This window comes from Strongylocentrotus purpuratus, unplaced genomic scaffold (genome assembly GCF_000002235.5).
Source record: "Strongylocentrotus purpuratus isolate Spur 01 unplaced genomic scaffold, Spur_5.0 spur5_contig_839, whole genome shotgun sequence".
NCBI lineage: Eukaryota > Metazoa > Echinodermata > Echinoidea > Camarodonta > Strongylocentrotidae > Strongylocentrotus > Strongylocentrotus purpuratus.
The window spans coordinates 1,001,690-1,145,868 of NW_022145545.1; the positions used below are offsets into that span (position 1 = coordinate 1,001,690).

Below are 144,179 nucleotides of genomic sequence, written 5' to 3' on the forward strand. Positions count from 1 at the left end.
CGAATCCACCTATGCCGTCACCAATGATATTGATGTTTTTCTCGGGCTTTTTTCATGTAGCTACGCCTCCTAGATTTTACAACTGCCCGCAGGCCCTCCCTGTCCAGTATACTACTACCTCCACTGCGGTAGTCACGTGGGTTGAACCAACATGCACAGACACAGAATCGTCATGTACAGTAAGGTAATATTATTACGCATTACTACGCATACTCGACAACTTAAATACTTTCCAGAGGCTTGTCAGCCATAGCAATAATTGATTTACGCAAAGTGATTCCATCTATCGATATGCCTTTGCATGCATCGCAGAAGAATTTAATAGTAGCCAAAGGTTCTAAAAAGAAAATGCATACATTCAAATTCCTTAGATATCATTTCTATTGAGCGGGACTAATACGACCAACCTGAAATACGGAATCAAAATTCAGAGAGAGAATAATGGACACATAATGAATGAAATCCAGTCATTATCATATTCAATAATTTATACCAAGGGTATGAATAATTGACTGAAATTTAATTACATCATCATCACAATATTTATTCATATTAAAAGATAAAAGATGAAAGCATATCTACATATATATTAGCATTTGGCAAAATAAAATTCAAAATATACAGAAAATATGAAAGTATAAACCCTAATACAAATTTGCAAATTGTATACATTAGTTGTTTCTTGGTAGTACCAGGGAGTTAATTCTCTCTCACAACCATTATGGCTTGCCCTAGCTAATAACGCGTAAAATATACGTAATGCATTCTTAGTATTGAAATACAATTATTCGAATTATTCGTAAGTTATTTCTATCGAGGCACTTTTGTATGAATTTGGTTACATTGCGAAAATGGCATATTTGAAATACGGGTTGACTTAACAGCAGAGCTTTCTTCGACGTCTTATTAATCGCCTTTGAAAAGGATTGTCGACAACTTCCTTCCTTTTTCCTGTGGCTTTTGTATTTCCTTTTCTGATGACAGGTATAGTGTGATAATATCACAAAGACTAACCAACACTGGTACGAATAAACCAAGGAGCACAACAACGAAACCCAAATCCATGTAAAACTATTTCTTGGTTAGGCCAATCAAGAAGGATAAGCTGCTTTTTCAAGAGGGATGTGCCGATGCCGGTGCGCCATTCGGTGATTGGTCGTTGGTAAAAAATGAATCGACTTTAAAATGTGTCAAGCACTTCTTATTTATGTCCCTTCCACCTTCAGCCGATTTCATCTCCTCTCTCTCTCAAAAAAAAAAACAAAAAAAAATGTTGTTCACTCTGTTTTTGTAATGCTGTATACCTTCTCCTTTCCTGAAACATGTATATGGGTCTATTGATGACTGTCTCATCTTTGCTCTGTTTTTAATATCTCCTATACATACTCCCCCTCTCCAAATTTCTCTCCCGTTTCTTTACCCCTCCTCCCCTCCCTCTCCCACTTCCTCTCCCTTTTCTTCACCCCTCCTCCCTCCCCCTCTCTCCTTCTGCTCCTGCAGCCGAAGTGGTCCTCCATCAGGGTCTTCTTTCAGCGAAGGCTCGCACAGCATCGCATACACCGCCTTCGACACTAGTGGATTGACTGCATCTTGTACCGTTTCCTTTACTGTCAAAGGTAGGTATTGAAGTAAAAATAATAATTTATTCAAAACATCGACCAACATCAATCTGTCGAATCATGTAGGTGATAGCCCTTCATTTGGAATATGAAATTGCATGTCTTTGTATTCAAAGCATTACACAACCAAACGATGCTGTGACGTAGATGAAGCATAATTATTACAGCGGCACTAAATCACAGGGCCGACTCATACCCGGGCTACTGTCACCCCTCTTAATTCGGAGAGCGAGTTCGTCTGTATTTGTATATCTCACCTAGTACATACGGATGTTAGATTTTTTGATATCCAACTATGCTTTGGTACCTTCCATTACGTTTTCCTCTATATATCTCCTCCTCCCTCCTTATATAAAAAAAACCTTGAAGGTACCTAGTTCTGCACATATGATATCAAATGTGTTTTTTCACTTTATATTTGGCCTCATATAAGTTCTTATTTAGATCTGCAATCAGTTATGTCAGACCTTATATGAGGCTGAATATAAAATCAGATGTAACACAACATGAAGGCCGACCAGAAAGCTTGCATGGCCTGCCAAAACATAGAGTTTATATTAATTTGAATTAATTAAGATGAAAATGACTCATCTCCACATTGGAAATATATTTGCAGTGATCCGCTGCAGTAGTCCTAGTTCTCCTCAACATTGCACCATGAGTTGCACCAAGTCCAACTCTGTAGGGTCAGTTTGTACATACCAATGTGCCACTGGACTTACTCTATCGGGGTCATCTCAACGTGTTTGCCAAGAGGTTAGTGGTAACGCGGCCCAGTGGACCGGCACCCAACCCACATGTACAGGTAGGAACAAATTCTATACGAAGTACTAGAAAGTGTTTACCGAAGAAAAGAAATAGCTCTTTGTGGTTGTTAACAGGACTGGTATAAAAAATCATGAAATCACTTTTGTTAGATGTCGTCGAATTTAGTCAATTGACAAAATGTATAAAGGAGTATTAAAATGTTCACCTATTTTGAAAGGAAAATAAGCAATGTGTAGTTGAAAGTGATTTAACTGAATTTCGATTTTGATGACGTGCTAATCGTCTACCTCTCCTACTCTCTCTCTCTCTCTCTTTCTATTTCTCTCCCTCTCTATTTCTCTCTCTTTCTCTCTCTCTCCATCTATCTCTTTATCTTAATGGTTCCATTGATTGTTTTGTATTTTACTTGATGGCTAAGCATGCAAGTTTATGTTTGTAAGTAGTAGACCTACGTAGGAGATATGCGGCTTTAAGAAGTCATATCCACTGGGATGAATGACTTACTCCAGAGTACCAAGTCATTGACTGGGAATTACTCAGGTTTTCCAAGACCATTATAATGATTGTCCTCCAAGATATACAACGAGGAGTGTATACAACATTCTTAAGTGTCTCTTCTGAACAAGAATAATCTTGTTTTGCTTGTGATCGTTTAGATGATCATGCACCAACCATTACAAACTGTCCAAGTTCCTTCGTCGCCCATCAGACGGAGACATGGGGAGTGGAGGTTACATTTACAATACCAACGGCTACGGACACTTTTGACCAGACTCTGCAGACATGGACAGTTCCTGCGGACCTCACATCGCCTTACATTTTCACTGCGGATACTACTTGCGAGTATCACTTCCGGGACGACGCGGGTAACACGGCTTCGTGCATCTTTGATGTCTCGATCCATGGTAAAGACTGTTTTGCTGCCAATCCAAACGCCTTTTTTAACAGAGATATGGAAAATCACTTTCTGTCATAATGTACTTCTCAAGTGGAAGGCCAAAATTTTGAATACATTGGGAATATGAAATCATATGTCTTTGTATTGCAATCATTATACAACCAAACGATGCTGTGACATAGATGAACCATATCGCAGGGGCACCAATTATCACAGGGCCGAAACTTAAATATCCGGGCTACCGTTACCACCTCTTAATGCGGACAGAAAGTTCGTCTGTATTTGTATATCTTATCTAGTACATACGGATGTAAGATTTTTTTGATATCCTACTATCCTATTGAACCTTCCATTACGTTTTCCTCTATATATCGTCTCCTCATTCCAACCTTACAGTGTATAGTTCTGCAAATATGATAACAACGGTTTAATTTCACTTTGTATTTGGCCTCATATAAGTTCTTATATAGATATGCAATCAATTTTGTCAGACCTTATATGAGGCTGAATATAAAATCAGATGTAACACAACATGAAGGCCGACAAGATGCTTGCATGGCCTGCCAAAACATAGAGTTTATATTCATTTGAACCTAGAAGGAAATAACTCATCTCCACATTGGGAATATCTTTGCAGTGATCCGCTGCAGTAGTCCTAGTTCTCCTCAACACTGCACCATGAGTTGCACCAAGTCCAACTCTGTAGGGTCAGTTTGTACATACCAGTGTGCCACTGGACTGACTCTATCGGGGTCATCTCAACGTGTTTGCCAAGAGGTTAGTGGTAACGCTGCCCAGTGGACCGGCACCCAACCCGCATGCACAGGTAGGAACAAATCCGATATGAAGTAATGGAAAGTGTCTACTGAAGAAAAGAAATAGCTCTTCGTTGTTTTTAACAGGATTAGAATAATAAATCATGAAATCTTTTTTTTTTAGATGTCGTCAAATTTAGTCGATTAACAAAATGTATAAATGAGTAAATGTTCACTTTTTTGACGGAAAATAAGCAAGTTCCTTCGTCGCCCATCAGAGGAAAAGTGATTTAACTGGATTTTGATTTTCTTTACGTGCTAATCGTCTTTTTTCTGTCTCTCTCTCTCGCCCTCTCTCTCTCGATTTCTCCCTCTCTCTCTCTCTCTATTATCGTAATGGTTCCATTGATTGTTTTGCATTTTACGTGATGGCTTTATAAACATGCAAGTTGATTTTTGTAAGTTATAGACCTACGTAGGAGATATGCGGCTTCAAGAAGGTCTATCCACTGGGATGAATGACTTACTCCAGAGGTATGGACTGGGAATTACTCAGGTTTTCCAATACCATTATAATGATTCTCCTCCAAGATATTCAACGAGGAGTGTATACAACATTCTTAAGTGTCTCTTCTGAACATGAATGATCTGTTTTGCTTGTGATTGTTTAGATGATCATGCACCAACCATTACAAACTGTCCAAGTTCCTTCGTCGCCCATCAGAGGGAGACATGGGGAGTGGAAGCTACATTTTCAATACCAACGGCTACGGACACTTATGACCAGACGCTGCAGACATGGACAGTTCCTGCGGACCTCACATCTCCTTATAACTTCACTGCGGATACTACTTGCGAGTATCACTTCCAGGACGACGCGGGTAACACGGCTTCGTGTACTTTTGATGTCTCAATACACGGTAAAGAGTGTTTTGTTGCCAATGCAAACGCCTTTATTTTACAGAGATATGGAAAATCAATTTCTGTCATTAATGAACTTCTCAAATGGAAGGCCAAAATTTGGAATAAATTTGAAATATGAAATCATATGGCTTTGAATTGCAAGCATTATACAACCGAACGCTATGCTGTGACATACTGTAGATGAACCATATCGGAATCTCTTCCCTCCTTATATAATTAACCTTACAGAGTATAGTTCTGCACATATGATATAAAATGTGTTACTTCCATTTATATTTGGCCTCATATAAGATCTTATATAGATCTGCAATAAACTTAGTCAGACCTTATGAGGCTGAATATAAAATCAGATGTAACGCAAAGTCCGACAAGAAAGCTTGCATGGCCTGCCAAAACATAGAGTTTATATTCATTTGAACCTAGAAGGAAATAACTCATCTCAACATTGGGAATATCTTTGCAGTGATCCGCTGCAGTAATCCTAGTTCTCCTCAACACTGCACCATGAGTTGCACCAAGTCCAACTATATAGGGTCAGTTTGTACATACCAGTGTGCCACTGGACTGACTCTATCGGGGTCATCTCAACGTGTTTGTCAAGAGGTTAGTGGTAACGCTGCCCAGTGGACCGGTACCCAACCCGCATGTACAGGTAGGAACACATTCGATACGTAGTACTGGAAAGTGTTAACGGAAGCAGAGAAATAGCTCTTTGTGTTTTTTTTAACAGGAATGGTATAATAAATCATGAAATCACCTTTTTTTTAGATGTCCCTGAATTTAGACGATTCACAAATTTCACCTATTTTGAACGGTAAATAAGCAATGTGTAGGTAAAAGTGATTTAACTGAATTTTATGTTCGTAAGTTGTAGACCTACATAGGAGATATGCGGCTTTAAGAAGTCCTATCCACTGGGATAAATGACTTACTCCAGGATACTAAGGCATTGACTGGGAATTACTCAGGTTTTCCAAGACCATTATAATGATTGTCCTCCAAGATATACAACGAGGAGTGTATCCAGCATTCTTAAGTGTCTCTTCTGAACATGAATAATCTTTTTTGTTTGTGATTGTTTAGATGATCATGCACCAACCATAACACACTGTCCAAGTTCCTTCGTCGCCCATCAGAGGGAGACATGGGGAGTGGAAGCTACATTCACAATACCAACGGCTACGGATAATTATGACCAGACGCTGCAGACATGGACAGTTCCTGCGGACCTCACATCGCCTTACAACTTCACTGCGGATACTACTTGCGAGTATCACTTCCAGGACGACGCGGGTAACACGGCCTCGTGCACTTTTGATGTCGCAATAAACGGTAAAAAGTGTTTTGTTGCCAATGCAAACGCCTTTATTTTACAGAGATATGGAGGATCACGTTCTGTCATAATGGACTTCTCAAATGGAAGGCCAAAATTTGGGATACATTTGGACTATGAAATCACATGTCTTTGTATTGCAAGCATTATACTACCGAACGATGATGTGACCTAGATGAACCATATCGCAGGGGGACCAATTATCACATGGCCGAAACTTATCCGAGCTACCGTCACCCCCTCTTAATTCGGACAGCGAGTTCGTCTGTATTTGTATATCTCATCTACTACATACGGATGTTAGATTCTTTGATATCCAACTATGCTTTGGTATCTTCCATTACGTTTTCCTCCATATATCGCCTCCTCCCTCCTTATATCAATAATCTTACAGAGTATAGTTCTGCACATATGAAAACAAAGGTTTTATTTCACTTCATATTTGGCCTTATATAAGGTCTTATATAGATCTCCAATAAACTTAGTCAAAACTTATATGAGGCCAAATATAAAAATGAGATGCAACGCAAAGACCGACAAGAAACTTGGGCCTAATATTCATTTGAATCAAAAAGGAAATAACTCATCTCCACATTGGGGATATCTTTGCAGTGATCCTCTGCAATAGTCCTAGTTCTCCTCAACACTGCACCGCGACTTGCACCAAGTCCAACTATATAGGGTCAGTTTGTACATACCAGTGTGCCACTGGACTGACTCTATCGGGATCATCTCAACGTGTTTGCCAAGAGGTTAGTGGTAACGCTGCCCAGTGGACCGGTACCCAACCCACATGTACAGGTAGGAACAAATTGGATACGAAGTACTTGAAAGTGTTTACTGAAGAAGAGAAATAGCTCTTTGTAGTTTTAACAGGTTTGAACAAATAATGAAATCTCCCTTTTTTAAAGATGACTTCGGTTTTAGTCGATTGATAATCAGTACAACGGAGTACATTATTTTTCACACCTATTTTGAACGGAAAATAAGCAATGTCTTTATACAGTGCGTCCCAAAAAAAACGAAACCGAGAATTATCCATGTTTTATCATAACTTAATCACAATAATAATAATTAATAAATGACATGTATTTGTAAAGCTTAGATCCTCTTTTTTTGTTTGATGCAACTCATACGATGCATATTTCACGCATGAGTGATTTAAAACAATTTGAAGAGAGGTTACCAAAAAGTCATTTGGCGGGCGGCATCTGAATTTCAAAAAGAAAAATTACATTTCTAGAAAGTTCATTTTCTCTTCCCTTTCATATAACACCTCAATCAGGAAAAATGAGCCAGGAATAACAAAGTTCTGTTTGTTTAAAGTAATGCTTGCATTTCCATAATTTAAATAAACTTATTTGTTTTCACTGGCTGCCTGCCGTAGCAACAAAAATAGTTGTCAAAGTTTCGTTTTTCTGGGACGCACTGTGTAGTTGAAAGTGATTTTGACCGAATTTGATTTGGATGACGTACTGCTCTCCCTCTCTCTATTTCTCTTAATGGTTTAATTGATAATGTGGTATTTTATTTGATGGCTAAGCAAGCATGTTTATGTTCGTAAGTAGTGCGTAGGAGATATGCAGCTTTAAGCAGTCCTATCCGCTGGGATGAATCACTTACTCCAGGGTACCCAGGCATGGACTGGGAATACTCAGTTTTTCCAAGACTATAATAATGATTGTCCTCCAAGATAATATTACATTTATTAAATGTCTCTTCTGAACACAAACAATCTTTCTTTGCTTGTGATTGTTTAGATGACCATGCACCAACCATTTCGCACTGTCCAAGCTCCTTGGTCGCCCACCGGACTGAGTACTGGGGAGTAGAAGTCACATTCTCAATACCAACGGCTACGGACACTTTCGACCAGACGCTGCAGGTATGGACAGTTCCTGCGGACCTCGCATCGCCTTATAACTTCACTGCGAATACTACTTGCGAGTACCACTTCCGGGACGACGCGGGTAACGCGGCTTCGTGCATTTTTGATGTCGGGATACACGGTAAAAAGTATTTTGTTGCTTATTCAAATGCCTTTTTAAAAAAAAAATAGATATGAAGGATCACGTTCTGTCAATGTACTTTTCAAATGGAAGGACAAAAGGCATCCTTTTTAAAGACTAACTACGCTAAAAATAAAGCTCTATCATAAAAAATGTGTACACTCAATTCTTGAATGAAGTGGCAACATAAATCAAAACAACTTTTCAAAGGAAATAAAAGGAATTCTTAAAACAAAACACCTAAAATAAACAATGTATACAAGACACAAAATCTTCCTACATCAAATGATGATGTTCTTTTATTTTAATGGCAGATACGGTTGTACCCGAATTTTTAACGTGTCCACCAGACCAGAATTTGCGGACAAACTTTGATATGACCCCAGTGACCTGGGATGAGCCAACATTCAAGGATATCCCCGGGGATGAGGTGCGACTCGTCTGTAACTATGGTAGTAACAGCGTTCTGCTACCATGGGGAATCAATAATGTGATCTACACCGCTACTAATATGAAGAATGGGCTGAGTGAGATCTGCGACTTCTATGTCAATATCGAACGTAAGCATGTGTCTTTGAGAGTTCTAGGACACCTACCCCCTGGACACTCACCCCTGGACATCCACCCCGGATAACCACCCCCTGTCCACTACCCCCTAGGACAACTACCCCCTAGGGCAACCACCCTCTAAGACGATTACCCCTGGGACAACTACCCTGGGACAACTACCCCTATTACAACTATCCCCGGACAACTACCCCGGACAGTTATCCTAGGGGGTAGTTGTCCTAGGGGTAGTTTACTGGAGGGTGGTTATCCGGGGATGGATGTCCAGGGGGTAGGTGTCCGGATACGGTCTTTGAGTACCCGATTACAATCTGTAAGCTCATCTTCAACTTGAACAAGGAAGCCTTCTGGCCCTTTGACGTCATGTTTCACTCCAGAATGAATGCACGTTAAATATGTGCAGACTAAAGTAATATAGTGACTTGAAATCAAGTAAGATACTTTCTTATCAATGCCAAACGTTCAATTTAAGTAAATTATTAAAGCGGGCAAAATCTATTTAGAGTTGGCATATATTTATGATAAATTAGCAGAATATACACGATGCAATTAACACTAAAAGCATTTAAGGATCTTAATCTTGTCAGTAATTTTCATCGCCATAGAGCTTTACCATATCTGTCCATTCTTGATGACAGCAATGCCATGTCTAAAGCTTCGCACACCTGGTCACGGCGCCATATCTTGTGATACCTGGGCCTACGGTCGATACTGCAGCATGTCCTGTAATGATAACTATGACATCCCTGCTCCTAGTCCATTCCAAACTGCTACCGATGTGTTCACATGCGGCTCATCTGGTCAGTGGAATCCTACCTCGTATGTGCCTGACTGCTCACGTAAGTTCAGGATAAGATACGAGCAAATCCATGAAGGGGGAGGAGTTTCTTTTCCATTTAGGTATTCAGATACAGACAGGCTTATATTGATAAAAAGATGGGTGAGATTCTCTCCAAATGTCGTCGTAAATGTATACGCATGAGCATCTTTCTTACACTATAGACCGACTGTTAAAGGTGCAGTGATATTTTCCTAGTTGCGAACTTAATCTCATGAGTAAAGGGGGGGGGGGGGTACGCCTGTTGCACTTTATCCTTGATTTGCAACTATAAGGGACAAAACTTAAATCAGCAAGTCAGTATTGCTGTCCGTAAATGAGAACGTCTTTCCCCAGTAAATCATATCCTCTGAAAATTTGCACATAATTATTGTACAGCTTTCCTCTTTGAAATTTTCGAGCGACCACTTAAGAAAAGTCAATGTTAGACCTCGTAGTAAACCTAATTAAAGAATCTTTCTCTTTCATATTTGATTCTTAATAACTTGGCCGCGGCTTCCTTAGGCACCACTAGCTTTAACATCTACATAATTTGGCATCGACCATGTAATTCTAATGCGGACTAGAAGGTTTGCTTTTACAATTTAATTTGAAGTAGAAGTTAATTTAGCAAAAATGATGAAACCTCTTCCTTCGTGTTCTATTTTTAACATAGATATGCGAGACCCCACTAAGATCAACCTTCCGACAGACCTGCTCTACTACAGTGGCCAGTGTGGTAGTCCAGCTACCTTGTCCGACATCGCACAGTCCTTCATCGAGACTATCGAGAAGTCCGTCCACAGTGACATCTGCAAAATGAATGAGGATTGTACGGTCGACAACGTCGTCATCACCTGTGGCTGGCCGACCCGTCGTCGAAGAAGGCGTGCGCTGGTCGGACGACGTCTACGCCACAGCGCCAAAGATTCACCTCGGGTAGAAGACATCGAAAAGACTACTGATGACATCGAAGAAAGACTATTCGAAGGCCTCCAGGAGATGCGCATCTCGATGAAGTTAGGTGTCGGTGTATCTAAAGTCAATGACGTGAAGGTGGCACAGAAGAAGCTTCAGGATCTGGCAAGAGAAGTGTTGGACATTACCGTCTCTGAAGATAGCGGAAGGTTCAGCTTCTTCATGGAGCCTCATGCTGAAAGTGAAGATGCGCCCGACGCCTACTTATTGATCAACGAACACTACATAGATTGCCCTGATGGTTACGTTGCTGGTCGCAATAACACCAAATGTGGTAAGTTAACTAACTCCCGATTAAGAAGATATAACAGAAGCCATATTCTTGATATAACGGTACCAAACTGGCTTCTATGACAATTTTCGGTGTAAAGAATAAATTGCGTAAAGGTGACCACGAGATCGATACTGGAACGCTATTAAAATTTGTGAGCTGATGATACATGAGACTCGATGCAGTTCTCCTTGCTATTTTCCACAATAGAATATTGAATGAGTTATTTCTTGCTCATATAGCTAGACCGTAATAATAACGTTGACATATTTTGTTGTTCCCTCTAGTTGCTTGTACGACTGGTCACTACTACGACACCATATCTAGTGCGTGTCACAAATGCGGTTATGGATTCTACCAGGACGAGTATGGCCAGGTGAGCTGCAAGTCATGTGACACTGGTCAGTCTACCAAACACAAGGGCGGTCCCAGCAAGTCTGATTGTGAAGGTAAGCTGGAAAATACTAGTCAGTTTAAACATTTTCTCCTAGAATCTAATAGAAGCAAAGCAAACGATTAAAGTTCAATAAACTGGAGAATTTAGGCAAGAGTCGAACTCGAGTTTGTTGTAAATAGAAATATAAAAGTCATTCATTGTTATGCTTTAATTGATGGAACGCTGTATGATGGAGTAACAGCTATCAAAATATAACACTTTTGATTATTTATTTTTACAGATCAATGCGAAGCAGGCCGATTTTCAACATCCGGCTTATCTCCTTGTATCCAATGCCCCCTGCACACGTTCCAGTCGCTGATTGGACAGACGATGTGCTTTGAATGCCCGGATGGAAGAAAGACATGGAACAGAGGAGCATCAGACGTAGAGCAATGCGTCCACATCTTGCTTTCTGTTTAAAAAAGGTTTTTGTCAATTCACTCCATATTCTCTTCAGGTTGTAGTCTGAGGGAAACGGCCAATTAAGAATACAAGGACTATTGATATACAGTGATTATATCACTTCTGCATGGTCACATTTTATAAGGCTAATTAAAAATATTAAAAAAAACAAAAACATGTCGTTACGAAGGTATAGTTATGAGCCATGGCAGGAGTGTGAAGATTTACTGGTTTCGCAAGCAAGTATTGCATGTTTAAATCAGTATGTGCATTATAATTCTGATATGCTTTACAAGTTACTTAGTCATTTTCAGACAATTTTTAGTCGAATTTATTGAATTAAAAAATTTCAAAATTTTAAATGAACTTAACTGCGAAACATATTACTAAATTCAGTCATCAGTCACCACTACTTCCCCCAAAAATAAAGAGAAAAGAAACAAACAACAGTCAGATTGTAAATGCAAAATTGTATATAAAAGCAAATTGATGGGATAATCCTTTGAAATCTGTTTGCCTTAAACTATAAAACTTGAAAATTGTAAATGCAAAATGATGCCTTTGGATTTCTTTAACACTACAGGAATACTTCGTTTAAAATATGTAATAATTAAATAATGCATAATGGGCATAAGTCTTATGCATAGAAGAAGAAATCTCTCGTGAAGTGACGTATGAATAAAGTACAAGAATACCGAGGATCAAATCATAATACTCGTTTAATTATAGCATAAGTTTCAGGTATACAATACCGTCCAGTGGCGGATCCAGGGGGGGGGCCGGGGGGCCGGGCCCCCCCCCCCCTTGATAAAAAAATCATGTCAAATCACGTGATTTTTACCTTTTTGGGGGTTGGGCCCCCCCTGGCGCTCAAGGGGGGGGGGGGGCAAATTGAAATTTTTTGGAGGATCAAAAAAAAAAAATGTGCTCACTACCCCCCCCCCCCCCCTGAGCGAATTTTGGCCGGCGCGTTTTTCAAATTTTCGGGAGCAAAAAAAAAATTGTGCTCTGTACCCCCCCCCCCCCCCCCCCCCCCCCCCACTGAGCGACTTTTCGGCCGGCGCGATTTTTCAAATTTTCGGGAGCAAAAAAAAAAAAAAGTTGGGCCCCCTCCCCTAAGAAATCCTGGATCCGCGCCTGATACCGTCTGCAGTGTTCCGTTATTATTTTCAGTTCGTTGATATTTCTATTCTTTTTTAAAATAAGAACATGACGAGCTTAATGCATTGTTTCTATGACGATTAATGAATTTATATGTTTCTTGTACATGATTGAAACGGAAATAAATAAATCTAATTAAATGAGTTCAAGTCTAATATGTTCATTTTTGTATTGTATTAAGTGTTTACAACATATTACAATATACCGTATTTCCTATTCTAGTGTCTACTTCAGATTCAAAGTCAGATTCAGATTTTGTTTTTGAAGTTTCCTCTTTGTATCAAATGAATAGAAAATCAATTTAATTCAACCGATATAATACCGGTATGGAAGAAGAGGCGGGTCCCTAAAACACGAGGCTTGTGATGGGGTTGTCATAAGTATTCACACTTACATGTAATATATACAAGTTACATAGTAGGTAGTCCTATAAAGCATTCGTTAATAGGTAGTATGGTGAAACCTGCATACAGGTGGTCACCTGTAATATCGAAATACCATATTTTCTGTTTCCCTTGGAAACAAAACAAAAACCCGTTTCTCATTGAATTATGTACTATGTACCTATGGGAACCTGCACACTTAAGACCACCCGATCATAAAGACAACTGTTTATGTCTCCCTTGAACGATCTTTATAATCAAGTTTCACTGCAGATTAAAAATACACGATACTGGTTTTGCGTTTATACATAATTCCTTTTTAAACGAATACGTATTGACACATATTTTATGATACTTCATCAAAATCACGTTGAAGACTACATGATCTGCGATTGTCAACGTTGCTTTAGTTTCAATGATAAGTGTTGTTTATACATAAATCCTGGAGCAGTGTCGTTATTTCTATCTTACAGTGTACGCAACATACAGGGTGGATCCAGAATCGCGTATAAGGGGTAGGGGTGTGGGGCAAATGTTTTTTGTCATTGTCGTCTTCCCGAAAACAAATGTTCCCTTATTTCCTGGAATATGATATTGTAAAACTCGTCTGCTCAGCCCGGGAATGGGTAAAGGGCTAAGGGCATAATGTACACTTTTTTTCCTGTTTATTTCTTTTTTAAAGGGGTCGGCCCTTTTGCCCACCATTAATTGATCCAATATGGTATAGTCGAGAGGGAGGATGAGAGAGAATGGCCGGAGGGAAGAAGAAGGAGAGAGAAAGAGAGAGAGAGAGAGAGAGAGAGAGAGGGGGGGGGGGGAGAACATTTCCATGGTCCGGCCATGCCATGGGAATATGTCCCCAGTTCCCCGAGATTAAATTATTGCTATCACGGACGACCTACGTAGGTATAAGTAGGTATAAATTAAGGTTCGGACCAAGCGTTAGATCAAAGATCATGTTGCCTCTGTTTACTTTAAAATTTATCTCTGTCTTTTGTTTTGTGATTATCACATGAAATCCTCCTTTGGCCGTTTAACAACCTTTTTGTAGTCTTTTTTTTCAAGCTTCATAGCAAAATTTGTCTTGCCTCTTGACTGAAATAATATATAATTTGGGGAATATTGGAACCAACGTCAATTTCAATATATTTGTAAAATTGAAGTCAACGCTGCTGCTTCTACCATACTTGCCAACACCCCGGTAACACAGTTCCAACTCTAATACACCCCTCACACAAAACACAAATATAAAACGAACTTTTTAAAAGTAATTTGCAACTGAGAACAGCTGTTATGAATCAATATTGTACCATCCTTAAAAAAAAGGTGCTACATGCGTGTCCCCACTACCACAATATTTGATGGATAGTAATTACACATCAGAGAAACAAATATTGAAACCCCTGATAATGTAATCACAATATAGGGGTATATACCAACGTCTAAAATATTGTATATTTTCGCTTTGAGATTTCTCTTTGAAGGTGCCCTTTTTTGTTGGTGCCCCCCCCCCACTTTGGAAGTCGCTCCGCCGCCTCTGAGAAGAACATTAATAGAAAATAATATACAAGAACTTGAAAATAAATAATCAGCATGATTTTCATTTAAAAAAAATGAACTAATGAGTCAATACGGCTGTAAACGATGCGAAAATCCTTGACTTTAATAGTGTTAATAAGTAATGATTGGTGTTTCTAACAAATCGCATATCTATGAATCTTTCAAGGTATCCGGGTAGTCATCTGAAGAATATAAGTTGAATTTGCCTTTAGTAAGAATTTGAATCAGAGATAATATGTTTAATCTACAGTATCAGATAATTAAAACTAATGCACATAACCTACTTCAGAGATAAGAAAAAAAATCAAGATCTAAAATATACATGTAAGAACAATGTTCATCAATCACTTGGTTGGATTCGTCACGTATGCTGAGGGTCACATATCACTTCTCTTTCTCTTCCTCGACATATTGGAAATAAAAGCGCTTTGATCTGCGTTCTGAACCCGACATTGATACACGATGAAAACGACTTTTATCATTCTTTGCCTTTTATGCATCACCCTTTTCCACGCCACAGGTTGGTATCGTGACATCTGAGGGATGGAACGAATGACGCAAAAACAACTCCGAGACATTGCTAATTTACAGAATGTTCCCCTTGTCAATTTATTTATCAGGAGATTCGAATTTCATTAAAAATATTATATTGTCGTTGTTGATGTTTCAGATGCAGGCCGTCGTCGGCGGCGTCGTCGATCAGACCCACCTCCACCACCTCCTCCACCCACAAGTAAGTAGCATTCGATATTCATTGACCATGTTGGAGTGATAATGATCTTGATATGCTATTAATCAATGAAACAATTAGTGTGTTGTGTTTCCTTCAAGTTGCTTGGGTATCAACACTGCATCACTTGTAAGAACCCCCTGTTTCTCTTCACTTCCTTTCATGTTCTTATTGCCGTGAAACCTGCGACCACCTCTACTGAAAGACAATCTGTCTATAAAGACCACACTTTTTGTCTCCTTTGAAAAATGTTTCCCATTGAAACATGTATTAAAGGTAATACAAAGTTTTGGGAAATTTTGAAAATTGGGTGGATAGTGAATCTTTACAATTTTGATATATTTGGATGCCCCTGTGGATGTATTATAAGCACTAAAAAAAGTAGCCCCTAAAACACTTCGGTTTTCGAGAAAAATTGAATATAAAAATTTACCGGTGCTCCCGGTAAATTTTGATAAATTTCAAATAGCGCCTATGGCCGTACAATCATAGCTGCGACCATGAAAATTTCAGAATAATTTATTTGGGATATATAATTTCCAAACGGGAATAGCTAATCGGTCGATTTCAGTCAAGAAACATTGTTTCATAGCAAAATTAATATCTTGACCTTGAGAGGGAGCTTTACAACATAACGAGTTTATTATTTATAATTTCATAACTTTAGACTCGATTTCAACCGCGACAACGATCAATGTATATTGTAGGAACGCATATGCTTCCAATATGTTAATTTGAACCAAGTTCATGACCCCATACCAAAACTTTGAAATACCTTTAACGCAAACAGTTCATTGTTTGATTTGTACTATTGTATCTTTGAATATAAATAATGTATACCTAATAAGTCCTCTGATGACGCAAAGAAATAAAAGCGCAACCTATTCATAAAACCTGCTTATCAAGACTGATTTACGTGTCTCCCCTGAGCGGGCGTTCCATGAACAAGTATCATTGAATATTGTGCTCTTAATACTTGTTAGAGAAAACAAAGTCAGTCATAATATGCGCCTGTAATGAAATATCTCTGAAAATGTAATTCGCAATTTGTTTGCATCTAATTCTTTTCGATAAACTCAATTCACATGCCGTCATCAATGACATTGATGTTTTTTTCGGGCTTTTTTTCATACAGATACGGCTCCCAGATTTTACAACTGCCCGCAGTCCCTCCCTGTCCAGTATACTACTACCTCCACTGCGGTAGTCACGTGGGTTGAACCAACATGCACAGACACAGAATCGTCATGTACAGTGAGGTAATATTATTACGCATTATTACGCATACTCATTTGGTTTTGATTGATTTATTTACCAACATGCAAAAGCAATACATTTCATACAATGATTTTACATATATAAGAAGAGAAACTATTCGTTGGTAAAAGGGGCCAGATAACTGAATAGCACATTTGCTAGTCGAGCCTAACCCCTTGAACAGCTAAGCAAAGTATTTTGGTACAAATCAGTTTAGAAAACGTTTTAAAAAAAAATGAATTTACTATTACAATCGATACTGTAAAAAACAAAAATAATCAACCATATCTTACAGTATACAAACTTATAATGTAAAATATAAATTGTGTACATATGCAAATTATTGAACTTGATATTTCAATCATGACTTGTTCAACAAATGAATATGTAGTAACATAATTCCGAAACCTATACTATATGTAGTTCTACATGTAGAACGAATGTTTCTCTCTACAACACAAATGCTTGCCAGAGGCTTGTCAGATATAGCAGCAACTGATGTATGCAAGGTGATTCCGTCTATAGACATGCCATTACATGCATCGCAAGAGAATTCTGAAGAGAATATGCATAAATTTAAATTCATTAGGTAACATTACTATTGAGCTGGACTAATATGACAAGCCTAAACATTCGGAATTGAATGATCACAATAATAAACACAGTTATTATCATATTCAATAAATCATACCCAGGCATTTGTTTCCATGATCATCACAATATATATTATTTATATACAAAGATAAAAGATGGAATATCATAACAGATGAAAAAGATATCAAAATTAAATTAAAATTGGCATAATAAAATAACATTCAAAATAAACAGAAAATATGATAGTATAAACCATGGTACAAATGGAAAGTGATGCATCCGTGAGAGCTTATAAGGCTTGACAGATGAATGCACCAGGCAAACGAGTAACATGAAATCTTTAAATAAAGAAAGAAAAAAAGGGTGTATTGTATTCCGTATTGCTACACCCCTTCCCCTTCCCTGAAATATGTGTATGGGTCTCTTGATGACTGTCTCAGTTTCTCTCTTTAAATATCTTCTAAACATACCCCCTCTCTCTCTCTCTCTTTCTCTCCTTCTTCGATTTTTACCCCCCCCCCCCCTCTCTCTCTCTCTCTCTCTCTCTCTCTCTCAATATTTCTTTGACTCTGTTTCTGTAATGCTGCACCCCTTCCCCTTTCCTGAAACATGTATATGGGTCTCTTGATGACTGTCTCATTTTTGCTCTCTTTTTAATATCTCCTTTACATACTCCCCCTCTCCCATTTTCTCTCCCTTTTCTTCACCTCTCTCTCTCTCTCTCTCTCTCTCTCTTTCTGCTCCTGCAGCCGAAGTGGTCCTCCATCAGGGTCATCTTTCGCCGAAGGAACACACAGCATCGCATACACTGCCACTGACACTAGTGGAAAATCTGCATCTTGTACCGTCTCCTTTACTGTCAATGGTATATATTTTACTTCTTTAATTACCAGTCAGTACGAATAATAATTTATTCAAAACATCAATCTGTCGAATCATGTCTGTGATAGCCCTACATTTGGAATATGAAATTGTATGTCTTTGAATTGCAAGCATTATACAACCAGACGGTGCTGTGACGTAGATGAAGCATATTACAGCGGCACCAACTCACAGGGCCGACACCCCCTCTTAATTCGGACAGCGAGTTCGTCTGTATTTGTATATCTTATCTAGTACATACGGATGTTAGATATCCAACCATCTTTGGTACCGTCCATTACGTTATCCTTCATATATCGCCTCCTCTAATTCCTTATATAAATAACCTTACAGTGTATAGTTCTGCACATATGATATCAAATGTGTTATTTCACTTTATATTTGGCCTCATAATATTATAAGGTCTTACATATAGATCTGCAATCAACATAGTCAGACCTTAGAGAGGCCAAAAATATAAGGTCTTATATAGATCTGCAATCAACTTAGTCAGACCTGAGGCTGAATATAAAATCAGATGCAAAAGGAGGTTTGTCGACAAACCTCCTTTGAGAATTCGGGCCGTTACGTTTATATTCATTTGAATCAATTAAGAAGGAAATGACTCATCTCCACATTGGGGATATCTTTGCAGTGATCCGCTGCAGTAGTCCTAGTTCTCCTCAACACTGCACCATGAGTTGCACCAAGTCCAACTCTGTAGGGTCAGTTTGTACATACCAGTGTGCCACTGGACTTACTCTATCTGGATCATCTCAACGTGTTTGCCAAGAGGTTAGTGGTAACGCTGCCCAGTGGACCGGCACCCAACCCGCATGTACAGGTAGGAACACATCCGATATGAAGTACTGGGCAGTGTTATCTGAAGAAGAGAAATAGCTCTTTGTGGTTTTTGACAGGACTAGTAAAATAAGTCATGAAATCACTTTTTTTTTTTAGGTGATTTGAGTCGATTGACAAAAAGTATAAAGGAGTACATTATCACATATTTTGCAAATGATGATAACTGGATCCAATACACGTTTGATTTGGATGACGTGCTACTCTCTCTCTCTCTCTCTCTCCTAACCCTCTCTTTTTCTTAATGGTTTCATTGATTGTTCTTTATTTAATTTAATGGCAAACTTATGTCTGTAAGTAGTATATGTAGGGGATATGCGGCTAGTCCTATCCACTGGGATGAATGACTGACTCCAGGATACCAAGGCATTGACTGGGAATGACTCAGGTTTTAACCATTATAACGATTGTCCTCCAAGATGTACCACATTCATTAAGGGTCTCTTCTGAACACGAATAATCTGTTTTGCTTGTGATTGTTTAGATGATCATGCACCAACAATTTCGCAATGTCCAAGCTCTTTGGTCGCCCATCGGACTGAGTACTGGGGAGTGGAAGTCACATTCTCAATACCAACGGCTACGGACAATTTCGATCAGACGCTGCAGACATGGACAGTTCCTGCGGACCTCATATCGCCTTACAACTTCACTGCGGATACTATTTGCGAGTTTCACTTCCAGGACGATGCGGGGAATGCTGCCTCGTGTACTTTTGATGTCGAGATACACGGTAAAAAGTGTTTTTTTGCTAATGCAAACGCCTTTATTTTACAAAGATATGAAGGATCACGTTCTGTCATAATGTTCTTCTCAAATGGAAGGACATACTCCTTGTTTATGATTATATACACCAAAAATAAAGCGTTGTCATAAAGAATGTGTACACTCAATTCTGCATTGAAGTAGCAAAATAACTCGAAACAACTTATACAAGGAAATATATAGAATTCCTTTAAAAACCCCACTGAAAATAGATTACAGAGCCGCAAAGATGTATACAAGACACAAAATCTTCCACATTAATTATTGATAATGTTTTGTTCCTTCTTTTAATGGTAGATACGGTTGTACCCGAATTTTTAACGTGCCCACTAGACCAAAGTTTGCGGACAAGCTTGGATATGACCCCAGTGACCTGGGATGAACCAACATATAGGGAAATCCACGGAGATGAGGTGCGACTCGTCTGTAACTATGGTAGTAACAGCGTTCTGTTGCCATGGGGAAATAATAATGTGATCTACACCGCTACTAATATGAAGAATGGACTGAGTGGGATCTGCGACTTCTATGTCAATATCGAACGTAAGCATGTGTCTTTGAGGGTTATAGGACACCTACCCCCTGGACATCCACCCCAGTCAACTACCCCCTACGTCAACTATCCCCTAGGGCAACTACCTCCTAGGGCAACCAGCCTCTAGGACGACTTACCCCCGGGACAACCACCACCGGACAACTCCCCCTTACGACAACGATCCTCTTGAACAACTACCCCCGGACAACTATCCTTAGGAGTAGTTGTCATAGGCAGGGTGTATTTGATTTGGGGTGGTTATCCGGGGGATGTCCTGGGAGTAGGTGTCCGGATACGGTCTTTGAGTACCCGATTACTGTAACTTATCTTCAACTTGAACAAGCAAGCCTTCTGGTCCTTTGACGTCATGTTTCTTTCAAGAATAAATGCACTCTAATTATGTGCAGACAGAAGTAATATATATTAATTCAAGTAAGATACTTGCTTATCAATGCAAATCGTGCAATGTACGTAGCAGTATTAAAGCGGGCAAAATCTATTTTAATACAGTTAACATATATTTATGATACATTAGCAGAATATATACAATGCAATTAACACTAAAAGCATGTAAAGATCTTAATCGTGTCAGTAATTGCCATCGCCCGGCCAAAGAGCTTTATCATATCTGTTCATTCTTGATGACAGCAATGCCATGTCTAAAGCTTCGCACACCTGGGCACGGCGCCATATCTTGTGATACCTGGGCCTACGGTCGATACTGCAGCATGTCCTGTAATGATAACTATGACATCCCTGCTCCTAGTCCATTCCAACCTGCTACCGATGTGTTCACATGCGGCTCATCTGGACAGTGGAATCCTACCTCGTATGTGCCTGACTGCTCACGTAAGTTCAGGATAGAATACCAGCAAATCCATGAAGGGAGGAAAAGTTTTGTTCCTTTTAGGTGTTCAGATATAGACACGCTTATATTGATCAAAAAGATGGGTGAGATTTTCTCCAGATGTCTTCGTAAATGTATATGAATGTCTTTCTTACAATAGACCGAAGTTGAAGTTGCGAACTTCATCTCGTAAGTGGGAGGTGAGAAGGGTGGGGGGGGGGGGGTACGCCTGATTCACTCTATCCTTGATTTGCAAGGGACAAAACTTAAATCGGCAAGTCCGTATTGCTGTCCATAAATGAGCACGTCTTTTCCCAGTAAATCATATCTTCTGAAAATTTGCACATATTATTATACAGCTTTCCTCTTTTAAATTCCACTTAAGAAAAGTAAATGTTAGGCCTCGTAGTAAACCTAATTAAAGAATCTTTCTCTTTCATTGGATTCTTAATGACTTGGCCGCAGCTTCCTTAGGCACCGCGGCTAGCTTTGATATCTACATAGTTTGGCATCGACCATGTAATTCTAATATGGACCAGATGGTGTTATTTTAACATTTAATGTGTAATAGAAGTTAATTTAGCCAATAATATGAAACTTCTTCCTACATATTCTATTTTCAACCTAGAAATGCGAGACCCCACTAAAATCAACCTTCCGACAGACCTGCTCTACTACAGTGGCCAGTGTGGTAGTCCAGCCACATTGTCCGACATCGCACAGTCCTTCATCGAGACTATCGAGAAGTCCGTCCACAGTGACATCTGCAAAATGAATGAGGACTGCACGGTCGACAATGTCGTCATCACCTGTGGCTGGCCGACCCGTCGTCGGAGAAAGCGTGCACTGGTCGGACGACGTCTACGTCACAGTGCGAAAGATTCGCCTCAGGTAGAAGACATCGAAAAGACTACTGATGACATCGAAGAAAGTATATTCGAAGGCCTCCAGGAGATGCGCATCTCGATGAAGTTAGGTGTCGGTGTATCTAAAGTCAATGACATAAAGGTGGCACAGAAGAAGCTTCAGGATCTAGCAAGAGAAGTGTTGAACATTACCGTCTCTGGAGATAGCGGAAGGTTCAGCTTCTTCATGGAACCTCATTCTGAAGGTGAAGATGCGCCCGACGCCTACTTATTGATCAACGAACACTACATAGATTGCCCTGATGGTTACGTTGCTGGTCGCAATAACACCAAATGTGGTAAGTTAACTAACTCCCGATTAAGAAGATATAACAGAAGCCATATTCTTGATGTAACGGTACCATACTGGCCTTTTTTTTTTTTTTTTTTTTTTTTACAATTTTCGGTGTTAAGAATAAGTTGCGTAAAGGTGATCACGAGATCGATACTGGAACGCTATTAACGTTGTGAGCTGACGTTCACAAAAAAGTTCTGCAATTCAAGTTTGAGCATTGATATCTCTCTAGGTATTTTCATCATACCTCAAGAGACTCCATCCCGCCGCCCCCCCCCCCCCACTCAGTGTTATTTAGGGTACGCATAATTATGCATGTTTCCTCCTTTTGAAACACCCAGTCCGGTGTGTACAACGGGCTTTTGTGTACTACGAGCCGGACTTTGGTGCGTGAAAAGTACCCCTTTACCAGACATTTTGGTAACACGCATGGTATCCCTCCGATCACGGAGTGGGGGGGGGGGGGGACTCCATGCAGTTCTCCTTGCTATTTTCCACAGTAGAATATTGAATGGGTTCTTGCTTGCTCATATAGCTAGACTCATGATAACATCGATATATTATGTTGTTCCCTTTATAGTCTCTTGTACGACTGGTCACCACTACGACACCGAATCTAGGGCGTGTCACCAATGTGGTTATGGACTCTACCAGGACGAGTATGGCCAGGTGAGCTGCAAGTCATGTGACACTGGTCAGTCTACCAAACACAAGGGCAGTCCCAGCAAGTCTGATTGTGAAGGTAAGCTTGAAAATACTAGTCAGTTTAAACATTTTCACCTCCAATCATATAGAAGCAAAATGTAAACGATTAAAGTTCAGTAAACTGGACAATTTAGGCAAGAATCGAACTCAAAGTTGTTGTCAATAGAAATATAAACATATTCATCGTTATGCTTTAATTAATGGAACGCTGTATAATGAAGAAACAGCTATCAAAATATAACATAGACACTTTTGATTATGTATTTTACAGATCAATGCGAAGCAGGCCGATTTTCAACATCCGGCTTATCTCCTTGTATCCAATGCCCCCTGCACACGTTTCAGTCGCTGATTGGACAGACGATGTGCTTTGAATGCCCGGATGGAAGAAAGACATGGAACAGAGGAGCATCAGACGTAGAGCAATGTGTCCATATCTAACGCGGATGAGAAAAGATGACTCCCAAATGAGATGTTTTCCGTTCAAAAAAAGGTTTCCATCCATTCACTCCATACTCTCTTCAGGTTTTAGTCCGAGGGAAACGGCCAATGAAGAATGCAAGAACTATTGACATAAAACATGATTATAATACTTCTGCAGTGCCATATTTTATAAAACTTATGACAAATTAAAAAGTTTGTTAATACGAAGGTATAGGTATGAAACATGGCAGGAGTGTGAAGATCCACCGGTTTCACAAGCAAGTATTGCTTTTTTAAATCATTCTCTGTTGTATAATTTTGACATAGTTACTTAGTCATTTTCAGACAATTTTTAGTCGAATTTATTGAATTAAAAATATCAACATTTTAAATGAAGGTATAACTGCGAAATATATTACTAAAATTCAATTATCAGTCACCACTACTTCCTAAAAAAAAATAAAGAGAAAAGGAAAAAACAACAATTAGATCGTAAATGCAAAATTGTATTTAAAAGCAAATTGATGGGATAACCTTTTGCAATCTGTTTGCCTTAAACTATAAATCTTGAAAATTGTAAATGCAAAATGATGCCTTTGGATTTCTTTAACACACAGGAATATTTCGTTTAAAATATGTAATAAACTAAATACTGCATATGGGCATAAGATACTTGGTATAGAAGAAGTAATCTCTCGTAAAGTAACGTATGAAATTAAGTACAAGAATACCGAGGATCAAATCATAATATTCATTTGATTATAGCATAACTTTCAGGTATACATTACCGTCTGCAGTGCTTCGTCATTATTTTCAGTTCTTAGATATTCAACTATTCTGTCTTTTATACGAATTTAATCCATTGTTTCTGTGCCAATTACTGAATTTATATGTATCTTGTACATGATTGAAACGGAAATAAATAAATCTAATTAAATGAGTTCAAGTCTAATATGTTCATTTTTGTATTGTATAAAGTTTTTACAACATATTACAATACACCGTATTTCCTATTCTAGTGTCTACTTTCAGATTCAAAGTCAGATTCAAATTAAATCTGCTTTTCCTATTTGTATCAAATGAATAGAAAATCAATTTAAAAATTGTTATCAGATTGTAAATGAATTACAATCGTGCACGCGATCGATACAGATAATTTGGCCCATAATATGAATATGTCTATAATAATTATAATAATAATAATAATAATAATGATAATAAAAACGGTGCTTATAAAGCGCTTTTCACCGTAGTCTCTATGAAAACAAAACCCACGCTTGTTGTATGCCATTTTTTTTGGCTACACTTCGAATATAGAGGAGTGGAAATTCATGATTCTGTTTAGTCGTAATTATCAGGGATCATTTCCTTCGAAGTTGAATGAACTTCAGATAATCTAACGGAACTGCTTCTTTAATGTGACTCCACCAAAAGTTGACTTCTGGCATTTTGTACATTTGCAGGAGAAACACAAGGCGCTAACTTTCAAAACACAAAAAATACTGAGAAAAGGCCAAATGAACTTAGATTTTTGTGTTTTTGTTATGACATTGTCCAGGGGCGGCGATCCCGGGGGGGGGGGGGGGCACGGGGGGGGGGGGGGGACACGTCCCCCCTCATTTTTTTTTAGGGAGGATCGTCCCCCCCCCCTGAATTTTTTTTTAAAAAAATCAAAAAAATAAGTGTATAGCTAATACTGACTAAAGACTGCAACAAACTGTTAGGCTCAAAGGGGCCAAGGAGTGCAGCGTTTAGACGAAACAAGTGCAAAAATCTTCTCGCTCGGGAGCTACGCTCCCTAGCATATTACATGCCTAAAACCCTTGAGCTTCATGGGGCTACGCCCCTGGACCCCGGCCAATTTACGCTCCACTTGTGTCGCTTGCTTTGCTCGTTTCGCTCTACCTGATCGAAAATACTTGAGCCCCCCCCCCCCACTTTGAAAACGTCTCGGGGGCCTGCATGTACCATGTAGGAATGAGGGTGGTGCAAATTTTGTTGTCTGCCCCCCCCCCCCCCAAAAAAAAAAAAAATCGCGTCATTGTCAGTCGTACATTTCTTCCGAGACGCCATTTCTTACACGCATCTAACTGAAAACGGCGATATAAGCCACTTCTTTAGCTTCAGGGAAAATATCTGCGCATGGGAAGAAAAGGGTCTTTTTTTCGAAACTGTAAAACCCATCAAGCCCGTATCAGGACAATCACCCCGGAAAACTACCCCCCCCCCCAGGACAATAACCCCTGGAAAATTACGCCCGGAGAATTACCCCCAACTCTGAAAATTATCCCCCGAGGACAATTACCCCCCCCCCCGAGGACAATTATCCCCACCCCTGAAAATTAACCCTTAGGACAATTACCCCCCCCCCCCCCCCGTTCATTGAAGGGGAAGTCCACCCTGATAATAAGTTGGTTTAGATAATTGATTGTCTAAGGGGATTTTCAGGGGGGGGTGGTAATTGTCCTAGGGGAAATTTTACAGAGGGTGATTGTCGTCAGGGGTAACTATCTCCGGGGGTAAGTGTCCCATAACCCATCGAGCCGACTGCTGGATATGTGATCATGACAGTTATGTAATCATTATGTATCGACGGCAGGCGCGTACACAGGGGGGGGGGGGTATTTTAATGTGTGTATACCCTCCCCCCCCCCAAACCCCTCTAACCCCCCCCCCCTTTGGATTTTTTTGTTTTTTTGTTTGTTTTTAAATTATTTAAAAAAAAAATTATTCACATGGCTGCAAAATGTCAAATTTTCAATTTTCAAATTTGGAGACCAAAACAAAAAAGTGTCCTCTTACCCCCCCCCCCCCCCCGCTTATTCAGCGGCTGGCTGAGTCGTTGCGAAATTTTCGGCCCGATTTATAAATGTTAATCCCCCCCCCCCCCCCCTTGTAAAAATCCTGCGTACGCGCCTGATCGACGGTATTATGGTACACAGGTAAAATAATTATTTTCAAGAGGGCAAACAAAAGGTATTCATGAAACACCCCTACCACTTATAATTTGGCCGTGATTATTATAAAATACACAAAGTGGAACGTCTCCATTTGTAAAAGATCTATGGATAATTGGGGGTCGTTGTGTACAAGTGTTATCTCTGAAGTGGCTAATTGTAGGCCACGCAAAAGGATGTTTACCAAATCCTATTTTATCAGGAAAGCTGCCTTGACAAACATTGCGTGTTTTTTGTACAGCTATGCCCTATTAAGTTAAGTCATCATTTATATATATATATATACGGATCATGTCATTCAAATGTAGTTAGGTATGAAATTACATGTTTTCAATTAATATGTATCTTATAAATTGTTATACAAAGATGGAATCTAAATAAAGTGAATTGAATTGGAAGAATAATTCAATTTGCACACGAGGCGTCATTTTCACCGCGTTGTTATAAATTAAATTTATCCAGCCTAATCAAGTCCGTGAAGGCACATCAACGTATCAAACATGTGGGCTACTAAAGTATGCCTGTATACAAAAATGATATGATCTCTTTTCATCTCTATAATAGTGTATGATCTCTGTCTATCCAAACTATGTAATCGAAGATCATTCCATAAGATGTTAAGGACGGGACAAAATGCAAGGGGGGACCCTTGCATTCTGTGTCGTCCTTAACATGTCATGAAATGATCTTTTTTCATCTCTATAATAGTGTATGATCTCTGTCTATCCAAACTGTACACTCTAAAAAAAAACTGCTCAATTTGAGTCAAAATGTTACTCTTTTGGGTGGTCAAAAGGAAACCACCCGACTTTTGAGTAAACTTTACTCAGCATGTGTTGAGTAACAAATCTACCCATCTGTTGAGTAAAAATATTACTCAATAAAAGACTAAATCTCTACTCAGTTTGAATGAGTCAACCTTTACTCAATATTTACTCTTTGTTTAGCGGTTTCCTTTTTTACTCAGTACTGGGTAGAAACGTAATCAACTCATGTCGAGTAAGAAACTGCTCATGAGTTGAGCCAAATTTTACTCAATTAACGAGTACATGTTTTGACTCAAATTGTTTGAGCGATTTTTTTTGCTCAAATATTGAGTATGTTTTCTGGGTTACGCTTAGTTGCTCAATCAATATTGAGTAAAAACATGTACTTAGTTAAGTACATGTTTTTACTCCATTAGGGGTGCAAACCGATGCAATAGCAGCACCTTTAGGGGTTCAATCCTGCACCCTTTAAAAGGTGCAATCCTGCACCCATCATCGAGGAATACTGGTAAACTTTGCTCGTACACAAATACATATTAAACATGTATGATGTTTCTTGGTTAGTAATCATATAATCAATATATCTATTGCTAAAACGTGAATGTAATTGTAACATGATCAGACAAAATAATATATTGGTTAATGATTGCCAAAGGAAAATACAAAATCAAAAAATTGATGTGCATTGTCATAATTTGCTTAACAAATCATGATAAATGTATTTTTATGTGAACACGTGGAAAGTAATCATGAATATGCATGCAATATGCAAACTTTTATTTTGCACCCTCTTTTGGTCGATAGGGTTCATTTTTGTGGGAAGGGTGCAAAATCTTATATTGCACCCTTTTTTTAACCCCTTTTCCTTCAATAGGGTTCATTTTTATGTAAAGGGTGCAAACTCTTATTTTGCACCCTTTTTTGCACCCTTTTTTCTAAGAGTGTATCTCAGTTCTTTCGCATCTTTCTGCACGCGCACATGCATGCACGAGACATGCACATGACGGACAATGAAAGAGTACAAAATATCCAGTTCCTTAGGTAGACAAAGGAACATACAGCTGCTATTATGTAAAAATGTGTAGAACAGGTGTCACATGCATATTGACAGCTAGTTGCACTTTCCATCGATCCAACTTTCACTCGCACCCGAGGTAAATTCGGGTAAGAGATCAATGTTGATTTATTTATCACCTGCCGCAGCGTAATACCCAACCGTAGTTTACTCAAAATTGATACAAACGAAATTCGTACTCAATGTTGAGTCATTGATTTACTCTTTATCGAAGGTAACAAATTACTCGGGTGACGAGTACCACTAAAATCAAGGTCTTACTCCAGCTTGAGTACTGAATTGCTCATTTTGTTACTCAACTTGTTTTACTCGGCACAATTTACGTGTAATCGCAGAACATTCCATGCTAGGACTTAAAAATGATTCATTATAAATTTCAATATAATTATGAAAGCCATAATAAAATATTGATCTCTCTTGATTGTTACCGTTGAGTCAATGGGCCAGCACCAAAAATATCTGGAATCATAACTAGCTGGCACCATCTGGCAGGGGCTTGACAACATGCATGAAACAGAATCACTTTTTTTGTATCCGTGGAGACTTGGTGATTTCATTCCGACTAGGCCTAGGGTATACTGGTGCCCTCCAAATTACTGATATTGTCTTTTTCAATGTAAATTTAATTTACAGGCCGGGGCAGAATCCAGAGTTTGCCGAAGACCGCGGGCCGGTTGTGCAACGCCCCCTCCTACTCCCACCACCTACCCCCACCCCCTACCTCCCACCCCCTACAGCGTTTTTACATTGCTTTTTTGCACAAATAACGTGTCACCTGACTGATTGATCAGCTGAGCTGAGCAAACTGTTATCACGTGACTATGTCGACGGTGTGTGTATTATTTATGCTAGAGTAGACTTTGGTGTGTACAGTTGTACGTGTACGTATGCGCTCGCTCATATAAAACAGGTAATGTTGAATTTTGTGCTTTTAATAATTTGTAATTACAATTATTAAGATCCCAGAAGGATTGTGAGACTTTGTACCTCATTCTGAATGCTTTTGTTTAGTTTTTATGGACAAATCTCTCACTTCAGACTAAAACTTAAAAGTAAAACAGGCTTTTTTTTTTTAAGTTTTACTTTTGTTTCACTTTCAGTTTTGGTTATAGCCTTATAAAGTTATAGGCCTAGATCTAGCCTATTTTTAATTAATTTTAATTATTAATTACGAATAGTAATAATCATGATAGTAATACAATAGACTAGACTTTATAGTACTAGTAATAATCGTGTTAATCATTTCTGGATTGTCAAATCCTCAAAAGTACAAAACGAATCATTGTGTTGTTTGTTGTATATTTGGTGTTCAATCAAATTTGACTATTTAGTTTATGCCTAGACTAGTCTAGTTCTTGAGTCACGTAGAGCTATAGACTAGAATAGAGGTAGTCGAGTCGTATTAATTCCTAGCTTGGAAAAATCTGTGCGCCTGTGCTTTGCTGGTCCATTACTGAGCTGAGACTGAGAGTGCTAGTAGCCGCTAGGGATGTAACCTTCTGGCCGGCCCGGCCAACCCTGCTACATACATTGAATTGATTGAGCGAGCTTATCAATCCTTCGGATTTAGGCCACTCATGTACTCAGGAACAAAATGTGCTGCTACAGAGCATGACGTCACTTGAGTTTTCTTGTTTTGGCGTTGTTATTCTGTCAAGAATGAGCAAAAGAAATTGTTTAACAAATTTTACATCAAACAATTAAAACAAATAGAACAGGAGCATGCATGCACCTGCACTGGATATATAGACGGATAGACAATTGTTAACAGTGAACAGTGTGGCTATGATTATGTCATTTAATAGAGAAGTGACGCTGAGTCTGTGGCTTGTTACGTGTGGGCTCCTGCTAGCCTGGAGCTGGCGCGTTGACCATTACCATTGTTGCGTTGAGGCCATGTTCACCAACATCCCATCGTCACTCATGTTAAGAACTTGAACCTATGATGGTTTTTGTGAAACGCTGCATGGCTTGCATTTCTGTCTTACTAATTACTAGTCTAGTATTAGAATTTTTGTGCAAAATGTCAGGGGAAAATGAGTAAGTGTTCAGGGATAATATTATGTTCAGCTGACACTATATCTGGCTTCATAGAGGATCACGTTCAAAGGCAAAAGAGGTATTAAAAAAATATGTAAAATTTTGATCTGACTTGGACCAAAATTTGAAATATTGTAGAGTGTGGATCCCATCGAGAGGGTTTGGCTTAACTCAGTACTAGGACCAACTCTGAATTGCGCAGGGATTGGAACACTAAATAGAAATAAATTTCAGGTTTTATAGAATTTCACCACTTAAAATTTTCAACATTACCTGTTATCAACTGTTTACCTATTCTCATCAAACAATTATTGAATTGGATGTTAATGAAGACATAGCTAATTACAATGTAAAAAATTTACATGAGCACTTGCGATCATTTCAGCTCTCATAGGTTACACCGTATCCGTCCATGATTTCTGTAATGGCTGAGCTTTCCCATGTGTCAAGTTAGCCTGGATCCTCACCAAGTATGAAAAGTCTTGTCTTGTTTTTCCCACAATCTTGAATTTATACCGGTCATCTCTCTTTTAAAAATACTTCTTCAGGAATCAGGACAGTCGGCCATTTGATGCATGGAAGCCCCATCAGAGAACATGGACAGTAAAGAGGTGCCTCAAGTTCAGATCAGGGACACAGAAAGTCTTATTCCCCGCGATGATGACGGCGAGAGAAAGCCATCAGTCACAAGGTCAGTGATTGTCTCATTCGGAATTTTATTCCTGTTTTTAAATAGATTCTTTAGTGACATAGTGAGTGAGGATAATATTTTATCCTCTTGATTGAATAACTTTATCTATACTTGATGATATTCTTGTGATAAAATATAATAATCTATGTATTCAAGCAAGATGCTTAACTATGTAAAGTTATGCATGTTAAAAATATATAATAATTTTCCGAATTTAATTACCGTATGTATATTTTCATGGTTTGCATGTTTTAAAAAAAAAATTGATATCCTCTTTTGCAATTCAGCTATTACCCCAATGGGCAAGAAATGGTCAGTTTTGAGCCAGATTTTCAGTGTAGCCGAGGTAAAGAGATCTAAAGGTCCAGTCAGATTGAAAGCATCCTGAAATAAAAAGCTCATAATGAAAGATAACCAGTCGATAATAAGTGGAGATCTGGTGACAGTTGGAGATTAAATTTTTTAATATCATCAAACAAATGAATAATCACTATTAACTTTCATCTGCTCTAGCACCAAAGGGCAGAATGCCAGCCTCTATTTCATCGTAGCACTGGTGTTACAGGCTCCTCTCGTCACAGGCTTTGCCATTGGCTACTCCTCTCCCGCTCTCCCCAAGATTGCCTTCCCAACATCAGATGAAGAGTCATGGTTTGGAGTGAGAGGACGTTTTTCACATTTCTTAATTTGTAATAGATTTTGGTGCATTTGTAATTTCAAGCACCGGTGACCTGATATTTGTTCTGGGTTTAAAAATAAAGAAATCATATACATAGGGAAAGAGTTGCATTTGGGCTTTGAAGGGTAGTTTGGGGGTACTAAGGATAAGGAAAAGACTTTGGATAGGGATTAAGATGAGGAATGTTGTTAATGGTTGTAGTAAGGATTTTGGTTAGTGCTGGAGCCATCGATTAGGAGAGTTTGGCCAATACCTGGACCGAAGTTGGGCACAGTATGGCGAATACTGCTTTGTTGCACAAAACAAATGTACAGATGCCATGTTGTGACCACCTGAAACCAAGTTGTCAAAACTCTGTGTACAGATGGCTGTGGCTAGTGTAAGGAAATGTTGCCAGAGCATGTGTTGTACTGTGAAGCAAATCATCTTTTGTGCTATAGCCATTTATCCTCTAGCATAAAAGAAAGCAAATCCAGCTAGGTTTAAACAATATGAGAATTTTTTACAAAGACTGCAATGCAAATTTTACCTAACAGAAGGCTACATATGTTTATTTATATTCTAATTTTATGCTAATGAACATTAGTATTGGTCAGTGAGTTAACTGCTATATCATCCATGTCTTCTTTCTGTATTAGTCCTTGCTGAATATCGGCGCCATGGTAGGTGGACCCGTGGCAGGGTTTCTGCTCCAGTGTGGAGGTAGGAAGCTGACCATCATGGCTACTGGAATTCCCTTCATCACCGGGTGGGTTCTCATTGGAACGGCCTCCAACGAGCATGTTATCAACCTTTACTGCGGCAGGATACTCACAGGGATGGGATGCGGCATGGCTTGTTTAGCTGTACCGGTAAGTTGTAGCACTACGCAGTCCCTGTAACATTTCACTGTACTAAGGGGCTTCGCTTGTTGCGGGATTTTACCCAAATGCAAAGGATGTTTACTTTCTAAGGCTTGCAACACTTTAAACACACCTTAAAAAGAAAATGGTGCATGCAAAAATGAAATCATTATTTACTGCCAGTCCTTTGTATTTCTGTTTCTGTAAAAGATGGGATGGGGGAGGGATGTTGATATTAAAGGGATCGTTTAACAATGTTAAATCTGAGATGCTCGGCCCTACGTGTTATCAGTGTCTGTGATATGGTGTTATATTGAAGCGCTTCAAAATGATCAAGAAGTGCCTCAAAAAAGTAAAAACCTTTGAGTGACCGGTTTTACCATCCTCGTTTTCCCCAATAGACTGTAGTGTTATGAAAACCGTTTCGCAAACGCAAAATTTGATTTCGATTTTCAATCATAAATATCTTGATAATCAGGCAGGCAATCGATTTGTAAAAGTCATGGGGTTCCTGACTGACCTAAAGGTTTATATTTATCATTTCAGCATGAGCTAAATCCAGGATTTTGTTTCAGAATCTGAGACAATGTTACCGAGTCACTTTAAGTAAAAAGAAAGGATAGGATGGGGGAGAGATGTTGACATTAAGGGTTTAGCGTGATAGTTCTGCATACAATGTTCTTGAGAAACATAACTCACTGAGCCACTTCAACCCGATACACATCTTCCTTCCTGCAGAACTACATCGCAGAGGTGGCCCCGCCCAATCTTCGTGGTTTCCTTGGGTCCAGCTTCCAAGTGGCAGTAACTATTGGAATTCTTCTGGTATACTGCCTAGGTAAGACCTTGTCCACACATGGTATGGGAAACCGCTGCGGGTACCATTACATTGGGTTATTGTTTGTTTTGAGTGCAAGAAATGTGTAAGGGGGGCTTGAAGAAAGTTTGGGTGGGGCTTGAGGCCCCCCCCACCCCTCTACACCAGCTACTGTAGTAACCCCCAGACTGGCAGATGTGCAACATTAGATCATTGATGTTCTCATCCTTATCTGGATGCTTGCCTCTCACTCTACTGTCAGACAGAGAAAACAACAAAACATAATATAATTAAACGAACTTGCCAGCTCTTTTAATAGTATTGTGTCTTGAATTTCATCTAATGCAAACAGAGAAATCTGATGCCCTTTATCTTTGGGGCTCCGTACCCTGACTGTTTGACGACTATTTCAGTACATGCAAAAGTATCTTTAATAATGTCTCCATTTTGATTATCCTCAGGGATTCCCATCACCTATTCCTGGCTGGCACTGACCGGTGCTGCATTGACTGCTCTCCTCGTCGTAACCGTGGTGATGGTCCCAGAAACCCCCAGGTATCTTCTCATGAAGCGTTTGAAGAATCAAGCGATGTTAGTCTTGAGAAGGCTGCGTGGTCCCATGGTCGATGTTGAATTTGAATGTCGAGAGATTGAGGATGCCCTTGGTGCTTCTGATGTAAGTTTTAATGATAATGTAAAACCTGTATATAAAAAAACTAAGGAAGATGAGAAAAATCGATCTCTATAAGCATGTGGTCTTTATGTACAGGTTGCTATAATGCTTGGCCGTGTTTCAAAAAAACCTGTCTTCAATAACAAGTTACAAGACATGTTATATAAGCTACTGAAATCATGGTATTTGATTGACTGAATGCAAATTTATTATAAAATATTGCAATTTGTTATTGATAACAAGTTTATGAAACGGTCCAGGTTTCAATGAGAAAAACTATTCAAGGGAAACAAAGATACAGTCTTTGTGGACAAGTGTCCTTTCTATACAAGTAGTTGATACAGCATGTTCTCTGTAGTTATGATAAATCAAATTAGTTCTTTTAATACCTATGTATTTCCACTTTGTCTTTATAGACAGGGTTGACTGAACAAACTTCTTCTTTTTATGTAGGCGTCCTTTCATGCAGTACTGTTTATATCTGTTTTACTTGTGATGGATAATTGATGAATTTGAATTTAGATTAAATTTACTTTTGATATAGTAAGGTCATCAGGGCTCTTATATGGTTTATAGTCTCTTACATGTTAAGACCAGGTCCTATATTCGTAAAGCTCTTCCAAGCTATTTCATCAACAAGTTACATACGCTATAGCATGTGATTAATTAGTAGGACAAATTAGGCTTAAATAGATTCCATGAAGATGGTACCTGCTCTCTGTTGTAACTCGTCTCTAAAAAGCTATTAAATGAAGCAATGTCTTGGTTCTCTTGTAGGATAAATTCCGATGGTCCGAGTTCTCCCGCCCGTACCTCTACAAGCCCCTCCTGATCTCCCTAGTGCTCATGTTCGTGCAGCAGTTCAGCGGCATCAACGCAGTCATGTTCTACACCGTCAGCATCTTTGAGAGTGCGGCACCCTCTCTAGACCCCAATGTTGCCACGGTGATAGTGGGTGCAGTGCAGGTGGCTTTCACATGTGTTGCAGCTGTTCTTATGGATAAGGTGGGACGCAAAGCACTCCTTATTACCGGGGGTAAGAAACACTTATTTACCTCTTGAATGGAGGCTCTATGCTCAATATACTCCTGGGTCTGTAAAACCTTAACGATTCCATGATGGAATTGCTGAACATTCCCTTAATACATGTCATGGCAGCTGTAGCTAAAGCACTAACTGTAAAAGGCACTTTACATTTTATTATCGGTTATCATTTGACTTTTTTCTTCAACTTTTTCTTTCCCAGCAATTGGTTTGGCAGTCAGCTCTGCTACATTCGGATTGTATTATCAAGTCACTGGTGATGGTAAGCAAACAAAACCCTGTATTTTCTTTTTGTTTTGTATGAATGCATTCAAATTGTTCATTTGTTTAACCTGACTGCTATCTCTGCTAAGAAAGCATGTGTATGCTTTTAAGTAAACAACCAGGGAACCAACAACTTTAAGACCTCTCCAAGAGACTTGGTAATGATGATTAATAAACATAATCTTAAATGTGTCATTTCACTTCATATTTGGTGCGATCCAAATGTAATCTGCAGTTGGGCTGTTTACTTTGTGCAATTTGATCAGCATATAATGTTTAATGTGGTCGTTAAGGTATTGGACAGAATAGCATGGACAGTGCTGGACTTGCGCTATAAGAAAACAACCTGAATCAAAATCAGTTGATCGTTGATCTTGTGTAAAAAACAACCCCCTACCCTGCAACTTCTACTTATTAAAGGTATATACCAGTGACATGCGATTGAATTGTGAAAGAAACATGACAAAATCGATCAAAAAAGGTTGATCATCTAGCGTATAAGTATTGGTGTACTGCAAGGTTCTGGAATCATCAAAATGATAAGAAATTTGGCCCAGTCTTGGTAAAGTAACAAGCACTGTACACAGAAAGATGTATATGGGACTACGCGATATCTATCCAGTCCGGATAGATATAATAATTTACCAAATATATCAATTAGTAGGCGGTTTCCCGGCAAAATTTGTATCATCACCTATTACTCAAACATATTCTTTCACATGATTGGTAATAAGAGCTTCCATTTCATTTTTTGAGAGGGGGGCATTTCCAAAACTGGTCTATACCTTTAATAACAATCTTTCTTCTACTTGATAGATGTCGAGAAGCAGCACAAGCTGAGTGCTATGTCCCTCGTCAGTATCATCGTCTACATCATCTCATTCTCGTTGGCATGGGGACCCATCCCATGGCTCATCATGTCAGAGATCTTCCCTTCCAAGGCGAGAGGCGTGGCCAGCGGGATCGCCACTGCCTTCAACTGGGGTTGCGCTTTTATCGTCACCAAGGAATTCGCCCATATGCAGGTCAGTATAGGATGTATGTACATTGACTGAAAAAGCTGTGCACAGTAAACATTCGTAGGAGTCATGAACATACATAATGCTGACATAATGCTGACATGAATTGGCAACTTAGTTACGTGACTGAGATGTAGTGCAGAAGAAATCTCCATTTCTTTTTGCGCATGAAGTATACATATCCAGTTATCTCCAAAGACAAAGTGACTTTCCCTTGGGGGCTTAGAGAACATATTATATTTAGCATACTGTCATATATTCTTAATTGAAATAGTTCCAATGCTGAATTTCATGTAATGGAATTTTTTAGTAGTTAGAACATAAAAGCATGAAGCTTTAAGAAAACTCTCTCACAACCTCAGATGTTATGGAATAGTTGCTGTGTTTCTGGAACAAAGGTCAACTGGTTCAAGTAAGAATCTTATTCGCAGATCAAACATAATTGGGGGAGGCCGTAATATACTTTTACTACTCTGGCTGTAATGTTTCTTGGTGGAAGAGAGTCTATGAATAATTTCAACCACTTTTTAGTGCCATCAAGAGCCAAGAAAACAAAGTAAAAATAAAAATTGCACTTTTATATCATTAACCTTCTACTGCTACTTCTCTTCCTCCTCTTCCTCCTCATGATCATCACCCTTATCATACTTATCATCATTGTTATCATTATCATCATTAAATTATCAACATCCTCTTCATCATCACCATCCTCATCATCATCATCATCATCATCATCATCATCACTGTCTTCATCTTTATCACCATCATCATCATCATCATCATCATCATCATCACTGTCTTCATCTTTATCACCATCATCATCATCATCATCATCAACATCATCATCATCATCACTGTCTTCATCTTTATCACCATCATCATCACCATCATCATCATCATTATCATCATCACTGTCTTCATCTTTATCACCATCATCATCATCATCATCATCATCATCATCATCATCATCATCATCACTGTCTTCATCTTTATCACCATCATCATCATCATTCTCATTATCATCATCATCATTATCATCACCATCATCCCCACCATCATAATCACCATCACCATCACCATCATCATCAACATCACTCTCATCATCATTATCATCATCACTGTCTTCATCACCATCACCATCATCATCAACATCCTCTCCATCATCACAATCATCATCACCTTCATCATCATCATCGTTATCATCATCATCATCATTATCATCATCATCATCATATCTTCATCATCATCATCATCATCATCATCATCATCATCACTCTCATCATCATCACCATCATTATCATCATCATCATCATCACTTTCCTTATCATCATCGCCATTGTCATCATCAATGTTATTATTATGGTTGATAATGAGATAATGTTTTTTGTTTTGTTTATGTTTCAGGAAACACTCACCAAGCAAGGAATCTTCTGGTTTTATGGTGGAATCTGTCTCCTTGGAGCAATCTTTGTCTTCTTCTTTGTTCCGGAAACTAAAGGGCGCTCGTTGGAAGAGATCGAAGCTAGCTTTGCAGGCAACGAACGCAGAAGTAGATAGATCATTCAGACAGATGGAAAGTTCAATAGCGACAGCTCCACACAAAATATAGGGTGTATCAGGCACCTGCAAATTATATTTTCAGGGTGCGGAGTAAAGGTTTGGGGTCTTTGTATACTTGCCACTACAATTGTTGACCTCTGCCTGAGATCTATGGGGGGGGGGGGTGACCTATGTGTAGGGGGTATATCAAGATGTGCAGTACAGTATAAGGATAACTCTTTCTCAACAGTGTGTGTAATGTATACTTAAAATAAGATACGGGTGTGAACAACTGAGCAGCACAATTTTATTTGTTGATAAACATGTGTGTCTCAGGGATAAATTTATTTGAATTCACACGGTAGTAATGCACTGCACCAGCCTCATATTATTATTTAAAATGTGTGCTATGTGATAATCTCGCAAACGGTCACAGTGACGCATAATGTCACTATGATGCATGAGTACTATTTTCAGCTGAATAAACAAACTGCCAGCGCTTACATTAATGAGAAAGGTTAATTCAAATAGATACGTAGACTTCAAATTTCAAAACACTTTTCGTACAGTTGTTATCGTTTTTGTTCACATGCCAGCATTGCATTTATGATTACAATGAGGTATGATGCCATGGAAATATTTCTTTTGAAGTGTTTTTAAGTCAACCCGGTTGATTAATGTAAATGTCTGTTAATTATTTCCATCAACTTCACTACCAGAAAGTCAGCCTAAAATAGTACCCCACCATGTATCATTTTGACATTTTGCATTATTGTGACATTACTGGTTGTAACAGGCTCTACTGCACAACATTCTTGTCAAAATAACAAGAAATTAGTTTAAATGCACTCAAAGTACAGGTGGAAAAGAAAATAATTTGTGGAACACATGAAGTAGATTTTATATACAAATTTTGATAATGAAACATAAATAAACTTAATTACAGAGAGTTATATTGGTAATGGGATCATCATGACTGTATAGTGTGCATTACATTTCTATTTTCATACTTTTTCATACTACTTGTAAATATCAAGTAAAATCTGGCCAATGCATGTACCTGAGTAAAATTTGATTATATTTAAAATCATGTAGCGATTTCTCCTTCAAGACACATTACAAATCAACACAGAAGCAGTGTATGTGTAATTTAATCGATTATACATTGGAAACTACTTATAAAGAACTCTGAGGTAACAAGATACACTGTATGATATAAAAAGGTAATTTTACTGGTCCCAGCTCTTTATTCTCTTGTTTTTAACCATACTATAACAAGAACGCTGACCGTGATAACAATTTTATTTTTTCACGGTCTCAATTACATCACTATAATGGGTTTCCTTTGTAATACATACATTTTTTCCCTTCCACGACTTATGAATAAAGTGTGTGGTTTCGGGGACGACTAAATGAGACCGTCATTTCATTGGTCATGTTTAAATTCTAATGGAATTTTGAATTTAAAGAAAAGGGCTTCATTGTTCACTGTACTTCAAGATACTGGTATGGAAATCATATTTTGAGAGAAAGTTGCTAAGATTTATCCTACAGTAGATTTTTTTTTTGAAGCAGTGAAATAAAAACAAATGCACAAAAACTTACTGGGCATCATCTTCAATAAAAACCACAACTCCCATTTGCACATGGTGTCGGGCCTATACCGTTCCTTATCTTTTTATGCTCATTACTCAGCCACTTTACATTTTCTACCAAAATTGTTTGGCACCTGTAATTTATTTGTAATCTTGAACATTTGGTGTAAGTTTCATTGGATTCTATGAGAATTTATTATCTTTATTTACAGAACTCAGTTTGTATTTAATTTATGTTCAATTTTCTTTAGAAAAATGTCTTTCTATATGAATTTTGGTGAATAGGGAAATATGTGTATATATTCAAATTTTCTATTTTTATATCTATATAAATCTGTTTTGTCTTATATGTATAATGGTACGTATCATACAATGGTGTACATGTAATTTTTTTCTAAGGGCTTGTTTTTTCTACTTTTTTTACATTGGTTTGAATAGTCTAGAATCTGGATGGTGTTATTTCATTTTCCAATCTCTCCCATCCTCTTTTGATCCGGCCGATTATTTTTCGGCAGGCGTAGAATTCTTGGAACAAGCAAAATCTTTGCTTGCAGCATATAGAGGAAGATCGCGTTTAATAGGTTGGTGGAGGTTGTTACAAAATTAATTGGCCATATTCAAGGGGGTGTTTCACATAGATCCAAAGTCAAACTTAACTCTAAGTTGGACTTAAATATTATGGAGAGCCATTTGCAGCCTTAAAATAAAACATATTCAAAAGCAAAAATTCAAGTATTTTAGACTTTCATAAATTCCACATCAAAAACATCTCCTTTATAATAGAAAATATAAATGCTTTGAATCAACATTTTATGCCTTTTAAAATAACTTTTATAAAATATTTTCAAAGATGCTAACTGCTTTCCATAAGTTCAACTTAGAGATATTTAAACTTAGGATCTTTGTGAAACACCCCCCCCCCCCCTGGACTAGTAATCGAATGACAGGTGATGGTGAGGAAAGGTAGCTTCAAGCAAGTATCCTTCACATACTCACTCATCCGTGGATTATAACATATTGAAATTATAGCATAGAGAAATTTACAATTTATTTTGCGCTACACAAATATACTCTATTATTATTATTATTATTGAAATTTGAAGGGTATTACTCTTGCATCATTTAAAATATAAAAAATAAAAAAACGTAGCAGTTCACTTTGACATATGTGAACAAGCCGTATAGTGATATAATCTTTGAGTGGTATTCTGAAATTATTTTATCTTTTATGATAGTAAAACTATAATGAGACACATCTAGGCAAGTGAGTTAATTTGGTGCAATTTTAGTAATAGTTTGATCCAGTATGGAAGTCTTAAGAAACATCTTCCCAATTCAGGTTCTGAAAGATGATAAATAATAATTTAAGCCAAGACGAATCAGCTTCAAATCGTAGCCGACAATTGTCTGACGTCGTTACGATTCCGAGTTGATTTAGCTTTTCTTTCTCCAAAGGAGCTTGAAATCCATTCAAATTTAGTGACAATTCAGGTCCTGGATCATGAAGGTTTTAAAAGTTTGAATATTTGTATTATTTGCCATGGCAAATTCTTTCAAACTCGGATCGAAGTCAGCCTGTAGCCTATAGTGTGCGGTAGGCTTAAGATATAGTTCCTAGACATGGTTATTTTCAGTGATGTTGGGGGTTTATATAGAGTACATAAATGTATAATAAAGGCCGTTTTGTGGAAAATGTTCTTGAATGTCCGCATATAGGGGGTTCTTTTTCACTCTGCTAAAGATCATGCGTTAAATAAGAAGTGACATCTGGTTTCCAGAATACTTGTATCAAAATATCTTTATAGGTTTGTACAGTTGATTCGAAATTTGAGAATTAAAATAAAAGGAAATGAATATCTATACACAAGCAAATCGAGTTTACTTCTTGTATGGCTCTTCAGCATATAATAAACTAGCAGTATAGCATCAGCAACAACACACAAGTTAAAATAATCAAGTATCATCTGTAATTTCCAAACTGAGAAAGAGAGATTGGTAAAAAATGTGTCAACAATCATGAAATGGAAATTTTCTCTCAAAAACAAAGACGAGTTTCTCACAAAGATAGAGAAAAGTTTCTCACACAGATAGACACGATATTTATGATCACAGAGATATAGACAGAATGGAAATATTCTCTCAAAAAGAGCCAAAATTCATATTGGAATATGAAACCGGCTTTCTCACAAAAATGGAAACAACCGTGTATTTCTCCAAAAGATAGATACTGAATTTGCTATTTCATACCAAGAGACGAAATGGATATTTTCTCTTAAAAACATATACAAGTTTCTCAGAAAAATCGATGAAGACAAGTAGAATATTTCTCAGAAACATGGAAACTCTTATTTCTCACAAAGATGGAAACAGAAATGTAATATTTCTCCCAATAATTGAAATTAAAAGACATATTTCTCATGGAGATGGAATTTTGAAGAAGATAAAATAATCAGCCAGTTTCATCTCGCCCAGCGTCGGATGATGTGGTGATGACTGATGGCACTAGCTGCATAGGTCTATGTGTGTCACTATACTGAGTCAGGCGCGATTCGGCCCCCTTGATCAGCCACTGGTTCAGCAGCCACACCCCCACACCCTCCCCCTTCTCCTCCACCCCATCCCAGAAAAAAATGGGGCGTATATAGATTACGTCGTAGAGGGCCACCAAAGGGCCCCACAAAGACTAGTTTTTATCCAGATACTTGTATTTCTATCTATATTAATAATTTCCAAACGAAAACATATCAAATGCCAAAATTTGAACATAATAAATCATCAATGATACTTGGTTAATTAATAACGCTTTAAGAAATGATTTTTTTTGAAAATATCAAATATAGTTCGACATACTGTTTTTTATAAAAAAAATTCATTAGAGCAAGTCTCCAAAACTAGACCAAACATGACGTCCGCGCTCGCTCGCCAGAGCTCTGTATACGTTTACACGTTAGTCAGTATACAGTGCAGTGCATGCAGTGTGTATGGGTGGTATACAGGTTACACGTCATTGGGGGAAGAAACTCAGGTAGTGAAATCAAACGGGAAATAGAGCCAAGAAGGAAAGTCCATATTTTGCCAAGTAAGTTCATGCCAAAGTATTTATATGTGTATTTCAATAATTAAATTAACCCACATACTAGTAGTAATGATGATATGACTAACGCTAGACAACCAAGTTTATGATGAATTAAGTAAATTTAGAAGGAATATCTTGGGTTGGAGTTGGACTCCAAATTCAATTGAAGTCCAATTCATGAATTCCAACTTCATCTGTTCATCTTGTTGGAGTTGACATACAAATGTACAGCATGATACATTATTCATTCAGTTTCATTGTTGAACCAATCTGAACTCTGAGGGACACTAGCCTGGGTATAATCACACTGTGGAGTAAACTTGCCTTAAAATAAATTAGGCTTAGGTCTAGATCTAGACGTAGACTCTAGATCTATGTTATGAATTGAATCGGTCAAAAGTCATGAATGTATTGTTGGTTTGTTCTTCCAGTGTAGACTAAGTGCTGCTTCAAGGTGATGAAGATATTGTTATTAATGTTCGTTGAGAGGATCAACCGCGTAAATGAGGATATCCATGTATACTTGGACAAAATACGTCCGCTAAAATAAAGAAATCGTCCGCAATTTTGCATACATTTTTTTCTTTGGCGCTCAGCGGGTTTTGGGTTCCCAATCCGCGCGCTGGAGATGCAAAAAAGATTCTGCCTAATAAGATACCCCCAGTTCACCGTCTAATTTTATGGGTTCCCGAGGATTTATCCGATCGCTCATAACATGAAAGTCTCTTTACAAAGTCAATGTAAAATGCATCAAGAAAATCATTGCGGAACCCAATTTTTGCATCGTACGCGCGGATCGGAAATCAGAATCGTCAGCGAAAATGCAGACAATCCTTATTTTAGTGGACACGTATGTCCGCGTTTACAAAGACGATCCTTGTTTGTGCGGACAATCCTTATTCTCTGACCAGCAAAGGTTATTATCGTAAAGTCAGAATCAAATTGGCAATGCAAAATATAGAAGAGAGAGGGGGAAGGTAGGATAGGAAATGGAGCAAGAAGGAGAAAAAGAAAAGAGGGAAGGAAAGGGATACCAAAATAATTTTCTTACCTACATTGTACTTCATAGTAGCCTCAATGGCTAGGTGAAATATGATCACTGATTTGAACTTGAGTGCTTTTCCATGAGAAGAAATACAAGTCCACTAGCAAACTCCAAAGCCAGTGTGCAAGATTTGTCTGGTGCAGGACGGGGTGATCATTAACAAATTTGAGGTTTTGTTTATGTCGATCACTCTTCACGCTGGGGTATGGGTGCCAATTAAGGCTAGATGATATCAATCTCATATTTACCCTAACAAAACTCATCTCTTCTGTTGATATTATAATTTGAAAGCGTATTTGAACATGTGTATGGAAAATATAAATCATTAAATATTATAACTACCGTATACATCATAATATATCCTAGGCTTAATCTATTATCAATAATATTTATATGTTCTTTAATAAAGAAAATAAATGTAGACTCTAGTATATAGCTAGAACTTTGTGATTCTATTTTTTTAAATTCTTTTTATTTTTTAGTACAGTTTTTACTTACTTTACATTTTCCTTATTTCCCTCCTGCTGGCACAGGGTGCAGTTCTTAAACGTATTTTTGATCAACAACCTCCACCAACCATGGGTACTATCTTCAGTGCATTCACTGCGTTAAAAGAGCTTTTTGGCAAGAAGGAGATGAGGATATTGATGGTGGGTTTGGATGCTGCAGGTAAAACAACCATTCTATATAAACTCAAACTGGGTGAAATCGTCACAACCATTCCAACAATTGGTGAGTATGAGTGTGTATTTATTGAAGGATTTTATTGAGTATTATCCAATATCCATTCTCGCAATCCAAAGACTGAATTGCAATGGTTACAACAGTTTACAATGTACATGTAATGTATACATGATAAAAGCAATTATACAATATTAAATTATTAAAACGGTCTACTATACAAATTTGGCATGCTGAAGGGTTCAGTGGAAGGGTTGATTTTGTGTCATAGGTAGAAAATATTGGAAATATTGGAATTGAATTTCATAATGGATTCAGAAATAATGTGAATTACATTGCAAATTCCTGAAGAATATTAAAAGTTGTTGATAATAAAATAAAAAACAACAACATATTGTTTAGAACTTTAGATTAGTGTATCGAGATTCTGTTGGGTCAATGTCAAGGTCAAGCTTATCATGGAGAGATACATGGTTAGTTGTGGCACAATTTGTAAAACATAATATTTCAAACCTGATGCTGTTGCAGGTTTAAAATACCTTGTTGACCACCCTGGAATAATACAATATGAAATTGAAAGTAACAGTTGTCTGGACAAATGTAACAACAAACATCCCCCCCCCCCCCCTACATTGTTTGTTTGAATTGTGCTTTCCAGTGATTTGGATTTCCAGAAAGATTTTATACTTGTTTGTTCCTTTTTTGCTGGTCTGCCATGCCATGGAGACAAGGGATTATCAATTATTGCACGTGATTTGAGCCAGTTAAAAAAGAAAAAAATCACCATTGGCCGTATTCCATTCATTACACAGGGATTAAATTAATTCGGTATTTTCTTTAGCGTTTAACTCGGCTAAGTGATATATCTTAACTCATATTCAGATCACATTATTTGAGCATTTTACTTTGATAAACCGACTTTAAGATGAAATACTCCCTGATAAGCATACATTAGTCGTGATCATATTCATTCAAAACTAATGCGCAATTCACGCGCTGCATTTAATGCAGCTTATGATGACTGCATATGAAAACCATATATCTGCCAAACCAATCATGGTCTTCAAAATGATTTGCTTTTAAAGTGACTTACAATGTATTAAGCATAAACTTGGGTTAAAATACTAAGACAAAAGCTGCACCAGAATACCAGAGTTGGCTAAGTATTCTATCTATTAAAGCTAACGATTAACTAAGTGACACCTGAGTTAAATACTAGGCTATTAAATACCCATTTATATCTGACATACATGTACATGTTGTAAGTATGCAATTGATTACCAGCCCAGACTACTCAAGAAGTAGCTTGGTCAGGGCAGTGTATACATGTATCTGTATCTACTGTATGGATAAATCTCTGCATTGTAAATAACTGAATGTAAGTTTGAGGAAATGAGAGTAAATACTCGAACTGGTATTAGAAACTTCTGTCCAGAATGGAGGAAGTGCATTTGGTACAAAGTACAAAGGTAAAAAAGGAGTTTATCATTTTCAATCTTTTTTATGTCTTTCCAAGATATAGAAAAATGATTTTGAATCGCTTGCCATTTTCATACATACATGTATATGATACACTGCTACATGTACATGTAGTGTACATGTTACACAAATAAATATACACTGTATTATGATTGTGATTGGGGATCTGATCATGGTACATGTTAGTACTATGAAATATGAATTGACCAGACACATGTATACCGTACAACAAAACAAAAGACAAAGAATGAACAAGACAAAAACATAAGAACAAAATAAAAGAAAGAACAAACAACCAAAAAAAATTTTTTTAAAATGAACAAACAAACAAAAATCATTTATGTAGAGTCAGCAGACTAATTTGTCTATCTTTATGCCCTGCATTGGACTTTACATGTATTACATTTTGTAGGAATTATCAAATTTAAATGTACATTCTAGTGCACCAGTATACAGGAAAATATAGATCTCGTTAACTGACAAGTTCAATGTTTGAATAGTTAGTCTTTACTTCAGAATCATATCTTCTGAAACATTGTAGGTGAAAGGTACACATACACTGTACACATATATGATACATGTATGAGAACATACTTAACATACATGTACTGTTGTACACATGTTTATATTAGAAGTGATTTAAGGCTTTCAGACACTCAGATTTTGAATCAAACACAACAAGTGTAGAACTTGAACAGTATACCGGGTATACAGTTTGGGTGGGTGATTTTTTAATTTTATTTATTGATTGTTTGGTTAGCAATACATGTAGATAAATATAATAAATTATGTCAATCAAATCAATCAAATTAATTGTTTTATGGATTTTTTTTTTTTTTAGACATAGTTTTTTTTTTCATTCTCTCTTTTTCTCTCTCTTTTTCTCTAGTGGTGTCTGTGGGCAACCATGTTTTTAGTGGTCTAATTGTTGGTCTCATGTGATTAATAACTCAGCTTACATTACGGTAACCTACATGTAAGTGTTTATGAGCAATTAGACTTAATAGGATTGTTATTTTTCACACAGGTTTCAATGTGGAGACGGTGGAATATAAAAACATCAGCTTTACAGTGTGGGATGTAGGTGGCCAGGATAAGATCAGACCGCTGTGGCGTCACTACTACCAGAATACACAAGGTACAATATGTTTTCTTTGCTTTTTATTTTGCTGTACAACCCAGTATGTCATGTAGAGTTTCGGTAAGCCCTGGAAAACTATTAGAGTTATTTGATTTTAGATGATCAATAGGAAGATACCAGCAAATACTAAGCTGCTGTGCTGCGTAGGGGAGTATATAGCCGTCATTTAGAGTTCCTTTCAGATTTTTACGCTACAATTCATCGGAAACATGAGTAGAATACCAAATGATCGCATACATGTATCTTTTGAGACAAGAACAACTATATTTCACTTGTTTTTTTTCCAATTTCCTCTTTGATTCCAATGAACGTTGAATGGATTTAATCTAGTAAAGTTACTGTTTGGGGCACTTCCGGGGCATGCATTGTAGGATGCATACCGGTAGTCTCAGTTTGACTTTCCTTTCAGGCGTTTACTCCAAAATTCATTAGAAAGCATGGATAAAATATCAACAATCGTGACTTGTGTACACCTATGTAAAGTGAAATAGGATCTGGAAACTGTCAACAAGTTTCAGTTCCAACAGATTTCCTTTTTGCTATCCGGATTAGTCATTTTGTTTAAATTTTCTGCAAGCTTTGAATAGTGATATAGTCTTCATAAATTGGATGTTCAATAATAAAGCACTCTTCTATGTCAATTCAGGACTGAATCTAAGCAAAACAAGGTTCCCAATAGGTTCAAACGGTATCATGTGTAGTTGGATGGATGGTCACTTGCCATTTGATAAAAGGACAAACTAATTATTATTATTATTATTATTTATTTATTTATTTTTTTGTTTTTTTTGGGGGTATCATCTCCCTCTTCCCCTCCCTCTGTCCCACTCCGCCATCCTGTCACCACCCTCTATATTGCTACCTGTTATGATGTTTTAACACTCCCCCCCCCCCCCTCCCACTGTTGACTTTCTGTTTGTATACTCATCTCCCTTCCGATCGGTTTATCTTTCTTCCACTCTGTCTATCTTTCTCCTTCTGTCCATCAGGTCTCATATTTGTAGTGGACAGCAATGACAAGGAGAGGATGGTAGAAGCCAAGGATGAGCTCCATAGAATGCTCAACGAAGATGAACTACGCGATGCTGCCATCTTGATCTTTGCCAACAAACAGGTCAGTTCAGTTTATAAATGATGTACATAACAGCATAGCACCTTTAAGCCCATGTACTGTTTTGGTTTATATCCGTTGTAGACTTTGCATCAGATTTCTTGATGAAAAAACACATGCACTGCACATAGAATTGGCTTTATGTGACTACACTACACCCATATGTGGTATAACTTTTTCGTCCATACAATTCAGCTATTTCTTGTCAAATTTTTTACTGTTAGTGTTTGAGGAGCAGTCGTTTTCAGGCAATTTTGAGTTTGTTCACAAATTATTTTTCACTTTAACCAGAAGTTAGCCTTCTCTTTAACAAAATTTACTCTATATTTTTTTAATAATGGACAGAACATCAAAACATCTCGCACATGTATCTTTTGATACAAGGAGAACAATACGTTCCAGATTGATTATAATAGTTGATGACATGCTTTCCCTTTCTCTTTGTCCTGATAGGATCTACCCAATGCAGCCAATGCTAAAGAAATCACTGACAAACTGAACATGCATTCATTGTCCACTCAGAGGAAATGGTACATCCAAGCTACGTGTGCCACATCAGGAGACGGCCTCTATGAAGGTCTCGATTGGCTTGCTAACATACTCAAAGGAAAGATGAAGTGATTTGAAAGAACACATAACGTCATCCGCTCATCAATGTCTCTCTGTTGCCACTGATCCCATTCAACACTGCTTGTGGTCCGAACATCCCAGCTTAAGATGCAGACATTTTTTTTTCTCTCTCTTTTTTAAATAAATATTTGGAGTTAATTTCAATGCTTTAAAAGGATTTCCTATGTAGAAGTATTATCCTTATGTGGAGAAACAAGCAGTATTGAATGGAGTGATGTAATTGTGGCTTGTGTGTCTGCATAATACATTTTGAAAAAAAATTCTCTAGTCACTTGTATCATATTAGAGTAATCAGTAATGACTAAGTAACATTAACATGCAGTTTGGAACAATTTTTCTGAATGATCTTATATGTATTTATGATACTAACCCCAAATATATCTCCATAGACCATCAAATGTGACTGTTTGTCCCTTCTAGTATGTATATATTTCTTTCTAGATGTATACAAAACCAACTAACTTTTCCTTCTCTTACATCAAGCTTGTTCAATCATTCCCTAAAGTTCTTGTGTGATTCTCACCAATTCTCTATTTATTTTCCTCTTCAATGACTACATTTTCATTTTATTTAAAACAGTAGTGTATCACTGAAAGGACTGTTTTATGGATTTTTGTCTTTTCTTTTCCCAAAACGTTTTGTCGAGTTGAGTAGGAGTGAAGAACTTTTAGAAGAATGCACACAATCATAATCACAAAGACTTTGGAAATCATCTCAAGGGCATTTTCAATTGTATATCCTGTAGAAATCATTTTCAGATTATGTAATGTTTTCATGATCACACATTTCAAGAAGGTGGTGGAGACAAGGCCAGTGAAATTTCCCTTTGCTGATTTTTCAAAAGTCTGTGCGATCTTGTTAAACGCACAGGTTTGTTCACTTATGTAAGAAAAATAAAGGGCACCAACTTACATTAGGCACAAAAGATCACATAGACTTGATTTGGTCGGGCCGAGGGGCTGATATTGTGATGGGCCTATTGGGAGCTTTATACTGAGACCATACTCATGCTACATGTACATGTATATCCATGATATACCATGAGTACCTTCACAATATATCCAATTTTACTTCATGGTGGAAGTTCTTCATGTCACATAAGCCACCCATGGCCAATTTAAATCCTGGAATTAAAACAAAAGCAGTCCAAGACACTCGGTGTGTTAAGCCCATGCAGACTGTGGTGAAAGCGCAAATAGTTCTGAGATAAATTTGAATCACTGATGTACATCTTCCAGTCAAATTTGGCAAAGAGGCTTAGCTAGATAGATACACTGTGACTGTTAGTTTCAGCTTTGTTCAGCAGATTTATCATATTGCTTTCTTCATTTAGATTTTTGTTTTAAAGTATGTAACAAGAGCTTGTAACATTCACATGTAGTTTGGACTAACTGCCTTCCCCCCCTCAAGAGTCTATATAAAGGTAGGACTCTGAACCTTGCCAAGCATAGCGATGTTGAAGGTTAAGTGCATTCCTTTTAAGTAGAAAACCAACAAAACTTGGCACTAGTGAGTAGTGACACATAAAGATCATTACTAAACCCTAAAGGAAAAACGATAATGAAAGCTGAAAAGTTCACAATGTATCGGTTATTATTCATATCTTTAACAAAATAAGATATGATAAATTATCCAATGAATTATCTTGAATTTGAGGTTAAGGAACAAGTGATTGCTACCAGTTGTTAGGGTCACATTAAGAAGAAAAAAAAAGGTACATGTATTGCAATGGTTATGTAGCATTATCCCTCCCTGTATATGATTAGTAACTAACTTGTGATTTTTTGCAGTATTAACAATGATTGGTGATGGTTCACATTTATTTCATTCCGTTTCTTCCTTACTGCCACGTCAGGCAGGGAGGAGAATGGCTATTTTTGTAAACGAAGAAAAAATGTTTGTGGATAATGTGAATGGTGTAAAGGATACCAGAAGGTTATATAATGTTCAAGCTTTGTGTTGTTTAGAGCTGCAAAAGAAATGTATGTAGTATATACTTTAGGAGTATATTAGAATGTTAACAAGACCTCTCATGTACTCATGTACTTTTTTTGATTTGGGACTTTTCCTTGGTATTTTTAATATGTATTCATATAGAGGGAGCTAGATATTGTTTATGTTATGTATATACAGGATAGAAATGTTCATGCATGTTCATACCACAAACTTTCTTTTCTCGTTCACATAGTTTACTATTTGAACATGTAGAAAGTGTGTAGGCCTACTGTCTTGAATTTGTGTTGTCATTATAGTTTACTTCTATAGGTCTTTTTTCCTTTCTATTTCACCATCCATATACATATTTGTACATGTGGTATTTTTTAGGGAATCACGTCTCATGAAAATAGTTAAGGATATGAAAAATAAAGGTGATTATTCACACATGCATCCATCAAGAATGACCAAATACTGTATGAGAGATCTTGGCAGAGGTTTTGAAAGCATTCGTAATTCTTGTGTATAAAATATGTGGAAAGGGGGAACAAAAAGAAACACAACCAAAAATGAATGAAGTGTATAAAAGTTTGGTGATGGTTCTTGCATTGTGTAATCTATCATAACGTCATGAAATAAATAATAATGGTATAACATAATGAATACATGTGGCATATTTTTATTTTCTTGATAAAGTAAGAGAGAGAGAAACATGGGTTGTCAGACAGAGGGATAGAGAGGGGGGGTGGCCGGATACAGAGGCAGCAAGTGAGCAGAGAGAGAGAGAGAGAGAGAGAGAGAGAGAAAGAGAGAAGAGGAAGAGAAAGGAGGGAAGGGCATGGAGAGAGAGAGAGGAGTGAAAGAAAGGAGGGAGGGATCGGCAGGGAGAGAGAGGATTGGTAAGAGGGAGGAAAGAGCAGGGATAGAGAGAGGAGTGAGATAAAACAAACAAAAAAGAGAGAGAGAGAGTGATAGAAAGGAGGCAGTGAGAGAGAGAGAGCCTAAGCTACAGGAGCTAGGAGATGGGGCTAAATATGTGGTGGCATCGCTACATTCATTTTGAATCCCTCCTTGGCTTTGACAAGGCACTAATGTGCCCATAGGCGCCGGAAGTGGGGGGGGGGCAGGGGGGCAGTTGCCCCCCCAATCAAAAAAGTGGGGGGGCAAAACGCATTTTTGCCCCCCCAAAACGCCCCCCCCCCCTCCAAAAAAAAAAAAAAAAACAGTAAAGGAGTAAACATGGTTTGTATTTTTAATCCAAAAGAACGAAACAATAATAAAAACCTGAATTAAATCAGATATACAATTCCATTCAAAGAAAAAGGAAAGTTCACAGGAATTAAATTTCATAAACATTGCGCATGCCACCTATACGGTATTTTAAATGGAGGTCTCTATAATAGCGATACGCGCATATCGTGGACATATTGTGCGAGAATGGGAAAGCGTGTCCGTGTTTTTGTTGTAGGGGTGAGAAGACATGAGCCCCTGAACGCTGGCGTACTGATGGGGGGGGGGGGGTAATGTATTTCTTATTCGAAACAAGTGATTTAGAAATTTTGATGTTGTGACATGATTTTCCGGCATTTTTTTCTCCATTTTTTTTTGTAAGTCATACCTTTTTATGCGTTTGTTGGAAAATAAGAAATTCCCACATTACTGTCAGGCGAAATACGCTTATTTAGAAGCCTTTATGTCATGGTCTGCAAAGTGGCTTGGCTCGAGCCCCCCCCCCCCCTCCTTTTTTTAAAAAGTATGTTAAAGAGAAAAAGAAAGAAAGACGGAAAAAAAATAAGTGACCTGCCAATGTCACAAATAAGGTATAAAAAATGCTCATCTGACCGTAATTAAATGCTTAAAACCCCAGAGCTTACGGGGCCTCCACTCCCGGACCCCACCAAGGGACCTAAGGCGGGCCCCTGGATGCTCATCTGACCGTAATTAAATACCTAAAACCCCCGAGCGTCAGGGGCTCTGCCCCCTGGACCCCAACAAGGGCTCTAAGGCGGGCCCCTAGATGCTCATCTGACCGTTATTTAATACCTAAAACCCCTGAGCTTCCGGAAGCTCTGCCCCCTGGAACCCCACCAAGGGCCCTAAGGCGGGCCCGTGGATGCTCATCTGACCGTAATTAAATACCTAAAACCCCCGAGCTTCCGGGGGCTCAGCCCCTTGACTCCCTGCCGAGGCCTATGCCCTGGACCCCACGTCAATGTACGCTCTACCTGATCGATAATACTCCACTTTGAAAAACGTTCCGTGGGACCTGCATGTAACGTGTAAGACTGGTGGTGATGCATATTTTTCGTCTGCCCCCCCCCCCCCACTTCCGAACTTTTTTTTTCTCATTACGTCACTGCCCCTGGAAAGTGAGCCCCCTGGAATGTTTGCCCCCCCAATCCCAAACTGCTTCCGGCGCGCCTGAATGTGCCAATGTGCACCTCGTTGAAGTAAACGGATGCTTCATTTGGCGCCTGGGTGTAGCTCAAACAATGTTTGTAACGCGCACTCAAGTATATCTACAAGCTAACCATTATCCCTTAGATACGATGACCAAATTTGTGAATAATTAAGTTTAATTTTTTTTTCATTTAACAGTCAAACCCTCTATATTGAGGTCACTCAGGAGGAATGGAGTAAATGGTCTCCGTGGAGAGGTGGCCTTTCTAGGCAGGTTCTAACACACTTCTTGAAGGAGACAAAATGCATTATACAATACACATACACAAGGGTGTCGATTTGTGTCCGTGGTTGGGGGGATGATGCCAAAATAAGGTGCCAAAATATGTTCGGCAATGGATCAAAGCAACCAAGAAGTAGAAACGTGTGGCAGGTTGCACCCCATCCCCAAGCGCGTAGCCAGGATTTCATTTTGGGGGGGGGGTAGTGAGAATGCAAAGCGCGCTCCCTAGGGGGTTGGGTGCAGGGAGAGAGAGGAGTTTCCCCATTCCCCGCGAAGCGCAGAAGCTTTGACGCTTCATTAAATTATTAGAAAAAGAAGACGATTCGTTGGAACGTTCTCGACTCTTAATCCTTGTTTGAATCAAGTTCCCCTTCCTCCGCGCGTAGCGAGGCAGCTCTGACGTTTCATTAGCTTATTAAATGAAGAAGACGATTCGATGTACCATTCTCGACTCTTAATCCTTAATGTTTAAACTAAGTTCCCCTTCCTCCGCGCGTAGCGCGGAAACTCTGACGTTTCATTAGATTATTAAAGAAAGAAGACGATTCGATGTACCATTCTCGACTCTTAATCCTTGTCTGAATTCAGTTTCCCCACCCCTCCTGCGCAAAGCGCGGAAGCTTTGACGTTTCATTAAATTACTATGGAAAGAAGACGATCCGTTGTACCGTTCTCGACTCTGAATTCAGTTCCCTCCCCCCCCCCCACTCCCGCGCGAAGAGGGTTAAGCTTTGACGTTTCAAATAAATTTTACTCTTAATCCTTGTATGAATTTATTTTCGCCCGTCACATTAATCCTTGTCTGAACTCATTTTTGCCCATCTCGCGCGAAGCGCGGAAGCTTTCACGTTTCATTATTTTTTTAGAGAAAAAAGACGATTCGTTGTATCGTGTCCTTGTCTTAGTGCAACCCCCCCCCCCCCCCCCCACCCCCGCCCTTCCGCGCGGAAGCTTTGACGGTTCAATAAGTTATTACTCTTAATCCTTGTTTGTATTCATTTTCGCCCATCTCGCGCGAAGCGCGGAAGCTTTACCGTTTTATTAAATTATTAGAGAAGGAAGACGATTCGTTGTATCGTGCCCTTGTCTCAATTCAGTTCCCCCCTCTCCCCCCCCCCCCCCCCCCCCATATACGGTTGTCTCATTTGTATGTATTATGAAAATGATATAGCAAAATGTGTATATTGATGGTCATCTTGCGAGTAATAATCATTAACTTCTCTCATCGGGCTCTCATCATTAATTTTTTTTTTTGATGGTGAACTATTTGGGGGGGGGGTGATTGTACAGGCCACCCCCCACCTAAAACATTGGGGGGGGGATATATCCCCCATCTCCCCCCCCCCCCCGGGATCGACACCCATGCACATATAGGTGACCTTTATATAGAGGGGAGGCCACCAAGACAACTTTGACTGTCTTTACTGATGCTCTGCCGAGACCGACTAATGTAAACGGCATCTGCTGCTGATAATTTGTGTTTATAATGACAACACGAAGATAGGGTTTTGATAACGAAACTGATTTTATTTCAGTAAAATTTTAATCATAACCAGTATAATACGTATTTCAAAATGCGATATAATAGGAAGACATGCAATTCAAAAGTGATACCACGTAACCTTTCTAAGTTCTCATTAATAATCGTCAAAATAGTGCACATAAACAACGCGTTATGATTATAGATAACAGATATATCAGATAAAGTGGGTAAAGATAAGGCATACAGATCTAAACGAACATGTATTTACACCAACACAGAGTAATGCTGCGGTCACAAAGGTTCGTACGAACGATAATTTCATACGAATCTCCCTGCTTTTCCATTGTCTTCCCGAATTTCCATTGTCTGAAAATCGTTCGTACGGCGTTCGTAGCAGTTCGTAATGGCATTTGTGACCGAGGCTTAACGGTCAGTGCATATAATACTCATACAACAGTCAAATCTTTAGATTTATCTTTTTCATCCTGGGATTCAGAATAAAAGTGATCAAAAATACATCGTATTACATACATCGTATTACATACAAAAATATCGTATCTTTTAATAAAAAAGAGAACAGATACATGTAATGAGTAAATGATTATACTAGCTGCATGTCTTCTCATATAGTAAATGTTTTAAACATTTCATACGTTTGAATTACAAAGTGGTATCCATACACGAAAATCGGTATCAAAATCATTATTGATGAATAACAAGCGCTTTACAAAATCAGCCTTACAAATTTCATTAAAAAAAGTCAAAGCATTCGAACCGGGCATTCGAACTGCAAACTTATTGCTTCTCTATAGTCTCATCGGCGTACCGAACACTAAGGCAGAACCATATGCCCCTCGTTTTACATCCCCAACCAATAAAACTTGAAAAGGAAATTATTGTCAGGCTTTTCATGTTAATTTACGAGGCCCTTGTAATAAGTTTATTTGTATGAAAGCAGAAAATTAAGATAAACAAAGTGGCGACAGTTTGAAATATATCGGACTAATGATAAGAAAATTATGAATGTTTCAAATATGAGATCACTAAGTCTATGCGAATATCAAATTGGCAGTTCGGTCAGTGGACTGTGACGCAGTCGCAGATAACTCTTCCGGTTTGTCTTGTACAAAAATATCATTAATTTGTGTTTTTCCCCTAAGCGCCTTCCATCTTGGGGCACTACTCAAAATGGATGGCATATTATCATAAATCCTTCAAAGAGAAAGGACCTTCCTGAGGCATATATTCTTATACATTTTTAGTAATTGTGTGTTATGGAACAAATGGGTAAGTTGTCCGCCATTACATCACAGATACATTACCGATTCAGCCAATAGTGATTACAACTTTGAAAATATTAATACATTTATCATTTTTCGTCTGATTTCATTCAAACTTTTATCAATCAACTTCTCTGGATTTCCCTTTAAGGAGGAGTGCGGGAGGGGGCAGTGGCGGATCCAGGGGGGGGGCCCGGGGGGCCCGGGCCCCCCCTTGAGAAAAAAATCATGTAAAATCACGTGATTTTTACCTTTTTTGGGGGTTGGGCCCCCCCCCCTGGCGCTCAAGGGGGGGGGTGCAAATTGAAATTTTTTTGAGGATCAAAAAAAAAAAAATGTGCTCACTACCCCCCCCCCCCCCACTGAGCGAATTTTCGGCCGGCGCGATTTTCAAATTTTCGGGAGCAAAAAAAAAAAGAAGTTGGGCCCCCTCCCCTAAGAAATCCTGGATCCGCGCCTGGGAGGGGGACCGTCATCTCCCCATTAATTCACGCCCCTTTTCATTCTATCTTCATTTTTTTTCGGTCTCGCATATTTTCCCAACTTTTCCCCCCTGTTTTTCGTTTGAGGGCACGTGCCCACACGTCCCCTGTAGCTACCCTACAGTAGGTACAGCTCTGTCAAAGTCGTCATCAATAATACTGTCCATCATTTATGAGATATCTATACACATGTGGCTCTTTATTGTGAATTATCATCAGCATAGGTTCAAATCCAAACAGCTTTTTGCCACGACCAACGCAATAAATCTATCTCATGATTTTCCTCGATTTAAAAGAGATGCGCGTTCTCCATTGATAAAAAGGTTCTCCTCTAAGCCGTTTAGCACACAATTATAACATGCAAATTCCATTCCTTTAAAATAACACATAATATTGAGTATTGGTGATGAGTGTATCAACTTTAATACTAAAACAAAATCGCCCTTTCACATATAAAAATGAACTGGATACTATACTGCATAGCGAAATACACATTGGCTTCCCCATTTTGGTACACGAAACCTTTTAAAATATATGAATCAAAATAATGCAAGGGTTGGCACGTAACAAATAGAGCTGGCAAGAACTGGCAATGTTTAGTTTAGATAGTAAATTAAAACATAATACCTCGTGCTACATACAAAAAGAAGAAGGAAAAAACGAAAACCGATTTCTGTTAAACTTGCTGTTCTTTGTGCAAGCAATTCATTCAATCGCAGTTTCATTTTATAAGCTAGTACTTCTCTCATACAAAAACAAAATTTTAATCTTGCACTGTTATTAATTAAAACGAAGGTCTTACTCAGGAATGTGATTAAAGTACCAAATTAAAACACTTCCACAGCTTACTACGATGACCAGTTTCAAGAATTATCATTACTGACACGGACATTTCTAATACTCAAATCTCAGAGGAAGAGAAAAATCAGTCTCTATTTCGACGCAACAATCATTGAACGCTCAAACCATCAGAAAAATTCCGATTATCAATTGAGCAAAAGAATTGACACAGCACACTTTTAAGGAAAACGAATAAGTTTCTATGATTTCTTCAAATTTAATCTAATCCAATCCTTTGCAATACTTTCTGCTTTTGAAAAATGATGCTTGGCCACACTATCATGCAATTAATCATACAATTGTTTGTAGTATCAACATCATGATACGGTAATTAATCGTATCTAAAATTGTATCTATCTTAAAAAAGTACTTTGTAAATTCATCTTACTAAATCATACCTCAATTCATATTATCATCATTTCATATCATCTCGTAAAAAAAAGGTATGGACAAGAAGGCTGCTGGTCATATAAATGAAAATCGAAGTGCGGAAGAAAATAGTGAAGTTTAACTTCAATTAATGCAATAGTTAATTTCAATACTATCATTTTTTGCATCTTCGTTTGAAGAAAAATACTGTTTTTTTTACCAACAAAATAAGAGAAAAAAAAAATCAAATTAGCCTTCTTTTTGGTAAGCTTGAGATGCTATATCCCAATATCTTTGGTATGCACGTTAAGCGAATGGATTAAAACATCCAAAATTCCTGGCTTTCTTCGTAAACCCCATTCAACCCGTTTTCGCGGACAACGCGATGGCATGTCGATAACGTCGTCATCTGCGGGATTCATCGTCGACGGTTTTCATGATGAAGTCGTCGAAGTAGCTGGAGACACGAGAGTAGACCCCTGGGGCAGGATCGCCTGGATTCCAGCAGCCGTAACCAAAGCTTGTCACTCCAATCATAGACCAGACATCGCTGATACTGTCTTGACACACCAAGGGACCACCACTGTCACCCTGAAAGATAAAAAAAAAAAAAGTTACTGGAACAAAATTATTTTAGACTTTGACAAGTAATTGCGATAACTTGTTTAATTTCCTGATTCAGTTTCCTATTGTTTTATCATGAAATTTCTACTATTTTGTCCTTGCTCTTGTCCTTGGCAATCCGCACCAAATCAGTTGTACCAAGAAATATAAAAACAACCCCCAAACCTCTGCATATTTCTCCCAAATCAAGTCACTTTAAAACAATAGATTTCTCAACAATGATTCATTAAGAAAATAAAAGCACATAAAGAAACCATCGCAAGCTGTACCACATTGTACCGATTGTTTTAGGGCCGGGGCACACACCATGCCAGTGACCGAGGGAGGGAGGGGGGGGGGGGGTGGTGTAGATTCACATACCTTGCAGGTGTCGACCTGCCAGTCAGGAGAGATTGCACAGATCATGTCTGACGTCACGTGATGTCGGGTACCGTAGTCCTCAGAGCAATTCTGACGAGGTACCAGGGGCGTTCGACCTTCCTGCAAACCTGTCGATGCCATAACTGAGGAAAGAATTTGAAGTAAGATTTTCTTTTTTAATGACTCATATGCAATTTTTAAACCCAAGAAACATAAAGTCTTTGAAGATAATTCGTATTAGTAGAAATTTTGCTCAAACACAAGCAAAGGCAACTAATCAAATACATGATGTAAAATCGATTAAAACTGCAAGCAGAGCGTTAGATCTTGAGTGGAAAACCGCGCTAAGTGTATTCTTGCAGTTGCTTCATTTTTGCTTCTTTTTGCAGTTGTCAATGAATATGAACAGTTTTCCATTGTGACACGATTCGGAAAGAGTAATTATGAATAATTATTGATCTTTAGGTTCTGATGAATGGACAGTTGGCCTTGTTCCACTTTTAAATCATTAGGCCTATACAATATCAAACTGATTTTAATAATAGCAACAAATTAGAGCTGGAGGGATATTCTTTCGTTCTGTCTCTCTCTCTCTCTCTCTCTCTACATTTTTGTTTCTCTCTCTCTCCCTCCCTCTCTCTTTCTCTCTCTCTCTCTCTCTCTCTCTCTCTCTATCTTTGTCTCTCCCTCTCTCTCTAACCCCTTCTCTCTTCATGTTTTAGATAACCAGGAATGTGCTAACTTTAACTCACGCGAAACGGACGTGGCTCCCCATCCAGTGACGTAGCACTTGGAGTAATCCTCGAGCTCGTTCCTGCCTTCATTCAAACAAACCGGTGACACGCCCTTGCTTTGAAATACCGGTGGGTCGAATCGAATGAGGGCGATATCATCGGCGAAGGTGGACGAGTCGAAATCGGGATGGATGAAGGTCTCCAAGCTTTCCCTGGTCACGTGATATTCTGAAGATTCGGCGATAGACGTGTCTCCCATTGTGACGTAGCCCAGAGGGCGGCTGGTGATGGTGGAACTGTTGATGCAGAGGAAGATCGGGGACGAGGTACAAATAATGGAAATGTATTATGTAGGAATTAGCTCTTCTTTTTATAGGTCTATTAATGTGAACTACGTAGGAGTAACTATGACGGTAACCCGCTTCTAAGCTTTATATGATTGTTTCTTAATTTAGTTTGAAGTAACCACTCCTTGTCATTGCATCCTACACCAGGGGCGGATCCAGCCGGCGGCACTAGGAGGGGGCCTCAATTCGTGAGAAAATATTTTGCGGCGAAACAGTCGGCCGATTCGCTCAATGGGGGGGGGGGGGGGGGGGGGGGGGGGGGGGGGAGTGAGCTCTAATTTTGTTTTGGCCCTCGAAAATGTGAAAAATCGCACCCCCCCCCCCCCACTTGAGCGCTGGGGAGGGGGGCCATCTCCAAAAGAAGGTAAAATTTGTGTGTTTTTACACATTTTTTTTCTCCCTAGGGGAGGGGGCCCGGATCCCCCTGGATCCGCCACTGTCCCACACGCAAAAAAGTACTGGAAAGAAATTAAATGAAATGAAAAGAAAAGACTAGACAAAAAAAGCTAAATAAATACATGTTTTGTCACTTTGATATAGCGGTATTCCATCCACTAAACCCTACATGAAGTGGTTTCAACGCTATATTTATGCCAGTTCACTTCAGTCCAATGTGAATAGTCGCTAGCAGATATACATATCTTTGTTAATCATATACTGTATGTTGTTGCGTAGGCTTACTACCGATAGAAAGCGCAGTTTTGTCGGCATTAACACATAAATATATCTCTCAGACTTTGAGCGATATATAATATATGAACATAATCTGATAGCGCAACTAGATATTGGAATAAAAAGCCTTTTGGTAGTTCCTTCAAAGCCTTTTGTATTCCTAGAATATTAAGGACATCTGCACAAAAATTATTAAAAGTTGGTCAAAGACAGGCAGAGTGTGGCAGAAGGGGGCCGGAGGGGGCGCTAAAAAACCTTATCCATATTATTGGAGTTTCCCAAGGAATTGAGAAGCACTCGAAAAGGCTAATTGAATATGCCTTTCTAAAATTTGCCCGGGTAAAGAGTAAGATTGTTCCGATCCTGGTTAGTGGACATGATCGATAGACTACTCTCTAAAAAAAATTGAGTGATCACGGACGTCACTCCTCTGGAGAGGGAAATGTAGTGAAAATAGAGTGAACATTCACTCCTTTCTTCATAGAGAGCACTCTAAAATCAATCGACTTTCACTCCTAAACAAGTGATCACGGACGACACTCCCAAGAAAGTGAAAATAGAGTGAAAATTCACTCTTTTTTTAAAGAGAGTAGACTGCGATTTCCCCCAAAATGACGACTTCGTCTACATAAATTATCATTGGCTGCGTGCACTTACACGCAGTGTCCAGCGGTGAGTAGCCATTGGTCACTGATCAGAGTGGCACCGCAGATGTGGTCACCACTCTCGTCCCTCAAAGAAACCATCCACGGCCACGCCTCAATGGTAGTAGGGCGCCCTCCCGAAACCCGAGTGTCGATGCCAGGGTGTGGAACCTCACCACGACGGCCACATATAGACGAGGAGACGTTGGTTTCAGTACTGGGCGAGGTGTCTGTAGAGTAGTAGACAAGTTTGAAATTTAAAAGTTTGAGATGTTGCCGAGGTCCAGAATAATATCTCGTCTTGAAATGGAAGTACCAATGAGCTGTTCCACATCTTCTTTAAAAGAAAAAAAATATCATCAGTAATACTACAGACTTAAAAAGATTCGAATATAAAATGTATATCCCCCACGGGAGTTAGCACATTTCGTGCTAGCCCCGCTGCACACGAGGCGTTATTTCCCGTGCCCAGTATGCGCGTGCGCACATTCACTTAAAGTCCCACTGTACTACTTGAAGCTACTTGTTCCCTCTATATAAAAAACAATGTCAGTGAAAACGCTTTGTGGTCTAATCCCTACTGGCCAAACTAGCACAGACGGGCTTTAAGATCTAATTATATTCGGATCGCTTAGTTTATGATGCCCTTTAAATATAACGCTATCCCACTGCTCAGTTTGGCTCTAGCTTGCAACGAGACAATCGGAGACCATAACTTATCTTCCGACTTCCGTTGCCATGGGAACAACTCAACTGCTATCAGACTGGGTATCTTTTGATTTATTGGGTACCTCGATCCTAAAACGTGACTCGTACGGTTCATGATCGGGCACAAACCAAGGTCACAACATAGCATTCAATACAAGCTCAGAGTCTGATGCAGCTTTAAAATATTGAAACGGTGCATGAAAAGAAGAAAAAAGGGTATATCGACTTTCCAATTGTCTCTCGTTATTTTCACCCTCTCACCCCCCCCCCCCCCTCTCTCTCTCTCTCTCTTTTCTGGCACTGATTAGCTTTTGTGTTACAATTCGTCGATCATTTCACGAACCGGCACGCACATAGAAAATCGTGTAAATTGTCAAATTTGAGTTTTCTTCACTTTATTATTATTATTGTGTGAAGGCTTACTTATTTGTAATATGAGCAAGATCGCAAGGACATTTAAGGAATGTAGTAGTTTTTTAATAGTTTTTTTTTTTTTGGGGGGGGGGGGGGGGGGTAACTTATTGTACATCCCACAAAAATCATGTTATGTTCGGATAATCATTGCAATGTTCGCACATTTCAATACGTGATGAACAGCCCGACTAGTCTATTGCAATCGCCTTTAGTTGATATAATTTTTAAACAGTCTATGCGGCTGTGTTTATTAAACATTGTTAATATTGCTTTATATATATTTATATATTTATCAACATCTGATTGCACGTATCACATAAAGTGGAGTGAAACTTGTAAACATGTGATATCAAAGAAACACTTTCATGCAATAGAGAATAGAAAGGGAAACCACAGACTAGAGCTTTGTAAAAGAAATGCAGATACTAGGTCTAAAAAGTGGAGTTCATATCACGGCTTATTGATAGAACAATAACAATTTCACTGGGAAAATCGACGGTTTTGGATCAAGGTGTTGTTTTGATGGATAAACTTGGAAGAGGAAGTATGTTATTATTCTGGATTTCGATTGTCTTGATCTATAAAATACCTATAATGGTTTCCGATTTCCGTTCAGAAAAACAAAAATCTAGGTCTCACCTTCAACCATGGATGGTTCCTTCGCATATATATGACGGTCATCTGAAGAAGAAGACGAAGAAGAGGAAGAAGAAGAAAAGAGATAGAGATCAAGGGGGAAATCAGAAACAAAAATAGATGTGTCTCTAAGAGTGAGAGGTTACATCGGGGTAAATGCATAAATGTCTTTTATATGTTACAATTAAAGTGTTTATAGAAAATGTTACAAAGGGTGGACTTGACATTATGAACATTTCATGAAGGAATACGTCGCTCACTCATTCAATCATACAGACATCAATAGACAGTCGCCATTAAACCAAGAAGAGGAAAGAGGGGTAGAAGAAGAGGAAGAAGAAGAAGAAGAAGAAGAGGTAGAAGAAGGAAAGAAGAAGAAGAAGAAAAATAACAACAAAATTATTTTTCTTTATTATTAGACAACAACGCAAATACTGACATGAAGTGAGAAAAAATCCTATGAAACTTTTTTTTTAAATGATGAAATAATACTTACTCAAAAATAGAATTATGGCCAAATGTTTTTTTTTTATTTTTGAATTTGATATTGAGTCTATGTTTTGATTGAAATATTATATTACAGAGGTGGTGAAACAAAACAATTAATGCTTTAAAAATCCAATTTCCATTTATTATTTTATTTTGGGGACCATTCCCAAGTGAAAAAAGTGAGGAAACAAAAATTCACCGGTTGATAATTCGTGAACCAAAAAGTGGCAGTTAACATTTTGGAAGCATGACGCTGAGAGAAAAGTTATATTTTCTCATCTTCAAGTTAAATGCAATATAAAACAGATTTAAAATTAACAATAGACATACGGTTGAAAGAACTTGATCTTTGTTGACACCAGCGCTGAAAAATAATAAATACTTACCTTTGAAAACCAAAAACAGAACCAGAAGAACGACGGTAAGCGTCACGAAGGAGGAGAAGAGCATCCAGGGAACGATTCTCTTGCTGTCATGGCAACAGATGCGGTGTCGATGCGATCCAAGGCGTGACTGACATTCAACATCCATGGTGACTTTAGGGCGGTCCGATTGCTCAGTCATGGTTATTTTCATCAAAGGTTACTGGTTTGGTGATTATTCAATTTGCGTCGGCTTGATCATCAGAACCTAAAGAATGATTCAAGAAAAATAATTACAGTTAAAGGATACATTATTATAGAAGAGAAGGCAGAAAGAGAGAAAGGAGAAGAAGAAAAATGTTGGAAATAAAGGAGAAGAAGAAGAAGAAGAAGAAGAAGAAGAAGAAGGAGGAGGAGGAGGAGGAGGAGAAGAAGAAAGTCGTTTAATTAAATTCAAACAATTATGTTCTCGAGGATGATTCTAAACATCCTACGTTTTAATCCTTTATTTGCTCCGGAATTACGGTAATACGCGAATCACTCATATTCATAATCAAAGGACTTAGGAAGTTTGTACCTTTACCAACTGGCAGGCAAAACACAACGGCCCGAATTCACGAAGGAGCTTTGTCGACAAACCTCCTTTTGTTTCGACAAAACCAGGTTTGTAAAAAACGCGTCAAAACGCGTCATATGCCGTACATAAACCTCGGTTTGTGGACAAACCTCCTTTGTGAATTCGGGCCAACACGTCTAAGTATGTAATTCTTATTTTTAAGAAGTCTATGTTTTGTCCCATAACTATGTATTGTATGTTTGGGTTTGTGTTTCCTTGAATGTAAATTAAACTATTATTATGTATGTATATTTCTGCTGTTTCTAACTGTGTATTTTTGCTGCAAAAACTACTGCACATCACCCAGGGGCGGATCCACGTAGCGATTTTTCCGGCCCGGCCCCCCTAGCCCCCCAAAACGATTTTAAAAAATAGGATAATAACGTAAAGTTAACCTTTTTATAAACACTAAACAAAAGCGCCCCCCCAAAAATAATAAATAAATAATAATAATTGATTCACTGACCGGCTGAGTCGGCGCTAAATTTTTCCGGCCTCCAAAACTCGATCAAAAAAGGGAAAGAAGAAAGGTGCTCTCCCCCCCCCCCGCGCTTATTTACCGGCTGGCTGAGTCGGGGTAAAATATTTCCTGAAAAATTGGACAACAAAAGTGCCTCCTACCCCCCCCCCCCCCCCCCCCCCCCCCCCCCCCCCCGCTTATTCACCGGTGGCTGAGTCGCAACTAATATTTTCTCACGGATTGGGCCCCCCCCCCCTCTTCCCGCCGGCTGGATCCGCCACTGCATCACCACAACAGTGGTAATCACGATGGCCTACGTGACAAAGCTTTCAACCATGACCTACATAGTGAGGGTACTAAGGGTAGGCAGATGACTTAGATAAAATGAAAATGTCATTGCGATACATCCATCCATTGTTCATGAATCTCAGATAGATAGCGAAGGCTCATATATCCTGGCTCACAAACCCGTATCGTGAACTGTTACAGTTCATGTTTTATCATCCGTGGCTGATAAGTTACATCCATACGGAATAAAGGTACCCTGAGGGAAATTAGGGGAAAAGTAACCCAGATTTGAGATGAATGAACAAAGAAGAAGGACGTTCTGGTGAACCTGTGAAAGATCAGATCATACATGATTGTTAACTTACTGATAATTTCGGTCACGATGTGTGATATTAACATTGAAGTAACCATACCCATTCGCAGGCGTGTACGCAGGATTTTTTCAAGGGGAGGGGGGGGGGGGTTAACATTTTTAATCGGGCCGAAAATTTCGCATCGACTCAGCCAGCCGCTGAATAAGCCGGGGGGGGGGGGGGGGGGGGGGGGGGGGGGTAAGAGGACACTTTTTTTTTTTCTCGAAATTTTTTAGGTCAGCCAAAAAAAAAAAAACCAAAGGGGGGGGGGGGGTTTGGTTTTTTTTAGGGGGGTTTATACACATAAAAATACCAAAGGGGGGTTTAACCCCCCAAACACCCCCCTGCGTACGCGCCTGCCCATTCGTATGTGCTATAGATTACTCGCAATCATGTCCCTTTCTACATATGTTGGAAGGGACTTGCTTTAAAAAACGACATGTGAATAAACCCGTATATGTACCCATGATATAAGTAGGAGCTACATAACACATATGATATTATATGTGCTAAAAATGTGCTACCCATGTGTACGTTATTATGAAGAGTGATATCAACATTCAATATTTTATTTCCTCCATCATTCATCCGATTTGTCATAAACTTAATTATGTTTGTGTCAGTTCGGGTCAACTTACATAAAACAGTATGACTTCGTTAACAAATTATGGGTACACATTTTTCTTAACAAAAGAACTCGGATTTTATTGGAATAAAATTCGAAAGTAATTTAGCATATCTTCTTCTTCTGAGAATGCGTTTCCAAACTGCAGTAGGAATACATAGAGATAAAGACCTACTGGTTCATTTCAGTTTCATTCTTTTTGGGGCCTTCTCTTTCAAATTCTGCGGCAAAATGACAAACAAATAATCACTCTTTTTTCAAAAACTACAGAATGACTCCCCCCCCCCCCCCCCCCCCAAAAAAAAAAATATATAATATTAGTCGATAATGACACGATGAAAGACAAAACACCAAATGCGAGGTGCAATCTTTTTTTTTCTTCAATTTTCACGAGACTTGATTAAGATTTACAAAAATCTGATCTTACACGCTTGTTCTGAAATGAAAATAATACATAAAGAGAAGAGAATCAGTACAAGCCAATAAGCTCACGATGAGGTTCCAAAGGTTTATCTACTGAACATTATGTTACCAAAATAAAAGGACGAGAAAAAAAAACACACACCAAAAAACAAAACGTAGACAAAACATAGCACTAACAGAAAGGACACTGAACGAAACATGAGGTAAACATGATTAATCTATTAAAAAAAAATACGTTCGTATCATAATGTCCCATTTGCAGGCCAGAAAAAAAATAAAATAAAAGATAATACTATTTTAGAACTTTCCTCAAAACAAAAGGGCTTAAAATGTCTTTTAGTGGGAAAATAACGAATATTAGATGTCGAATTGACTGTAGTTGTAGTAATTGCAATCATTTTAGTAATAGTCTGATATTCAGACCATTGTACCGAATGGTCGTACGTAATGTGCTGCGCAAAGATTCAATCAGTTTAATTTTGGCCATTACAAGAAGTGGGTCATTGATCTAGACAAATACTCATGTACCTTCACAAGTTCACAGCTCATTTAATTCATGTTATTACCAAAGAAAAAAGTCAGTCAGTCAGTCACTCAATAATATCTGACAGTGTTTTCTAGAAAGCAAACGGGATTCCTTGCATAATTTGAATAATATGACTCTGCTAACGTTTTACAGACAGAACATATGGGCCTACGCGACATATTCATAATTCCTGCAAAGTTCTACAGAGTTTGATGTTGGCTGCGAATGGGACATAGTACCTTTATTTTTCAAATTAAATTTCCTACTTTTCCCGAAACAATTTATATTTGTCAGAAAGTATACACTCTCATATGCAGTAATATTTTTTTTAATTTTTATATTTACACGAATAATTTAGTCACTTCAATTTTGTATGTTGTACATTTGAGACATTGAATTGCATGATAGAAAACAAACATACATTGTATATTATAACTTCTTTTTTTCAAGTGCAAACAATTATGTAATCTATACATTTTCAAATACCTTTGACCACTTAACGATGCATAAGTATGTTTGGTTTTAGAATTTACATCCTTTATGGATAAAGAGAAACAAAATTCCTGTCTGGTATCAAAGACTAACAATATATCATGAATATTCATCATAAAGCTGTTCTATTCCAGCTCTTCCAAGCATCTACCAAGGATTTCACCTTTACCCTCAACTAAGAAGAAAATCCAGGCCAGTTAAAAAAAAAAAAAAACTTAAATTATTATTGTGATATAAGTTATAACTCTTTAATAAAGTATAAATATCTTTTACCGTCCCTCGATTCGGTAATACTCGGGAAAATATTAGTTACTAACCATATTTAATGATGTTTAATCCTTCTATATATATTTCCTAAATTATATAGTAAATTTAAGATCATACTTTTAGGGATCATTTCTATAGTATGTATCGTTCTCTTACGACACACTAATGTCCCCACACCTAACCACGATGAAGAGTCGTAGCGTTTCCCTCTAAGCGCGAAGCGGACTTCGAGTGTTATCTTCTCGATAACTCGCTCGTCGTCATTGATGACCGTTCCTCTTCTTCCTTTGCGAGGAATAGGAGGAGGGAAACGCATTCTGAGTGGTTAGATTTTTTATTGAAATGCAAAAAAAAAGATGGCACATTACACACGTTGTAGATACCATGTTAACATTGCAACAACATAATCCAGAAGACCAAAATGGTCGACTACAAACGGTACGGAATGGCATTTCCAGAGAGCTTTCCGCCTTGAATGAGGAATATTATACAAGACATTTTGAATTAAAAAAAAAAAAAAAAATCGCTTCATTAGCCCATTTGTGAAATGTTCAATTTCATGTACGTTTGTTACGGAATGACAGATTTGTTTTTTATTCTGTAACAAAGCTATTTAAATTTCAATATTTTATACTTTTGAGGAATGGTTGATAAGAAACAACTATTCGGAAAGAACCTCATATAAGTTTTTTTATTTTATATATATATATTTGTTTATATTTGTGTGTTTATTAAATTTTCAATCATATACACATTACAAGTCATTGTTGTATATTATAACTTCATAACAGTACATCCCATTACTGGAGGAAAGTTTAGTCAAGGAGCAATAATGAAAGACATATCCATGCAAACCTTGCGCATAAAATATGTTCGAACAGACTCGATACACAAACAACACACACAAACGTATCCACACTGCGATATGATAATCAGCTGCTTGGTATAATACTCACTTCACAAACGACGTATATTACGTGCGAAAGCCTATATCGTCGTCTCGAGAGGCATCAGCTGTTTCAAAGCTACGTGGAAGCACGCATAAGGACAATCTCACAAAAATATAATACTTGCGTTCCATCTATGGAAATTACCAATCGATTTGTGGTAAATCGGAATTATTAGACCTTGTAATACTGATATATTCTTCCGAATGCTGTTTACTGGATGCATGTAGTCCTCGAAGCCCGCTGACAATATCTGAAACTGCTCGTACCACAATGATTTCTCGATATGTGCATATCCTCTCGATCTCTCGCTCCAGTACTAGTCTCAGCTGGTTTACGACGAAGCAGAATGGAGGTTGATGGGTGACCTGGGAGTGAGGCTTGGCTTCTCGTCTCCGGTAACAGCTGAGGCCATCTCGGGTCACAGGGCAGGGGTCAGACGGTACCTTGTTCCCAAGACGATTAGATAAAGAATAGACGACGGGGTTAAAAATAGATTGGGTGGCGTGACTTTTGTTGCCTTGGTAATAATAAAAAAGGAGAGAGCCTAGATTTGAAAGACAATAACATCTCGATGGATATAGCACGAAGTGTATTATGATGTTTGACGGATAGAATATTATGTGGACAAAAATGTAAGTGTAAGGGGTAGATATTGTCACATATCATCCACATAAATACCTTGACACAATAAAGAAGAAAAAAAACATACCTTGAACCTTGAAGTATAAATAAGGAAAGCGGATAAAGTGTTAATATTAAAGAGAAAAAATATTAAATGCAGGGAATTAAAGGTAAAGACCAGTATTGGAAACGCCCCAATTTCAAAAAATGAAATGGAAGCTCTCATTACCAATCATGTGAAAGAATATGTTTTGACTAATACATGATAATAAAAAATTTGCCGGAAACCGCCTACTAATTCATATATTTGGTAAATTTGTTTCTCTCATGGTCTGTGAGAGATATAGTGTAGTCCCATATACATCTTTCTGTGTATAGTGCTTGTAACTTTACGAAGAATGGGGGTTCCATGACACATGCTCCGCCGACGATTGCTCCGCCGACATTTACTCCGCAAAACGCGACAATTGCTCCGCGACATTTGCTCCGCGACATTTGCTCCGACGTCAAATGCTCCGCCGACAGGTGCTCCGCCGACAGTTGCTCCGCCGACAGTTGCTCCGCCGACAATTGCTCCGCCGACAGATGCTCCGCCGACAATTGCTCCTCCGACAATTGCTCCGCCGACAATTGCTCCGCCGTCAATTGCTCCGCAAAACGCGACAATTGCTCCGCCGACATTTGCTCCGCCGACATTTGCTCCGCCTGAAGCGACACTTGCTCCGCCGACATTTGCTCCGCCGACATTTGCTCCGCCGACATTTGCTCCGCCGTCAATTGCTCCGCCGACAATTGCTCCGCCTGAAGCGACAATTGCTCCGGTGACATTTGCTCCGCCGACAATTGCTCCGACGACATTTGCTCCGCCGACAATTGCTCCGCCGACAATTGCTCCGTCGACAATTGCTCCGGTGACATTTGCTCCGCCGACAATTGCTCCGACGACATTTGCTCCGCATGAAGCGACACTTTCTCCGGTGACATTTGCTCCGACGACATTTGCTCCGCCCAAAAAGTGTCCCATTAAATACAAATGCTACTAGTACTACGACAAATGCTTCGCCGACAATATTTTTTTTCACGGGTTGTTTTTGTTTCTTTCTTTTTTTCTTCATTTTCTGAATGCATTTCATGAAATTATGTAAATGAAATGAAATGAATGAATGTTGATAATGTGGGAGGAAAAAGCAGTTGCCTAAAAGTCATTTCGAATATACTGAAATAACTTTCCATCTATCACTGTACGTCCCACATAATGTACACTAAACACTCATTACATGTCATGGGAAGTTTTTTTTTTTTTTAAAGTAGAGCAGCAAGCCACATTCCCCAATACGCGCATACCTCCTAGTTAATTTCAAACAGCTCATCAATATGTAAGACCTGAAATTACCTCAATGAAAGAAGACTAATAACATGAGAGGAAAGAAAAGAGCAAAAGAGACAACCGTTTTTTGCTATTCCCCATAATGTTTGATTTAAAAAAATAAAAAATAAAATTATAGCTCCTTACGCAAGTTCTCCGGCGAAAGATAATTACTCCGCTCAAAATCTGTTTCATGTATTACTCATTAGCTGATCCAAAGCTCAATGCTATCTCTCTCTCTCTCTTTCTCTCTCTCCCATGCTCCTCCTTTTCCTGTTTACACCGTTTTCTTGTCTTCTTTGCTCTTTTCTTTCCTCTCATGCTATTAGTCTTCTTTCATTTCCATCACTTCTTCTCTGCTCCCCCTCTCGAGTTCTATTTCTCTCGTGAAATTGAAACGTAAAGTAATACAATCATGTAGTACATTCTTGTTTAGAATAATATTTTCAATAATATCCAGTCCATTTTCTAAAGGTTTCTTTCCTTTAGTTAAGTGTATGTAGCTTTATATGTTAGTGTGCAAAACACTCCGTTTCATTCGAGTACTTTGTTTTCACTAAATAATTTAAGGGACTCACGAAGCCACCGGAAGAAGAGCAATTGGCTTATCATGAAGAACTAACATCAAACTGCAACAAAATGATTTGTATAAATGTGAATAAGCAGAAAGGCTGCCATCTCATTTTCCCGTCTGAATGGGTTCTCTTCCTTACGTATATAAGTGCCCTTATTTTCTAAACTTTTTTTTTTATATTTGTGTGTTTATTAAATTTTCAATCATATAAAAATTACATATTTACAAGTCATTGGTAATAATTAGACAAACAAAAAAACCAATATGTATAAGAACAACTAACAATAATGAAAGGACACGAAAGTTATAAAAAAAAAACATTATAGTAAAAAAAAATACACTGTACACATATAAATCATAGTTTGAACTCCAGTGCATAAAGGGGAGTGAGGGGGCACAGGAATAAAAGTTAAATCAACATGAGTATCATAAGTCAAATCGCCATTCCTTAAAATGCGAAACAAGCTTGTTCCTTTTTTTCGCTGAGAAATATTCAATATCTTTTTGTTTCTTTATAAAACTCTTAAAAAGATCAACACTTGGTAAATCCCCCTTACTTATTTTCTAAACTTCCATGATGACCTATTACATTGTATAATGCTTTACCTAGTAAGATGCATTGATCGAGGTAATTTCAGGTATTACATATTGATGAGCTACTTGAAATTAACTAGGAGGTATGCGCGTATTGGGGAATATGTGGCTTGCTGCTCTACTTTTTTTTTTAAAACTTCCCACGACATGTAATGAGTGTTTAGTATACATTATATGGGACGTACAGTGATAGATGGAAAGTTATTTCAGTATATTCGAAATGACTTTTAGGTAACTCCTTTTTCCTCCCACTTCATCAACATTCATTCATTTCATTTCATGTACATTATTTCAAGAAATGCATTCAGAAAATGAAGAAGAAAAAAAGAAACGAAAAAAATAGGTGTAAAGAAAATATTGTCGGCGAAGCATTTGTCGTAGTACTAGTAGCATTTGTAGTTTATGGGACACTTTTTGGGCGGAGCAAATGTCGTCGGAGCAAATGTCAGCGGAGCAATTGTCGCTTCAGGCGGAGCAATTGTCGGCGGAGCAATTGTCGGCGGAGCAAATGTCGGTGGAGCAAATGTCGGCGGAGCAAATGTCGGCGGAGCAATTGTCGCTTCAGGCGGAGCAATTGTCGGCAGAGCAATTGTCGGCGGAGCAAATGTCGGTGGAGCAAATGTCGGCGGAGCAAATGTCGGCGGAGCAATTGTCGCTTCAGGCGGAGCAATTGTCGCTTCAGGCGGAGCAATTGTCGGCGGAGCAAATGTCGGCGGAGCAAGTGTCGCTTCAGGCGGAGCAAATGTCGGCGGAGCAAATGTCGGCGGAGCAATTGTCGCGTTTTGCGGAGCAATTGACGGCGGAGCAATTGTCGGCGGAGCAATTGTCGGCGGAGCAATTGTCGGCGGAGCAATTGTCGGCGGAGCATCTGTCGGCGGAGCAACTGTCGGCGGAGCAACTGTCGGCGGAGCAACTGTCGGCGGAGCATTTGACGTCGGAGCAAATGTCGCGGAGCAAATGTCGCGGAGCAATTGTCGCGTTTTGCGGAGTAAATGTCGGCGGAGCAATCGTCGGCGGAGCATGTGTCGGGTTACCAGAATGGGCCAAATTTCTTATCATTTTGATGATTCCAGAACCTTGCAGATGCTAGATGCTAGATGATCAACCTTTTCTGATCGATTCCACAACGTTTCTTTTACAATGCAATCGCATGACCATAACTGGTCTTTACCTTTAAACAAAAACAAGTTGCTGGAATTATCCTCGATTTTTTTTTGTAAATACATATAGGCCTACATGGTACTTTATGAAATCGATACGATGTTCATTACTTTAATGTGCGTGATGATATGTGCATAATACCAAATACATGTGCATTCACGGTGGGTTATCTAAGTAGAATAGTTTTTCTCTGCAATTTGGTACCTGCAATTCTTCCAAAGGATATCTCTATTATTGAATGAGTACATTATCACCGCGGAGGTTGCACTATTTCCAGAAAAGCAGTGGGTGATTGGACCCCGGGATTGGACGGAAAGACAACCGACACGAGAGAAACAACACCAAGAGATGGCGGTGTTGAAGCTCCTTTTCTACCTTCATACATTTTAATTTGTCTGGTTTGTTAGGTATCCAGTTTTCCCAGTCATCGTATACAGCTGATGCGTGAACGAGTGGAAAAATGAGCTATTCAAGCTCTGCTTTAATTTCGTGGGAAATCATAAGGTGAAGCTCTATAAAGTGTGCTTGAATTTGCAAACATAGGAGCCATGTGTATGATTTTTATCCAGTCCTGTGATTGGGACAAGGTGAGGCAAACATCATTAGCGGTAATCTTTAAAGAAGGGACATAACTCCAGCTGTTGAGGACTGTATGGATCGTCAATAACCAAGAGGAGGAGCAGGGAACAGATACTACAAACGATAAGAGTACCACCGCTGGTGAATAGGAATGCCTCATCAACAATTGAGGTATGGATCTGAGAATGAAAGTCAGGGTTAACGGAAGGAAGATGTTATTACTCCCCCTTAGTCTCTATCATTGAGTGGAAATCTATGCAACCTTGGCGGGTTTAGAGATGTATTTACTCCAGCTGGAAATATGCATTACAAAAACTGTAATTATGTTAAAGTTCAATCCCTTGATATGTGTATTGTGGAAAAGAACTGTTGTGAGAACTTTTGTTTTTGCATTAACGAATTCTCCAAACGTCGAAAATTCAGGAATGTAAAGTGAAGAAAAAAAATTCCCCGCCATATCGTACTTGGAGGTATAGATTTTAAGACTCAAGAATGTAAGTCTTGTGACATTCCATGAGATGAATCTGGTTGGAAGTACCATGCAATTTAAAGCACCAGTCAAAACTCATGAATGTAAAGAGAAAATAGTACCCGCCAATTTGTACTAATATAGGCATAGGTTTGCCTTATTGCATTCCATGAGATGTCTAGCTTGTTACTTAATCTTTAAAATGTGTCATTAGAGGAATGTGAACACTGTACAACGCAAATTATAGAACGGGTTCCTTTTAAAGATATTTACAAATGGAGAGGGGGAGTGGTTTGGTGTGCATGTGTGTGTGTCTGTGTGTGTAACTTAATACATACATGTACATCGCATTTCTCTTTCCTTTTCCATTTGGTGAGCAAAGTATCCAACTAATCAATAGCCATGAACACGTGAGAGGCTTCCTCAGCTATGATTGGTCCGCGAGAGCTGGAAGGCGAAAGTGTTTCTTTTGTTTCTTTTCGTCACCGGCTTCTCGTGGTCACCAACGCCGGACATGCTGATTGGCTAAATGGTCTTTGCGGCAGCAGGAGGGCGGGACGTGTTTTGAGACAAGTCTCGTCTCCAGCTGGTCCTAGACATTTCAGTTGATCGAGATAAATGGCATCTGAAATATACAACATAATTGTCGATTTGTTTCTGCTCCCCCCCCCCCTTTAATAGTAAATATCCATGTAATCTTACAATCTTAGCAGGAGGATTAACGTTAGTGCCTTGTGAAGCAATAATTAGATCTCGTCACCGGCTGCTTGTGGTCACTGTCTATGACGGCAGGTGGGCGGGACGTTGTTCTTTTATTTAGAAAAGTCTCGTCCCCAGCCAGTTTTAGACACCAGCGAGGTCTTTAAATCAACTATAAATTTTATATCTAGACTCTGTTTTGAGAGAAATTAAAAGGGGAAAATAAATAATGCCCTTTTACGGTTACCTTAAGCCGGTCGTTAACAGTGAAAGGAAAAGAAAACAAAAAGAAGAGGAATAGTTCAAAAGTTAATTAATTCGTTTTCTTAAAAAAGAAACTCCTTATATACTGTAAAGTTTATAATGGTACCAAAAGCCATTTGGTGGGGTACAAGCTGTTGAAGCTTAAAGTATGCACGGGGTTTATCTATTACGTTCGTTTATTACGTTTTTTTTCTTTTAAAATATTATATATAGCCGTTTGAGCCTGGGGCTAAAGTATCATTAGTTACACATTATCTGAATCCGTTAATTATGAGGTCAAGTTATATCGTCTGGAGTTACTGTTTTATTTTCGGTGTTGGTTTTTTTTGGTTTTTTTTTTGTCAGAGTAAGAAGACTGTATTAATACTTTGTGTAAAAGGCTGCCACGCCATGATTTAGAATAAGTGATGGGAGGGGTTTCGAACATGCCAGCATATATTATGCTTATGTGTATGAATGTGGTTGATAGTGTTGAAGGGTGGGGTGATGGTATGTGTGGTATGTTTTCCGGTTCCGATGTCTGCCTGTACTTGTTTAATTTGCAATCTAACTTGAAAGCGTTTGTTTTTCCTAGAGTTGGAAATGCATCAAGCTTCCCATCTACTGTGAAACTGTCACCACTATGTACATTTCTAAAGGTTCTTTGTTACAGATATAGATTCATAGTTCTTGATGTCGGTTAATTTAAAATTACTCTCAATTAATGTCAGAGGACTGAGAGATAGAGTTAAAAGAAAGAAGATTTTTCAGTGGTGCAAAATGTCGGCAAATATGATATTCTTGCAGGAAACCTTTAGCACAGAAGACATTGAATACAGTTGGAAGGGTGATTGGGAAGGCTCAATGTTTTTTAGCCACGGGAGTAACCACAGTAGGGGGGTTATTGTAATGTTTAAACCAGGTATTACTTTTGTGGTGGAAAAAACCTTAATTGACGAAGGGGGAAGATACGTCATCATTAAAGGCAAATGTCAAGGCGAAAAGCTAATATTAGGAAGCGTGTACTTTCCCACAAGGAATAAAGAAAACGCCCAATGTGATTTTCTGTCTGATCTAAATAAAATAATTTGTTCTGTATTTAGTCAAGACTATTCCTTGATAATTGGAGGAGACTTCAATGTTATTATGAATCATAATTTGGATTACATGGGTGCAAGTAATATTTCGAAAAGCAAATATAGGGACTCATTATTAGACTTTCTTGATAAGCTTGATTTAATTGATGTGTGGCGTAAGCGTCATCCTAATCAGAAAGAATTCACTTTCAGACAGAAGCAGCCATTAGTTCAGAGTAGATTGGATTATATCTTCATTTCTTCGAAAGTAGACAAGTTGATAAGAAAGTCTGAAATTTTGCCTTCTATTACACCTGACCATGCTGGAGTTAGAATAGAATTTAACAATTTATTCGATAGTTTTGTTTATGGGAAATCCTATTGGAAGTTTAATAGTAGTCTATGTAATGAAAAAGATTTTGTAGATGGGGTAAAAAAGAAGATTTCTGAAATAGAGGAAAATTGGCGGAATCAAATAACGAGCAAAATTAAATTTTGGGATTTTATGAAAATGAAATTAAGAGAATATATAATGAAATTCTCCCGTGAAAGAGCAAAACTCAGAAGAGTCCACATTGCAAAATTGGAAAAAGAAATTAAAGACCTGGAATATCGATTGACGATCAATATTGATTGTCATAAAAGTATTCAGGATGAAATTGACATGAAAAAAATGGAATTAGAGAAGCTTTTCGACTATTCACGTCAAGGGTTAAAAGTCCGTTCAAGGACAGAATGGTCTGAAGAAGGAGAAAAAAATTCAAAGTTTTTTGAACAATTACTAAAGTCAAATAAAAGGAAAAGTGTGATCAAGGAGATATATAATGAAAATAAGGAAACTGTGAGGGATGGCAAAGGGATTTTGAAGATTATCAGGGAGTTTTACGAGAATTTATATGCATGTAAAAATGGTGAAATTACAGAGGATATTGAAAATATGTTCTTAAATGAATTACCCAAATTAAGTAAAGAAAATAAAGAGTATTGTGAAGGCAAGGTAACACTGGCAGAATGCTATCAGGCAGTAAAGGAAATGAAATGGAACAAATCACCAGGCAATGACGGCTTCTCGACAGAGTTTTATTTCACGTTCTGGCCAACTTTAGGGAAAACAATAGTGGAGGCTTTTAATGAAAGTTTTGAAACAAAAATGTTATCAAACTCACAGAGACAGGGGGTAATTACACTAATTGAGAAAGAAGGCAAAGACCCTTTGTACATGAAAAACTATAGGCCAATTACTCTCTTAAATGTAGATTATAAAATATTGTCGAAAGTATTAGCTACAAGGGTAAAGGAGGTATTGGAAGATATTATTCATTACGATCAGGTGGGCTATGTTAAAGATCGGAATATTGGGGAAGCGGTTCGGTTAATTGATGATACATTCTTTCAGTCCTTGTATCAGCCTGTAGGCTTTTTAATTGCCGTAGATTTTGAAAAGGCTTTCGATTGCATTTCCCATAAACTTTTATTTAAAGCTTTGGAACAGTTTGGGTTTGGTAAAGTTTTGTGTTCTTGGGTTAAAACCCTTTACACTAATGTTAGCAGTTGCGTGATGAACGGGGGACACTCAACAGGATATTTTGGAATTAATAGAGGGGTAAGACAAGGTGACCCCCTATCTCCATATTTATTTGTAATAGTTATCGAATTACTAGCTCGTTATATTAGGAAAGATGAGAACATTAAAGGGGTAGGATTCGGGAATAAAGAAATAAAGCAAGTTTTGTATGCCGATGATATTACATTGTTTTTAAAAGATATGGATTCAATTAATAAAGTGAAGAAAGTTTTCAAAAACTTTGAAAAATTAAGTGGGTTGAAGATAAATATGGATAAGACAAATTTTATGTGGTTAGGAGAGGAAAGTGATAGGCCGGGTTTACCTTTTTTTGGACATAGGGTACAACATATAAAGATCCTAGGGGTATATTTCGCACGTCATTCCAAAATAAAAGATGATTTGAACTATAAGGAAATTTTGAGCAAAATCAAAAGACTAATCGGTTGGTGGAAGCAACGAGATTTAACGATGTTTGGCAAAATTAAATTGTTGAAGATATATGTATTTTCAAAACTAAATTATGTTTCGTCTCTTATGACAGTCCCACAAAACTTTTTTGAAGAAATCGAAAAGATTTCTTTTAATTTTATTTGGGGAGGGAGAGACAGAATAAAACGGAAAATATTATATCAAGATTATTGCGCTGGGGGACTCAGAGTAACGAATTTTAAGATATTTATCAAGACTCAGAGAATAATGTGGATCAAACGGTTGCTATATGGAGAAAAGTATTCAGGTTGGAAAGTAACCTTTGACCACTTTTTCAGATCACTGGGGGGTCGAATTATATTTCTTTGTAATTATGATATAAATAAAATGGACTTGAAGGGTATACCATCTTTTTATAAAGACATGTTGAAGGCATGGCAAGAATTAGATAAATGCAGACACTTTGGAGAAAATAAGAATAATCCGATTATATTTAGCAACAAGTGTATTTGTCTCAGCAATAAAACATTTTTTGATGTCGAACTATTTCAGAAAGGTATACTTCAAGCATCAGATATAATTGTCAGAGGTCATTTAAAACCGATCTTACATTTTTTAAATTTGGGTTTTGAAACTAAAAGCTTGCTTAGAATTCAAAAGATCTTTTCAGCAATTAGAAACGATTGGATACAAAGTGATTTTATGGAAGTGGACACTGAAAATTTTGAAATAGAATTGATGATATTTGGACGTTTACAGAAACTATGTGATATAAAATCCAGGCGGTTATATGATTACTTCATTGAAGACCTTCAAAAAGAGTATACATTACATGTTACAGATGGCAACTGTCAATTTGATCTTGGAATGACGGAGTTGAAAGAAACATTCACAAGGATGAAATGTGCAATGCTTTGTAATAAACATAGAGAGTTTCAATACAAACAATTACAAGGGGCTGTATATACGAAAAGAGAGCTCTTTAAATTTGGTTTTGAGTCAGACCATTTTTGTTCCTTTTGTAGACTAGAAGTAGAGACATACCAACATTTATTTTTAGATTGTCTTAAAGTTAAAATATTATGGCAGGAGGTAATTCAAAAGTTACATTTAATCGAAATTGACATTGATGATTGGAAACCCATTTTTATGGGAATATCCGGCAATACTGCGAGAATATTTGTAATAAATTGTATCATATTTTTAGTAAAGTATATCATTTTTATTTCTAGAAAAGAAGGAACTTTGCCATCTGTACAGAAAACAGTACATATGCTTAAAAATTACAGAGACGAGGAATACAAAATAGCATTCAAAAAGGGGAAACTGGGGATGCACTTACAGAAATGGGAACAAATCGATGCATTTTTACTTTAATGGATGTGGGTATTATTATTATTATTAGTATTATTAATTCTCTCTCGTGTACAGGTGGACAAACCGGAACAGGTTGCATGCAGTGTGTGTGTCGGCGTGAAGGGGGTATGATGAGATGGGTGGGCTAGGGGGGGGGGGGGGGTTAAGAGTTTGTGTGGTGTGAGTTGAGGGAACAGGTTGCATGCAGTGTGTGTTTGTGTTTGTATGTGTGTGTATGTGTGTTTATGTGTGTGAAAGGTGGTGTGGGTGGGCTAGAGGGGCGGGGGGGGGGTGTGAGAGTGTTGTGATAGGATGGTAATATCTAATTTTAAACCTTCCTCTACTGTTATTTTGATTATTCACTGTTACATGCAAGACTTTTTTTTTTTTCTATGTTCATTGATTGATGTAACTCATGAAGTGTCTTGTATCAAAGATCTTGTTTTATATTGCTTATTTTGATAATTTCTTGTTATGTGAATTTCTTGTTATGTGAAATTGTGAGGAAGGAAATAAAATATCATTTAAAAAAAAAAAAAATCTACACTTTAAACCTTCCTCTACTGTTATTTTGATTATACACTGTTACATGCAAGAATTTTTTTTTTCTATGTTCATTGATTGATGTAACTCATGAAGTGTCTTGTATCAAAGATCTTGTTTTATATTGCTTATTTTGATAATTTCTTGTTATGTGAATTTCTTGTTATGTGAAATTATGAGGAAGGAAATAAAATATCATTTAAAAAAAAAAAAAAATACAGTGTAATGGTTGATTTAGATGATTTATGTTTGCCATTGGGCCTAAATTTAAAAAAAAATGTTGTATTGCCCTTTGCGACCGAACAAAAAGTTTTGAAATCTACGGTTGACTTTCTATTTTTTGTGCCGTTTTTTAGAGAAAAAAAATATTAAAGCATTAAAAACTGAGAAATATCGGCCCAAAGACAGAAAAGGAGAACAAAAATAAAAGATTTCCGACCGACCGACCCATGTTTTGGCACCTAAAGGGCAACACAACATTTTTTTGTAGACCTTATCGCCAAATTTACCCCAAATTTTATTGATGATCTATGTTTTAAAAAATAAATAAATGTGTATTGTTACTTCACTATGAACATGAATGACAAAGAAAGCGGACAAAATATACAGTTCCTCAAGTAGACAAAGTAACATCCCTTCACTGCTATTATGTAAAAAGGTGAATATGCATGTTAACCTGTTCTACACATTTGTACATAATAGCAGTGAAGGGATGTTCCTTTGTCTACCCGAGGGACTTTATATTTTGTCCGCTTTCTTTGTCAGCCATTTTCATAGTGTTTAGGACTACATTATAACGTCTATAGAAAGCCCGACCAAACTAACCTCTATAGAGAACACAAAGAGCAGGTTTCCTCCGATAATCAATTCCATGAGAAGCATCATTTCAAGGGAACAAACAAGTGTGGTCTTTATAGACAGGTGGTATTTGTGTACAGGGGGTCGTTAATGCAGGTTTGAGGTTTTTTTCAGCTAAAACACGTATTGATTGGTAGTGCAAACTAGCTGGAGCAAGCGAAAAACTTTAAAATAGGATACAGGGGAACATTTTAGGGGAAACGATACACTCTCCCCCAACGACAATGCCATGGCCTATACGTGTATAATTATGTTAAAGACAAAACCATACATGGTTTGCTATTTCCTTACCGAATTTATCAATAAAGCAACACAAAATGAATTTGTGTGCAAACAAAAATTAGTACGCATGATTGCTTTTTTTCTTCTTCAGAAAGTGATTATTTGAATTGAAATTCTTGGCCATTCGTGATAAAATTTAGTTCGTTATTATTTTGTTGTCGGTAGCCTATCGTTAGCGTGACTAAAATAAGCCTACCCATTGACAAGATAGAGAGATTGATTTTATCTTTCATTAGATTGAGTCAACCAACAATGGGGGAGGAGGAGGGGGGGGGGGGTGCTTTGGGTGGTTCCATCGTATAGTCCCTTACGTTTCAGTCAGTACACCCGCCTTGGAATTTGAATGAGGAAATACTGAATGATGAGGATAAAGAGAAGGTATTGTATTCCAACCACTGGATGCGTCATGAAGAATTTGAATTAGCAACGAGAAAAGTACAATGCTCTTTCTTTGCCCAAGAAAATGAAATAGGCAAATATAACAAAGGAGTAAGGCAGAGGAGCCAAGAGAAATATTGAACGTCTAATGTGAATAGATTGTGAAATAACCAAGCCAAATAGAAACAAAAATCTCTTACGACTTGTACCATAATCGATGTGAAATGTAAACCTTAATAGCCCGCCTCCTTTTTAAGCCATTCACTCTTCACAATTCCGTCGGTCTGTGTCTGTGGAATGTAATGTTTAAGACATTTTGGTAAAAATCACTACAATAAGTTAACCTCATGCCTGAATACATCTCAAACTATCACATCATAACATGACAAAGTATATAGAAGAAAGGGGAAGTAAATGACATGCGGAGCCTTGTAACAATAAGTACAACTCAGGCTAGGCACACATCTCCAATTAAATTACTGAAGCGCGAAATTAACAAAGGATTAAGTTGACAAAGGCATTTTTTCTTCAGGTCGTTGGAATCCAATGATGAGAAATCATGTAAAGACGACCCGCACCATGTGCACAACAAGAAATCATGCTTGTGTAGTAAACAATGAAAGCAGTAAGAACGCCGTCGGACTTTCTTTCCCCACCACTCCATCCCAAGGACAGGAACCAGTCTTTAAACTGTGTCTGAATGCACTTTATATTATCAGAAGTAGAGAAGCATCATATTGCCTTGTGAATTCAGACAGATTGTTACACTGTAATTATGGCTGATAACACAGAAATTGAGGTAAATAACTGTAGAAAATAAGATGGGAAATTATCCTGGTTCTTTCATTGCCTGTTGTCCCACGCAGATATTTCAGATAAGGTAGTTCGTGTATTTGAGGCCCATTTTCAGTTGGGTATTGAATGATTTGTTTGGTAGCTTTGATTATTTATGTGTGTCTGAATGTTTGAATAAGCTCAGAAGTTTATGAATGTTCCGCCTAATATAATGTCTGATTGCTAAACAGTTTCAGTCAGTTTGTAAAACATATTAATCAGAACATTAATCAGAATATTAACAATTTCTTAGATGGCTTGTTTTGGTAGTGGGGGGGGGGGGGGTCTTTGGAAATTGTTATTGTTATTGTAATTGTTGTATAATGATTTTGTGCATTTAATAGATATTTCATGATTATAGTTCGATCGATCAGAGAATACCACATTATACAAAGACATTGTGCAGTGAGATCATGTTCGTGGCGCCACACTGAGATCAGAGAATACCACATTATACAATGACATTGTGCAGTGAGATCATGTTCGTGGCGCCATGGATCAGAGAATACCACATTATACAATGACATTGTGCATTAAGATCATATTTTATATATATATGAACCTTTTGGGGGAAATGTTAGTACACTTTATGGTTCAATCCTGCACCTTTAGGGGTGCAAACCGATGCAACAATAGCAGCACCTTTAGGGGTTAAATCCTGCACCCTTACGGAGGGTGCCAAAATGCACCTTTTAGGAGACATGTTAGTACCCTTAATGGTTCAATCCTGCTCCTTTAGGGGTGCAAACCGATGCAATAACAGCACCTTATTAAAGGGGTTCAATCCTGCACCCTTTAAAAGGTGCAATCCTGCACCCATCATCGAGGAATACTCGTGACATTTGCTCGTACACATATACATATTAAACATGCATGATGTTTCTTGGTTAGTAATCATATAATCAATATATATATTGCTAAAACGTGAATGTAATTGTAACATGATCAGACAAAATAATCTATTGGTTAATGATTGCCGAAGGAAAATACAAATCACAAAATTGATGTGCATTGTCATAATTTGCTTAACAAATCATGATAAATGTATTTTTATGTGAACACGTGGAAAGTAATCATGAATATGCATGCAATATGCAAACTTTTATTTTGCACCTTTTCGGGTTGTTAGGGTTCATTTTTGTGGGAAGGGTACAAAATCTTATATTGCACCCTTTTTTGAACCCCTTTTCCTTTAATAGGGTTCATTTTTATGTAAAGGGTGCAAACTCTTATTTTGCACCCTTTTTTGCACCCTTTTTTCTTAGAGTGTACTGTGTAGTCAGATCATGTTTACAGCACCACAAATGAGAGAATACCACATTTGTTGCTATGTCGGGCAATTAAAGCCTCCTGCAAAGTTTTTGGTTGCGTCATCCAAGAGCAACGATTTGTACTATTGTACTATTGGTAAACATTATTTTGAATGTTTGTGTACAGAGCTGACAATCAATACGGAAGTGATATACCGGGAGTGCACCGGAACTCTCTATTAAGAGATTCCTCCCGTTAAGCTTCCTACTAGAAATATCTTTAATTTGTTTACAGGTCTATCAGAAAAGTTTAAGCGCATGACCAGATTTTGTTTTTTCAGTCAACATTGTACTGCTTGTCCTCCTACAGGGTGATACGGGTGGAGCACTCGAGATGCAAGAGCCTACCTCTCGTCCCCCGCCTACCATTGATGATTTAGAAATACCACCACCTCCTCCAGAGGAAGCTACACCGCCAACACCACCTCCTGAAGAAGATGGACCCCCTCCACCACCCCAGGATGAGGACACACCCTCACAGACAGACCCCAACCCTCCATTAACACCCGGTGATGCGATGATACTTGAAGGTATATACAGGGAAAGGGTCATCAATTCTGTAGAACAAAATCAGAAAAACAAACTAACAAACAAACACACACAACATAAAACACGTTTTAAATGTTTATACATGTACCTTGAGTGTATGTAAAAAAATTGCACAAAGCGTGAATTGAATTCAATGTTTGCAGTATAATATTCTACGTTGGTTCTATTGACGACTGCAGTGTTTAGTATCAAAACATTGAATGCGACTCATTATTTGACATTCTGAATAATCAAAGTATTTAATTCATAAACGTCCCCTTTTAGAAAGGCGACAGGCAGTAATGATGAAAAATAGATATGGCTATCAAATCTCAAGATCTTGAAAAATAGCCATCTTGAAAAATTGTCATGCAAATTAAACCACTATCCCGGTGTTTATAGCACAATGGTCACTGCTACATCCTATGCTCATCTAGTGTATTTCCTTATTGCCATCTTCCAACTGCTCTACCCTTCCATTCACAATTCACACAAAAACCATTTGCAATCATGATTATTTTTACACACCAGCTGAACCAGACCCTGAAGCACCCGACGAGCCACAAGATGCTGGTATCCTAGATGCACCGGAGGTTACCGATACGGGTAGCGCGGTGATAGATCACCCTCCACCGAATGACTGTGGATCACCTCTTCCTCCATACAACAACGACAGCGGTGTGGATGTTCCTTCGACGTCTACTGCTGATGTATCGGAGCTGGAAGGGAAGGACCTGCAAAGGGAGTTTGATGAGATCCAAATAGAAGGTATGATCGCAACTACTTTTGAAAATCGACCTAGATGGTCCTGGCTAGTGCGTTACCTATCGAAATGTGCGAAAATTACAAAGAAACATTACGTAATCCGAACATGATTTTTATGGGATTCTTAAAAGGTATAGCAATCCCCACTCAATTGATTTTCAAAAGTAGTTACGATCATGTTTAAAAAACAATTAGCTATGTATTTGCTTCAGGATCACGACTCCTTAAAGGTAATACAAAGTTTTGGGAAATTTTGAAAATTGAGAGGATAGTGATTCTTTACAATTTTGATATATTTGGATGCCCCTGTGGATGTTTTATAAGCACTAGAAAATTTAGCCCCTAAAACACTTCTGCTTTCGCGAAAAATGGAGTATAAAAATTTACCGGTGCTCCCGGTAAATTTTGATGAATTTCAAATAACGCCTACGGCCGTACAATGGTAGCTGCGACCATGAAAATTTCAGAATATGTAGTTGTGATATATAATTTCCAAACGGGAATAGCTAATCGGTAGATTTTAGTCACGAAACATTGTTTCATAGCTTAGTTAATATATTGACCTTGAGAGGGAGCTATACAACATAAAGAGTTAATTATTTACAATTTCATAACTTTAGACTCGATTTCAACCGCGACAACGATCACTGAATATTGTAGGATCTCATATGCCTCAAATATGTTCAATTGAACCAAATTCATGACCCCATACCAAAACTTTGTAATACCTTTAAATGGCTATGGCCCTAATTCACAAAGGAGGTTTGTCGACAAACCTAGGTTTATGTGCGTCATATGACACGTTTTGACGCGTTTTTACAAACCTTGTCAGGCCATTGTGTCGGAGCCTCGGAGGACAATGACTTTTCCAGCTACTCCCGTAATAAATCGTATCTTACTACACATACTCTAGTACTGGCATTAAGCAATCGTATCTTGTTATGGTGGATCCTACACGCGCCCCCGGTGACCTTTGCTTCGGACCTTATTTTGTTTATTTCGTCGAAGCTATAGGGTTAGGATAAGTCTTGCAGATGTGTTTAAGGTTATGTTTCAAGTTTCGTTCGTTAGAAGTGCTTGGTACAGAGTCGAAGTTATGAATTCATTTAATGTAGGATTTTGAACGCGGTACATTTGTGGCCATGCAGGATATCGTGAAATGCTATCCTCTGTTTTAAACTCCTTTTTCGTATCCCTCACCAGGCACTGAGGATGATATTGAGAGCTCCAACGGTATCCACAACGCCAGCACACTCCCGTCAAAGCGACCGATGGCGGAGGCGACGACACCAAACACTAACCAGCACTCAAAGGTTACAGGGTACATCGAGATGTCCCCCGAAGAAACGAAAGCGGAAATGAAACGGGTTAAGACGTACAGACGGGAATCCATCATGTGGGTCACGATCTTCTTTCTCATCGCCGGAGCCATTGCTGTCATTTTCTACTTTGCATACAACATCACACAACTATCTGACGGTGAGAAAGGGATAAGTTTATGTAATTGAAAATACGTTTGTCCAAAGACATCCATCTTTGGATGGGATGGTCGATTACAAATACGTGCAGAAATGCACATTAATTAAAAGCAACAACCACACTAACAAAACAACACATTAACAATTCCTTTAGCAATTTCTTTAGCAGTCATTAATGAAGCGATTATATATGTGCCATTTGTTTTATTACTCACCATATTAAATTGCAAAATAATGATTACGAACTTCAATCAAATTTTTTGATAATCTTAACTGACATTTTTAATACTATCCTTTCATCCCATTCACTTTTTCAGCTTCACTTCCCGGTAAGTAGAATTTTGTATTGCCTCACTTCAAATTAACTCGATTTCATTTCGTCATTATTTCCTAAGCTTTCTCAACTGTCTTAATTAAATTCTATCATTCGAACTTATTAACTTTAATATATTGAAAACACCATATTGATGACGAGAGTTTTAAATGAGGTTTAGTGGTATTGTTTCCCTAACCTGTTTCTCTTCCAATTGAATCTCGAGACGATATTTCTTCCCCAGAAAAGTATAATGTAGGAGATAAAATAGGGAGATTGTCTGGGTGCGTTTATGCTTGATTTTGAAGGTAGAATGAGCGATCTGAAACGCTCATCGTAAACGCTCATCGTAATCGCAGTTCCACGGTGAACTGTTTATGCTCACTTCTCTGGCTCCTCCAGGCAAATCTGGCTGGGTGGCCTTGCATTGCAGCTGGATTCGCAAACCTGCACTGCGCATGCTACGTAGACCCACTAGAGGTCAATGCGTTGACCCCATTTAAACGCGTTTACAAATGATTGTGCGTTTATGCTTCCCAGAATCGCCGATTTTGCAGCATCGCCGATCGTAAACGCACCTTTTTGTGAGTTTACGATCGGCGATCGTGATCGCCGTTTTTTGGTGATTCTACAAAAATGAGAAAGGACGCAACCGTGTTTTGAACTAAACGCGTAACAGATGCCTGATTCTGACCAGAACAAGTTGAGCATAAACATACCCTTAGTTTCAAGTTGACACTTTGACACATTTCCCTGTAGCTTATTTGAATGATTATTCAATCTTCTCCTTTAGATGGAGAGTTCAGAATCCGAGCAGTCATGATTCTAGATTATCCCTGGGAAGAGGAATTTGCGATTTCGTCGAGTTCAGAACACATGATGTTAGCATATAATATAACAGATGGAGTAAGTATCTCTTACACTGAGTATTGACTTTGATAATGTACATTATTTTGCTGATATATTACGTGGTATACTAACTACTACTGTATATTCCTGTGCCTGTACTCATTACGATTTTCAAAAAGAAGTAAAAAGTGATATATAGGTTTTTTAAAAACAGGGCCATATGAGTTGGACATTTTTTTCACAATTATCGAGATGTCAGAACATGTATTTGTTTGAATTTTATTGAGTTGCTATTGTTAAAATACGATTAAATAACATATTTTATTGAAAGAAAAAAGTGTACAGTTTTATATCCCCCGTACTAATTCAATTAAACCTGACCATGGGTCTAAAATCACGTTAAACAAAACAAAAGCTTAGACCTCAGACTAACTTCTTTATCAAATCCGATTTTGTACAAGAATATATAACTCGGCTCCCGGTTTAAAGTTTTAGTACAACACGGGTCTCCGAATCCTCGACTTCATTCGAGGATATTTCTTATATTAACAGATGAGATAATGGTTTTGTACTTGTGCGAACTATTCATTTCGTATCTCATTCCTTTATGATTACACCTGGACCAAATTGCCTTTCTTTCTCGTGTGGTAAGGGTATGGTCAGCTCTTGTCAGCTCTGTTACAAAATCAATAAAGGACAATTTAACCCTTTTGTTTCACTTCTCAGATAAATTCAACGTATACGGATCAGAGCTCGGCATTCAAAGACGTCTTCCTCGAAGTAGATATGTTTTCTTTTTCGTAAGTATAAACAAACTAGCATTTATGGGCAAACATGCACATATATTCATATATCTTTTGTTTTAAACTATTATATTTCTAAAGGTTATGTACAATCCGCACATTCTGAAAAATATCAAATTATTAACTTAGTGAAATGAACCATTTTCCTCTTGGACAATATAATCTTGACGCTTTTTAGGCGATAGTATTCGGAAGAACCTGGTCTTAGTCTTTGGTTTCGTTCTGATTTGACATATTTGTTTCCACATTGAATTCCTTGTTAACATCTTGCAAGTTACAATGACATAATCAACTACAGATAACAATAAAATTAAATCTTATACCAAAGATTGTTTACTTATGTATTATACTTCACAAATGCATATTATTTTATCCCATTATCTGCCCATGACCCCATACATCCAGTGTGAATAATGATTGAAATGTTTTGCGGAACACAAATCATTGACGTATTTCTCATGTTTCTGTCAACGTTGCCATAGAGATGAAAATGGTATCATCCGGGTATCGTTCCAGTGCTTGTTCAGCGGCACTCCTTCAGATGACATAGGAACTAGGCCTGCCTTCAGCGATCTCTTCATCGCCGAGTTGGAGGACGGATTCGACAACGACAACTTCTACAACCTCACGTTAAAAGACGATGAACCGGTCAATGTTGTCCGATTCACAACATCATGATTCTATAGAACCGATGTGCCTTGCAAATTGTATTACTTCACTTAAAGGCGGGACTGCACTATACTTATAGCTACTTGCGCCCTCTATATAGCAAACAATGCCTAAGCGATACCCGTTGGTCCCCATGGTCCCCCTTTTTTTATGTTAATTGAGAGCTGATTTGATGAGATAACCACCTGATAGTGACCATGCACGGAGGTCTAATCCCTCCTGGCCAAACTAGTGCAGATGGGCTTTAAAGAAAGAGATATCATATTATTTGGCACCAACGTTCTACCGGACCGGTATTTCATTCCACCGAGATCGGAGGGGTGTCCGACCCCTTCTTTGTAGCATGTCTGCATTTGCTTCCATCGTGTATTTCCTTTTACAATTCATTGAGAGAGGATTGGGCACCATGCACAGATAGTCACATCTTGGCCTTGTCGTAGGCCCAGTCGTAGGCCTCTTATACACAGTTAAGAGCTGGGTTTGATAGCAGTTGATTGCGATTTCTTACTTTGTGTTTTCAGTTATTTTTGTTTTGTTATGATGTGAAAAAACGTTATGTAATATTACGTCAGACGAAAATGCTTTAATTATGGAGTTTATGTTTATATTAAAAAAACATACACATATCATCAGGGCTGCATGTAAAACTGAAAGAATAACTGATTATAATAAATAACGCTACTGTATGAAGAATGTGTCTATATATTCCCAGGAATATATAGACATTTCACATAATATATTTCATTTGTTTATATTTAGCATTTTAGTGTCGTAGTGCATCCTAGTTCAAACATATATTCTGGCGAATGCACTGGTTAGAGTTGGGAATCACATGCTTTTGTCTGATTTCGAGTAAAGGAACTTTATTAGGCCTAAACGGGCAATAACACATTAGACAATAAATTCGTAATATAAGTATATCTATGCAATTGTGATACATAAATATGTCAGCAATATTATTACCATTTAAGTCAGTATTTACTTCAAAACTATTTCACATAGATCAACTCGGTCAATTTAAAAAAAAAAAAAGTTCAAGAAATTCAGACGTTTTCCTGGCATGACCAGAAAATGAAATGAAATTATTGAAATAAAAAAAGTTGGGACTCGAAAATATGAATGCAAGAATTATTCAAAAATATCGAAATTTTTTATGGTATTAAGGCCCCTTTTTCTCTTCCAACAGTTTTATGTTCTGAATATACATGTAGATCAGCATGTTGTCTATTTTTAGTTCAGATATCAGTTAATGTGAAAGGCAATTATATTTCGCCGTCCATATTTTTTCACTTTGTTTAATTTCTATTATTTATTGAAGAAGAAAAACTGTTTTTGATTTTTTTTTCTTCTTTTCAATTGCATTAAATGCATTCACGATAACCATTATTGTATATATGTTCATTTTCTTAGTATTTCGTAACATAAAGGATATAAATTAATAGGGTAAAAAGGATATAAATCTGATATTTTCACGTATTTTTCACTTCCCACTCCTCTATTTATCACACCCTCTCTTCTCATCTCCTATCCTTCTGAACCAGTCCTTCTCAACTGGCGGCGCGCGCGCCACTTGTGGCGCTTGGGGTCAGTCGGAGTGGCGCGCGACTGTTGCAAAAAACAAACAAAAAAATATTATATTTTAAAATTATTAAGAACTCAACAAAATCAAGAAGTTGCAGTCGAAGTTGAGCCCAAAATGTCTGCAAGAAGAAATTGGAATTTATTGTTTATTACTATTTTATACGACTCTAAACGAGCTCTAAACTGACTCTAAACAACAATAATCGTACGATATGTGCTACCCGCGGTGTGCTACCAAATTTAACATTGCCGATCTCTGGAGACATTTTGTTTTAGTTTGTAGGATTTGCATTTAATTTTGACCTTTCTCGTGTTTATTGCACAAAAATAACTAAATATAAATTTACCACCAGTATAATTGTACCCAAGAATTGTACCAATTTTTTTCACATCAATATGAAATTATGACTGATATATTTTTGAACAAATATGTGTTAAAAGTGCCGTATCTAGGCTTTTGGAAAGCCCTAAATTCCACAAGCATCAGGGGGCTCTTTCCCCCTGCAACCCCGGTGGGGTTTTGCAACTGGACCGCGCCCGTTGTCGGCTTGGTCGCTACGCTACCTCGCAGTACAGTCAAACATACATATTGGCACTTCAACTACAAATTCTGTTCGTTGTGGCACTTCTAATAAACTAGTTGAGAAGGCCTGTTCTAAACCTTATCTCTTTCTTCATTATATCTCTTGAGTGACCTCCTTTTAGCCGTATACGAACGTACAACCACCCGAAAAGTATATGAGTAACTAAATCTTGCGTGTTTTTTCTTTTTTGCAGAGGTGTTGATAAGCCAGATGCAGAGAGAGAGAGAGAAAGGAAGAGAGAAAAGGAGAGAGGAAGAGAGAAAGGAAGAGAGAGAGAGAGAGAGAGGAAGATGGAGAGGGAGAGAGAGGGGAGAGAGTGGGAGGTAAAGAGGGAGAGAGAGGGGGAACGGGTAGGAGAAACGGGACGATAATGAGAAAGTGCAGAGAGATAAAAAAAAAAAAAAAATTAAAAAAAAAAAACCCCGCCTCAGGCATAACATATTATAATTACATAAAGGCAAAGAAGTCGAGAAAAGGTAAAGAGACTAAATAAGTCTGGAAACAAATAAAATAAATTGGGTAATCTGTCTACGGAGATCGAAGCAGATAAAAGTACAGATATTTTGATAACAGAAATATAGGAAGATGTATATATGTATACATGTATATGTACAGAGAGCAAAAGCAATCGAAAAATTATTGTATTCGTGAATCTCTTCATGTTTCTGCCGAAAAAGACATTTGCCATAGGATTCTTTGCTGTACTCAAATCATGTAAATTGACACTTATGTTTTAAGAGTGTAAAAATTCCATTAATAGACAGTTTGCAAAGTCATTATCTTGCCTTTTCCTGTTTTGACAAGATTGAATATCATCGGATATCGCGAGTCAAAACACGCGTGTATAAAAAACAAACTATTCAGGATTATGAATGAACTTTGCCCGGCGTGAGCGAATAACAATGTCTGAATGCAAGGCACGAGAACAAAACAAATCGGAGGAATATCAGTAAATATAGTACATTTAAACAAAACCCAGACTGACAATAAATTTTCCTTTCTCTTTCAAGTGCAGCTCATTTTCTAGACAAATTCCACGGCTAGAAACCAGACGTATTTTCGAGATTTCAACATACAGTGCAATTAAAAAACACCCTTCAAGAGTCACATGTTTTGACCACATCAACGTGAATCATGTGATTTTTTGTAATGCAAATGAAATTTATTATCAGCTACTTATTTTCGAGTGAATTGATTTCAGATGAATGTGAGTGCTACTCGTGTAAGTGATTTTGAAGCTATCTACTTAAAGGTTATTCTGATTGGTCGATGTGTTATGAATAGGAACCATTATTATTATTCATTTTAAAGAGGTTTTAAAACCTTCAGAGTTACATCATATTGACTAAAACTTGCTGGAATCGCAAAAATAAATGAAAGCACTAAAAATTTGGAAAGATGTGAAACAAAAACGGGTCCTATTATGATCTACTAACACTTCAATAGCAACGCGTTGGTGAAGTACAGTTAACCCTGAGTATATCGACGCAACCGAAACAGAAACAGGACATTTCAACTGCATTATTCTTCCACATGAGAATTAAAAAAGAATGACAATTGCTCACAAATAGTATCGCGTTTACCAGTACTCAACTATCTCTTTGAAATGCAGGCCATGGATTAGATGATGAAGAAGTATGTATGACGTCAGATGTGTTTCCGATTTTCGTACGACCCCATATTAGTCCACCACCACTAAACCGGCTCTTTACCGACCTTAGCCGACCGATTTTTGGCCATGAGAGGTCATGTAATGGTTTGTTCGGCCTGTAATCGGTCTGTTGTCGGCCTCTCGGAGGTGCGGAGTCATTGAAGTTATTATGATGTCAGAGTATTTTTCGGCTTCAAAGTGTACGATCAGTCAAGGCAAGGGGCTACGGTTTGGTGCGTCATGACAATAGGATCCCAGTCGGTGCATTAAAGTATCCGTGCTTCAGGGCCTATAGTCACGCCCAACTTCATTGATATTCCTATGCAAACCACTCGTGTGCATTTGGTCCGAGAAGCCCCCGACATTCCAAACTACATGCAGTACACAATACAAAATTCAGAACGGTCTTTATAACAAAAAAGGTTTATTGGGTGGGTGTGCAGAGTTATTACTATGTAGGATCTACAGTATTCAGTTTACAGTTTAAGCATGGTAAATTACTGTGTTTTCGTGCCATATTGCCTTTTACGATTCAACCGTCCGTGACCAAAATGGCAATTTGAAATATATTAGACAAATATTCAATAGATGTGGGAGAACATTTGAAAGCTATATAGGCAAGGGAATCAAAGTACACCGCACCTTCAGCCTACAAGAAGTCGGACAAACTATATACGACTGAGTCAGATTTACAGCAGGGTAAGTTTTGTTGCACATCATGTTTATTCATATTTGTATCATCTTCACATAGTTTTCAAACAGTTTTGAGTAACTTCAAAATTACAGAAAATATTAAAAACTATATACATTCTACTTTCTCACAATCCATGACAAAGTACCGGTGAAAGTTCAACTACGTTTTTTAAAAGGATAATATGAATGTAAAAGGTGCGTTGCTGGTGAGTCATATTCTATTTACACACATTACAGTAAGAATAATGTGCGTCGTTTTAGGCCACATACAAGAAAGGGCCAAGTGCTATAAAACTATGTCAACGTGGACTTTAAGCTTTCCCTACAACAGAAGGATTAAGCGCAAGTGTTGACTTAAAGTTCTTGTATACTTCTTTGGTGAATGGGAAGTGGCATCTTCGTTAAGAATGGCTTCTTTATGTTCTTTGAGTTCTTGAGGAAATATGCACACTGTGCACCGACTAAGTCAGGAGATTTGCTACAACAGTGTAATTTCGTTGGTATTTAGGCCCACTAAGCATGGTTGCTTTTATTACATTATACATCATTATATTTTTGTTCACCTAGAAATGTCATTGGTGTGGATGCTATGCAAGGAGACCTGGAATGTGCTTGAAATATTTGCCGAAAAGTAGACTACAACACCAAATAATATAGCCATGAATGTAAGTACGATATTCATTAAATTGAATCTTGCTTTGTCTATTTTGAATGCATTGGGTATGATAGCTCCAAGTTGTTCTTATAATAAGTCGAAATGAATTCGGAATTGAAGGTCAAGGATAATATTTCCTTTATTGATAGCTCAATGTATTGTCCTACATATTAGCATGTATACAAGTTGATAAACTGGGGATGGAATCATATTGGAGTGGGCGGGGGCGGGGAGGGGGTAAATTATAACTTCAAATTGGATTAATGCTTAGGCCTTTTTGAGTATCACATCATTCATGTGCAAGTGCTACTTTGAAATATCAATGAATTTATCTAAATTGGTTTAAAATAACAGTGGATATTTTACACCCTAAAGTACTAATTTTGTGTCAGTGGCAGCGAAATTCAAAGAGCTACAATGTCAACGAGGCTTTCGTGCTGGACGACACCTTTCCAAAGGGCAAGCAAGAGGAAACCATCAGGGAAAGATCGGATTCACAGTCGAGTGTCGAGGACGACGATGACCACGTGGCTAACCCGAGAGGGTTACCTACCCAAGCCGAGAGCATCGACTTCGGATTGGACGACGATGTCAATAAGGGAAAACCATTCCGCGATTGCTTGATGGGGTGTTTCGTCATCTTCGTCGTGCTGGCCATGACGACCTGTGTAGCGATTCTACTCTATTTTATTCTGATCAATACGGGTAAGCTTACTGAGCACTTCTTACAAAATCGTGTGATAGTGTTAACGTAATGATTATGGTGGAAAGAAGGGGATACACAAAAATCAACAGCCAGAGAGAGAGAGAGAGAGAGGGGTCAGAGAGGAAATAGAGAGAGGGGGAGATCGATATAGAGAAGTTGGACCAGAGAGAGAGAGAGAGAGAGAAAGAGAGAAATTGATAGAAATAAAGAGGAAGATAGTGAGAAGAAGAAGAGGAAGAAGAAGGAAGAAGAAAGAAGAGTGCAAGAGTAATACCAAGAACTGTACACGATATTGTTCTCAATTGCAAAAAGGGTGGCTATCCTGTAGTTACTACGCATTACTTGAACGAACTTATAAAAGGTCCGACCCTTGATCCTGAGACTCAGGCCCATAACGATACGTTTGATAATAATCCATGTATGTGGACATAGATATTATAAATGGTATTTCATACTCATCTTTGGCAAAAGTCGCTTTAAACATATATGTATTTGTCATGTTTTTTTCTTCTTCTAAATGCGTTCGACGGATTTTATTTAGAAGTAAAGACGGAAATGTTCACAATGGACAAATCTTCTTAACAGAACAATGAAAGGAGATTTAGACTTAAAGCGTTTTGCAGTTAATCCGCAATACTTCTGTAGGCATTTTCAAGTTCACTTTCCTTTGCGCATTCTTTGTATATAGTTAGGGCAAAGCCCATTAGCTCTTGGTCTATTCTAAAGGATTTGAAGCGATATGAATTAAGAACAATATTGTTTGCGTAATCTATTCATTTACGATCGCTCAATATTCTAGTGATTGTTTATAAAAATGTTCGCTTTTAACGATTATTGCTTTAAAAATGTGGATACACAGGATAAAATGAGAAACCTGTGCAAAACCACTTATTTATTTTAATTTATTTCTCTACTTTCTACAGTATTTGTCGAAAGTGACACCAAGACTACTGTCTCAGGTAAGCATAAATAAATCTTAATTATTTCACCTATATTCATAGCAGAAGTTTGATTGACGTGTGATGTTATCCCAGAATAAGACAGTATTTAGGATTTATGATAAAAAGAATGATTACATTTATATATTAATATATTAAACAAGAATATTTTTGTTCGTACTATATAAATATACTTCCATATCACTCTTAATTTTGTTTTTGGATATCACTTTCTTCGAGTTAATACAATGTAATATTTACTGATTGACGTAAGAATGTTGCTTCGCATTATATTATGATTGTAATGGTGAAGAAGATTGGGATATATATATACGATTCATTATTGTCCTTTGGAAATTTTCAAACACAATCCCGGCTACTCCACAGGTGACAAAATGTCCGCGAGACAACGGCCAATGAGACCGACAAATTCGCGGTCTCATGCACCTTTTCCATATCAGAATTGAACGAAGTGCCGCAAATAAGTATAACGGCCTGTTTGGTCTTGCGGACATTCTTGGACTTGATCAGTAGTTTCCCAAGTCCTGAAATTCGTAAAACAGCATGTTATTGTTAATTGTACGAGAATTTTCAATCATACAAATGTTAAAAAAAAAAAATTATGTTCTCAGGGTCTTTCGGTCTGAAGGACCCTCAATCGATTAGGTAATCCACCTTTCAGCATCAGTACATCTAATACATTTTGTTCACCGGTCTTTTCATTAAGGTTATACAGGTGCATTGACAATAGAGGGTACTGTACTCTTGAACGAGACCTATGACTCAGATTTGGCCGATCCAGAATCGATGACGTACAGAGATATGGAGAATGAATTCTTGTCCTCGGTAAGTTACGGCTGAAAGGAAATGGTCCTCAGGTTCATTGACTATTTTCAGAAGAGATGGTTTTGTTCATACCCCATTGATATTCACAATTGCATGCAGGGGGAGAGCAAGTTTTTGCCGACATTCATTTTTACAGGACGTTGTAATTAAGTTCCAGATTCTCGAATATATTTCGGAAATCCACCCTGATTCTCCAGGGTTGATTAGTATATATAGGAATCTCAATATATAAAATAGCGTACATTGGAGAACACATGACTGTGGTGAAGTGAATTGCTGAAACATTATTGACCAGGGTATAATTATGTGTCTCTCTATCCATAGATGAGTGGATCATTCAGCAACAGTACTCTTGCAGACATTTATAATGGGACGAATGTGGAGCGTTTCGAGTAAGTATATTCGATGGTTTTTCGTGTGGAGGTGTCGTGGTATAATGGTCCATTCACTTAGCTCTCAATCTAAGGGTTGAAGGTTCGAATCCCAGAGCGACACTAACGTCCTTTGACAAGACATTAACACTGGCAATTGCTTGGGGATATAATTAGGAAGAAACAGCATTTTTACTATTTTAATTATTATTAATTATGATAAGATGAGAAGAGGCAAAAGAGAGAACAAGCAATTCAGAATCTAGGGGATTATCTGATAAGTCCTAAAATCAACTAATTCCTGTGAAACAACCATCCAACAACAATCCTCATACAATTACCTTACTTTGATAACATCTAAATAGTTCAAAAAGGTGACTGTATAAACTCATATGTAATTTGAGTGGATTATGTTATGTCTACAGTCTCATAATCATTCGGGATAGTTTAGGGGCATTTTTTTTTCATTTTGTTCCAGTGAGTATTTGTGTCTGGGGGTAATTGCACATAGAGATCAAGTACACTGTAAACTGAACTAGTGATGATTAGTTATACTAAATCTGTAAAACTGAATATTCCTTTCCAAATGCTCCCTCTTCCTTCAGAAACAATAGTTTTTATGTACTTTACTTACAGTGCAAAAATGAACAATTTTGTTTTCTCCCCCTCTCTCTCGTTTTCTATTCACTAGGCAAGGAAGTATACGCATAGTATTTTCACTTTTTCTCCTCTCGGCACCGAATGATGCTGACACGGAAACGGAAGTCATCTTGGAGGTGCAGGTCACCATCGGCGATGGCATCTACTCTGGGTTCTTTGACGTGTTTGACGTCATAGAAGACTCCTTAGAAATCACAACTGGTAAGGAAAAAATACTATCAAAGACCATTGGTGATATAGAATAATTCCTTCCTTCATTCGAAGATCAACTAGGCCTAAAAGAAAAAAATAGATGTTGTATTGCCCTTTAGGTGTCAGCCCCTGGGTCGATAGGTCAATTTTTTGGCGGGTTGCTTATTTTCCCCCTTTCGGCTGATATTTTTCAGTTTTTAATGCTTAAATACATATTTTTTTGATTCATTAAACAATTTTTTTCTCTAAAAAACGGATAAAAAGAAACTTTTATAAAAGCCGACCGTAGATTTTAAGATTTCGGTCGGTCGCAAAGGGCAATACAACAACGTTTTTTTCGATTGTATGCCATATTTTTACTGTATATTTTCTAACAAATAGCATGGCTCTTAGATTATATCAAGATATTACTCATTTAAAGTTTTAAAACTACGTAGGACTATATTTTATTTGACTATGAGAGAACTTATTTTTCGTCTTTACCAGGACTAAAGATTACCTCGAAACAATGATCATCAATAATGTAAAATGAAAATTTCCCCCTCTATAGGCTATCTTTGAATGCACCGTCAGCATATCAGTATTTGTATTTCTTCTTACTATTGGGACGATTGCATAATGGCAGATATGAATATTCTTGAATAATCTAAACATACTTTTCAATGTTTATACCTCATTTGACACGGATCTATATAACTTACATTCTTTGAGAGGTTATGTTCGTGCTTCTCGTTTTTGTTTTCAGTAAATCAACAAAGTGAGACGACTGCCGAACCCCCGATAGCGGCAACGGAAGCTCCAGTAGAACCAAGCACAGTTTCTACCATTAATTCTGTTACAAGTCAACTCATGATATCATTAAGCACACTGTTATCAACACCAGTTACAACAACAGAAACAGTAGCACCAACAATACCGACTACGACTAGACTTTTTTCTACTCATGCACCAACATCTCCAAATATCGACTTAAGCACGTTCTCCACAACTGCTACACAATCAACAACAACATCTCCCTCAACAACTAAACCGACCACCATTCCGTCAGCTTCAACTTATTCACAAACAGTAGGTACCACAGATTCCACTACCACATCATCCACTGTGATAAATTTGTCTACAACATCATCAACAACAATAGACAATTCAACAGGCACAGTTCAACTTACAACTAAACCGACCACCATTTCGCCATCTGCAACCTATTCACAAACAGTAGGTACCACCTTTTCCACTACCACATCATCCACTGTGGTAAATGTGTCTACAGCAACATCATCAACAACAATAGACAATTCAACAGGCACTTTTAATTTTACAAATAAATTGACGACGATTCCACTATCCTCAACATCAGACACCACATTCACCACCATTCCCTCCACCACAAGGATATCAACAATAGCAACAACAACATCACCTGCATCACCACCAACAATCCCAACGACAATAGACAATGTATCTACTACCGATTCAGTAACATCAAAGACCACACCTAACATCACCTCACCATCCTCCTCATCGTCACCGACATCATCAACAGTAATAGATAATTCAACAAGAACAGGTCTACTTACAACTAAACCGACCACCATTTCGCCATCTGCAACATATTCACAAACAGTAGGTACCACCTTTTCCGCTACCACATCATCCAATACGGTAAATGTGTCTACAACATCATCAACAACAACAACACCGTCACCAACGATACCAACGACAATAGACACTGTATCTACAACTACTAACATTTCACTCACTAAACTGACGACAATTCGCCAACCGTCAACCGATTCTCCTACATCTTCAGCAGCTCGAGTGAATATTACAAGACAACCAAAGATTCATCCAGCCTTACCAGGTACTTTTGAATTTCTCCAAGGTAGTGTCTTCCATGTGCATCCTAGAAAATAGACAATGAAGTGATATCAGAACATTCGGTCATAACGAAAGGCATCTTTATGCTAAATTGGACAAACACAGTCTGACGGACAAGACCCGTTCGTGAAAGCATGTTTTATTTGGGACAGGCCTACGCTACTTAATGTTGCGGGTGCTATGACGGGACAGCTAGTACCCATAGCCATCTATATACAGAGTTTGGCCAACTTGGTTTCAATTAGTTACAACTGGAATACATTATTTTGTTTTGTGCTTTCGCAACAAAGCAGTATTTGCCATACTGTGCCCAAGTCGAACCGAGTTGGCCAAACTCTCCTAATCGATGGCACTGCCAGTACCTCCTTGTAGTTGTGTAACTGCGGGACGTCGTATAAGAATGTCCCACCCGACAAATGGGTAAAAGACAGAGGGAGATAGAGAAAGATAGAGAGAGAGAGAGAGAGAGGCAGAGGGGTGGGGTGGGGGGGGGGGGAGAACGTGAACAAATCCCTGGACCCATCCTCTTGTACAACGCCATTGTTCTCTCGCATATCATCCACCTCTTGCAATGTTTGCGATCATCAATACAACATTATAAGCTCACGTTCATATTCATCTCAACTTGATAGATACGTGCGGTGCTCGACCGGCAGTGAATGGTAGTGATTCTGACGGGACAGCTCGTATCGTCGGTGGGATCCAGTCAGGTCCAGGGAAGTGGCCGTGGATGGGTTCGCTTCGGGATGGAACATCACACCAGTGTGGTGCCGTCTTGATACACCAAGAATGGGCCATCACAGCACACCATTGCATGTAAGTATTGCTGCAAGGGCGGATCCAGGATGGTTTTCTTGAAGCGAGAAGGGAGGGGGGGGGCAAGTACCAGTGGACCCGCCACTCTTCTGAACCTCTTTTCGGTTCTACGACACATGCTCCAGCAACGATTGTTTCTAAACTGACCCAATTCCTAACTTTAACCCAGTGGATTCGACCCAAATCCTAGCCCTGACCATTAATCTAACATTATTTTGGCAAAAAAAAAGGGTCGCCGGAGCAAAGTGACGAGTTACCCTCTTTTATTTCTATTCTCATATGAAAATAACCTTTTAAACACCAAACACAATGTCATGTGTAATGAATTTTATATGGAATGTACGACATGTCAATGTACCAGTCGATCTGCATTCATGCCTATATGTGAAATAAAAAACTATTTTAGGGATTTTTTTAAATTGGTGTTCGGTGCGATATTAACCCTATGATTGCATGACTGGTCTCATTTCATCGTTAAGATCTTCATGCTCTCTGGTGCAATCAGGTGAAGTACTAGTCACACAATCGCAACTATTTTCGAAAAAAAATCAACTCGACGGAAGTTTAAAATCCCTGTTGTATGTCCCATAGTAGTCATGTTCAGATTACGTAATACGTCTCTTTTTGTCATGTTCGCACATATTCATAGGTGACGCACTAAGACTATTGAAATTACCGTAGGTGAATTTTCGAAAGTAGTGGCTATCGTGTTTAAAGTTTTATTTTGATATACATAATGCTACGGTCACAAAGGTTCGTACGAACGATAATTTCGTACGAATCTCCCTGTTTTTCCTTTGTCTTCCCGAATTTCCATTGTCTGAAAATCGTTCGTACGGCGTTCGTAGCAGTTCGTAATGGCATTTGTGACCGAGGCTGTAATCAACTCAAATAACTGATGGTCGTCCATCTTGTTCATTCCATGCAGAGGATTCTTTGACAACATCGTTCTTGGGGACAACGATAATAGCAACTCAGATCCTTCACCCTACCGTGTTCAACGAAACGTCCAACCCTTTTCCAATCCCGACTTCGACACCGTGACCGACAACGGTGACATCGCCCTGCTCTTCCTGACGGAACCCGTGGAGTTCAACGACCACGTCCAACCCCTTTGTATCAATACTTTGAAGACGGAGATGACGTCTTTCAACAACTGCTTTGTCACCGGGTGGGGCACCGATGATTTCTTCGATCGTGAGTGTTCCATGCAGATGTCATTGACGGCACTGTTGATATTTGATTCAAGAAGTCATATGGTTCTGGGCTTTGATACGTATCATCATAAAAGCACAAAAGACTTGCAGGTGTGATCCTGTCTTGAAACGTTAGATAACCATACATCGTGGTATATCATTTGTTAATTCAAAATAATAGGAATTACCATGGTTGGAAAGTACCAATAACGATGGTGCAAAATTCTGGGAAATTCAAAGTCCTTCCCTTTACATTTGTGAGTTGTAACAATTTATTTACATTAACCATCTTGTCAAAATACATCACTGCCTTGCCTAGATTAAATCAGCTTGGTTATATATCAAGTAGTTTTATATCCCCGTCACACCCGGGCCGAAACCAGATCGAAGAAGAAAAAAAAGCATTATCTCCAATGGCCATGTTATCGGTCAGTTTGGAATTGGTTGTGCGATGTGAATAAGGTATTACCATTCAGTAATGTTATAGCACTTTAAAGCCCCTCTAAAGTGTTGGGAGCTCCAAATTTGCCAAAAATTTCTTCCCGTCTCTCTCTCTCTCTCTCTCTCTCTCTCCACTCTCTTGGAATGAGAATGACAGTAGATCGATGTCTTGCCAAACGACGCAAGTGTCACACACGGGACTTGAACCCATGACATTCGCATTTCTAACCCATTGTTTAAACCACTCGAATTTTAAAGACATTTGTATTATTTTCTTGTGTGTTCATCCTGCAGAAAGAGCAATGAGATATCTTTTGGAGGCCAGTATACAAATGATTAACAGAAGTGTTTGCAGCGAGTGGTACCAAACTTTCCACGTCATTACCAATCAGCACATTTGCGCAGGGGAAGAAGATGGTCGCAGGGATGCGTGTTCGGTAAGTGATGTTCTTTAAACTAAACATTAACAAATAAAACTATATTGATAATAAAGAAGTGATGATAATTAGAATTAATTAACACTATCCTTTTCATATTCCCGTCACCTCAGTAAAAAAAAAGGGATCCACAGAAATAAAGAAAACTACACGATTTACCAAACTCCCTGTTGTATGTAGTTTAACTTTGAAATAGAGGAAATGAATTTCACAACCTGAGTCAGCAACCTTGACACGTAATCTGGATACAAGTAAGTGGAAGTTTCTGTGATGGCAATGTTGAAAAAATAGCTGTATATTGATATGGAAAGTCCTTTAAAAAAGGTCTCTTGGAAGAAAAAAAATGTGAAAAGGTGGTGAAAAATCATACCGTTGGAATAACGCCATCCCGTCAAAATTCTATATTCTGAAAATTTTCATTAAAAATGCTTTTGGTACTTTGGACAACGTCAAGCCACACGAGTGTTGATGGGGGAGGGGGTGAGTGATGGTAATTATAATTCAGAACTATGTTGGAAAATGGAATTAAAAAAAAAATTGTCGGAAAAGCGTAAAGGACATAATAAGGACTGCCTGTTTTGTAATCATTTATTAATTCTGAGATGTAGTAAACGACTTTATTGTAAGATATTTGGCGATGTTATTGTTCACGTTTTGCAACTTATTTTAAAGCTAAAACGTAACGAATTTTTGTTTTGCCTTTTAGATAAATGTCGGCCTCGAATTGTCGAGTCGAATGTATATCTAAAGACCTGTAAACCTGAAAATGGGGTTCTCACCCCTCCGAGTCCCCTATTAAAGATCAAGTGATGTCCCTCAGAGACCTATATAAACTATTAACACGAGACAATTATTCTGCTTTTTTTTCTTCATCTTTTACTGTATACCAGGGCGACAGTGGAGGACCTCTGCAGTGTCAAGATGGCCAAGGCATATGGTATCTTCTGGGTGTGGTCAGCTTCGGTCAAAACTGCGGCAATCCTAGACTTCCTGGGGTCTACACCAGGGTCTCGACGCAAATCGATTTCCTTTCAGGAATTTTAGACACAAATATCAAATAATGATCAGAGAGCAAACATGGCGTTTAAAGACTTTCTACAAATACGATCAAATCTAATTAAAATCTGTTATGAAGTAAGTAATGTTAATTAATGTTTCGTTAACAACTAAACAATTTGTACGCGAATTGAGAGAGATCTACGATTTCAAAGACAGTAATTGAGATGTGATTACTAAGTGGTTCAGTCTTTCAGTAAAATGTAAAAGGAAGAAAATTCTCTTCAAAAATTAAGCTCAGACCTATCAACGTCTTTCATCCGTCTTAAATATCAGGGCTTTCTATTATATAGCTCTGCCCCTTAAGCACAATATAAAGTCATTTTGATATGCAAATATACTGACTGCAAAGAAATAAAGTATGGGTAAAACTAGTTTTGGAAGATTCCATTTGCCTATTAGGAGCTGAAATCTTTCTGAAATAGATATCTTTATTTTACTAACATTTGAAATCACATGAGCTGACGAATTAAAAAAAAAAGTTAAAAAGACATTTTGAAAATTGATAAACTAATTGCATACCAGGCATATCGAAGATGATGATTGCAAGGAGATTTGTTACATATATGTATGTAACGTTGCATGAAGAACATTTAAAATTGTTTCATGTCGGCATAATAGTTTACGATGCAGAATCAACAATACTTTATGAAAGAAAGGTAAAGAGTTTGTTACAAATTCGTTAAAAACAATAATCGTATACATTGAATACGATAAATCTTGTAGCTAACGCACGACTTATAAGCAAACCGCATTGTGGAACTCCTTTAAAAAAATCAACTTCATTTTGTGTGTTTTTGTTATCAGTCATATAGACAGTTCAATGCTTATTAAAAAAATTGTATTCAAGACGTTATACAACTCAACCTCGACTAATTTGGCATCGTTCATGTACATGAATTACAATTCTGAAACTTAAAAAAATCAGAATATAAATCTTTATCCAAATACTGAATAGTATAGGTGAGAGATTTGATTATGAACTATAATCTCATTCATAATTTTTTAATGACTATTTATCAATATTGTGACTATTCAGAACTAAAGGGGAAATACGCAGTATAGGCTATATGGTTTTAATATACAAAATATTTTACTATGTATATTTTTATATTTTAAATAAAATGTATATATACGATATGTCGCATCAGGGATAAAGATGATCCGTATATTTTATGAATATATCATGAATAAATAAATTAATGTACTTGTTAATGATAAATCTATGATTATTAATATTGTACGTGACTGTATATCGCTTGTGGTAATGTTTGCCATTTAGACATTTTATTTCATATATCTATCTTTCATTGAGGAGTACGCATTCATTAGCTAGATATATTTATTGGAGGACATGTGGGGGAACGATATATTCCTATATAAAAACAAATTATACATATTGTTCATGGCATCCGCGAAGGAAGCATATAGTCCAAATGCCATCAAAATAAATTACCTATTTCATTACGATATTACATCCCCATCCCTCATGAAAGTTAATAGAAATGATTGGAGTAAGCAAATAATGATCTATTTCACTATAACCATGATCACGTTTTATAAATACCCCGTAGAAAGTTTTACAAGAAAAAGGAGTATGATGATGGTTGGGTAAGCAGAAGGAGAGAGAGAGAGAGAGAGAGAGAGAGAGAACTGGAGCATGGTAAATATGGAATAACATGCGAAAGACATTGAACAGGACAATAAAACAATGAAAAGGATGCAAGGAAGCATCACAAAAAAAAAAATTCACGATATTTCCTCCAGTGGCGATTCCTCCGTGTCAACCGCCTACACTAACCGAATTGTATACTTTATAACGAACTTCTCTTTGAAAATAATCATGTATATGGCCTTCCCTATGAACTTGATCATACGGTAGCTCTTCTATATGAACATGATCCTGCTGAGGGCCTTCTCTTTAAACATTATCATACTGTGGGCCTTATAACCTATGAATATGATCATGAAGTGGGCATTCTTTATGACATTGATCATACTGTGGGCTTTATGACCTATGAATATGATCATGAAGTGGGCATTCTTTATGAACATGACCATACTGTGGGCCTTAATTATGACCTATGAATATGATCATGAAGTGGGCATTCTTTATGACATTGATCATACTGTGGGCTTTATGACCTATGAATATGATCATAAAGTAGGCCTTCTTTCTGACTATGACCATACTGTGGGCCTTCTCTATGAAAATGACCATACTGTGGACCTTGTGATTATGATCATGAAGTGGGCCTTTTCTATGAATATGACCATACTGTGGGCCTTCTCTATGAATACGACCATACTGTGGACCTTCTCTATGAATATGACCATACTGTGGACACTTTTTTTTTTTTTTTGGTCTCAAATTTGAAAATTTGACATTTTGCTCCGTGGGGGGGGGGGGGGGGTAAGGTCACCTTTCTTAGGTCAGCAATGGGGGTAATTTATTTATTTATTTATTTATTTTTTAAATAATTAAACAAAAAAAAACAAAAAAAAATCCAAAGGGGGGGGGGGGGGTTAGGAATTTTTTAGGGGGGTTTACACACATAAAAATACCAAAAGGGGGGGGGGGTTTAACCCCCAAACACCCCCCTGCGTACGCGCCTGAATACGATCATATGTTGGTCTTCTCTATGAACATGATTATGCAATAAGCCTTGTCTATGAACATGATGTTGGTCTTCATGCTCATAGAAAAGACCAACAGTATGATCACGTTGAAGATGATCATACTGTTGGTCTTTTCTATGAACATGATTATGTAGTGAGCCTTCTCTATGAAAATGATCATACTGTTGGTCTTTTCTATGAACATGATTATGTAGTAAGCCTTCTCTATAAACATGATCATACTGTTGGTCTTCTCTATGAACATGATTATGTAGTGAGCCATCTCTATGAACATAGTCATGCTGTGGGTCTTCTCTATGACCATGTTTATACTGTGGGCCTTCCCTATGAACATGATCATGTTGTGGGCCTTCTCTATGAACATGATCATACTGTTGGTCTTCTCTATGAACATGATTATGTAGTGAGCCATCTCTATGAACATAGTCATGCTGTGGGTCTTCTCTATGACCATGTTTATACTGTGGGCCTTCCCTATGAACATGATTATGCAATAAGCCTTGTCTATGAACATGATGTTGGTCTTCATGCTCATAGAAAAGACCAACAGTATGATCACGTTGAACATGATCATACTGTTGGTCTTTTCTATGAACATGATTATGTAGTAAGCCTTCTCTATAAACATGATCATACTGTTGGTCTTCTCTATGAACATGATTATGTAGTGAGCCATCTCTATGAACATAGTCATGCTGTGGGTCTTCTCTATGACCATGTTTATACTGTGGGCCTTCCCTATGAACATGATCATGTTGTGGGCCTTCTCTATGAACATGATCATACTGTGGGCCTTCTTTATGAGCATGATCATATTGTAGGCCTTCGCTATAAACATGATCATACTGTGGGCCTTCCCTATGAACATGATCATACTGTGGGCCTTATTACCTATAAACATGATCATACTGTAGGCCTTATTACCTATAAACATGATCATACTGTAGGCCTTATTACCTATGAACATGTTCATACTGTAGGCCTTATTACCTATGAACATGGTCATACTGTAGGCCTTATTACCTATGAACATGATCATACTGTGGGTCTTCTCTATGAACATGTTTATACTGTGGGCTTTCCCTATGAACATGATCATGCTGTGGGCCTTCCCCATGAACATGATCATGTAAATGGTATTTCTTATGAACATGATCATGATGTGGTCTTGTGATTATGATGTAGTGGGGATTCCCCGCTTCCCTTTGACCTTTGTAATGACGCAGACATATTGTATAACGTATAACGTATTCAAACATCATTGCAACCGCCACGTATACATCCTAAATTTGTTTCCATATCTGATATATTTGATGAGCCTGATGTCGAAACAATGGCTGTGAAAATGGTAGATGTGTGCATTTCTCTCAACCATTATTTACCAATGATACTGACATTGTGCGCCATAGCAACGTGTAAGTATTGCTTCATGGTTGAACCATGTATATGGTAGGGAACAATGCTGGTATATTAACAAAACCCGTTGATGAACATTATGTGCTAGTGAATGTGAATGTCTTTGTTTGGTGCATGGCTTTCAATGATGTGACTATGTAAAGCAGGGATTTTAAATGAATTTCTGTTTGCCGCATTTGTGATATCAATATCAATTTTTTTTAAGTGCAATGTATTGAATGAAATCACGATAAGAAAATTGCATATCGGCATAGGATGAATGCTTAAAATGGTAATTGCAGGTGGTAATTGGGCCTCCATTTAGAAGGTAATTTAAACAATGGCGTAATAACCGGGGGGGGGGGGGCTGGGGGACTATCCTTTCGCCTCCATTGTTTTTGGCTGAAAGCCCCTTATTTTGTGCATCTACATATAGATATCAGATCAATTTCTTAATATACTTATCAATATACTTATTCTAATGGTTAGACTCAACTTTAGAAGAAAGGCATTGGTCAATGTAAGTAACTTTTTCTTCAAATTGTATTATTACAAGAAATTAAAGTCTGAGCAAAGTGTGATTAAAAATAAGAAAGTTATGAATTTTTGAAGTTGTGATCTATCAAATACAAATTGGCAACTCTGTGACGTATCATACGAGCTCTCCTTCTATTTGCGTTGTGCATATTATTCCATAAAATTACGTTTTCTACGTTATTGATGACGGAATATATTTGTTCCTTGCGGGGTTGTAAGCAGGGGCGTACGCAGGGGGGTGGGGTTTTGGGGTTCAAACCCCCCCCCCTTTTTTTTTTTGTTTTTTTTGTTTTTTTTGTTTTTTGTTTTTTATTGTTAAAAAAAAAAAAAAAAAAAAAAAAAAATTATACCCACGGCTAACCTAAATAACTAAATAAGTGACCTTACCCCCCCCCAAGAAGAAAAATGTCAAATTTTGAAATTTTGAGACCCCCCCCCCCCCCCAAAAAAAAGTGTCCGCTTACCCCCCCCCCCCCCCCCCCCCCCCCCCCCCCCCCCCCACTGAGCGACTTTTCGGCCGGCGCGATTTTCAAATTTTCGGGAGCAAAATATTTTAAAACCCCCCCCCCCTTGAAAAAATCCTGCGTACGCCCCTGGTTGTAAGTAAACATATTTGCAATTATTATATTTAGGGTACATATATGATTGAACATTTTCTTGAGGGAAAATGGAAATTTCAGATTTTGTTAGTACTGAGCGAATGGGAGGTACGTGAGCTCGAAAAATACCTCACAGACTTGCCAATTTGTGTTTGATTGATCACAACTTTAAAAATGCATAACTTCTTTATTTGGAATCGGAATTTGCTTAAACTTTCATTGTGTCCTTCACCTTTTACCTTGACAGAGGATTTAAAGATATTGATAGATTTATGTGAAACATAGTCAAGTCATTGCAGATTCTACGTATGAACAAGCTCTTAACACATGCACTATTATAGCATTTAGACATTATCCAACTTGGGTTTTTAAATGGGTCCCATGGGACCCCCTTAATCCTGCCACACCACAGTATCTACTGGATCGTCATCACAACGATGGCGAGGTGTGACCTTCAAGGTATATTCAAGGTATATAAAGATTTATGATAATTCTGAATTTATCATGAACAATCTACATTAAATAATGCATTCTTTTTTTCTTGCCTTATCATAGAAAGAGAGGCAGGCCTACATAGAACAACTTAAAGGTTTCGTATCAGTTCATTCCGTTTGTATATGAAGTGGAATGCAAATACCCCTTGAGCATTTGAGCTAATATGACTCTTGCTATGAACATTTTATGTTGCTTGCATGTCCATTTTTGTTCATGATTAAATTCATTCACTGTGTGATATGTCTTAATACGATTTATGTTTGTATATATATTTATGTTTTTACACAATGTACAAAATTCTGCAATTCAGCCTTTTGGCTGCAAATGAATCTTCAACAAAACCATTACCATTGCCACCATTATGATTTCCTATCTCTTATCATGTGACCAAGAAAGATCGATCATCTTTAGTCCACGAATAGAGGGGATTGTTAAATCTCGAAGATCAAAACATAATCCTTTGTGGCTATACTTCGATATATGTCCACAGTTTCCATTTGGTATATCTTAATTCATAATGAATTGCTTGTGAATTGATCTGAAAAAAATGTCAAAAAATTCACTAAAATAAGATTCTGAGGGTGAGTGCTTCAGCCCCCCCCCCTACTTCAAAACGCTTCCTACGCCTATGGTTATTTACATAATTATACAACACAAATACACACATGTGTTTATATATACATATACATATATTCATCTTACAGCGTTATTAGAAGGACATATTTAGTGAAGAAAATGAGTCATTACCAGGACATTTTCGATAGAACAATTGAATGACTGCCTTCTACGTATGTTTGCAAGCAGAGGAAACTTAAATACCTCCCAAGAAACGATAGGCTATTAGCTATTAGTTAAATTAAATATATTGTTTTTAATTTGGGGTAAGGGTTAGGGTTAGGGTAATATAACAGGTGTTATGATGTCCTGTTGAACCATTTAGGGTTATACCGTGCGTCCCCCAAAAAACTGTACACTTTTGAAATGGCTACCGAATAAAAAAATATATGATTCTAGGGGAAAAGTTTTATATGTATGAAAAGCTCATAAGCTCAAGCTTCATATGACACGATAAAGTTCGAAAATAATTAATGTTTGGGTAAGCACTGCTCAATTTTGTAAAGGGTATGAAAATTAGGTTGCGCAAGAATTAGTCTTCCAACTTGTGAGAGGTAAATCCATTGGAGCTTACAAAATTGAAGGTGATATGATACATTCATGATTTGCTGAGTGAATTTAATGGTTTATTAAACCAAACTTTTATGCATGAGTTAACAGAAATTGCCTTTTTTATTGTAGCATTGTAACTTTCCCTGGTAGACTCAGTTACCATTTACCTGAAGAATAAGTAGCCGACATCTTGGACATTCCTTTTTTCAAGAAACCGTATTTGAATATTCAATTTACATAATCCCTACCTGGGTATTAAGTAAATCAATGAGATGTTCAACTTATCTTCCAATAATTGAAATGTGGGGTGAAGGTTTTTATTCAAAGTCACAGGTGTAAAAAATAACAGTTTGTAACATGAAAATTACAACATGTACCATCACCCCCATCCTGACTCCCATGAACACACATGTGATATACACATGTATTATATACATTTGTATGAAAACCATTTTGTTTCAGTAAAACAGTGTGTTGTAAGACACAGTCAACATGTATAGATAAAATTTAATTACAGTAATGTCAAGGAATCGCGATACGATTTGGGGAATCCCCGATATGACACGGGGGGGGGGGGTCCCTGTTGTGCATTCAAAAACGTTAAGCATGTTCATGCACACGAATGCGACGCATGGTCATAAAGGCCGGGTGAAATCCAAATGGGTCTTTTGTTTGTTATTCAAACATCTAAAAATATTACTTATATTTCAAAATATTTTTAAAAATAATGTTCTCAGACCTGCAAAGCTCCATCCTAATAAAATGCTCCAGATCTCAATGATCTTGTGACATCATATGTCTATCATAGGTGAGCTAACAAGAGACAGTGGTATAAATTCCCCTAGCTCAGCACTTGCTCACAAAATAATTGCCTTCTTTCATACAAAACCTCCACATTAACTTTCTTTTCCTAGTGATGCTACGGTACGTCTGGCACCTCCCTGGTCTATCATAGCAACTCCTGTGGTGGTAGTGTAGGGTCTATTATAAACAACATGAGGTCAGCTCTTGTGAAGCTACATACCACTATCTTGTGTTAGCTCACTAATGGTTGACAGATGATGTCACATAGATGAATGAGATCTGGAGCATCTTTTTAGGGTGAAGCTTAGCAGGTTTGGGAAAATAATTCTAAAAAAATATTAAAATTCTATGCCATGTATTTAGATGTTTAAATAACAAAATATGAGTTGTATGCAGCCCAACTTATATTTGGATGTCACCCAACCTTTAAAGAGGACGCTTCCCCCGATCATGGGCGCATGGGCCCTCTGTTGTCAGGGGAGGGGAATGACGTGTCTTACCCGAACATCCTCTGTCCAGTTTCTAAATTTGTGAGCGAGCGAAGCGTTTGAGCAACTTTCTTTGGCACTTCATGAATGTTGTAATAAAGATATAAAAATGTAATAGTAATATAGTAATATACCAATAGTCCATCTCGACTACAGATCATTATTGTCATGCTTTTACATTTCTCTTTGTTTTTATGGTTTACTCTCTATTCCATTCTCTCCTTATTAATTATGAGCGTTTTTCTCATTGAATTTTATTTTGTGCCCCCTTTCACATATGCCCCTCCCCCATCCTTTACAGTTGGTAGTACTGAGCAGCATGTAGTCGGCTGGCTCGGGCAAGATGTACGCCTACTATGCAACTTCACCAATGAAGACGTGCTTGCAGTGTATTGGATGAATGGCAGTGACATAACCAAGGCCTCCTACTTCAAACAGCAACGAATAAGCTTGGATGACCGGTTTGCTTTGAATGAGGATTTCTCTCTCGTCATCAATGATCTCGAGGTGTCAGACGAAGGAAGATACGTGTGTCACGTTGAATTCTATTCTGCAGAAAGTTTGACAATGCACACCATACTGGCTGTCTACGGTAGGGATGTCTTCTTAGATCATGTTCTGAAAAATCTTAATTGGCCTAGAGGGGTGAGGTGTTTATATTTGTAAACAAAACACACACAACCACTCACACACACACACACACACACACACGCACACACGCACACACACACATACATAAACAATATTTTAAGGGGGAAAAGTAGGCCCAATTTGTATTCCAACAAGGCTAGGTTATGGAATTTCGATGCGACCGGCCTTCGGGGGGGGGGGGGGTTCGTAAAAATACACACATAAAAAATACGAAAGGGGGGGGTTAACCCCCAACCCCCCCCCCCCCTCCCTGCGTACGCGCCTGTGTTTGTGTGACTTTGCTTCTGCAAAAAGCATATGCAATGCATTTAGGAAGTACAGAGCCATTTTTATGCATCTAGGAAGAACAGAGCCATTTTGATAACGGCTCTGAATAGAGCATTCCAGCCGTTTTTAATTCTTGATTTGTATTATATTTGTAAATTGTATTCTTGTATGTATTTGAATCTTTATACGGAAAATAAAACCAACCAACCAACCGACCAACCATCTCATTTGATACATTCAATTCATTCTCTCACTTTAATCTCAACATATCCCATACTGTAGGCATTACTTTGGCGCAAGTCGATTTTTGAACTCTCGCAAACAATGCCTCCTGTTCATCCAAACGTGAACACATACCACACAAAAATGACACCAAATGATTTGGATAAAACGCTCTTTCATGAGATGTATAATAATTTACTGTTCATAGATTTTTTTTTAATAAATAGCAATTTTCTGGGTGTAAACTTTTTTCGACTCACACGGTATATGGTCCCAGTTAATTTCTTTCTTTTGATCTGGACCTCTTTACGTCTGATGGTCCCTCCAGGTCCACAGAAACTATGAACAAAATGGTAATTTGTATTCTGATTTCATGTCTCGAAATCCTTTATAATCCTATTGATTAAACTATAAATTGTTTTCATTCATTTCACTGACCGTTTCCATTTATGCCAATGTTTCACCTTAATAATTGCTTTTAACATGATCGCAACTACTTTCGAAAGATTCCACCCCAAGTGTAACATCAATTATCATGTTAGGATAATGTAATATGTCATTATAATGTTCGTACATGTCAGGTTGATTATTTAAAAGTACGGTGCGATCATAATGTTCTCTTTTCTTCATGAAGCACAAGTATCAACTCCTCGCATCGGACAATGTTCCCATAAGCCAACCGGGAACGAATTTCAAAGTTACTGCGAGGTGACAACTACCGACACCCAGCCTTTTCACTTGGACTGTCGAGTGACTGGCTTCAGACCGAATGTTTCCCTTGAGTGGACCTCCTCGGGGACTGTGAAGAAGCCCCTTGGAGAACCTTTCCAGAAGACACTACCTGACGGCACAGCTGACCGGGTGGTTACAATCAGCGTCACTGCCAAAGTTGACGAAGATCGGTCTTACACCTGTACGGTGAAGGGACGGGCGACCAATGGAACAGATCGGACAGCAACAATCACGGTGCTTGCTCTAGGTAACGCATTCATAATGAGAATTTACCTTTAAACTGATATTATAATGACTTAGAAATCTGAACAACATATAGCCATACGATTGAAAGGTAAAGTAGGCACACTCATGTACCACAAGTCCACAACAGTGTTTTTCTTATAACGTCGAACTATTAAAGAGAAAATCGTAATTTCTTTTAATTTCAAGATATTTCACGCTTTTGTTTCCAATTTATCGTGATTTAATTTGCCACCGTCTATGTAATGTTTTCATCTACACCAGTTTCAAGTTTATTCAATTTTATCAGCTTCTCCATCCGATTTTAAAGGATTTTTTAAAACCACTTTATAAGAATAGAGAGAACGTAAAGTTGGAAGCCAGGAAGGAACAGTGGGGATCCATATATTCAGGGGCGATTTCTTTTCATGACCGGGGGGGGGGGGGGGGGGGGGGGGGGGGGCGAAATGCGAGGGACGAGTGAGAAGTGGCGTAATGAGCAAAAACGAAGCTCGGGGTTTTAGGCATTAAATTACGATCAGATGAGCATCCAGTGGTTGCCTTAGGGCCCTTGGCGGGTTCCAGTGGGCAGAGCCCCCGGAAGCTCAGGTTTTTTTTAAGGCATTTAATTACGTTCAGATGAGCATCCAGGGCCAGCCTTAGGGCACTTGTTGGGGTCCAGGGGGACAGAGCCCCCGAAAGTTCAAAGAAAACCATGCCATTTCCGCAACATTTGTAAATCACTGGTATCGAATTAGAAATAAACCACATTTGAATTTTATTAGGGGCAACTGCCCCAAGCCCTCCTCCATCATTACGCCAGTGCGAGGGAGCATCGTGAAGGAGAGAGGTGAAGGTGACGGAAGTGATTACCCTTTCACAGGTTTTTGACGTTTTGTTGTATGAAAAAATAACATTCGTTAGCAAAACTATGGTATAAAAACAAGCAATATACTTTTTTCACACTTCACTTTTCTACAAATTTTCTTTGAACACTTTGAAGGATTTCATGCGAGAAGGCGTAGCTAGCGAACGAAAAGATTTGGGGCATTTTTATTTGTCTAAACACTGCACTCTCGGGCCCTCCAGAGCGTAACATTTTGTTCAGTCTTTAGTTATTATTTGCTATACACTTTTGGGGGCACTTTTTCCAAATTTTCCAGGGGGACGACCCCCCCCCTAAAAAAAGTGAGGGGGGACGTGTCCCCCCCCCCCGTCCCCCGGGATCGCCGCCCCTGCATATATTTGTTATTCTTAACTATGTAACCTCTGATGTATTCGATGAGGACTTGATATTATAAACTGATCTGTCATATGATGATATGCTATGATAAAATGATTTTCTGCATGATAATATTAATAGGCCAAGGGGTGTCTACTTGGGCAAAGATCGGCTTTGGTGTACTCGGGGGCTCCATGTTGATCGCTCTAATTCTGCCAGTCATCGCAGTGGCCCTTTACAGACTAGGTAGGCCTGTTAACTGAGAAACACGGTTTAAAGTTTAAGAAGTTTAAATGCTTTCAAAAAATGAAAATAAATAGATTGCGTAAGAGTACAGTATCAGAAAATACAATGACCCTTAGATTTAGTGTAATATATGCATTTGACTATACATATTGTTATAATATACATGCATCTCAGTTTTATCAATATGTCGGTTAGTCTACTTTGCTTCACAGCGACCCAACTGTAGTTCAGAGAATGGATATTCTGTAACTTTGTCTTGATAATAAAAGGAGATCAAGAAATCGTTGTCACAATGTCCACCTAGACGCTGTTCAATTAAACAGTACGCTAGGAGTTCGTCAGTTCATTATCGCCCTTGACCCCTTATACTCATCAATCATTCGTCATTAATGACACTTTAAGTAGAATATTGTAGAAGGATTACAATATCGTATGTTTCAGCTAAAATCTTCTTGGCTCCTTTTGTCCACTTTTTTAATCATAAAAGCTTCAGCAGCAGGCTCGCTAATGATTACCGAAACATCATCTCGATGATTCCATGTTAATGATTTATATCATAAATCTGCTCCGTGTAGGGTGTGTGTTTCATACGTGTCGTGTGATACATTTGTGATGGAGGTAATTTAGACTAGGTCCAAACATCTCGCTCTAGCTACCTCTCTCGTCTGTATATTGGTAAAATAATATTGAATATTGAAAAACATAATTTAAATGACGGAGATATTTACTGCAACATTTTTCTTTTTGGAATCATAATCTTTCTATATATAATTATGTGCCATTTTATTTGCAGGTCATTTGAGAGCTCTTCGAAAAGAAATAAGGACATACACTTTCAAAAAACCCGGTAAGGAAAATGAAAAGGCAGCCGCGCACATCGGTCTTTTTGGTGAGATGGGAGCTGGGAAGTCTACATTCCTCAATTCTATTGAGTTCGCATACAAAGGTGATAACGATCTTACATTAAAAATAACATATACTTAACGATAAAACACGCCGTAAATTAAAAGTTAACACGATTCATATAATCCTACATTAATTGAAAATACAAAAAGGCGGTAACCCATTACAAGAAATATGACCTTTACGATGCACGTGTTCGTAATAAAGGCACGTCTAATATTTGTAGGCGGGTGGGCACATTCTCGCAATTTTTTTCAAATGAACAAGAACAAAGAGAAAAGAAGTTCGTCATCAAATTACAGTAGATAAATATGATGAAGAAATGTTGTATTCTGGCACGACATAAATGCCAGGAATGTGGTAAACGTGTCATTTTGTCAACAAAGCACACATGAGATCTAAAGATGATATATTCGGGCATCTCGCTGCTCAAAACCATCCTGTTAAAAAATGTTGTGATCGAGCAAAAATTAACTTTTTTATCTACAAAATGTTATTTTGTCATCAAAATACACTAGATGAGATATAAAAATATATATATACACCTGTTGCCTGAATATTGGAACTGGGGAAGGGGTGGGGGTAGTTGCAGTCCCCAGCTCCCCCTCGTAAACCTAAAACGTATTGTCAGTTTAATACTGTATTTTCTGTTATGTTTTCCCCATTGTAATTCTTGTTTGTGAAGGCAAGCGAAGCCAGCCAACCAGAAGCACAGCACATTCAACTGGAGGACACACTGAACTACGAAATTGTCTTCGTCTTACTGACTATATTTCTCTGTTCGACAATCGCGGCATGAAAGATTTTAGTTTGTCATATGTGGACCAGTATATGGATGAAATCAGTAAGTAACATTCGTTATTGCTTGAGTATAAGGTTTCTGAATAGAAAAACTATTGCAAGTAATATTCAGTTTAGTTGAAGCCTGTCAAGAAATCATCAACATTTTCTGATTATATATATAGAAATATAAATGTGTGTATACATTGTTTATATAGACGCAAGAATTGAAAATACCCGCCTAAAAGTTGACTAAGGGTAGGGCGACAAAACTTAGAAATTACTAAACTTAAATTTGTTTTACACAACAGTAGTTGTGTATACTTCAGTGTATATACGGAAAAAGTACGGCATTATACAAATGATACACAAGTTTGAGTGCGTCTGTAGGAATTGTGTGCACGCGGTACCTTTGAATGGTTTTAGACAACGAACTTGAAATTCGATGATTTTAGACCAAATTCTAAGGTACCGCGTGCACACAATTCCACCGACCCACGAATTAAACCTGTGCACCATCTGTTTTATAAAATGGGGCCCTCAAAAAATCGTCAAAAATACAAAAACCTGTTATTTTACGGATTTACCGGGTGCATGGCAAATCATGCTTTCCGGTAATTACCGGACGCATGATTTTGCCATAGCCATGTTTTCCGGTTGTTACCGGAAAACATGATTTCCTGAAACTTATGAAATAAAAAAAATAAATAATAAAGTTGTCAGTGCACAGTAACTATAAAAAAAAAAAAAAAAAAAAAAAAAAATTATTTAAAAAAGACAGGCCTATATCGGTGGTATCGATCCCCGATATCGCGTGCATCCAGTAAAAATAACTACACGGTAATTGACCAATCAGATTGCAGGGATTCTTCTACCCATCTAATAATGTCGTAGGCCTATGTGTATAATAAGAAAGGAGTGGACGCTTCAAACGTACAAAAATCGAGGGAAAATGGTGAACTATGAAGAAAGTTGTGATTTCAATTGGCTAATAATGAGACACGCGTTTACCAAACAATCGCACATGCATTGGCGTATCGAGGGGGGGGGGATGTTTTAGAATTTGACACCCTTTATCTGTGTTTTATCTATGGCCTCCCCTTGCTTAATCATTGAATCTTCCCCCCCCCCCCCTTGAGCGTCAGGGGAGGGGGCCATCTCCCAAAAGGTAAATTAATGTTTTTTCCCACAGGGGGGGGGGGGGGGGGCAGCCCCCTGGATCCGCCACTGGTATATGTATTGAATATTATGTACCGTTCTTTTTTTAATGGAAAGAAACTATACCACTTTCTACTACACTATTACATTTAAAATAGGAGGCAAGAAAGAAGAAGCAGGTTCATCAGTTTCTACCTGTCTTATTAGTGAGGAAATTTATTGCGCTGTGTTCGTCTATAAACACGGGTAAGTATAGGAAAAGATTTAAACCGGCTATTTTTAATTCCGAATTTCACATATTTACTTCTCAATATTAATCCGAAAATAAGATTCGCAATTGTACTAAAAATGTTCGGGAGAGAGAACATATTGACCGGGGGAGGGGGGGGGGGGTGGTCGCACTGAAAAGGTTAATTACGTTTATGATTGCAAGGTCTAGTCCGAAGCCACTTATGCGCATGCCCATAATATTTCACTATGCCTAGGTGGAATACTCAAAGATATTGAGTAGGTATCTGTCAATTAAAAGACGCCTTCCTTCCCCGATCACAGAACCACTGTGCCCCTCTTCAGTTTCACAAGGAGGGGCCCTATTTTTCCAACAACCGAAGCTAATTTTCAACCATCTTATATACTGTGATGTACGATTTTGGATTCCTCCCTCACTAGAGTTTTGGCCATTATTACTCGGGAAACGAGTCGCAATTGACTATAGTGTTCATTAAAATCTATTTTTATAGTAGTAAAGAGTGCATTTTGGCTGAAGTTTAGCCTTCGTGAAACTTGAATGATACATCATTTGTTTTTTAAACAAGAGATATTACCTTTCAAAATTTGTTCAGTGACTCTCAAAAGAAGAAAGCAGCTGTGGAGTTTTTTGACAAGTTTTCAACAAAACTTCGAAATTATAGTGGTAGGTATATGAGGCCTTAAAAAAGAAGAAGATGTTGTATTGCCCTTTAGGTACCAAAACATGGGTCGGTCGGTCGGAAATCTTTTAATCAGTTTTTTTTTTTAAACTCCCTCTTTGGGCTGATATTCCTGAGGTTTGAATGCTTTAATACATTTTTTTTTTTTAAAACGGTAAAAAAAAACCTTTTTAAAAAATCCGACCGTAGATTTCAAGATTTTTAGGTCGGTCGCAAAGGGCAATACAACATTTTTTTGTTAAAGGCCTGATGATGATCATCATGTTACTACTACTACTAATATTATATGTACTACTTTGTATTCTTTTGTATTGTGTCCATTTCCGTCAATTAAAAAAAAAAAAAAAATATATATATATATATATATATATATACATTTACAATCATAAAGACACACTTATAAAAGAAAGACGGAGGGATGGCCCTACTCAGCGTTGATATTTTACAGAGGGGTCCCTAAAAACATAAAAGACATGTAAATACATCAGGAATAAGGACAACTTACAACAAAAATGAGAACTTACAATAATTACAAGAGCGAATTGGAGTACAACAAGAAAAAGGAGAGAAATATTCACGTTATATACAAGAGAAAAAATCAAGTAGATAAATAAAAAAAATAGCTTACATAATAATAAGATACCTAAACAGATACAAGAAGTCTGGAATAATATTGTTTAAATACTTTTTGAATGTATTAACAGCTTGAAGTAATTGTGTGGTATGAGTACTTGTGCTCATTCCTGTACTTATTACCCTGAGTAGCCTCATCAGTGTTAATACTGCTCTTTCTGATGGCCCTGTAATCATTACCCCTGCATTTGTCAAGTTACCGGTACATACACATGTCCTGTGAATCGAAGAGTTTCCCTATGACATTCCATAGTAGTGCATGCATTACGACATGATATAATATTCATTAAAGTATAATCAAACCATTGCACTAAATTAATTTGATTGTATGAAAACAGACAAATTCGAGTTCTAGAGAATGACTGAAGTTTTAAATGACGAGAAATTGATGAATGTTTGAGATATCAGATCACTAAAAAATACGTGAATCTCACATTGGCAATTGGTCAGTGGATTGTGACGTATTCACAAGCAACTCTTTTGTTTGTTGTGTAATAACATATCATTAATTTATCTGTTTCTTCTATGTGGGCACTTCACAAAATATAACGTGGATAGCATATTATAGGTCCTCCACAAAGAAAAGATCCTCCTGAATGATACATTAACAATTTGTTTTTTACCTTAGAGTCATTGTATGTTGGAATAAATGGGAGAGTCGTCCGTCACTATATTAGAGCGAAATTAAGCCACTTTGAAGCCACTTTGAGATACTAACATATCACTAATTTCTCTGTTTCTTCAATGTGCCTTTCCCTGTTGGGCACTTTACAAAATATTACATGGATGGCATATTGTAGGTCCTCCACAAAGAAAAGATACCCCTGAATGATACATTAACAATTTTTTTAACCTTAGAGTCATTAAGAGAAATTAAGCCTCTTTGAAATTCCCATTTTTGCATAACAGTGATTAGAGCTTTTACTAAAATTAAAAGAGGTATACATCTACTAACAGTTGTTTGATGTCGTTTAAACTTGTATAAATCTGCTTCTCTGATATTAATACTTTCCCTGAGAGCAACTTTTTAAAGGTTAGATTTCCCTTTTATCAATGGTGATTTCTTCCTTATGCTCGTATTCCCAATTTTTTTCATTTCTATACACCTCCTTACAAAAAAAATCTCTCTCTCTCTCTCTCTCTCTCTCTCTCTCTCTATATATATATATATATTGTATGTATGTCTGCCTGCCTCCCTCCCATCTTTATTTGTCACCCTCTCCTAATTCTCTTTCTTACGCCTGCTCTCTCTCTCTCTCTCTCTCTCTCTCTCTTCTCTCTCTTCTCTTTGTTCATTTTGCTGTATCCTAAGTACAAGCTGCTTTTTCTTTGGTTGTATGTAGCGTAATTATATGATGTTGATAAAGCAAAATGAGCTGTCGAATTGATAAATGGAGCATAATTATTATGTCATGAGAGTTTACTCTAAATCAGATTTAGTGGGTTACATTGGATAAGTTGAAGGCCTATACATTCAAATCATTATTTGAAATGCAGAGAGAAATTCACGAGTTTCAAGAGAAATGGTATCAACCATCACTCCTTAATCCTTGTTATTATTATTATTATACAAAATTGATAAATGATTAAATCAATGAATAACTTTATTACTTTTTCTTCATGAAATGTGTAGGTTATCAACCGATGATAGTCATTACTCACGCCAACAGCTTGTCGACAGAAACCAAGAGAGATTTGAAAGAGAGCTTCAAATCCTATTGCGACGAAGTGTGGTTCTTTGAAAACTATACTAAGTCCATCAACAACTTGGGGAAGAGCATCGAGTTTTTGAAGTTTCTCAAAGCATCGCTATATCGCAGCGAAGTCGCCATCGTAACCCATGAGCGACAGAATGAACGCGAAAGAGAGATAGAGGCAAAGAAGGGTTTTTTTGCGCGTTGGTTTGGTTGGTGAGCATAGATGTATGCATGTGCGTCACTATGTTATACTTTGACGGGGTGGTGTCCTCAGACCACAATTGCAAACATTAAATCCAAATTTTAATTTGAACAATCTATTGAAATGAATCCTGGCATAATAGGATCTCATTTATAATTCGTTATTGTTTGCTTTATATTGAATCAATCTGTTCTTCAAAAAGAAAGAAATCTAGTGTTTCATTATTAAACACTGCACTGCTTGCAGGCGTGTACGCAGCAGGGGGGGTTGGGGGTTGAACCCCCCCTCAATTTTGTTTATGTGTGTGATTTTTGATGAAACCCCCGCCCTCATAAAAAAAAATAATAATAATAATAAGAAGAAGAAAACAAAATGATTTCTTTCTTTTTTTGTCCCAAAGGGTGACCCCAAAAATCGACCTTACCCCCCCCCCTCCGCTTATTCAGCGGCTGGCTGAGTCGTTGCGAATTTTTTGGGACCCCCCCCCCCCCCCCCCCCCAAAAAAAAAAAAAAAAAAAAAAAAAAAAAAAGTGCTCTTATACCCCCCCCCCCCCCCTGTATTCTGTTGCCATATTGGAGAACGAAATTACTAAATACATGTACAATAATTATGCAATAACAGAAAAGAGAAGTAATATCTTGTTTCAGTTGTACTAGCCCTTTATAGGGTGTCCTTGAAAATGGGAAACCTCAGTATATGGGTGAATAGCCTTAATAATTTCACATTATTCCTAGGAAAATGTATATATGATGGGAGAGTTCAATATCGTTTCTGTCATATGACATCAAAGTCATGATAACAAAATCAAACATTTCTAATTTAAATGGCAGTGTAAGAAACCCAATAATTGTCCAAAATAATTGGATGTCTGCTACGTTTGGGTCATTATGGATTTGAAATGAAAATAAATGATGTGGAATTAATAATTGTTAAACATACACGTGACCAGGCGCGTACGCAGGGGGGGGGGGGGGGTTAACCCCCCCTTTTTTTTTGGTTTGATTATCAAAAAAAAAAAAATTATGCCCATGGCTTACTGAAAAAAAGGTGACCTTACCCCCCCCCCCCCCCCCCCCCCCCCAACGAAGAAAAATGTCAATTTTTCAAATTTCGAAACAAAAAAAAAAAAAAAAAATTATCCTCTTACCCTCCCCCCTCCCCCACTTATTTAGCGGCTGGCTGAGTCGTTGAGTCGTTGCGAAATTTTCGGCCCGATTTCAAAATGTTGAAAACCCCCCCCCCCCCCCCCCTTGAAAAAAAATCCTGCGTACGCCACTGCACATGACTGAACAGTTCTCATCCTCTTCTCATATGAAACCATAATCATACTGGAAGGACCACGTATGTGTCAGCATATAGCATAGTTTGCAATCGATTAGGCATCGATTAGAAATAAGGCAGTTGCAAAAATGTCATGTTGCCATACAAGTTTACAAATTGTGCCTGCTCGGTTCCATTGAGATACTTCCATCATGATTACGGTGCTTTGTTGAAGATGAGATTATAAGCTTTGTCTTTCCAATGAAAATGATTCTTTATTCTTTTCTTTCCTTAAAAAGAGCATATTGAACTAAATGTGGTAGCCATTCACTTATTTTAGACAATTGGGTTTCTGACACTTCTACTTCGGACTGTCTGAAATTGGTCATGATTGTGACTTATTTATCCTTGTTTTGGTGTCATTTAAACGAAGAGAAAATGAGCCTTCCAATGATGTACAAATTATTGTTTGATAAAATGTGGGATTCTTGAGTAATTTACCAACGAAATTGGATTTCTCTTTTTCAGGGAAACTCTGTAGTTTTAGATTCTGAAGAATTGGTATGGTATTTTTAGAGCTGTGTTTTCATTTCATGTAAAATAATTTTCTTGTAGGTCTACATTTTGTACATATTTTTCTTATTAGTTGCTGTATAGTGACTTTAACATCTTTTCAAAGGACTCCTTTGGAAATTAGTACATGTTGCCCTCTTCAGTTTACACACATCTTTTCACTGCCTTTAGTTTTGGCGTTACGTTTTTATATTTTTTTAAGCTTACTGTAATATTTTATGTGGTTTTTACATCCACTTTTTTTTATAGGTTATTATCTTCTTTCCATATTACAACTTCTTGAAATCTCCTTATCCTGCCTTTCTCTTTGTTTTTTACCACTCAATCACTTACCGTCGTTCTCTCTCACTTATTACCTACATCCTCTCCCATTCGCTTCCCTTCTATCACTTCTTATGACTTCTTCTTGTACATCCCACCTTCTATTCCTGTCAGTTTCTCCCTCTAATTCACTTCTCAAGGTCAAGTCATTTGAATTTAACTTTCTTGCATATTGATGTACATGTGTGCTTTAATTTGTTGTTAGTATTTTTCATTCGGCTGTAAGTTCTACATTTCGATTTGCTTATTATGTATATTTTGGATAATACTTTTGTATATTTAATTTTTATATTTTTTTATCCAGCTTACGGACAGCCCTTTCTTTTACTGAAGAGGCAACCCTGTTTAAATAAAACTGACATAAATAAATAGTAGTGGTATATTCACACTCTAAACATGCTGAATGTAAAGACAAAGTGTATAGCACTAGTGGTAAATAATTTACATTAACCGATGTCAGTACTTAATATGAAAGTGAATGTTTCGGATAATACTTTTGCATATATTTGTTGGTATTGTTTTAATCCAGGGCCCTCCGGGACATGGCTCTGAACGACGCTACATGGTTTATCAAAACCGATTAAATCCAATATCTCACTCTATGTATTTGTGTATATATATATATATATATATATATATATATATATATATATATAAATATATACAGTGAAAGGTTGCATATTGCATTTTGATGCCTGTATCATATAGCAGCAGAATAATAATAATCTAGTGCTTTATTCATACTGTATTGTTTGTTATGATTTATTCATATATGAAAATTTCATGTAATATACACTTAAAATAAACATCTAGTGTGCAGAGTTCATTTCAAAAGTCTAAAGCTTTTGGTCTAGTATATTCTGTAATATTAGCTGTATTATGTGCCATAATTGGAGAACAAAATTAGTAGATAAATGTACATGAATTATGAAGAAAGAAAGATATTGTTTTAGTTGTATTAGCGCTATACAGGGTGACCCTGAAAAAAGGAAACCCAGTTCATTGGTAAATAACTTAATATAGGATTTCTCGGTCACTTTCGTAAGCTTTTCATTCGTTTTGATACAAAGTTCATTCAAATTCGGGAAATAAAACTGCCGGCGTGTAAATTTCATTCAAAATAACAATTTTTTCAATTGATTTACTTATTCGGTCAATGGATTTAGCACTTGTTTCAATCAATTTAACAATCGCTTACAAATGCGCAGTTTGCATTCAATTTCGTCAACCATGGCAAATCGGACGTCCGTACCATTCAATTTCACTTTGGGTCATTCTAAATAACAAAGTTTTCATTCATATTCGCATATCTTTACAAACCTATGGTTTACATGGTATATGCACATGTTTCTCATCTAAATTAAACAAATGAGTAATATATAACACGCCTATATGTCTTGCCCGTCAACATGTAGAGGGTTAAGCAACTCTAGATATAAGATTGGACATCATCTTATTGATGTTCTCATCACGGACTTTATCGTACTCGGTCATCTTTTGGAAGTGATATTACGTAGACGAACATGATAATGTCATGCATGATTTAATTATGATCATTACAATATATATAACCAAAACAAGATTTCAGATTGTATACGTGTATTCTTTAGTTCATGTCCACATGACAATGAGTTATTGAGATGTGCGCGCAGTGAGAAAACAATGTATCAAACTCATTAATGATTGTGGAGCGTGATCTAGATTGTAATTGAGATGGTGATTACGATTGTGACTGAGATGGTAATTGTGACTGTGATCACGATCGTGATTGTGATTCAGTGTGATGGTGATTCAGATTTTGATGTGATTATAATTGTGATTGAACTGATACTCATAGATTGTTCTTAACATTTTCAATACAGACTAAATATAATTAACACAAATATAAATGGCTTCAAAGAGATTACGAACATCGAATAAATTATCAAAAACAAAACCAAACAAAACATTAGAAATAAATAAATGTATAGAGCATTGATACCCCCCACACCATTATGGTACGCCACTCCAATAAATACAACCGTAGTCTGTAAACAAACACTTTGCTTGCACTTATATAATTGCATATTCATAAACAGACACTCTTGCTTAGTTCCATGCTAATTCTATATTGATGTGGCTAGGTTTTTATCTACTTAACACATGATCGTTTAGTTGCTAAATAGTGATGATTTAGTGGGTATTATATACACTCATAGTGAGGACAATAACATGTTTGTTGATTACCAACCCATACAATTTGAAATGGATTTAGCATGGAACTAAGCTTGCGGGGTTCTATATGATCATACTGGGTAAGATTTACATGTTTAATTTGTCTGCAAAACGTGTGAAACTGTATGCAAAGAAACGAATTTGAATTGACGGAAGACGCTATTACGTAATCGCGAATCGTCTCGCTTTAAATTGAATGAACATTTTACGAAAAAGAAACACGTTTTAATTCGAATGAAAATGAAATGTTTTTGAATGACCGTTTTAGGAATTTAAATGCTAAAAAACGAATTTGAACGAAAAATAACAGCTGCGGTGACAGAATCGGCGAAATTGAATGAACATAAAATGAATTTGTGTGGCCAACTTACGAAAGTGACCGAGAAATCCTATACTTTCAAATTATTCCTTGGTAAATGTATATACAATGGGAGGGTTCGATGTATGATCTTTCATATGGCACCAAAATCATGATCAAGAAAGCATGCATGGTCACGATTGCGACTTCTTTATCATGGTTATGGTGTCATATGAAAAAAGAGGAAATGATCTTTACAATGGCGTACAAATTATAAAAAACACAATTTGATATACTTGAGTAATTTACCAATAAAATAGGGTTTCCTTTTTTCAGGGGTACTCTGTAGTGTCAAATTCTGAAGAATTGGTATGGTGTTTTAGAGCTGTGTATCCATTTCATGTGCAATAATATCCTTGTACTAGGTCTATATTTTATTTAACATTTGCGTATTATTTTTTGTGTATTGTAGTGGTTTATTCGTAGAAAGCTAAAATTGCTGAATGTAAATACAAAATCTATTGCACTTTTGGCAAATATATTAGATTAACTCATGTTACTGTTAAAATCACTGATCAGAGGTGTCAACATGCAAAGAGAGGAGGGGGGGGGGGGGAGACACTAAAAATTGCCGACTTATATACTATTCAAATAGCTATCATTATGTTTAAGTATATTAATAATCTGCTCCCTTCGTCTTTTGATGACATGTTTAAGTTCAATAGCTCTGTCCATACCTACCCAACTCGCATATCCGGAAACTTTCATCTCACAAACCCAAGACTGTTAATTGCCTCTAAATCAATTCGTCATCATGGTCCAGACATCTGGAATAATCTTTCAGACAATATTAAATCTTGTTCGACCATATACTCCTTGAAACCACTCTAAAAAAACTATCATTCAATCTTATGAATCCCATACTCCAAATTAATATATTCACATAAATATTCACATTCGTCATTCAATATCCTCATTTTACTCAACTGCTACATACAGCACCAGCACCTGCACCTGCAATGCACCCACTTGATCAGTAAATATCAATTTCAGTCACGAATCTTTTTATGAGGCCGCCATCAATTTCAAGCCTTACCGCTCACGATGGCGGTCTCCTGCGTTCATTGATTGGATTATATATTATATTATATGTGTTATATTATATTATATGTGAGAGTATGTATAGGTGTATATGTGTATGTGTATGTATGTATGCATGTGCTATGTATATGTATATATATATATATGTATATGTATGTATATGTGCGTATATATGGATATATATCTTTAAAAAAAAGTTTAAGCTCACTTCCTTATTTTGTATTCATTATGTATCATGACTATATTGTTTATCTTATGAATTGTTTTGTATATTATCTTTGTAAACACATTTTATATTATGTATTGTATTATTTTGAACGCAGAAATAAAAGCAAACAAACAAACAAACAAACAAACATGCATTTTATATTTTTTGGGGCACTTGTTGGAAAATCTGTTTTAACCCACTTCAGCAAGTTTGAAGTATGAGAACCCTCTTTTAACCATTGTTGACAAAGGCTGTATAAAAATAATCTTGGGACTCGCTTTTTTTTTTTTTTTTTTTTTTTTTTTGGGGGGGGGGGGGTGGTTATAATATACATGTTGCTTTATAGTTAGCAAAATTGTCATTAAAAATCGGCCAACACCACCATGACCCCTTGGAATCTTCATGTGACTCCTCTGCTGGTGGGTTTAAACTTACTAGACAAATGTGCCTTCTTCAAATTTGCAGTGATTTTGTATACTCTTGCACCATTATATGAAAGTAAAATTTGCACAATCTTGTACTGACTTCCAAGAAATCCAATCTAGGGCAGTTGCAATAGTTAAAAGCATGGAATAGATTAAAGTGTGGACCTTACATCAACTCTAACGTGACTCAAACATTATTTCTATGCAATACAATAGGATATTGAAATGGTTGCCCCCCGAGTAGATTTCTTGCAAGCCTCGGTGATTCTATTTCAATTTGATGTGTTTTTATTTCATATCATGTTCTACTTTGATAGATTTTCAAAACAATAAAATTGGCAAAGGCAAGCTGAGAGTTGTAAAGTGTAATCTGTGATCAAACAGTGTTTACAAAATGTTGCTTTTACTTGCATGTGAAACAATTTAATATTTAATGTGAATAGTATTGAGTTATCGATTGCCATTATCTTTTTTTCACTTTAATTCCAAATTGTGTGTTCTAACAAAATAAAACTAAACTTGTGGTGTGTTTTTGTTTTAAATTGAAAGTGATGATAAACTTTAACTAAGATTCTATGTCATACATGTAAAAGCAAGTGTGATAATACCATCGTACAAAATTCATTCAACCACAGCTACAAGAAATGCCTTATATATTACGACACACGTAATCAAGGGATCAGGAGATCAAAAATTCAATTTAATTTCAAGGATGACAAACATTGTTTATTTACTTAAAAAATAAAATCCAAAATATAAATGAACATGTAACTTGTCCCTTAAAGATACTATGTCCCTTTTGCAGCCAACATCAAATTCTGTAGAACTTTGCAGGAATTATGAATATGACAAGTATGTTCTATAAACGTTAGCAGTGTCCTAATAATCAAATTATGCAAGGAAACCCGTTTACTTGCAAGATTTCACTGTCAGACACTATTGAGTGACTAACTGGCTCTTTTTCTTTCTTTGGTAATAACATACGTAAAATGAGCTGTAAAGGGTACCTGAGCATTTGTCTACATCAATAACCCACTTCTTGTAATGGCCAAAATTAAACTGATTGAATCTTTGCGCAGCATAGAACGTACGACCATTCAGTACAATGGTCTGAAAATCAGAATATTAATTACTGGCTCTATAGCTATTAAGTCGATTCGTCGATTCGACAAATAGTCGTTATTTTCCCACTTAAAGACATTTTCAAGCCCACCCTTTTTAGGGAAGTGCTAAATTAGTATTATCTTTCAAATGCAGTTGGAATTTAACTTTTTCATTTTTTGGGCCTGCAAATGGGACATATTACCTTTAAATTCATTATCAAATGGGACATATTACCTTTAAATTCATAATCAAATGACAGTTTTTGTTATAGGCTACTGAAATCCTTGCTTCTAATTGGTTATCAGCAGATTTGTCAATGATTTTTGTCATTTGTCATTTAAAAAAGGCTTTGTTAAACGGGCCACTGGACTGGATCATGCTTCTGCGTCTTTCGCACAGTCCAAGGGTCACTCCGCGAACTATTAAACAAGCGCACCATGTAGGTCCATGGTATAACACATAAATTTGAAGAAATCCCTACGCCTTGTCAATTCGATGCCATCGGTAACTTCTTATTTGAGTGGTGATGTCAGTGAAAGTGATACAAAGAATGATGATGTATTTATGAACAATTGACCGCAGAATTTTAATTTTAATTTTGACCGCGTAGTAAAAAAAAATTGAAAGATTTTACGTGTCATGTTCGCACATCATTAATTTCTTCATGAGGTTATAAATGTCCCTTTTTAAGTGTTATACGCAACCGCTTTTGAGTAAGCGGAGTGACATTAATTGGACGGTGCGAAAGAGCTACAGGTCTATAGAGATACCAGGGGCGGATCTAGCTTTTTACTAAGGGGGGGTTGACCAAAATAATGACGATGCGGAGCATCGTCCACGAGCCGCGAAGCGGCGAGCCGATTTTTTTTGGGGTGTTTATTTGAACCCCGTAAGTGATGTTTTCCTGGCATCTATTAACACAATGGAGACCATAAAAAGCAGTGCATGATAACGTCTTTTTAAATCAAGTAACAGTTTAATACATAGTTATATCCAGAGTTATCATGTGTTTGGTTAAGTTACTAGATGAGTTGAATATCTTCTCACAATATTTGCACTTGAAAGGGTTTCTCTCCAGCGTGCGTTCTTTTTTCTTTCTTTTTTTCTTTCTTTTTTTCTTTTTTTTCCCTTTTTTTCCCTTTTTTTTTTTTTGGGCCGCCCAAGGGGGGGGGGGGGGTTGCAACCCCCCCAACCCCCCCCCCCCTGGATCCGCCACTGGATACATAAGGCTAGGGTGAACTCTCAATATTGTGCTCTACTCAAGCTGATAAATTAAGCTTGCTAGAATGTAGCAACCGCCACCTTATATTCCATCCTAAATTTTGTTTCCATCACTGATATATTACATGACGCTGATATTGAAAGGATGGCTGAGAAAATAGCAGTTATGATTTCCCATACTCTCAACGGTTATCTAGGAACATTACTAATCCTGTGTGCACTGTCCTCATGTAAGTTTTTTCGCATGACCGAACATTAATTGCTGGTAGAAGAAGTCTGCCGAACATTATGGCCCGAATTCACAAAGCAAGGTTTGAGCTCAAACCTCCTTTTGTTTCGCCAAACCTCCTTTTGTTCTTTACAAACCAGGTTTGTAAAAAACGCGTAAATCGCGTCATATGACGTACGAAAACCAAGGTTTGTCGACAAACCTCCTTTGTAAATTCGGGCCATATGCTGGAGTGAAGTTGATGCCTTTTGTTTGGTGAATGATTTCAATAACGATGTGACTATGCAAATGCATGTATTTTATTTAAATAGCAGCTTATTATATACATTTGTTATATCATAATTACAAAATATGTGTTTAAACATATTGAATAAATTCAAAATAAGATATTGCTTAGTGGCCTAGGATGATAGTTTAGAAGGGTAACTGGGTCTTCATTTAGTGTATTAATATGATTATTGGAATTTAGTTATACTGTTACCCCAGTAATCAGTTTGAAAATGACGAAATTGATTTGATTTGATTGTATATTTTACGTTGGTAAATGTAATTATAATTATTTACAAATTAAACATAAACGTAACACGTACACAGTGAACAGATCCATGACTCTGGCAACAAAAAACAAACAAAAAAAAGGAGGGGGGAGGGGGGGGGTTGACACAAACAAGTCTGAAAATGAAAAGCAAATATATATGGTTATATAAGAAAGAAATGTATTTGTTAAATATAATTATGTAGACACTGTCCCCAAAAAGTTTGGTATGGTTTTGTACACCTGTATACTTATCAGATTTGTGGTTCAGGAAGGCATTAATGTGTTTAAAAAGGCTACCCCCCCCCCCGAAAAAAAAATATCATCCCTAGCGGAATGCGGAGATTACTGGTACGATCATTTGTGCCCTTTCGAGTCGGCCGGGCATTCTAAAAAATCTTAAGTGTAAAGGTGGAAAGGCCAAACCATGTATATCTATAAAACAATGATGTGCATCTACGAATTGTATAAACAATAATTAAGTTTGATTTTCCATGAAGAAAAAAACACTTTACCTAGCGTCAACTTGAATGCTGATGTCTACTCTTTTGTTTGGTACCAAATTGTTGCATCTACGAATGTAGATGCACATCATTGTGCATATATGATTTCATACATGATTTCAGTAAAAGATTAACCAAAGTCCACAAGTCCACATGACAGCAAACCAAAAAGAAGCGCCTACATTGTAAATAATTTGTTCAGGGTTTATTGTACAATAAAAATGTACATGTAGACCTCCAGACTTGTATAATGGAAACATATAAAACTGAACTTAATGTAATGTAAGGCTATAAAATGTATCTATTGCAATAACTTTATAGTTGGTATATACAATTTATATCGGGTCACATTCATTTATTCCTTGGTGAAACCAAAGTCCTAACTAATCAAAAGTAGACACACAGTTCTTTCGCGCATACCATCTCAGAGTTTTCTAATGTTCGACATTCATCAGTTTTCCCTCCTCAAAATTATCATCAATCTTATTTTTCACTCCTTCATAGTTCCTAAAGATAAGAAAGTTCATCAAATGAACCTATCTGAAAATAAAAATTAATCGAAACGTGCCAATTTGCACACGGATATAGTGATTTTAAATTTTACACCGCGTTGCCAATTTAGAGAAAATGGCCGACAAGTGAAGTCCTATATGTTAGAGATTCTTCAGGAGGTATGGATAGACTTTCCAGTTAACTATCTCCAAAAAAATTCCATCTGGATGCTCAGGTTATACCATGCTGTGGCTGCTGCCAGGAGTAGCTTCTTTGATGAAAAGTCTCTCTGATTTGAAACATGATTAAATGATCATTTGTAAAAAAAAAAAAAATTAAAAGAAATGTGCATCTTATGCCAAACCAATATTATTCAGTCACTCTTTTTCTTGTAAGAATAAACGATTAAGTGTGATTTTCCATGAAGAAAAAGACACTTTACCTAGTGTCAACTTGAATGCTGATGTCTACTCTTCTGTTTGGTACCAAATTGTTGCAGTTCCACAAATATGATGATAAGTAAAATAGTAAAATGTGAATAATTGTGAAAAATCACTTCTGATTACAAGTGTAACCAAACTTTTGTACGACAGTATATGTATGCATGCATATACTGTCTGTTTCATAACCTGAATAAGCACCATGACAAAAATGTGCTACAACATGAAGTTGTCAACGAAGTGTCCAACCTTAAAAGTTCGAAATTTTCACAAGAAAACGTCAATAATATATAACTAAAATTAAAGGAAATTTATGTTCTACCAACATCAATCTTCGAACTTTCATGCTTTGTTAGACACATTCATTTCATTGTTAGAAGATCTGGTTAACGAAAAAAAGGAGTGATCGAGTAGCCATTCAAATATTAATGAACAAGTGTAGCTGTAAGGTGTTCTTGTTAGCAATAACATTGACAAATCAGGAAAAGTGTGAGGAGAATGTAGATCGAGCGATGGATGCCAACTGTATAGTCTCACGACTTCTTGGTTTTGACAAGCATGGTGAGGATGCTTCTCCGTGTGTGTGTCTCGTGATATTTTGATTTCAATGTTTTAATTTGACTCTTATACAAGATGGAAATGCTCATCAACATTTAAAAGGCCAGATTCCCCATGTTTGCAATTTTCTTTTAGGGACTCATTTATTGTTAAAGGGGTATAAATATATGCCCCTATTTGATTACTGTAATGTCAAGCAACCGCGATCCCAAACTTACTCCCTTTAGTCCTGTCATGAACGGAAGCGGACATTCATGTTCTTGCATATCAATGTGATGCATAGTCACTTTAAGAAGTAGGGGGATGACGTGTCTTGCCCGAATATCATCTACCCAGTTTATATATTTTGTGTGGGAGAAAAAAGCGTGACAGTACAAATCGTGACAGTGTCAGGATTAACACGTTAGTTTTTCTCACTATTTTACTTCTAATCGATGTATTACTCTCTATTCCATCCTCTCTTCGTTGAACAAGAATATATTTCCTATTTGAATTTAATTATGTGTTCTCCTTTCATATATTCTTTATCTACTTCTCTTCATTGTTTACCACCCCTCCCTCTTTACAGGTGGTAGTACTGAGCAACACGTTGTCGGTTGGCTCGGGCAAGATGTACGTCTACCATGCAACTTCACCAATGAAGACGTGGTTGCAGTGTATTGGAAGAACGACAATGACATAACCAAAGCCTCCTACTTCAAACAGCAACGAATAAGCTTGGATGACCGGTTTTCTTTGAATGAGGATTTCTCTCTCGTCATCAATGACCTCGAGGTTCCAGACGAAGGAAGATACGAGTGTCACGTTGAATTCGATTCTGGAGAAAGTTTGATAATGCACACCATACTAGTTGTCTACGGTAGGGATGTCTTTTTTATGCCTCCGTTACGAAGTAGCCGGAGGCATTATGTTTTCGGTTTGTCCGTCCGTCCGTACGTCCCGTTCTCGTGATCGCGTTATCTGAAGAACCGATTGATGGATTCCTGCCAAACTTTGGTCATGTATTTATCTTGCAAAGCCGATGAACTGAGTACATTTTGGGGTCACGAGGTGAAAAGTCAAAGGTCACATGGCCCATTATGTATGCAAAAACAGCTCGTGATCGCGTTATCTGAAGAACCGATTGATGGATTCCTGCCAAACTTTGGTCATGTATGTATCTTGCAGAGCCGATGAAATGATTCGATTTGGGGGTCACGAGGTCAAAGGTCAAAGGTCACAAGGCTCATTATGTCTGCAAAAATAGCTCGTGATCGCGTTATCTCAAGAACCGATTGATGGATTCCTGCCAAACTTAGATCATGTATGTATCTTGCAGAGCCAATGAACTGTGTAGATTCTTGGGTCATGAGGTCAAAGGTCAAAGGTCATGGGCTCATTATGTATGCAAAAATAGCTTGTGAACGCATTCTCATTAGAGCTGACAGATGGACTACTATTTAACTCAGGACATCTTGCACAGCCAATGAACTGAGTAGATTTTAGGGTCATGAGATCAAAGATCAAAGGGTCATATATGTATATGAGAAATTGCTTGTAATCACGAGATTCTGAGAACTTGTTAATGGATTACAATTGAACTTGAATTTAAAAAAATTGTTCTGTTTTGGTTTGTAAAATTGCTCTATGACGGAGGCATCATTTTCGACTGCGGGCAGTCGAAGTTCCATCTAGTTAGATATGTTCTGAAAAAACTCAAGGCCTATAGTGGGATTTGATTTGATTTTTTGATTTGATTTGATTTGATTTATTGGGATGAGATCTTTATTACTATACTAAGATCTCAAAAATCAACTCGCTGAAATAAGACAGAGGGAGTAGCATTCTTCAAACTAGTTGATATAGTATGAGCAATACCGATTATCTGCAGTTAATGATTGGCAAATAATCCCAAGACTTTATAAATGAGCCACAGGATTTTTAGTTTTGTATAAGATGTAATTGTATATCAGTCTATTTTGTGTGTATAGCGCTTAGAGACTTCGGTGGTAAGGGCTTTATAAGTAACGTTTTTCTTATTATTATCATTATAACCATCATAACAAGTATGGTGTACATGGCAGATGCCTATATCCATAATTCACTATCCAAAATCTTTGTAGATTACGTTATATGTCATTTTGATGTTCGCACTTTTTAAAAGGTGTCGAACAAGGTCATTTCATGATGTTGTCTTAGGATGATTAATCGAAAGTATATGCAATCATATTCTTTTTTCTTCATGAAGCACTAGTATCAACTCCTAACATCGAGCAGTGTGCCCGTGAGCAGACCTGGAACGAATACCGAAACTTCTGCACTGTTAAAACTTCGAACACCAACCCTTTTAACCTGGACTGTCGAGTGACTGGCTTCAAGCCGAATGTTACCCTTGAGTGGACCTCCGCGGAGAATTTGACGCAGCCCCTTGGAGAACATTTCCAGAAGACACTACCTGACGGTACAGCTGAGCTGGAGGTTACAATTAGCGTCACTGCCAAAGTTGACGAAGATCAGTCATACACCTGCACGGTGAAGGGACGAGCGACCAACGGAACAGATCGGTCAACAACAGTGACAGTGCTTGCCCTAGGTAACGCATTCATAATGATCATCCACCTTATATTATAATGATTCAGTCATCTAAAGCAACAACTAGCCCTACGATTGAAAGGTAAAAGAGGCAAACATGTACAGAGTATTTTGCTGTTAAAGCTTCCATCACACCGAACTAGAGTGCTCTAGAACTTTGAGCCTGTTCAAAATTGTCCCCGTCCTGCAATTAGACGGACTGACAACGTACTTAAAACGAGGAGGACGTACTACAAACGGGCTGATTGCCGTGCTATGAACGGAATTGCTGTACTTCGATCCTACTATAGGAACGTGTTACAGCGTACTGCATGTGGTCGAGCATCAATTAGCAGCAGCCAAACCCCCATCACACCAAACTAGTTCTCACTACGTGCTGGGACCGTCCTAAAAAATCGCAAAAACGGGTAATGGTCGAGGTAGAATGTGTAAATAATACTATCCTAGTTCGTTCACAATCAGACCTCAATACGTCCACCTCGTCTGTACCCCGTCCACAATCAGTTCATATCAAGTTCGGATCGGGTAAATGTACCATTTCCAAGCAGTCCAATCTCGTCCGTAATCAGTTTAAACCAGTTCTTATAACAAGATCTACCTTGTTCCCAATACGTCCAAACCATTCTAACGGCTAGTTCGCAACTTGTTCCTGGTAGTTTTTAACCCGACCACCTAGTACAGGGACAGCTCGACTCGTCCTCATCTTGTCCTTCGTGCGTTCGAACGTGCCCCTATAGACTCGAGGGCTATACTACCCAGCACGCTCTTGCCATTCCTCATTTTCGTTCACTTATACTACTGCTAATAAATGCTCGCCCACGTCACGCTGTAACACGTTCCTAGTAGGACCGAAGTACGGCATTCCGTTCGTAGTACGTCCATCTCGTTTAAGTACATTGTGAGCCCGTCTAATTGCAGGACTCGGAAATTTTTGAACAGGCCCAAAGTTCGAGAGCACCCTTCCCGTCCAAGCCAGTCTGAGCCCGTTCAAGAAGTTCTTAAACAGATCGAAAACAGTTTATCCTACGTTCGCTCCGTTCGCACTCAGTTTGAGCCCGTTTTTGCAACATTTTACAGAACGTAGTGAGAATTTGTTCGGTGTGATGGGGGCTTCGCTTGAATGTCTTGTTTTGCACCGTTTAAAGAGTTGGAGTTGAACGGGAATAAGGAATGGCAAGAATTAACGCTCTGGGGTTTTATAACCCTTGAGCCGGGACGTGATTGCACACGCTCTGGGAGCGCGTTCGAACGCACTAAGAACGAGATAAGGACGAGCTGAACTGTCTCTGAACTAGTTAGAATGTGTTTGGTCGTATAGGGATCGAGGTAGAACTAGTTAATAACGAGTTTAAACTGACTACGGACTGGCTTGGACTGCCTGGAAATTGCAAATTTACCCGATCTGAACTCGATATGAACTGACTGTGGACAGGGTACAGACGAGAAGGACGTATTGAGGACTGTTTATGAACGAACTAGGATCGTGTTATAGACATTATTTAAACATTCTACCCGACCACAACCCGTTTAACGATTTTCTACGATGGTTCCAGAACGTAGTGAGAACTAGTTTGGTGTGATGGGGGCTTAACATCGAATTAGGAAGTCGTCATCTCCTTCTAAATTCAAGATATGTCACGTTTAGTGTTTCCAATTCATCTTGCTTGTATTTGCTTACCTGTATGTTATGTTCTTTGCCCCATCAGTTTCAAGTTCAATCAATCTTTTCAGCTTCTATACACTTAATCGGATTTCAAAGGAGATATTTTGTTACCACTTTATAACAAAAGAGAGAACGTGAAGTTGGTAGTCAGGAAGGAAAAGTGGTGGATCCATTGAATTGTTATTTGTAATTATGTAGACAAGCCGATGATGTACTTAATGAAGATTTGATATTATAACCTGAACTATCATTATCATACTATATGAAAAGATGCTTTTCTTCATGGTTATAGGTCAAGGGGTGTCTACTGGGGCAAAGACCACCTTTGTTGTATTCGGGGGCTCCATGTTGATGGCTCTAATTCTGTCAGGAGTGGTTCTTCACAAACGAGGTAGGCCTGTAAACCAAAGTCCTGATAGGCAAAGTAGATCACCCCGCAATGTCAATAAACACGGTTTAAAGATTAAACATCAAAATGTAAACTTCCTAAAAACATGAAATAGATTGCGTGAGAGTACAATCCTGATAATGTCATTATTATCAGAAAATGCAAAGACCGTTAAATTTAGTGTAATATATGTATTAAATGAATATGCATATTGTAATATATACATCTTAGTTTTATCAATATGTCGGTTAGTCCACTTTGCTTCCGTCACAGCGACTCAACTGTGGTTCGGAGAATATGCTATTATATAACTTTATCTAGAGAGTAAAGGAAGATCAAGAGATCCTCGTGACAATATCCAGTGCAGGTGCTGTGCATTAAACTGTACGGTAGGGCAAAAAAGTTCATCAGGTAATTATCGCCTTAAACTTATCAATCATTCGACATTAATCACACTCTAATTGTAAACATGTAGAAATGATACGGGCTTGTGTATGTTTCAATCAATACCTTATTGGCTCCTTTTGTCTACTTTTTTTTAAACATAAAGGCTTCGGCAGCAGGTTCGGTAATTTTTGGAAACAGTCGCCCATAATGTTTTAATGATTATCGAAAGAGATTATTTGAGGGGCGAAGTTCACGTTAATGATTTATATCATTATTCTGCTCCATGTATATGAAGGGTGTATGCTTTACACGACACGTGTTGTGTGATAAATTTGGGTTGGAGAAAGGTGAAACTCGGTCTAAGCCTCTGGCTCAAGCTAACTTTCTCGACTGTATGTTTGTGAATGAATACGTCATATTGAATAACGTAATGTGTATGAAGGCGACACTGATTGCTAAACTATTGGTATTTTTTGTTGTAATCATAATCTTACGATATGTGTCGTTTTCTTCGCAGGTAAATTGAAAGGTCTTCGACAAAAAATAAAGACATACACTTTCAAAACACCCGAAACGGAAAATGAAAGAGCAGCAGCGCACATCGGTGTTTTTGGTGAGATGGGAGCTGGGAAGTCTTCATTCATCAATTCTATTGAGTTCGCATACAAAGGTGATATTACGATCTTCCATTTTTTAACACGTAAATTCAATGTCAAAATAAGCCGCAAATTAGAAGGGAACCCGATTCATATAATCCTACATTTGCTAGATATTTCGTTGCCGTCCCCAGCTCCCCCTCGTAAACCTAAAACGTATTGTCAGTTCGATACTGACTCACTGTATTTTTCTGATATGTTTCCCCATTGTTTGTGAAGGCGAGCGAAGCCAGCCTACTAGATCAACGGGAGATATAACTGGAGGAGACACCATGCCTCGAAGCTGTCTTCATCTCACCCCCAATATTCATCTGTTCGACAATCGCGGCATGAAAGATTTTGATTTGTCATATGTGGACCGGTTTATGAATGAAATCAGTAAGTAAATAACATTCGTTATTGCTTGAGTATTTTGGGGTTTCTGAATAGAAAAAAAAAGTTAGAAGTAATATTCAGTTTAGTTGAAACCTGTCAAGACAACGTCTAAAAGTTCTGCATATATATATATATATATATATATATATATATATATATATATATATATACACACACAGGAATTGAAGATACCCGCCTTATAGTTGACTTAATTAGGGTTGGGCGACTAAACTTAGAAACTACTTAAACTCATTGTTGTGTATGCACTACAATAGTTATGTTCACAGTGCCCCCCACTTTTTGAAGTACCCCAAAATTGCCCCTTCCTCTTTTCACCTCTGATAAGCACCCTTTTAATTTGACACGTGCCCCTTTTCCTTCAACAAGTTTCCATTTTCATTTGCAATAAGTGTTCATTTTCAATTCTCATAAATACTATTTGAAATCTCTTGCAAGGGCCCCTTCCAGGTACGAAAAGTGCCCCTATTCACTTTTGATAATTGCTCTATTCAAATCTGAGAGGTGCCCCTCGGATAAGCGCACTTTTTTTTTCTTCTTTAAAAAAAAATACATATGTGCCCCTTTTCCCAATGATAAGTGCACCCATTTAAACAAAAAAGAGCCCATTCCCCTTTTCATAAGTGCCCCTATTATCTTTGTTCTACTACTACTGCTACTCCTACTACTACTACTACTACTACTACTACTACTACTACTACTACTACTACTTCTACTACTACTACTACTACTACTACTACTACTACTACTACTTCTATTGCTGCTGCTACTTCTACTATTTCACTTAAAATAGGTGACAAGAAAGAAGAAGAAGGTTCATCAGATGCTACCCGGCGTCTTCTTGATGAGGAAATAATTGATTGCGCTGTGTTTGTCTATAAACACAGGTAAGTATGGAAAAAGATTTAAAACCGATGATTCTTAATTCCGAATTCACATATTTACTTCTCCATGTGGTTCGTAATTAGGTTAAGTAAGAAGCCAGTTATCAGCATGCCCATAATATTGCTCTATGCCTTGGTAGTATACTCCAAAATATTGATGGTATATCTGTCAACACTGTACCCCTCTTCAGTTTCACAACGAGGGATCTATTTGTCAAAAACCGAAGTTAGTTTTTAACTATCTTATACTTCGAGGTACGAGTTTTGGCAATCATTACTCGGGAAACGAGTCGCAATTGACTTAATAAATGTTCATTAAAATAAATTTGTATAGTAGTAAAGAGTACATTTTGACTGAAATTTACCCTATGAGAAACTTGAATGATTCTTCATTAGTTATTTAAACAAGAGATATCACGATCACCTTTCAAAAATCTTTTTCAGTGACTCTATCAAGAAGGAAGCAGCTGTGAAGTTTCTTTCCGAGTTTGCAACAAAACTTCAAGAGAATACTGGTAGGTATCGTATTGGGTGAATTCCATGATGATGTGAAGACTTAAAAACGCATCGTTCAAAGTCTATTATTGTTATGGTTTTTGCCCATGGATCTGAATATTTGCAGTCCTGTGGATCGGAGTCCCACTATGGCATTACATGGCATTTAACCATTTTACTAAATTTATTTGATGGTATGAAAGCGGAAATATAATAGTTCAAGAGAATGGCGAAAGTTTTAAATGAATGAGCGTTTAAATGACAGGAAAATATGGGTGTTATATGAAATCACTAACAAATATAAGAATCTCACAATGACAATTGGTCAATTTATTGTGACGTATTAAAAATCGACTCTTTCGTTTGTAATATCTACTAAAATATAACTAATTTCTGTTTTTCTTCTATGCGCCTTCTACCTTTGGGCACTTCACAAAATTAATCAAGGATAGCATATTAAAAGTCTTTCGAGAAGAAAAGATCCTCCCGAATAATAAATTTGGAACAATTTACATGAATCATTCATATGTTGGAACAAATGGGATAATCGTTACTATATTAGAGCAAAATTAAAAAGAAAAAGTAGCATAATTATAATTTCATGAGATCTTACTTTCAGATCAAAATGTTTGGCAAATAGTTTTGGTTACATGGGGTAAGTTAAATGATTTTAAGTTCCCATCATTAAGAGAGATAGACATGAGTTCCAAGAGAAATGGTATCTACCATCACTCTTTAATAATTATTTCTACATGAATTATAAATAATTAAATCAGTAATAAATTAATTACTTTTTCTGTATAAAATTTGCAGGTTATCCACCGATGTTGGTCATTACTCACGCCGATAGCTTGTCGACAGAAGACAAGAGAGATCTTAAGGAGAGCTTCACAACCCATTGCGACGAAGTGTGGTTCTTTGAAAACTGCACAAAATCAATCGAAAAAAAGAAGAAGAGCGTCGAATTTTTGAAGTTTCTCAAAACAGCACTGCATCGCTGCGACGCGTCGAGACGAGACGTCGCCATCGTAAATATTGAGCGACAGAAGAAAAACAGAAAACCGCCGAAGAGTGTTTTTTGATGGTAGTTTGTTTTGTGAGCATATATATATATATATATATATATATATAGGTGCAGGCATTTGCGTCACTATGGAATATTTTGAAGTGGCGGTGGCCTCAGACCACACTTGACAACAAATATTAATCCAAATTACTATTTCAAATATCTATTGAAATATATCCTGACATTTTCTTGTACTAGGTCTACATTTTTTAGTACAACTTTTTGTATGTTTTCTTATCAGTTGCTGTACAGTGACTTTAACATACAAGGACTCCTTTGGAAATTAGTTCATGTTGCCCTTTTCGATTCACACAGATCCTATCACTGCCTTTAGTTTTCGCGTTACGTTTTATAGTTTTTTGAGCTTACTGTATTATTTTATGTGGTTTTTACATCCACTTTTTTTATAGGTTATTATCTTCTTTCCAATTCTCAACTTCTTGAATTCTCCTTATCCTGCCTTTCTCTTTGTTTTCTACCACTCAATCTCTTTCCGTCGTTTTTCTCTCCCTTTTTGCCTACATCCTCTCCTAGCCCCTTTTCTTCTTCTCGAATATTCCACCTTCTATTTTTACTTCCGTCAGTTTCTCTCTTCAATTCACTTCATAAGTATAAGCCATTTGAAATTAAATTTCTTGCATATTGATGTACGTGTGTGCTTTAATTTGTTGTAAATACTTTTCTGTCTATTGTAAGTTCTACATTGCAATTGTCTATTATGTATATTTTGGATGATGTTTGTGTATATATTTGTTTATTTTGTTTATATCCAGGGCCCTCAATGGCAGCAGTCTTTTTCAAAACTGAATTGAATAAATAAATGAATAATGGTTGTGTATATTCGTACTCTAAACATGCTGAATGTAAACACAAAAGTGTATGGCACTATTGGTAAATCAACGAGATTAACTGGCGTTACTGCTACACCACTGTGAACAACCATCGGTACAGAAGGTTGAAGCCTTTGGTTAAGTAAAGTAATTCTATTATAGGTCTACATTTTGTACAACATTTAACACATTTTTCATATTCATTTGGTGTATAGAAGTGGTATATTCATACTCTAAAAATGCTAAATATAAGCACAAAGTCTATAGCACTACCTGATGCTACTACTAAAACCAATGGACAGAGGCGTCAACATGCAAAGAGAGGAGGGGGGGGGGGGGGGGGGGGGGAGGACTGTTACATCCCTGTTTTTCATTTTTTTAGGAGTACTTGTTTTAACCCATTTCGGCAAGTCTAAAGTCTAAGAACCTTCTTTTACCCATTATTGACAAAGGCTATATATCTTGGTTTTATTTTTTATTTTATTTATTTATTTTTTTTTTTTTTTGGGGGGGGGTTATGATATTCATTTTGCTTAATAGTTGGTAATATTTTCATTTCAACACCATCATATCCCCTTGGAATCTTCATGTGACGCCTCTGCTGGTGGGTTTAAACAACTAGACAAATGTGCCTCCTTCTCCTTTGCAGTGATTTTGTCATATCTACTCTTGCACCATTATATGAAAGTAAAATTTGCACGATCTTGTACTGACTTCCAAGAAATCCAATCCAATCTAGGGCAATTTCAATAGTCCACAGCATGGTATAAAGTAATGTGTCGACCTTACATCACCTCCGACGAGACTCAAACATTATTCCTATGCAATACGATAGGATATTGACATGGTTGCCCCCGAGTGGATTTCTTGCAAGCCTCTGCGATTCTATTTCAATTTAATGTGTTTTCATTCAATACCATTCGCTACATTGATTGATTTTCCAACTAATAAAATCGACAAAATGTTGCTCTTACCTTTATGTGAAACAAGTTACGGTAATGTTAATAGTATTGAGTAATCGATCGCCATTGTCTCCCATCCCTATTAAATCCAGCTTGTGTGTTCAAATAAAATAAAACTAAATTTGTGGTGTGTTTTTGTTTTAAATTGAAACTGATGATAAACTTTAACGAAAAAGATTCAATGTCATACATATAAAACAAGTGTAATAACACCATAATACGAAATTCAATCTCAATAAATGCTTTAAGAAATAAATTACAGAACAGAACACATAATTAAGGGATGAGAGCAAAAATTCAATTTCATCTCAAGGATGATAAACTTGTTTATTTACTGAAAAAAAATCCAAAATATAAATGAAGATGTAACTTGTCCCTTTAATTCATTATTATTTGTAACATTGTAACATTTGCTGTGAATATGACCATGGTGTGTTAAGGCTCATTCAGATATGATGCAGCTGCGATTTTGTTGTTG

The 144,179-nt window shown here is 37.6% G+C and overlaps 10 protein-coding genes and 1 non-coding gene across 12 annotated transcripts in view; 9 read left to right on the top strand and 2 right to left on the bottom strand.

Moving 5' to 3' along the window:
• The first annotated feature begins 1,574 nt into the window (after positions 1-1,574).
• LOC105441030 (sushi, von Willebrand factor type A, EGF and pentraxin domain-containing protein 1) lies at positions 1,575-11,873 on the top strand. The gene is made up of 14 exons (XM_030987374.1): positions 1,575-1,616; positions 2,236-2,424; positions 3,044-3,292; positions 3,923-4,111; positions 4,712-4,960; positions 5,428-5,616; positions 6,048-6,296; positions 6,910-7,098; positions 8,058-8,306; positions 8,621-8,866; positions 9,512-9,712; positions 10,367-10,942; positions 11,227-11,388; positions 11,617-11,873. Exons 2-14 carry the CDS (start codon positions 2,277-2,279, stop codon positions 11,796-11,798), a joined length of 3,078 nt encoding a protein of 1,025 aa, XP_030843234.1. The 5' UTR covers positions 1,575-1,616; positions 2,236-2,276; the 3' UTR covers positions 11,799-11,873.
• A 3,368-nt stretch (positions 11,874-15,241) lies between these two features.
• On the top strand, positions 15,242-24,608 carry LOC582241 (sushi, von Willebrand factor type A, EGF and pentraxin domain-containing protein 1). Its single transcript, XM_030987758.1, has 11 exons — positions 15,242-15,404; positions 15,555-15,617; positions 16,750-16,873; positions 18,215-18,330; positions 18,982-19,170; positions 19,672-19,920; positions 20,250-20,495; positions 21,136-21,336; positions 21,963-22,538; positions 23,115-23,276; positions 23,511-24,608. The coding sequence occupies exons 1-11, from the start codon at positions 15,347-15,349 to the stop codon at positions 23,678-23,680; spliced, it is 2,154 nt and encodes a 717-aa protein (XP_030843618.1). The 5' UTR covers positions 15,242-15,346; the 3' UTR covers positions 23,681-24,608.
• Positions 24,609-29,313: 4,705 nt separating this feature from the next.
• On the top strand, positions 29,314-39,390 carry LOC582285 (solute carrier family 2, facilitated glucose transporter member 8). Its single transcript, XM_782244.5, has 10 exons — positions 29,314-29,371; positions 31,050-31,192; positions 31,706-31,850; positions 32,510-32,722; positions 33,452-33,551; positions 33,992-34,206; positions 34,981-35,239; positions 35,450-35,509; positions 36,328-36,536; positions 37,935-39,390. Exons 2-10 carry the CDS (start codon positions 31,077-31,079, stop codon positions 38,085-38,087), a joined length of 1,470 nt encoding a protein of 489 aa, XP_787337.4. The 5' UTR covers positions 29,314-29,371; positions 31,050-31,076; the 3' UTR covers positions 38,088-39,390.
• A 3,217-nt stretch (positions 39,391-42,607) lies between these two features.
• On the top strand, positions 42,608-51,421 carry LOC582325 (ADP-ribosylation factor 1). The gene is made up of 5 exons (XM_782281.5): positions 42,608-42,743; positions 44,319-44,517; positions 46,973-47,083; positions 48,076-48,200; positions 48,651-51,421. Exons 2-5 carry the CDS (start codon positions 44,364-44,366, stop codon positions 48,816-48,818), a joined length of 558 nt encoding a protein of 185 aa, XP_787374.1. The 5' UTR covers positions 42,608-42,743; positions 44,319-44,363; the 3' UTR covers positions 48,819-51,421.
• A 5,301-nt stretch (positions 51,422-56,722) lies between these two features.
• LOC115918713 (chymotrypsin B-like) lies at positions 56,723-69,256 on the bottom strand. The gene is made up of 7 exons (XM_030987784.1): positions 68,896-69,256; positions 63,914-64,157; positions 63,042-63,083; positions 61,294-61,510; positions 59,636-59,913; positions 58,884-59,026; positions 56,723-58,490 (listed from the first exon to the last, which is right to left on the bottom strand). Exons 2-7 carry the CDS (start codon positions 64,101-64,103, stop codon positions 58,305-58,307), a joined length of 1,056 nt encoding a protein of 351 aa, XP_030843644.1. The 5' UTR covers positions 64,104-64,157; positions 68,896-69,256; the 3' UTR covers positions 56,723-58,304.
• Positions 68,047-68,265, top strand: LOC115924986. The gene has a single exon (XR_004064526.1). It is a non-coding gene; the product is annotated as a small nucleolar RNA U3 (small nucleolar RNA).
• A 12,970-nt stretch (positions 69,257-82,226) lies between the features above and the next one.
• Positions 82,227-89,374, top strand: LOC591282. The gene is made up of 8 exons (XM_795554.5): positions 82,227-82,483; positions 84,139-84,358; positions 84,888-85,124; positions 86,325-86,600; positions 86,917-86,928; positions 87,706-87,818; positions 88,488-88,561; positions 89,047-89,374. The coding sequence occupies exons 1-8, from the start codon at positions 82,460-82,462 to the stop codon at positions 89,240-89,242; spliced, it is 1,152 nt and encodes a 383-aa protein (XP_800647.3). The 5' UTR covers positions 82,227-82,459; the 3' UTR covers positions 89,243-89,374.
• Positions 89,375-93,444: 4,070 nt separating this feature from the next.
• LOC115918717 (mucin-5AC-like) lies at positions 93,445-105,187 on the top strand. The gene is made up of 12 exons (XM_030987808.1): positions 93,445-93,748; positions 94,310-94,407; positions 94,790-95,102; positions 96,027-96,062; positions 96,769-96,887; positions 97,212-97,279; positions 97,950-98,119; positions 98,856-99,971; positions 100,621-100,804; positions 101,733-102,001; positions 102,736-102,878; positions 103,769-105,187. Exons 2-12 carry the CDS (start codon positions 94,402-94,404, stop codon positions 103,937-103,939), a joined length of 2,595 nt encoding a protein of 864 aa, XP_030843668.1. The 5' UTR covers positions 93,445-93,748; positions 94,310-94,401; the 3' UTR covers positions 103,940-105,187.
• A 2,590-nt stretch (positions 105,188-107,777) lies between these two features.
• Positions 107,778-122,265, top strand: LOC100890756. 2 transcript variants are annotated; one of them, XM_030987821.1, is made up of 9 exons: positions 107,778-107,989; positions 112,361-112,651; positions 113,834-114,178; positions 115,517-115,621; positions 116,415-116,567; positions 117,210-117,368; positions 118,621-118,708; positions 119,305-119,375; positions 121,658-122,265. In XM_030987821.1, the coding sequence occupies exons 1-9, from the start codon at positions 107,908-107,910 to the stop codon at positions 121,936-121,938; spliced, it is 1,575 nt and encodes a 524-aa protein (XP_030843681.1). In that variant the 5' UTR covers positions 107,778-107,907; the 3' UTR covers positions 121,939-122,265. The 2 variants fall into 2 exon arrangements, with proteins under 2 accessions (XP_030843681.1, XP_030843684.1); XM_030987824.1 differs by lacking the exon at positions 119,305-119,375 and having other exon boundaries at positions 121,658-121,857.
• Positions 122,266-138,603: 16,338 nt separating this feature from the next.
• LOC576240 lies at positions 138,604-142,437 on the top strand. The gene is made up of 5 exons (XM_030987288.1): positions 138,604-139,085; positions 139,291-139,449; positions 140,258-140,351; positions 140,793-140,863; positions 141,657-142,437. Exons 1-5 carry the CDS (start codon positions 139,034-139,036, stop codon positions 141,923-141,925), a joined length of 645 nt encoding a protein of 214 aa, XP_030843148.1. The 5' UTR covers positions 138,604-139,033; the 3' UTR covers positions 141,926-142,437.
• Positions 142,438-143,977: 1,540 nt separating this feature from the next.
• LOC115924928 (tubulin epsilon chain-like) overlaps positions 143,978-144,179 on the bottom strand; it is a 15,360-nt gene continuing 15,158 nt past the window's right edge. The window contains exon 13 of the mRNA XM_030987833.1: positions 143,978-144,179. This exon is cut by the window's right edge and continues 1,564 nt beyond it. The gene's annotated coding sequence lies outside the window, so the exon portion shown is untranslated.

Bases quoted from the DNA above. Each gene is read 5' to 3' on its own strand.
- LOC105441030 (XM_030987374.1), top strand. From the start codon at position 2,277: ATGAGTTGCACCAAGTCCAACTCTGTAGGGTCAGTTTGTACATACCAA. The intron at 6,297-6,909 runs GTAAAAAGTGTT...ATATCTTTGCAG, and splicing joins TTTTGATGTCGCAATAAACG to TGATCCTCTGCAATAGTCCT. The intron at 8,867-9,511 runs GTAAGCATGTGT...TCTTGATGACAG, and splicing joins CTTCTATGTCAATATCGAAC to CAATGCCATGTCTAAAGCTT.
- LOC582241 (XM_030987758.1), top strand. From the start codon at position 15,347: ATGAAAACGACTTTTATCATTCTTTGCCTTTTATGCATCACCCTTTTC. The intron at 16,874-18,214 runs GTAATATTATTA...CTGCTCCTGCAG, and splicing joins GAATCGTCATGTACAGTGAG to CCGAAGTGGTCCTCCATCAG. The intron at 18,331-18,981 runs GTATATATTTTA...ATATCTTTGCAG, and splicing joins CGTCTCCTTTACTGTCAATG to TGATCCGCTGCAGTAGTCCT.
- LOC582285 (XM_782244.5), top strand. From the start codon at position 31,077: ATGGAAGCCCCATCAGAGAACATGGACAGTAAAGAGGTGCCTCAAGTT. The intron at 32,723-33,451 runs GTAAGTTGTAGC...TCCTTCCTGCAG, and splicing joins TGGCTTGTTTAGCTGTACCG to AACTACATCGCAGAGGTGGC. The intron at 36,537-37,934 runs GTCAGTATAGGA...TTTATGTTTCAG, and splicing joins AGGAATTCGCCCATATGCAG to GAAACACTCACCAAGCAAGG.
- LOC582325 (XM_782281.5), top strand. From the start codon at position 44,364: ATGGGTACTATCTTCAGTGCATTCACTGCGTTAAAAGAGCTTTTTGGC. The intron at 44,518-46,972 runs GTGAGTATGAGT...TTTTTCACACAG, and splicing joins CACAACCATTCCAACAATTG to GTTTCAATGTGGAGACGGTG. The intron at 47,084-48,075 runs GTACAATATGTT...TCTGTCCATCAG, and splicing joins CTACTACCAGAATACACAAG to GTCTCATATTTGTAGTGGAC.
- LOC115918713 (XM_030987784.1), bottom strand. From the start codon at position 64,103: ATGAAAATAACCATGACTGAGCAATCGGACCGCCCTAAAGTCACCATG. The intron at 61,511-63,041 runs GTGAGACCTAGA...ACTACTCTACAG, and splicing joins GGAACCATCCATGGTTGAAG to ACACCTCGCCCAGTACTGAA. The intron at 59,027-59,635 runs GTGAGTTAAAGT...TTCTTTCCTCAG, and splicing joins GGGAGCCACGTCCGTTTCGC to TTATGGCATCGACAGGTTTG.
- LOC591282 (XM_795554.5), top strand. From the start codon at position 82,460: ATGGCTGATAACACAGAAATTGAG. The intron at 85,125-86,324 runs GTATGATCGCAA...ATCCCTCACCAG, and splicing joins TGATGAGATCCAAATAGAAG to GCACTGAGGATGATATTGAG. The intron at 88,562-89,046 runs GTAAGTATAAAC...ACGTTGCCATAG, and splicing joins GTAGATATGTTTTCTTTTTC to AGATGAAAATGGTATCATCC.
- LOC115918717 (XM_030987808.1), top strand. The intron at 96,888-97,211 runs GTAAGTTACGGC...CTCTATCCATAG, and splicing joins AGAATGAATTCTTGTCCTCG to ATGAGTGGATCATTCAGCAA. The intron at 97,280-97,949 runs GTAAGTATATTC...TCTATTCACTAG, and splicing joins ACGAATGTGGAGCGTTTCGA to GCAAGGAAGTATACGCATAG.
- LOC100890756 (XM_030987821.1), top strand. From the start codon at position 107,908: ATGGCTGTGAAAATGGTAGATGTGTGCATTTCTCTCAACCATTATTTA. The intron at 107,990-112,360 runs GTAAGTATTGCT...CATCCTTTACAG, and splicing joins ATTGTGCGCCATAGCAACGT to TTGGTAGTACTGAGCAGCAT. The intron at 118,709-119,304 runs GTAAGTATAGGA...AAATTTGTTCAG, and splicing joins GTGTTCGTCTATAAACACGG to TGACTCTCAAAAGAAGAAAG.
- LOC576240 (XM_030987288.1), top strand. From the start codon at position 139,034: ATGGGAGCTGGGAAGTCTTCATTCATCAATTCTATTGAGTTCGCATAC. The intron at 139,450-140,257 runs GTAAGTAAATAA...CACTTAAAATAG, and splicing joins CCGGTTTATGAATGAAATCA to GTGACAAGAAAGAAGAAGAA. The intron at 140,864-141,656 runs GTAGGTATCGTA...TAAAATTTGCAG, and splicing joins AAAACTTCAAGAGAATACTG to GTTATCCACCGATGTTGGTC.